Source organism: Spermophilus citellus (genome assembly GCF_964194105.1).
Source record: "Spermophilus citellus genome assembly, chromosome: 6".
Taxonomy (NCBI): domain Eukaryota; kingdom Metazoa; phylum Chordata; class Mammalia; order Rodentia; family Sciuridae; genus Spermophilus; species Spermophilus citellus.
Genome location: NC_138187.1, coordinates 126,840,646 through 126,984,824, shown reverse-complemented (window position 1 = coordinate 126,984,824; position 144,179 = coordinate 126,840,646). Strand labels below are relative to the sequence as shown.

General features: G+C 45.9%; 2 protein-coding genes across 7 annotated transcripts; one reads left to right on the top strand and one right to left on the bottom strand.

Annotated features, from left to right (window-relative positions):
* Positions 1-78,714: 78,714 nt before the first annotated feature.
* On the top strand, positions 78,715-103,466 carry CAMK1G (calcium/calmodulin dependent protein kinase IG; the record flags this gene model as incomplete). Of its 3 annotated transcripts, XM_081299734.1 has the most annotated exons (12): positions 78,715-78,766; positions 86,033-86,153; positions 90,630-90,758; positions 93,899-93,973; positions 96,162-96,300; positions 96,914-97,037; positions 98,412-98,487; positions 99,527-99,639; positions 100,391-100,469; positions 102,067-102,154; positions 102,371-102,795; positions 103,376-103,466. In XM_081299734.1, 12 exons carry the CDS (start codon positions 78,715-78,717, stop codon positions 103,464-103,466), a joined length of 1,512 nt encoding a protein of 503 aa, XP_081155860.1. The 3 variants fall into 3 exon arrangements, with proteins under 3 accessions (XP_081155860.1, XP_081155861.1, XP_081155862.1); XM_081299735.1 differs by lacking the exon at positions 78,715-78,766 and having other exon boundaries at positions 86,062-86,153; positions 96,914-97,067; XM_081299736.1 differs by lacking the exons at positions 78,715-78,766; positions 102,067-102,154; positions 102,371-102,795 and having other exon boundaries at positions 86,062-86,153.
* A 1,906-nt stretch (positions 103,467-105,372) lies between these two features.
* LAMB3 (laminin subunit beta 3) lies at positions 105,373-142,765 on the bottom strand. 4 transcript variants are annotated; one of them, XM_081299923.1, is made up of 23 exons: positions 142,685-142,765; positions 140,959-141,046; positions 140,049-140,203; positions 129,448-129,562; positions 128,826-128,899; positions 125,467-125,658; positions 124,162-124,225; positions 123,636-123,829; positions 121,699-121,819; positions 120,618-120,806; positions 119,252-119,407; positions 118,644-118,840; positions 118,117-118,231; positions 117,022-117,400; positions 115,324-115,484; positions 114,996-115,216; positions 114,519-114,716; positions 113,868-114,012; positions 110,048-110,255; positions 109,521-109,662; positions 108,954-109,130; positions 108,155-108,308; positions 105,373-105,860 (listed from the first exon to the last, which is right to left on the bottom strand). In XM_081299923.1, exons 2-23 carry the CDS (start codon positions 140,987-140,989, stop codon positions 105,724-105,726), a joined length of 3,525 nt encoding a protein of 1,174 aa, XP_081156049.1. In that variant the 5' UTR covers positions 140,990-141,046; positions 142,685-142,765; the 3' UTR covers positions 105,373-105,723. The 4 variants fall into 4 exon arrangements, with proteins under 4 accessions (XP_081156049.1, XP_081156048.1, XP_081156047.1 ...); XM_081299922.1 differs by having other exon boundaries at positions 142,581-142,714; XM_081299921.1 differs by lacking the exon at positions 142,685-142,765 and adding an exon at positions 142,239-142,377.
* Positions 142,766-144,179: the final 1,414 nt, after the last annotated feature.

Below are 144,179 nucleotides of genomic sequence, written 5' to 3'. Positions count from 1 at the left end.
AAATGACATTTACTTTGCAAAATGCACTTTGGTTGGAAGGTTAAGAGTTGTCTTAAGTGACAGGTTTCTAACTCTACTGCACCTTCTAGGAGAGTCCTGTTCTGGAAGCCTGGACATTTGTGTTAAAGTAAATGCCTGAGCTGTTCACACACTTTACTTCCAGTTGCAAGGGTGAAGCTTCTAATATTCTAGATGTAGAAAAGCCTGATTGTGACAAACACCCCATCCCTCTCTCTCCTTTCTCCACATCTTCTCCATCACCTTTACCCTCCTCTTTCCTCTCCATCATTCCCTTGTTTCCTCTCCATCGTTCCTCAGTAACTTCCTTTAGAATTTGACCAGACTTTTTAAAAAGGGGGGAGGGAGGAACATCCAGAAATTTGTTGGCTCAAACATAAATTCTCTTCCCAATTTTGTAAACATTCCTCCACCTAAACATCCAAAACTCCCTTAAAGTTGACCTGAGAAAAGCATCTTCCCTCTGTATCCCTTAGACTGAGGGATGAATCCATTAGCCTCATCCCATCAAATGAATATGGAAACTGCCTGATGAAAGTGGTCCCATCTGCCTTTTCCTCTGCGCTCAACATACTCTATTAAGAGGTGGACACAAATATTACCCAGCTGCAGCCCAGTGTACAAACTAAGGATGCCTTTGTATCTGCTGGGCATAAGAGAGACCAGCCATCTATTGGGTGGTAAACTGGAACTTTGTAAAAAAAATATCTGGGAACAAATACATTGTCCTTTTGATTTTAAATCTAGCTATCCATCCTAGGGTAAGGGAAAACAAACTATTAGAATAACCAACTCTTTCGCCCAGGAATTACCCCATTTTTAAACAGAAAGCCTCATCCCTGAGAAACCTCATAATCCTGGACAAGTCAATATGGCTGGTCTCTCTTGATCCTATCATTGTGTCACTGCTACTGCTTTGATCACCTCACCTCCTTCATGTTTTCTTATATATTTACAACAAATTTTACAGCTGTGCGTAATTAGATGTACCTCTTCCTGCCATCTATGGGACACCTGCTTTGCAGGAAGGATGGCTATCTCCCTCCCTGTTTCCCAACCTGGCTCAATCTATCTTTCTCCATCAATACAACCCTGGCTTAGTCTTTCCATTTTCTAATTGAAAACATCTTTGCTTTGACTCTTTCCTTCATTACCTACATGCAATTAGTCACCAAGTCATAGTGACTTTCATTTTGAAAAGTCCATCTGACATTTCCTGTCTTTACTACCATCTCAACAACAATTACAATAGGAAGAAACACCAGGACCAATGGTAGCGCATTCAAGGAAGACCGGAAGGAGGAGAATAGCAATCAACAAGTACATCGAATTCAGATTTTTACCAAAATTATTTGATAATGAAATTTATTTTTCAGAGAACAGCTCCCAGAATCATTGTTCCATGAAACACAACTTGGTAAATGCTCATCTAGCCCCAGATGTAGTGTTTTGCCAAATTAGAAAGAGTATTTTAAAACATTAAGACACGCTCATGATTTTAAGTATGAAAACTAAGAGAACTTAAGGGAGAGATGGGCCACACCATACTACATGCCTCCGGGATGCCCCAGCTTTGAATCAAGTTCGGGGTTCCTTATATGATGCAATACTTTCTACCACATACCCACATTCTGAATTCGATGTCTTCTCTCCCCACTGAAGTTTTGCCAGTCATTTATTTAAGACCAAACTTTTCATTCCTCTACATCGGTTGGTGACCACACAAGCTCACACTGATATCCACCTTTGCTAAATTACTGTAACAGTTAGTTGTTTTTATCATTCAGTTTGTTCCAGAGTATCAAGCATTGTGATACCCAGCACATGTATCACCACTTGTCAGCCCATGACCCTGGCCTTCATTGCCAATTCACCACAGCATCCTTTCAAGCAGAGCCCAGAAAGAGCTTCAGTATCCTTTTCAAGCATAATACTCCAGATGGCCACAACGACCTGGGTAGCATGAGAGATGGAACGCCTTTGGGGCTGTGACTTTGTCATCAGTTTCATGTGTTCATCATCATTGGAGACCATATTGGAACTTCCTGAGCAGCAAACCCCATATATCCAGACGCTTTCACAAAACCATTAGCTCCAAGTATAGTCCTTTGCCCAAACAAGTGCCCAATAATTGTTTGAATGCCTGAATACTCAACATTAAAATGATAATAACCAACATTGACACATGCTTAGTTACAGATTACTTTCGCAAAGTACCACAGTTAACTAATCCTCAAAGCAACCCTGGGAAGTAAGTATGATTTTGCTCCCCAATTCCTCTTAGAGAGGGAGCTTCCAAAGGACCCATGAGATTGTCTCTTACTGGCCCCTATAGGGCTTAGCTCAGCATGGGTGGTTGGTTTGTGGAATTCAGGGGTGAACTCTGAGAACAAAGAACAGGGGCTCAGGGTTTACGACTGGCACCAGGTCACTGACTTGCCCCTGAACAGCCCGGCAAAGTCTTAGAAATCCTGCTAAGGTGTTCAAGCACCAGATCCTTTGCCTGTTGGATGTTTGAAATCCACCATCGTTGATTTTTCTTTCTTCCTGGTAATGAAGCAAAACCTGGTGGGTTAATTAATCCTTCTCCACGGTGGCCAGCAGTAATAGGATCAAGAAGAAAGCCTCTCTCCTCCTACACTCCCAAGGGTGCCTGGCGGGAGCCTGAGAGGAGAAGCAACACAGCCTTCAGTCTGTTAATTGTTCCAGAGTAAATCATCTGTCAGCAGGAAACAGAAAAAAAAAAGACACCTCTGAATTCAGAGTCGGAACAATAAATAACATTCAGCACTATACCCTTGAGAAAAATAAAGCTGCAGACATTCTGCTTCTTAGGGAAAACAAAACTGCTCTGTTTCCGCAGACCTGTGGAATACAGCGTGAGCAGGACACAATCCTGCCACCTGTTCTGACCTGCTGCCTCTTGGATCAACTCAGGGCCCAGGCTCCGCCCCATGCTCAGCAGCCTTCACTGCACCCCATGGCCCCCCCACCTACCCACAAGACAGAAGCAGACTTCTAGGAAAACAGATCATGCAAACAGGAAAATTCATTTCCTAATGGAAACTCCTTTTGGGCAAGAGGGCAGGGCATAAGGCAATAGCTTTATGCTAGTCTCTCCCAGGTTGTGCATGCAGAAACTTAGAGACCATCCTTGCCCCCTTCACCCGCCAGCCCCATCCCCTGTATTCTGGTCCCCTCTCCCTCTGCTCTGCAGCCTCCTCAGGCCACCTCAGTCGCACTCCTGCTTCCTCCTGACACTGCCCACAACCCACTCTTTGGGAGTCCCCTCCTCTGTTCTTAAGGACTACCTCCTGTGACCACTTCCCCAGGGCCACCCTGCGCTCCAGAGTCCTCTGGGACACTCTCCACTGTCCCCCTCCAGGGGGTATTGCAGTCCCGTGACCAGGAAGACAGAGTCCTTGACTCAGGTTCCAGTCTGATCGCTGCTACTTGTTACTGCTGTGATCTAAGCTCTGATCTTTCTCCACTGCTGGGTATCTCTGTTCTTCCCTTATGAAATGGGGTGGAGATAATAACAGTTCCTGCTTCATAGAGTTGTACAAGGATCAAACTGTTTAATGCATGTAAATCACTGAGAACAATGTTCACTGTGAGCTATTATAGCCATTAATTATATTTCACTGTAGCTGCTGCACGTCTATCTTTCTCTCTAAAGTCTGACTTCTTTGAGAGTATAGTTCTTCTCTCATCCACTTTTTATATCCAGCACTTAGCACTGGGTTCCCACATACCTGGCCTCCCTCTTGCCCGTAAGAGAATTAAGCCTTGCTCCCCTTTGCCGTGATTTTGCAGTGTCGTCTTAAGGGATAGGGACCCTGCACATTGATATCAAGCATGGTTATGTGACTTGTGTTGACCCATGAAATCTGAAAGGAAGTGACAGTCATCCAGTTCTATAAAGAAGCTTCAAGAAGCATTGCATGATTTCACCAGCACCTTCCCTGCTCTGCCATGAGAACAGCATGGCTCAGACAGGGGTTGCTTCATCCTGGAACCCAGAAGCTAGAGCACAGCTTGGAACAGGAGCAGAAACCACAGCTGACCTGCACCCAGCACATTATATGAAGAAGAAACAAGCATTCAACTGTAAGGCACTAGGGTTGGGGGATTGTTTCTTACCAGGACATAACCTAGTTAAAGCTGGCGAATACCACACTCAACAAAAGCTTATTGGTCAGTGGGCATACTAATCAAAACAATGAATTGAGTGGGTGAATTGTGTTTTGTCCAATTCCCAGCCAGGACTATGCTTCTGTGTATATATGAGCAAATCAACTAATGTAAGCATATGCTCTTTTAAGAGTAAATGTGTTTCCCCACATTTATTTTGAAATAAATACTTTGGACATAAAAAAGTGAGGCAATGATTCTGTAAGTCAGGCAGGCAATGGGAATACCCACCCCCAGATGCCATGTGGAAATAAGGTGGCAGTGGAGACAGTAGCACTTCTTGGCAGCTACTATTTTCCAAATTTGCCAACTCAGCAGGGCCTCTCAACAATCCTAGAAACAAAGTATATTTTTCAAATATGAACACTGAGGCTCAGAAACAGTATGAAGGTCACCAGAGATAATAAATGATGGTCCAGCTGTGAAGTTACATCTACTTGAGTACAAAGCCCATGTTCTTTCCACGAAAGGACACTGTAACCATGAAAGTTACAGCCTGGGAAAACATGGCTATCCAACAACACTCCCTCAAGACTACTGATATTCTTCATTCTCCTCTGGCACGTGGCCCAAAATGTTAACAGTTGGAGATCTAAGTGGAATCATCTGAAAAAGCAATACCCCTAGTGGGATTAAGCAGACTATCAATCATTACCCTAAGTAAATGGATTTGTTTAATCAGATTGTTTTCTTATCACAAAATTAAAATCTGTTTGAGAAAAGAGACGATGCTAGTTTGGGTAATGAGAAAAATAAAAAAGTAGAAAGAATAGTTTCCATCAGGGTTTTCAAACCTCTAATCCCACAGGACTAGGTAGGGAAGATGATGAGTAGGAAAAGGCTGAGTGGAGTGTTCTTGTCTGCTCCTGTGGACGGGGGGGGGGGGGGGGGGGGGTACTATGCTGAAAGGACACGCTTCTAGAAGCTGAAATCTGAACCTACGAAAAGTCTCCACATGTTCAAATGTTATCTGCAAGGTCAACGCCAGGTATTCCAACTTCCCCTGAAAATGGTCAGACTGTGTTTTAGTTAGCTTTGCGCTGCTCTGACCAAAACACCTGACAAGAACAACTTAGGGAAGGGAAAGTTTGTGTAGGGCTCACAGTTTCAGAGGTAACGGTCGATAGATGGCCGAGTCCATTGTTCTGAGCCTGAGATGAGGCAGCACGTCACCTCCAAAGGGTGTGGTGGAGGAAATCAGCATGGTGGCCCGGAAGTAGAGGAGGAGGGAAAGGCCACAGGAAAGATGCACCCTTCCCGGGCACATCCCCAGTGATGGACCTCTTCCAGCCACACCCCACCTCCCTCCTGTCACCACCCAGTCCATTCAAACTAGGATGGACTGATAGGCTTCAACTCTCACAATCCAATCAATTCACCTCCAAGCACAGGAACTCTGGGGGGACACCTCATATCCAAACCGTAATACTTGGGTTCTGACCTCTGTGTCACACATTTGTGTCACACTTATAGACACTTGAGAGAATTGCTTGCTTGGAAGGACCCATTCTTGGAGAAGAATAAAGGAAAAGAGGCTGTTAGAGCATTTACATTCTTAGGAAGGAGACGGGAAGAGGTAGCCGATGGTGAAAGGTAAGAGAGGAGGGGATTGGGAGGTCACCAAAAACAAACTTCTTTTAATGCCGTTAGCTTGGGCTGACTTGTTCTTCCTCATTTCAGCCCTGCGTCAAGTAAAAGCAAACTCTGATAAGGAAAAGCCATTTGTTCCCGAATAAACTTCATTACTTTGCTGAATATCTTTACTGGATTTCATTTGATCCCAGTCATTCTCAATTCAATATTGAACTCAGCCACCTTAACCTTTTAAAAGGAGTTTTATTGATGGTGTGTTATGCAGACATTAACATTTCTAAAAAAAAAAAAAAAAGAAGAAAGAAAAAAAGAAAGAAATAGAAAGAATTAAATTGCTTTGCTTAGCGATCTTAATTATCTGGAATAATTAGCTCCAGTCAATTCTCCCACAAGAGCTCTTGGGAGAAATCAGTGTTTGGGGAAAGAAAAAGAAAGGCGGGAACCGAGCTTGGGACAAAAGCAAGCATTTGGCAAGTTATTTGGAAATATCTAATTAACCTCGAGAGTGAAGCTGACAATCAAAACCACTTTCTTAGCGCTTAATTATTAAAAGCAAATAAAGAAAGTAAATATTCAGGGAGCTAGTCTACTGGGCTCTGGAAAATAGGAGTCACTTTGTGCCAACATACTCAATAATCCCCAAACATACAGGCATGTGTGTGCTCCCTAATCTCTGTTTAAGACGTTCTTCCATACCATCTCTGCTTAAAAGCTCCTCGATCAGCCCTCCAGGATGTTCCCCCACCTGCCTGTCTCCTAGAGCAGAGAAAACTGTTCTCCACTCTATGCCTCCATAAGCCTTTTGTAATTCCATTGTGTATTCAGTAGGTAACTATCCGCCCCAGCCCCCATATTATAAACATTGCAAAATTTAGTTAGGTGAGTGTTCATCTCTATCCCCAGTACCTAGAATGTCTGAAACAGGGTAGGTGCTTGATAGGCGGGGGTTGAGTACACAAGAGTTTTTGTGCAAAGTCTGATATGTAGCAGGAACTCAATAAATTCTTCTTTCTTTCCTTCCTTCCTTTCTTTTCTTTCTTCCTACCTACCTTCATTTTTTCTCTTTCTTTTCTTCTTTCCCATTCTTTCCTTTCTACTTTTTCTTCCTTCTTTTTTATTTATTTCTTCACTTTTAGACTTTACCATCAGATTTCAGAACAGCTGGGCACAAGTTCTCCTATCTGAGTTTATATTTTGACTTAAGATTCTTTTTAACCAGCCAATGCAAATTGCAGTAGGATGACTGAGAACCCCACTGCAGGGGTGGCCTGGGGTCCTCCATGCAGAACCCCATTGCAAAGGAAGATTCTTGATTTTTTTTAGCCACAGCTTCGGGGCTGCAGAATATGAGACTGAAGGTCTTGAGAGATTTTTTTTAAAGCCTGGGTCAGGAGTGGGGAAAGGAAGGTAAGAAGAAAACTCAATGAAAACTTGATGTACATACTGTCTGTTAGTGTAGTTTCTGGTGATTTTTTTTTAAATCAGGGCTATGAGAATCTTGGGGGCTATTTGCAAAATATTTATCCCCAAATGGTAAGCTATATCTTGAAAGTCAAGTAAGAATTCACTGGATGAAGTGTAAAATTCTTGCAAAAAGAAGGCACTTCATAGCCAAGAATGCAAGATGGAAGAGGGAAGGTCATGATGGAAAAGAGAATTCAGCAGACACCATTTGGTTTTCTGCACAGTCATGGCACTCTGTGACAAAGTGCAAATAGAAAGCCAGTAAGATGTGAGACTGGTGGAGTTGGGAGGAGATATTGATAACCACTGTTAATTTCTGGCCTTGGATATGACTGAGAGGAAGTGACATCTCCCAGGCCTGGCCTCCTCTCTGGTCTCAGTCTTGGAATACATGGCCAGCTGCACTTCCTTCTTCACCTGGGTCTCTCACATGAATCCCAGACTCTGCTTGCACAACAATCTCCCTTCGCCTTCTTCCACACCTGCCTAGTTTTCCTGTAAATATTCTGTTCAATGCACATTATTTTCCTAGTTGTCTGTCTTATAAATCATCTTGGATCCTCTCCCATCCTCCCACATTCACTCAACCAGCAAGTCCTGAACACTCAGCCTTCTGACATTTTCAGAATCTCTGCTTTCTCCTCACTCCCACCATCGCTGAAGTCCTCATCTTTCCCCTACACAATTACCACCCATCCATCCCCTTATATACAGCCTGGCTCTCCTCCACTCTGGTCTCTCCACCTATCACTCTTCTGCCAGCCTGTGCAAGATAAAGTCCAAACTCAAGATATGCACGCAAGGACTTCTGACCCCTGGCCCTGCTGACTCCTCTGCTGGATATCTGCCCACTTCTGTACTGCGTTCACCACTTTGGGGTCTCCGAAGGCCTGGGGGTTCCCCCAACATTCCATACTATCCCTTCTCTCTGGGGTTTTCCTCCTGCTCCCCTTTTTACTAAAACTCTTCCCATCTTCCTTTATCTGACTCTTGCTAACCTTTCAACATTCACAGTTCTGTCATCTTTTCTTTAAAAAAAAAAAAAAAATCTTCCCTCCAAATCTAGACTCCTCTGTGTTCCTACGGCTCCTGTGCGCAGATCGGCCTTTTACCTCTTGTGGTTATTCTGACATCATCTGACTACATGTGATCTGTCTCTGTAGGACACATGAGCTCTTCTCAAGGACAGCTGCCACCATGCCCTATCCATCATGGAAGTCCAGATCATAACATGGTGCTTGGCTCTCTGCAGTCACCCATGTGTCAGCTGAACTGCATGCACTCCAGGAAATACTCTTAGAGATGACACTTTTGGCAAATAAAAAAGGCTTAGCCCAAACCAAGAAGTGCAATGCCCACACACAGAAAGAAAAGGTCAGGAAAACAACCAAGGGCTTCAGAGAGCTCTAGGGAGCTTTCATTTTTGTTTGTTTTTGTTTTTGTTTCTGAAAAGTGGAAGGAACACCGACTCTGGAGTCTGAGCATATCTGGGTTTAAATCTCAGCTCTACCACTCAGATTGTGTGACCATCAGAGAGATACATAATCTCTTTGCTCTTTAGGATATTTGTCTATGAAGTTAGGATTATTTGATTAAATAGAAAAAAATGTTTGTAAAGTCTCCAGCATAGAAACTGGTATAATACAAGTGACCTATAAATATTAGTTCTCTCTTGTTATCTCTTTATTTTCTAGAGAAATAGAAGATCCCAGTACCCTGGAGTAGACTGACTTTGATTACCAGAAACACAAGATCTTCCTGTTTTATACATACCTTGAAATGGTTTCATTTATCATGTCTACCTATAATTACTGCTACTAATTAGCTTTCACCTATTAAGTTCCTGTTAAATGCCTTGTATATGCAAGACCCTCAAGATCCCCTTAGTCTTCATGGTGGTAGCAATGCCGGTGATGCTGCTGATGCTGATAGTGATGAAGATGATGATAGTTTTTACTGAGTTCTTACTATGTGCTGAGAACTTTTCTGAGTCCCCTCCAAGTATTAACTCATTTAGCTCTCATAGGAACCTTACAGGCCAGATAGTACATCCCCATTTTACATATGAGACTCAGGAAACTGAGTCTCAAAGTTGTTAAGTAATTTGTCCAAATTATATTTTATGAAGAAATGCCGGGTATAAAATTATTTTACACCAAAGACTCTGTTTTTGTTTGTTTGAAGTTTTTTTTTTTTTTTTGGTAATGCCCCTCCCCTTTTGGTAACTTTATGTTACCCAATCAGCAAATAGTGCATTGCACAGAAAAAACTCAGGATCATTTTCAGCCTTGAGATGCTCAATTAGACAACTTGAGTTGCTGGCGGTGACCTGCAAGACAGAATAGTTTGTAGTCTGTCTCCACAAAGACCCACCTATCCCTTTTACTGACAGATCATTGTCTGGAAACTGTGGTGACATGTAACATTCAATAACTGGCTTGTAACATTCTTCCTGTGCTGTGTTGTACTTAAATGTGGAGATTGGACTATGGATTTACTTTTACAAGGGCTGACTCTTTGGTCCTGAGAACTCTGAAGAACTAGACTTAGTTGTTCCTTTATCAAGAATTCACCATATGCTTGATGAGTCCCAGGCCCTGCGTGAGTCTGAGGACTCACATATTTAAGTCACAGTTTCTACCCCTAAGATGCCCACAGCCTTGTGGAGGAGAATTGCAAAGGAAATCACTTCATATGGAGTGACAAGTAAAGTTCCCATCTACCTGAAGCTCCAGCTTCTTGGGATTGTTCTTAGTGCACTGTCCAGAACTCCATGCTTCATTTTATCCTCAGAAATCCATTGGCCGTATTGTTATATTATGTGCTGTGTGCATGTATGAATATCTGACAACAAATCCCATCTATAGTGCACCAATCAAAAAAGGTAGGGGAAAAAATCCATTGGCCAGAAAATCCTCAGCCTGGAGTGGTGGAGTAGACACAGGCAGAGCAGACTTTCAGGGTGGTCATGCACTGAAGGCTACTCGCTCCTACATAAACTCTGTCATGGCCGGTCTCCCTTCCGTGGGTGAGAAAGGGCTGGGCTGTGTTTCTGTGGGGTCAGATTCTTTCTCCTACTGAACAGGAAACATTCCAACTCACACAAAAAAATGGCAAGTGCCATCCTCCCCCAACTCCAGCTCTCTGCACCTTCCTCTCCCACAATCTCCCAAGCACAGCAGTGATGTTCCAGATGGACTGGAAGCCCGTGAGAAAATATTGGCTCTTGGAAGGTTAATAATTTACAAATGAACTACTGCTGATAAAAAGTCGGGGCCTCTGCTGCTGGGATAGAGAGGGCGTGATATGCATGCAGCTGCTCTTTCCAGTGGGGAGCAAAGCAGCAAGAGAGCCAGGTGGCTTTGTTATAAAAGCCATCACAGCGGGGAAAGACACCTGTTCTCTCCCATATAGCAATGGGGGTTGTGGGGAGCTTGAGAGTTTGATCAAATCCCTAATATTTCTTAGGTCCATAGAAGTTCAGTGATATAGATAAGCAATACTCTCTCCGTGGTGTCACCTTAGCAGTGCCCACTCTTCATGCCAGCAAGGACACACAAGGATTTTATTCAGCTACACACATCAGCCACCTTATTGCACCAACCCTGGTAAGCAAATTCTCTACTGAGAGGTAGATTTCCCTGGAGAGACAGGTGCCTGTATTGGATCCTCTGGAGAAAGAATAACACAAAGTCTACTTTCTCAAGCTACGTGGGGATATGTGAGACTTCAGAGGACATATAGAGGAGAGAGAAAAGAAAGGCAGGAACAACAGAGGCTAAGAGCAGCTCGTGCATTTAGGAGCTGGGAAAGGGAGCCCAGAACAAGTGGATGAAACCAAAATTATTTAATCTGAAAAAAGAGAGAGATGATCATATTCAACCTAGAAATTAGCATAACAAGAAATACAGAAAGTTCAAGAGGATGAAATGAACTTCTGCTGCAGGAAAGAAATGACTAGGTTTACACATGAAAAAAATTGTTGTGTTGCAGGACAGATATTTTTCTCCCCTGCTCTGCTCCACTGTCTGGGCTGACATACATGGAAGGTAGGTTAACAAGACAACGCATTTAGTAATTTTAGTAATTTTCTCAGGTGGAAGACAAGAAACTCATCTCACATAGTATGCTAAGAAGCAGTCCCTTTTGGCAGTGACAAAGGTCAGACTATGCAGCTATTGTGCTCTCCCCACCCCTGTCCAAAGCAGAATCCAGAACAGCACACACATAATCACACTCACATGACACACATGCTCACACACCTTCACATACACAGGCAAACACATGAACTCAGATACACACACATGCTCAGACTTGCACATTCATACACAACATAATCACACATGCAACACAATCACACACTTGCATTTACACACATGCTTACAGGGACAAACACACCTACACTGATACTTATGCCCATCTGGAAGGGAGCCAGACATTAATGATCATACCTGAAGCTGGTAGAAAAGATGGAAGCCAAGGCAGAGTCCTAGTGGAGAGACTTTTGGCCCTGTGCTTCTCTACATCTGAATTGTCCTTCCAGGCCACATCCACATGCTTTCAATTGTTGCCCCTCTAGGGGACCCTGGCTGGAGAAGCTTCCCAGCCCTGTCCTCTGGCAACTGCTTCCACTGTCCAGAGGGGGTACTTAGCAAGGGGGTTTCTGGGATAGGTCCTCTGCCAGCAGCTAAGTGGTGGGGGCTGGACTCCTGCCACTCAGCTTCGTTAATCATATTGTATCTTAGAAATCAAAGATTTGACCAGGAAAAAAAAATAATCTTGTGAACACTGAGTTCCCCAAATGGGGGTACTCTCAAGGGAAGGGCCCCACAACAGGGTTCTGGGGATCTCTGTTTCCCACCCTGCCATAGACTCACTTGTTGAGTTCTTCTGTGGATTTGTGAGACAGTACAATCTACTTCATATGAACATCATCTCTTACTAAAGGTAGTTGATTTTCATTTTAATTTACTTGCAAACAAAAGGCGAATACACAGCTTATTCTAATTCTATTCAAATGCCACTCCTAAGGATGCCTCTAGCCAGAAGGGATCTGTTCATCAGTAAAACATCCACAGATTTTCATAGTTTAGTTTTCTTCTCTCTGTACCATTTCTTGCTCTCTTACCTTCATACTAGACCCCAAAGTCCTTGAAGGTAGACTTGCAGTTTTAGCTCACATGGCCCCCAGCTCTCATTACCTTGCACACAACTGTTCTGTGTTTGTATTTGTTGAACAAATGAGTACATGCCTGATGGAATAAAGATGGAGATGAACAAATTATCTCGGGGGATGATAAGTATTTCTTTTATTTTCCTCCTGGGATTTACAGGGTTATGATTCTCAAAGCTAAACTTTCTCACTTGTGACTTGGTTCTTTTTCTTTCAATGTATGTTTGTTGACAAGCAACTCTGAGCCACACCCTGTCAGACACAGGGATACAAAAAAATGAGTAAGCTATGGATTCTGACCTTAAAGAACCTGTGGCCTCACAGGACCTGGGGGTGAATGGAGCATAAATGAGACAAAGGAACCCAGCTCCCACTGGGGGACACAGCCCTGCTCGTCTTGTCCCTGGGAGCAGCAGAGGTAAGAAAGGCACATATTGCATATCCACCCCAATCTTGCAACAAGATCGTATTAAAAGCCATTTTTCAAGCCTGAGTAAGATGTTTATGACCTGATAGGCGATGGCTGGCAAACTCATTTCATCATAAATATCACAGCAGATAATATACTTCAGTATAAATGATGCATCTGCCTTTGCCAGGATCCTCGGAGTGAGTAATGCTCCTCCAATATGGGCTTCTTAAAGATAAACAAATTACAGGCCGTAATGACCCGAAGTTTGATTTTCTTTTTCATGAGCTTTTCTTCACCCTAATCACACTCAGAGTGGGAAGATGAAAGACACAATGGGGACTTAAAGACAGGAAGGAAAGGGTCTGTCCCTCTGCAGCGAGGCAGGAGGCAGGTAAACGGCTGAAGACAGAGCTGGCATTTCCCTCGTTCTGGAATGAAAGAAAAGCTCAGCAAGAAGGAAGATGTGCAGAAAGCGAGAATTTAGTGAGGGTAGAAGTGGCGATTTCTCAAGCATATGCATCTCCAGAAGATGCCCAAAATCTAAAAGAAATTCTCTTTTCTTTCTCTGACATATGTATATCACAAACATATGGACACATGTTATGCAAACAAAATTCTACGTCTCCAAACTGCCCCCACACAGCAGAGCTCAGGCCCCTAGTTGTACATTCTCTAAGCCTACTATAGCTTCTGAATTTGGCCCCTCCTCTTTTCTGAGAGCAATGTGTCTGCATGTATTTTGTGCTACTCTAATATAATACCTGAAGCCTAGCTAGTTTATAGAGAAATTTATTTGCATCATGGTTCTGGAGGCTGGCAAGTCCAAGATCGAGGTATCCACATCAGGCAAGAGTCCTCTTGCTGTCTCATCCCATGGTAGAAGAAAGAAGGGCAAGAGAGGATGAGAGCAAGGAAGCAAGATAGGGCCATACTCCCTTTTATACCAAATCTATTCTTAAAATAACTAACCCATTTCCATGATAACTACATTAATCCATTCATAAGGGCAGATCCCTCATTGCCTCTCATTAGGCCCCACTACCCAACACTGTTGCATTGGGCATTAAGTTTCCAACACATGAATTTGGAGGGGGACCCATTCAAACCATAGCAGTATAAATGATGTATAAATTACCTGTCTCTCTTCCAAAGGTCAGCCTTAAGCTTTAATTTTATAAATCCTTCACCCTTGATGGTCCCCCATCTGATCTCATCAATTATTCCACCAAAGTGTTCCTGGACATTTTGTTAATATACATACTTGAAAATTGAACGTTTCCTTACACAAAGGACCAGATTCTATCAAGTTAGTAGCATCTCCAGAGGAATCAGAGAAAAGTTTCAAGGTGGGAAAGAAGAACATCATTAAAAAATAATAAATCAACAAATAAGAGGTTCACAGTGTAATGTACTAGAACAATCTCTAGATTGGACATAGGAAACCTGGATTTAAGTAAGACCTTCATTATTTCTTATGCAAGAGGCATTTCTTCACTTCTTTACAAGTCAGTTAATTTTTCCCCCACTTAAAAATGGGAATTACCCACTTGAGAGGTTACTTTGAAAATCCAATGTAATAATATTGAAAAAGTCCCAGGGATCTTCCAGAGCTCAATAAATATTTATTTCACTCCAGCTCCCTAATCTGGATAGCAAAGGGCTGTAAATGTGTACAACATTCTATGAGATACTTTTGGTGGGGCTTTGACATTAACAACATTTTCCAGAGGTAGGCAAGACAGAAGTGGTTTGCTTATTTTATCAATGAAAACCTGGAAGCACACAGAGGTTAAAAGACTTGCCCAGGGTTACATGGAGATTAAAAACCCTGGCCCTTGAATCTTTCTGTAGTTATTGAAGAAGGCAAACTTGCCTGGGAAGATCAACTCAAAAAGGGTAGACCTTTCTTGATATATTACAAATTCCTATGCTATTGAACCGTGCTACTGAGCAGAGAGGAGGCCTGCATGGCAATTGGGTTCTGAGCCCAGTGGATGTGAGCTTTTCCCTCAATGAGAAACAGCCAGCTGATACCTGATGCCAAAATTGCAATGATGAGGTCAAAGGTTTGAATCTGCAAAAACTGGGCTATGGAAAAAAGTATGCAGGAACCTCAGGACAAATGTGTTCATTTCCTAGAGCTGATGCAAGAAAGTACCACATGTAGATGGCTTTAAAAAAAAAAAGTTCTCTGATAGTTCTGGAAAATCCAAAATCATGATATCAGCATAATGGTGTTTTCTCTGAACACTCCAGGAAAGAATTCTTCCTTGCCTCTTTTTGGCTTCTAGTTATTACCATCAGTCCTTGGCATTCCTAGGCTTGTAGACACCTTCCTCTAGTTTCTGCCTCCATCATTGCTTGGTGGTCTCTCTGGACATGTCTGTTTCTGTCTCTTCCCCTCTCCCCTTCAGGATACCACCTTATTGGATTAAAGGTCCACTGTTCTCCAGCATGACTTTATCTTAGCGAATTTTACCCACAATCACGCTACTTCCAAATAAGATCTCAATCTGTGGTTCCAGGTAGGACATGAATTTTGAGGGGACACAATTCAACAGAAAGGAAATGAGAGCCAGGCTGAAGAACAAGACTGGAAAACTCAAGCAGAGAAAACTAGAGGAAGAGAAAGACCATGTGAGAGGGAAAGACAGACCCAGAGACAAAGACAGAAACAAGAAGAGATGGTGAGAAGGCAGAAATAAGAGACAGAGAGGTGATAGGGAAAAAACAAGAAAGAGAAGAAGAGAGGTGTCAATCACACCAGGAAATGCACGCACTGACTTCTGTACGCCAGGTGCTTAAAGAATTCCCCCACGTGTGCATCTTCCCTCTGACTAGACACCCAAAGCCAACCTAGAGCTATTACTGGGATCTAAACTATGCCATCAAAAGTGATTTTCATACTCTCTTTGAGGTTACTAGATGGTCAGTAAGAAAGACCAGCAAGCAGAGGCTTCTGGGAAGACTAGCCGCTCTCACATTCCCATCTCCTCCTCTGACTCTGGATCCAGGGGCTTCCAATTTTGAAGTTGAGAATCTGGATAATGATTAAAAGAAAAAAATCCCTCTTTGAAAAGGTTGTTCCAGGGTGGTCCTCTGTTCATTTACCTCCTCTGAAGAAGAAAATGGGTCCCCTAGGAAATGTGCTGACAGCTCGCCCCTGAAGAGCAAATGTCCCCAGACTCCGGTGAGCTGCAAGGGGTCAGTTCGCCCCCATTATTCACCGAACCAGATGTCATCCATTGTTATTTTTAAGATTCCATATCCTGATATTTTCAACTTCCTGGAATTTTCCAAAGATGTCCAAAGGGAGACTACTCACGTTAACACCAGCTAAAACAGACATCAGGCAAGAGGAATCGTAAATTAACAGCAGGAAGGGAGCCTTAGAGCTGGCAAGAGGGTCCCAATGTGTGGGGGGGAGTGGTGCATGTCTGTGTGTGTACACACACACACACACACACACACACACACACTCACTCATGTATGCAGGCTTTTGTGGAGAAGTAAGCAAAAGAAAGCCCATAAATATCAACTCAGCCATTACTAGGTTATAGAGTTCTAGAACCATCTTCATCATTGAGACAATCACTTGTTCATTCATAACAGAATGTCATACAGAACAGGCAGAATTTATGAACTGGATCTCCCTTGCTTTTATTCTCTTTTGCCATACTGAAAATTAATGAGTTTGAATTTAGAATAAGAGTCCCCACTCTCTCCCTGTCTAAACATCATTGAGAGGGAAAGAGCCATAGCTTGAAAGTCTTTTCAGAAGAATTTTCCATGCAACCAGACTTGGCCTAGTGTGACTGGGGAAATGTAGGTGAAAGAGTAGAAGGACAGGCAGAAGCCAACCCAGTGCTGGCTTAGCCCCTGGGCCATCTCCAGAGTAGTAAAGAGGAAGAGTCCTCTACTGACAGAAACATCTCCCCATGGTTGAAGTTTCTGGGTTCCTGGACTCCCCAGTTTTCCTCCCTTGCACAGTAGGAAAGACAGTAAGGTACACATATCCATCTCTAGGAACAGTTATGTAAAGAGTAATGAGTTAGTAGACAATTACTTTCCATGGTCACATATTAGAGTAAATGTCTTAGTTGTCATAGACCTCTTATTAACTCCTTCATCTTCTTATTTATCCATTTTTTTCTTCATCATACTTATAACAAGCTATTGTGTTAGTCAGCTTTTTGTTGCTGTGACAAATTACCTGAGAAAAATCAACTTGGAAGAGGAAAGATTTATTTCGGCTCCCAGTTTCAGAGGTTTCAGTCCATGGGCACTTGGTTCCGTTGCTTTGGGCATTTGCTTGAGGCAGAACATCATGGTGGGGAGTGTTTTCATGGTGAAGTTGCTCCCCCTCGTGGTGGCCAGGAAGTGTAGGGTGATTGTAGAGGGCAACAGGATCAAGATATAATTCCCAAGGATACACCTCCAAGGATCGATCCACTTTCTTCAACTAGGTCCCACCTCCTACAGTTTCTACCACTTCCCAATAGTCCATTCAGCTCTGACACTATCAACAGGTTAATCCACTGATAGGATTAGAGCCCTCGTGATCCAATCACTTCCCAATAGCCCCATCTCTGAGCATTGCTGTACTGGGGACCAAGCCTTCAACATGAGCCATTGGGGGGCCTTCCAATTCCAAACAATAATAGCTTTGTTAAATACTGAAAGTATGAAGATGGAAAGAAATTCACTATCTAATTTTAATTCAGGGCAAAAGGAAAATGATGAGGCAGGAGAATCGCAGGTTGAAAGCCAACCTCAGCAACTTGCCAAGTCCCTAAGCAAGATCAGGTCAATAAGACCCTTTCTCTAAATAAAATACAAAAAAAAAAAAAAGGGCTGGAGATGTGGCTCATTGGTTAAGTGCCCTTGATTTCAATCCCTGGTACCATAAATAAATAAACAAACAAACAAATATAAAAAGCAAAGGAGAAAAAGAAACTCTAAGAACTGAGGGCTTCTAGAGTTTCTTCTACCCAAGGATAGATCTTTCTAGTCTCCCACAGGGCTGGTAGCTGTAGATAGACTTACAAAGGAGTATTTGGGTCTTCTTCCAATTTGGGGTCTTTCCTCTGCCAGTGTCCAGCATCCCCCTAATGATCTTTGACTTGAGACTCCCTTAGTTCATTCTTAAAATGAACTATGGCACTTCAACTAGTTGGCAAGACAACAGTGCCTCAAGATCAAGGCATTAAGAGAAAAGAGAAGTCTAGAAAGACTAGAAGTTTTGAAATTTGCAAAAAGAAAAGGTTATTCTGGTACCCTGTCACAAAGGCTACTGACCTCCCCCGCCTCCAGGATTCCAGGTTTAAAAGAGAAAGGCCACACAGCCTAAGAGCGTGAAACATAATGAAGCAAACAAGCCAAAGCAGACATGGGTGCTAAGTAGTCCTAAGTACAGCCAGGGACAATGCTATGAGTCTGTATTTTTCCTGCTAGAATATGGCTTGACCTAAGAAATACCCAACCTGTGAATGTTCTCTCCCTCACAAGCATGTGACATTTTCCAGCCTTTGATCAGTGGCAGTGCTCTTACTTGTAAGCCTCAGAGTCCGTCCGAGGGCTTGTCGTTTGTGTCTCACATCCATCTCTGCCTTTCCTCTGCTCGGCCAGGTGTTTCAGGGAATGACAAGATCCCTTTGCTAGCAGCTCTGGTTAGGTTCTGCAGCCTGCAGAAGGAGACAAAGGGAAGTCAGGGTATGTTACAGTTTGAAAATGAGGCATCCCACGGAAGCTCAAGTGTGAGACAATGCTCCTGCATTCAGAGGTGAAAGGATGAGATTATGAAAGCTGTAACCTAAACAGTGGATTAATCCATTTGATGGGTTAATAATTTGAAAGGACTACTGTACTGGGTTGTGACTATAGGCAGGCAGTAAGTAAGTGACGGTGGACAGGCCTTTGAGGTTTATGGGTCATCTCAGATGAATAGAGCTCTCTATTTCTGCTTCCTGGCTGTCATAAACCGAGCTCCTTTCCTCTACCACACCCTTCCACTGTGATGTCCTGCCTCACCTTGGGCCCAGAGCTGTGGAGTATGCTGAACACAGACTGAACCTCTGAAGCCAGGAGCCAAAATCAAATTTTCATCTTCTAAATTTTTATTATGGGGTATATTGGTCACAGCCATGCAGAGCTGACTAAAACAGCATAATTTTTTTCTTTTTTAACTTTGGTTCAGGCCATGCTCCTGACTAGAGTCACATCTCCTTAGCTCCACCTCTTACCAGACAGGCCCATGCTTCAAGTTCACATTGGTTAGCTCCCACCTCTGAAATCTGAAAATGTCACCAACTCTCACTGTGACCCTAGAGCAAGAGCCAGTAACAACTTCTACAGCTCCTGATCTTTGGGTCGCCTTGCCATTCCTTGTTTGTCTTTTCAGTTTTCCTGACATTTGTGTATCCAATTCACAGTATTAAATTTCCTCAGTTGAGCCACATGAAGTAGTTTTGTTCTCCTAACTGAATTTTGATGAATTCTGATTGGGTTGAGTAGAAAAATAATTGATTAGAAGGATGCTGCATTATATACAGAAACGCAAGGGGCTATGGAGTATGATGCAGAGTCAAACTCACTCCTTAGAAATGACTGTGGGGATATCCTAAGAACAAATGCTGCACACTGAATATTAGGGCCATGATGCCAACACCAGAATCACAAAACACTGAATCTCCACATCCCTCAGAAACCAGCTTCCAAATAAAATTCAGACGGCTCCCTCTGACAATCTGCATCTCTGTCATTCCTCCCATTTTCATTTCAGAAGACTGAACATTGGGAACCAGATTTTTATAGCAGAGCCAAGATCCACTTCTTAGTAAGATGTTAGGGTCAAGGCTCCTCCAAACATCAGAAAGGAGATCAGACACACTCAGGACAATTGTTATGGTTTGAATCTGGAATGGTCTCCAAAAACTCATGTGTTGAAGACTTGGTCCCCAACGTAGCAATGTCCAGAGGTGAGGTATCAGGAAATGATTGGATCATGAGGGTTCTAACCTCATCAGTGGAGTGAGTGATCAACATGATGGATTCATAATTTGAATGGACTACTTGGAGATGATGGAAACTACAGGCAGGTTGGGCGAAATCACCGGGGACCTCCCTTTTTCTCTCCTCCATCTCCTCTTTCTCTCTGTCTCCCTTTCTCTTCTCTGTCTGAACTTCTCCTCTACTGCATCCTTCTGCCATGATGTTCTGTTGCATCTCAAGCCCAAAGTAATAGAGCCAGCTGACCATGGACTGAAATCTCTGAAACTATGAGTCAGAATAAATCTTTCTTCCATTAAGGTGTTTATGTCAGGTATTTTGATTATGGTGATGAAAGACTGAATAATACAACAGCCAAATAAATAAACATTTGTCACAGGAATAATACCAAGAGTTGGGGACCAAGCTGCAAACTCAAAGCCAGCCTTTAAATAAGACAATCTCTTTAGGATCACTGGGTCAATAGTGGTAGAATCTAGAACTCTATGTGGGAGCCTGCAGCCTGTAAGTAAAATCATGGAGCCTTCCCAGTATCCCTCAAACTAATATTGGGCAGGCAACATCTATAACTATAATCATACAGGGTAGCACAGTTTCCAACCCAAGATTGAATATCTACTTAGCTAGGACCACTTTTTAGAATTTGAACTAAGGCTGACCCTAACCAGAGTGAACTTTAGGAATTCCAGGTCTGTCTCTTTTCTGGATCCACTCTGCATTTCTTTACAGATTCCCAAGTCTGGGCTCTTTTTGAGTTCCTGGAACTAGGTCGCCATCTTGTGTTGCTGAGCCAGCTTCTGTGTTCCTGCCCTTCTTTCTGGTTCCTTACTGGTCTTTAAAGGTGAAGGTACTAATTAGCATTCCCATCTATTCCCTCTTAGGTTTGGGTCTTGACTCAGCCTATGAGATTTTGTATACTCTGTGCCTGCTTCCAGAATGGTCTTTCTCCAGTTACCCCAGCCTGAGCACTGCAAGTATGAATTCCACCTGTTACCTGTTTTTCAAAAGCAGCTCAACACAGTGAAACAAAGATATATCTGGGTTGAGGCACTTACTTGTTCTAATAGTTACTGCTTGCATGAATTTGGTAGGCTTCTGTATCTGTTAAAGTTTCTCATGTGAGTCTCCATCTTTAGTATATAATTGCATAAGTATCTGTTGTCCTCATGTGTTTTCTCAAAGGGCAGAATCCTGGTTGGCATCTCTCAGAGATTTGACTCATTAGCTCTGGGGTGATTCTGATGCAAATGCTCCACAGACCACACTGAGAAACACTGCCCAGTCAGGTGTCAAATCCTGCCTATTCTTGATGTGGTTATATAATTCATACTGTATTTTAGTCAGATCTTCATCGCTGTAACCTGATAAGGATAACATCTCTCCTGAGCCACTGCATCCAGCTGCACAAAGCTCTTCTAATTCATACCAAAATGTGGACATTTACCTCTACTTGTGCAATTCTGAGTTGCAGGCTGAACTCGAAAAGTTTATTTTGGCTCACAGTTTCAGAGGTTCAGTTTATGGTCAGTGGACTTCATAGCTCTGGGTCCAAGGTAACACAGACCACCATGGCAGAAGGACATGGCAGAGAAAAAGAGCTCAGGATTCAAAAGCCAGGAAGCAGAGAGAGCTTTGCTTATCAAGAACAAAATATAAACCCCAAAGCTACAGTGACTTACTTCCTCCAGCCACATCCTACCTCCCTATAGTTATTAATTCATATCAGTGAATTAATCCACTGATTAGGTTACAGCTTTCATAGTCATTTCATCTCTGAAAACTTTTGCATTGTCTCACAAACGAGCTTTTGGAGGACACCTCATGTCCAAACCATAACATGGGTGCCAGTGATCTCGGGATTTAAATAAGGATTATAATTATGCCCCCTTATGATCCAACAGGAAGTGGATACCTTAGGCTCCCCTTCATGCAGACCTGCTATATCAGAACTTCAAGACAGGATTGCAATTGTCATATACAACTCAACAAAGTTCCACATTTGTCTCTGACACAAACCCCTGACTCAAGCGCCCTGCATCACCGCTTCAGTTGTGGACTTGACATCAATCCTCTTTCCAACCAAATCTCCCCTCCACCACTTGTTCCCCACCCATACCCTTAACTTTCCTGCAGCCTTACTTAATAATGGGGCACCTGTTGTTGATGCATATTGTCAAACAGGCTTCATCCTCTCTTCATTTTCCAAGACTTTATCTCTATGCATCTGGCAAGAAGGTAGATTTCATTATAATCATTACCTATATGGACAAGCAGCCAATATTTAATATCTGTTTGTCAATAACTGCTTTCCTATCTAATACCTCTTGATGGCCATCTAGAGGGGACTGTAACCTTCTTAGCCCACATGGTTTCCAAAGATGTCTGGTGGTGTTCACGTAGCCTGCAAAAAACAAGAATCCTAAAGCCTACGGCTTAAGACTCCCCTTCTCTCAAGGGGAGTCAGCATCGGGAGAAATGGAAGACAGACTTTTCCATCCTCAAGGTCCAGTCCATGTTTTACCTCTTCCATGAAGCCTTTCTTGACTTGAGGACTCTGTCTTCTCTGACTTCCTATCACATGTCACATCACAGAGCTTAGTACTAGACTCTGTCCTACTTTGGAATGCTCTGCGTGTATTTCGTTTGTATGCTTCTTGCTTGTATAGCAAGAGTGCAGACTCTCTGAGAACAGGACCCAGGTTTTAGACTCTCCTTGATGAATCAGAGAGACAGGAAGTAAGCTGATCTAGTGACCCTTGATCAGCTCAAAAGCCACGCACTGGAGTAAGTAAGATGGGGGCTGAGGACACTGACCTGACTGCACAGGTAGAGCCTGGAGGCATCCTCCCTCCACAGAGAAGCTGAGATGCAATGTTAAAGGCTTTCATTACCCTAGACATGTCTCAGGTCACAGTCGTCGGGGCAAGAAAAAGGGCAAAAGGGAGAGCACAGGACAAAGAGCACAAGAAGCAAATGGTACTTAGAAATCAGGAAGCAGGAAACAGTCACCATCCAAGGACTGTCCTGTGATGCGCCACCCGTCAAGCTACTTGAGTGGTGGTCTCTGACTTGGTGCAGAGGCATAGGGACTTAGGTCTCCCCTTGGGAATGATCCAGCCTTCCTGTGTGCAGACTGCCCATGGTGTGAGATCTCTGCCTTCACTCTAAAAATGGAATAGCTCTCATAACTCCAGAATTGGGTGTAACCCATTGGGTTTGGACAGCCCACCTCCTGCCTTATTTGGTGAAGAATATTCCGTAGAAAAACCTTTGAATTTCCCTTGTATAAATAAACCAAAGGAAGGCTCTCTTTTCCCCATGTGGAAGCTGGACCCCTAAAGTCGTAGAGCCGTCCCACCTTTGCTTTTCAAAACTACTTCCTGCATAGTGTGTTTCCTCACTACCTTTTCTTTCCTTAGCTTTAATTCACAGCTAGCCCACATCACACAGAGAAAACCCAAATTCCATCACCTGTGCGGGACGTGGGTGAGACTTTCCACTACTAGCTAGACCCCAAGCAGTAGCCAGGGTACAAGTCACACGGTCAGGGAGAAGCAGGAGGGGGTCTCCATGCACCAGGATAGGACTCAACTTAGGTAAGCAGTATTGGAGAAACTGGGTTTGTAGACAGGAAAACCATCAAAATCAGAGTGGAATCATTGAGACAGTGAAGAAGGAACTGTTCTCAGACTAACTCTGCCCAAACCCCCATCAACCAACCAACCTCTCTCTCTCTCTCTCTCTCTCTCTCTCTCTCCCCTGAGCTCTGTGGCCAGTCTTTCTCTTTGAATGTGGTTCCAGCTATCTGTCTAATCCTGTGAAACTTGGGAAATTCCTTGGCTACCAAGGTTTAAAGACTCCAGCTGTTCTCCCCTGCCACTCAAGTCTGCAGGGGCCTGAGGACCTGGCTGACCTTTTCTAAACCCACAATACCTGGAATCGTGCTAACTACATACTCCGTGTAGCTTACCCAAGCAAGTGCATCCACACCCATACTGTAGAAAATCCCTGCTGGGGATGACTGGCCAGTTCCAGAATTAATCCAAACTTCCCAGTTACCCTCTCTGTCACTCTTTACTTTCTCCTTCTCTTCGGATCAAGGAAATTTAGGTTCAAGTCTGCCTAGAGCCTTACGTAAGCTAACGTTTCCAAGAAAGGGGGAAGCCTATGGATAAGACAACTCTGCCCTCAATCTCTGGGTGCCAGCTTTCCAACTTGCTACTCCTGACCTCACACGTCCAAGACTAGGATCTGAAACTCAGCACTCCATAAATTCTTTCTGACTTGTGACTAAGGATATCAAGCCCTGGGAAGGATCCATTCATGGAGAGTAGAGGGGACACCAGCTCAGTGTCTCTGGGTACTGAGGATGGCTTGGCTCAGTATTTGTGGGAAGGGCTGGCCATCTCTTTGCCAGGCTAGGTTCAAACTCTCTTAAAAGGTGAATTATATGAATATATTATATCCATATGAATATTTTAGCATCATTGCGGCATTAAAGCATGATTCATCTCAAAAGATGGATGAAAGAAGGGGGAAAGGGGGCCCCAAGGAGGCAGAATAATGAAGAAGAAAGGACCTTTTTGCTCAGGCTGCTTCCCTCAGACTCTGTCTCTAGGTTTTAGTATGTTTTTAATCTCTGTACTATTACTTATAAAAACCAATAGCAGGTGCCTGGTGGAAAAGAAATAATGATTCAAGCATGAGAGTCATTTTCCAATTGATTTCCTTTCTCTTCATTTCCTTTTGACCTCAGAAGAGAAGGCACCGTCTCACTATTCAAAGGAGCCATAACTCAGTCCTCACTCATGGACTTTGTTTAAGAAAGTGCTTAATATTTTTCTTCTTATGTCCCAGGGAACTACATTTCAGGTGTTTAATCATCTTTACAGCCCCCAAATATTTGGGATTTATGGAAAGCATTTAAAGTCAGTTGAAAAAAAATAAAAACACAGTGTCCTAAATTCAGGGTAAATTTTTACTCTAGTTATGGGTGTTAATTTACGGCTCAACAATGATTTCAAGGCTTTACGTCAAATCCTCGGAGGCTTGTATTTTCTTATTATTCAACCTGGTTTTATTCTCAGTGTCAAATGAATCACACATTCAATCATACAGAACACAGTGTCCCCCTGCCCCTGAACATATAATTCAGAATCTTCGTCTACAGAATTATGGCCCCCCTGGGAAGACCAAGGTAGTCCTTGTGGTATCTCATTCCCCCTGGTGATGAAAATGTCGAATCCTTCAAAAGCCTAGTTTCCAAGGGGGGCAATGCTCCTGGGAGCTAGGCCTAGAGGCCAGAGGGTCTCAGCCATCCTGAGTAAATTTCCTGGCAACTATAATCCATGAGGAGCCATCCCAGAGCAATGAGGTCATTTCTAGAAGAGTGGATCTATATTCACTGAGGTGGCCCTTTATCCCCTACTCTTGCTTCACAGGGTGAAAAAGGAGCTTGGATGTGGGGCCCAAACTTTGGTCATCATGTATTCCTCATCCTTAAAAGAAAGATAAGGAAAGTGGTCATAACTGATCAGGGATGTGAGGCTTCAGGGCAGATTTGGGGAGCAGGTCAAATCCTGGTACACCCCACCCAAGCCTCCTTGCCTCTGCCCCAGGCTGAGGGCACTCTACAGAACCCTTCTGCAGACACCATCTCAAAGCATAACATAGGCTTTGCCACCCATCCTGGCTTCCCTGGATGGTTTCCCCTTCATCTTGCTCCCTAGAGTCCCCATTGTTGACTTCCCCCTTTAAATTGGTGACTTGTTTCAATATTGGCCTGGATTTGGGGTTCAACTGCTCCCCAAGATGATCCCCTCTGCCCCAGACTCCTGGCCTGTAGACAGGTGATGCTCTCACCTTTACACTTCACCTGAGCCTCCAAGATGTTCAGAACCCATTTGCCCTGGAAGGTGATTAGACAGTCTGTTTAACTGACATTTCCTAAAGGAGAATATGTCCTGTGTCCCCTTCCTCTGTCCCTTCCCTTCAATCCACACATTTTTGGGGGGTTGGGGGTACCGGAGGTTGAACTTAGGGGCACTACACCACTGAGCCCCATCCACAGCCCTATTTTGTATTTTATTTAGAGACAGTGTCTTACTGAGTTTCTTAGTGCCTCGCCATTGCTGAGGCTGGCTTTGAACTCACGATCCCCCAGCTTCAGCCTCCAGAGCCAATGATATTACAGGCGTGTGCCATAGGCCGGGCCTAATCCACACACTCTTGCAGGAAGCCAGTCACACCTCCTTCCCAGAGCTAAGCTTCCCCCTCAAAGAGGCCTTCACATGTCCCACAGGGCCTGTTAGGTCAGAAATGTACTGATTTATGCTCAGACAGAAGCAGAACTATTGAAAAGCATATTTAAGGGAGAGCATCTTAATAAAGAAAGGTGACGTGGCATCCTAGAGCTTCAAGTAGATGTAGAATTATTTTAGGAAAAATAACTCCATAGTACTGTTCAAATCATACTATATAGGGTGAAATGACTCTATAATAAAGAAATAAACTGACATTTTATTTGGTACCTACTATGTGCCAAAACCTATAATGGACTTTCCCTCATATTTTATTTACTATATGTTTGTTTTTATTTTTATTTATTTTTATTATTTTATTTCATCCTATAAAATTTTAAAAGTTATCTTGCTTTTACAAAATAGAAGTTGAAACTTAAAGAGATTAAAAGAATAACTCACTTCGCTCAGCTAGTACATTGCAGAGTTGGGTTCAAATCTACGTCTCTATTTTCTCCTAGATTTAGGAGCTTTCAACGCCAACTCTTTTCTCATGGATGGCATTTAGCTTCAGAAAGCCCCTGGTATTGACGCTGACATTCCTTCCTGAGCTGCTGGTGGGGAGTGTGGAATACTTTTCTTCATCCCTACTCTTTCTTTCGGACCTTGCCAGACCAAGGAAACAGGCCAAGCTGCCCACACTGGTCCTTGCCCACTAGCAGGTGGACAACCTGCCACACTGCCTCCCCACCACCTTGGACAAGGCGCTTCCCACTGTCCAGGACTCAGAACCTCTCCAGAGTCCCATATTACCCTCAACTGCACACAGCTGCTCCTCAGAGGCAAAGATGGCAGAAGAGAAGGCTCTGGATTTGGGTCCCTAATAAAACTCCCCACTAGACCCCTGCTCCAGCCTAACTCACCTGGAAGTTTGATCCAATTCCTCTTTATTCTCCCACCTGTCTGAGAAACTAGGAAAAGTGGGGAATTTTCAGGGCATCTAACAGTTCTGCTTCTTAATAAGAATATGATCCATTCAAGGGCAAGGAACCTTTAAGTTCAGTGCTGAATTGTCATTACAATGCTCGAGTGCTTGAGAAGCAGGAAAGATAATACATGATGCTTTTAAGAAACCATTATTGGTACAACAGCCTCATATAAGCCCATAAAGTGCCAGTGGAGTTAGATGGCCCCTTCTCAGTCCCAGTGGTCATCCATTTGCCTATTTATGATTCAGAGACTGTCACTGCTGGCTCAGCCTCTCTTCCATACTGATCCTCTCCCACTTATGAAACTGCCCGTAAGAACTGCTCATGGAGGGCCGCCAACAGCCGCTCAGGGCCAGGAAGATACCCTCCTTCCTCCCTCTCTTCATTACTCAGCTTCTCCAGAAAGAAAGGGCTAAATCAGGACCACCTCAGACCCATAAGGCTTGGGTCTCACCACAAGAACCTGCCCTTTTCAAGTTGAAGTCATTACCTGCTCCACACCTCTGGGCCAGGCAAAGGGTCAAAGGATCTAAAGGGTAAAGCATGAAACTATTACAAAGATAGGAAAAGACTAACACAGTGGAGTGGGTTTCATTGTGTCCTCCCCAAAAGATATATTCAAATCCTAAATTCCCAGAATGTATGAATGTGACCTAAACTGGAAATAGGGGGTTTGCTGATATGATCAAGCTAAAATGAGATACTGGATTATATTGTGACCTAAATCCAGTGACTGGTATCCTTATACAAAGGGGGAAGTTTGGAAATACACAGACAAGCATGCAGGAAAGGTAGGCATGTGAAGACAGACAGACACTGGGGTAATGGAATCAAGGAATGCCAGCAACCACCAGAATCCAGAAAGAGGCAGGGAAGGATTCTTTCCTTGGATTCTTCCTTAGAGTCTTCAGAGGAAGCATGGCCCTGTCAACACCTTATAGCCTCCAGGATTACAAGAGAATAAATTTCTGTTGTTTCAAGCCACACCGTCTGTAGTAATTTGTTATGGCAGCCCTAGGAAACTAATATATACACCACAGGAGTAAAATGCAAAAGGATATATTTAAAAAAGCAAAATATGAGAAAAGAAATGCAAATAACAATAAAAAATGTAAACAATGCTAAGTCTCAGCGGTAACATAAGAAATGTGACTTAAAACAATGGCGTGCCCTTTCTACTTTTCAGATGGCGAAGATTAAAAAGAATTATAATGCCTGGTGTTGGCAAGGGGGTGGGAAATACACCGCTACTGGGAATAAGCAGGAACAAATCTTCTGGAGAGTAATATGGTAATATGCATCAGAAGCTGTAAAAATCATCTTACTCATGGAAATAATTAGGTAAGTGTGTGAAGATCTATGCATAATACCATTTTCATCAAAGCTTTGTTTGTAATGGCAAAATAAAAAAGGAAAGAAATTTAAAGTTCAAACAGTAGGGAATTGTTAAATAATTTATGTTATGTTCACACAATAAAATTATTATGAAGCCATTAAAAATGATGATGTCAATCCATATTTATCGACAAGGAGAGATGTTCAAATATATTGCCAAGTGAGAAAAATAAAGAATAGTCTAATATAACCCTGTGTGTGTGTGTGTGTGTGTGTGTGTGTGTGTATGTGTGTGTCGAGAGAGAGCAAAAGCTAGGATATTTACCATATTACTGGCTGCTAACATCATGAATTATTTGTTTGTTTTCTGATATTCCAATCTTTCTAAAATGAAAATCAATACTCTAAAAAATAAATGTGTTTTAAAGAAATGAGATAGATTGGAGCACTCATGCTGCTGAGCCACGTTCTGAGGGATGTTGTCAGGGGAGACGGCCCTGGGGGGAGCCTTCCCAGGCACACAGGGTGTTCAGCCAAGGCCAATAGCGCAGAATGGGCCAAGAACAAAATGGTCCCTGCTCTTGTTGCTTAGCTCACCTTCTCTCTGCTTTGAAGCCTGGAACACACCCGCCCAGATTGCCTTTACCACCTCCCCATCCACCAGTTCTTCTTTCAGCTTCCATTTGGGGTTTTTCCATTCCTTTTGACCATTTCACCCTAACGAGTAACTGAATCGGTGCCTCCATCCTCCTTTCAAAGCTCAACCCCACAGTCCCCATCTCTGCCTGAGCCCCCTGCAGTCAGAGGCAACTGGTCTACCTGCACTTCCAGTGCCCAGCCCTGTGCCTGACCCACCTGCTTCTTGGACCTAATTCAATCATGAAGTTTATAGAATGGAAAGGGATTTGGCAATCAATAACAATCGACCTCCTCGTTTCACACGTAATGGAATGAAAGGCTCAGAAAACTGAAGACTTGTTAGTGGGCAGATCATATGAGAGGCCAAAACTGACTCCAGGACAGTGATTCTCCTACCGTATCACACTGACTCTGGGTAAAAGCAAGAGGGCCCAAGATCCAGGCCACAGGATCCCTCCACAGGCCAGGTGGACACTGCGTGGTTCAGAGTCTTCAGGGAGTCTGGTCCCATCACAGGTTTCTCCAACAATCTTCATTCCTCTCTCAGGCTCTTTCAAGGGGAACAAGCTTCCAGATGAGCTGCCTCCTTGGAGCCCTGCCCTGCCCTTCACCAGTCCTCCTTCCCTGGCCCACCTATTCAGTCCCTGCCCAATGTCCTCATGCCTCTGACCACATGTCTCAGCACCCTTCCACTACCCTCCATCTCGGCCTTCACCCCAAGTCAACTCCAGGGCCCAGCTTCCTGTGTTCTATGGACCCTCACACATGGATTATGCCCCCAGTGTCCCTTCAGGCCTCTCTGTCCCTTTTCCAAACCATGTTTAATCTAAATTCCCTCACCGAGGCCTGGTGAGCCTCAGCCTTCCCGCCAGAGGACAGCTCCTGGGGCTTCTGCATTAGCACAAACGCCAGTGCTCCAGACCCCCTTGCTAAGGGCTATTCTTGCCACAGGTGGAGAACCCCCTCTCACCTTCTGCCCTTCCCTCATTGTGGAAAGGTAAGCTGATCCCCCCCCCCCCGGGGGAGGGCCTGCCTCACTTCCCCACAGAGCCCTAGTAGGAGCGAGGGCTCACTTTCATCCACCAAGAGATGAGCACTTTGTTCCCGGGAGAACTCCCCAGGATGCTTAGGGGGCGACAGGCACTGTTACACTTACTCCCACTCAGACTGACCCCTGCTGCTACCTGTGGGAGAGAAAAGTGGCTGGGGTAGAACTCGAGAGCAGGACCCACAGCCAAAAGTGAGTAGATGAACGAGGACTTTGCTTTTTCCCTCTGTGCTTTTGCGGATACCAAGTTCCTGGGGGCCCTTGTGAGGTGCAGAGGGGGAGGCTCAGCTGGCAAGGCCGAGAGCCCTCTCCTCAGCTCAGGCAGAGGAGCTCCACTTAGCTCATTACGCTTTTTGAAGATCTTCACATTATATTTGAAAAAATGGACACCATTGTTAAAATCAAGGTTTAAAAATAACTGAACTAGGGTACTGGAGGGGAACTGAGTCTCCAGACTAAGGTAAGGATTCCACCATCATGATTGGAACATGCATTTATTCATTCATTCAACAAACACCCTGAGTCACCACTATCACCTGACCCAATGCAGAGGCAGAAACACCTGACACCTCTATAGGAAGGGTGCTGAGGATTGGGAACCTGACTTGGTCTCTGCTCCAGTTATCTAATGAGCCACCCCAAATACAGGGCTGAAACCAATAGCAAGTGTGTATTTGCTCAAGAGTGTGCAACGTGAGCAGGGGTCAGTGGGACGGTTTCCGCTTGCTCATGTGTCTGGCAGCTGATGCTGGCTGCTGTCTGGGATGTCAGCTGGAGCTGTCAGCGGAAACACCTAAACATGGCTGCCCAAGTGCCTGCTCCCTTCCCTGCAGTGTGGTGGCTGGGTTCATGGTGCAGTTTCCAAGAAGGAGGAAGCAGTGGCTGCCAGTCTCTTAAGGCCCAGAGCTGGATGCTGGCTCATTGCTGCTTCCCCTAAGGTCATCACAGATTGTAAAGTCAAGGAGAGGAGATGCAGCCTCCACCTCTTGGTGTGGGGGATGTTAAAGAGGACCTGTCTTAAAAGCACCATAGTCTGCTGGATGCAAAAAAAATGAGATCAGCTATGGGGGAGAAAACAGTGAGGTAAACTTGGCTAACCTTCAGCCCCCTTCCAGAAAATTCAATGGTTCAAAGTGTGGGTTATAGTAATGCTGTCTCTGGACCCTTGCACTGCCCTAGGAAGTAGCATGCAACTTGTTTACACCCTCTGTTTACAGCAGCTCATCATGGATTGATGACTACTCTGCCTAGTTCCCAGAAAGCAGATTCTATTTCTTCATCCTTTCCTGAACTGCTTTGACTTCTAAGCCCCCTTGCCAAGTCAGTCAGCACCCCTGGAATGTTCAATGTTTCAATGTTCCCTGGAAGCTGCCACCCTTGCACCCCAAGCTCTTGTCACTGATGAACATCAGGCACCTCTGAGCATCATCTCCTTTGCTATGTCAACGCCATCAGCAGATCTGGGCTTGGGTCTGCAGCAGTCTCTTGGTTCTTGACACACACTAAGCAAGCAAGGGCCGAAAGCTTTCTCCCTTGTGACGCTCTTAAGCTCCAGCCCCTTGTTCATAACAAATTAGATTCTGCTGTTATCAAGAGCATAACTTACGTTCAGGCAGCTGATACTTAAGGACCAAAAAGTGGGACTTCACGTTACCTTCCAAAAAGAAAAGTCACAATGCACATTACAATTTTTCTCTCTCAGAGGCCAGTCAGCTAAAGGCTCCTGTTGCCAGAGGTCTGGAAGCAGCACAGAGAGTGAAATATCACCTGCACTAAGTTTCAAATATGACAACAAGACTATGAAATAATCTTGAGATATGCCAATATCCAATTTCCCTTCTCCTCCTAAACCAGTCATCCTGCTGCCTCCCAAGAAAGAGAGGGGCACATCCAAGAACAGACCTGGCTCCCGAACTGACAGGTGGTAGCACGGGGCTAGATTTATTGAGAAATACCTAATTAAGCTCCTGAGTAAACTAGTCACCAAGGTGTTTAATTGGCAGCATGTGACTATTAGGAGCTAATTAAGTTGTTCCCTCGTACTTTAATTAATGTTTGTCATTTGGCCACTGTATGGCTGGTGCAAGGGTAAAGGAAACAGAAGGGACCTGCTGGTCAGGCCCTAGACGAGTGACTAGCTGTTCTCAGCACCGGGTGAGCTGAGCAGATGGGGCAGTGTGGGGGCTGGGCTGCTCAATCCTCCATCTAAGCCCCAGAAGTTGCTTTGAGTACCTCAGTGAAAATTTGTTAAGGTTCTACTCTATACCAACCAGGGAGATCAAGAGGGTAGCAGAGAGAACCTGATTTAGACTAGATTCAAATCCCATCTCTGCCTCTTACTGGCCTGTCTGAAGTCATATTTAATTATTTATTTATTTGGCACTGGGGATTGAACTCAGGGGTGCTTTACCACTGAGCTACATCCCCGGCCCTTTTTATGCTTTATTTTGAGAAAGGGTCTTGCTAAGTTGCTGAGGCTGGCCTGGGAATTTGTTATCCTCCTGCCTCAGTCTTCCGAGTGTTTGGGATTACAGGCATGTGCCACGGTGCCCAGTTTGAAATCACTTTTATTTTATTTCACTTTTTTTTTTCCTGTAGAATGAAAACAGGTAACACTTCCTGCAGCTCTTATTTTAAAATAGAAATCAGATATGGAGGCTCCGGATGCTGAGGCAGGAGAATCGCTAGTTCAAAGCCAGCCTCAGCAATGGTGAGGCACTAAGCAACTCAGTGAGACCCTGTCTCTAAATAAAATACAAAAGAGGGCTGGGGATGGGGCTCAGTGGTCGAGTGCCCCTGAGTTCAATCCCCAATGCCCACCCACCCCATCCCATCCCCCATAAAAAAAGAAAAAAAGAAAGAAATCAGATACCCTGATTCTGTATTCAAGACCCTTCAATGAATTACCATCTCAGGAAAAAAGTAGAAATCCTCAGAGGAATAAAAAAGCTGTTCAAAATCTCTCTCCAGCTCTCCTTCCCCCTGCCTCTCCACCTTCTCCTGCTACTTCCTTTTCCCTCTCCTCACTCCAACCATACTGCTCCTCTTGTTGTTCCTTGGACATACCAAGCTCTCTCCAGCCTCAGGGCCTTTTACACTGGCTGTTTTCCCTGCACCTAGTGTTTTGCTCCCCAGCTATCCACATGGCTCACACCCTCAATCTTTGCTCAAGTCATCCTCTCACCTCCTAACTTCAAATTCCAGCACTTTCCCTCTCAAAAGAGATAGCAAATAGGGTCTCCTATCACTGCTTTTTTCTCCTTAGCATTTATTCATATCTAAATACAATATACTTCAACATAATGTGTTTATTCATTGTTTTAGAATGTCTATCCCACCTTCTATAGAAAGTAAACTCAATGATGGCAGCAAATGCTCTGTTAGTATCCAATGCGCCTGGTCCACAGTAGGCACTTGGTTTGCGTGTTGAATAAACAAATGGGGGTGAGATGCGACAAAAGGTGTAAAGGACATAGTATTAGAAATCCTGGGGTGTCACAGGAACCAGACACGTACTGGGAAGGCGCTCAGCAAGGCAAACTTCTGCAGAAGAGTGCGCTACCCAACGAAATGTGGCAAGCAAGTGCGCTTGGGCGGCAGGGTGCCTGCTTTTATCCCTAAGGCGTCGCTACCCCTTGCTCTGATAGGGGGCGCTCGGGGTTACAGTCTACGCGATTGGCTATTTTTAAAATTGGGGGCGGGCAGAGGGAAAGGCTAACCAAGTTGGGAATGGCTACGTTTTAACCATATGGTTTTGTGACTTAACATGGTTCCACCTAACCACACGCTGTGAAATTTAAGTTTTAGGTTGCAGTAAGCACGCTTTTGTTACATATTGGAAACTCAGACTTCAGGTTTGACTTTGACCGACAAGAGAATATTAACTTAACGATACCTCGGAGCCTGGTGCACACTGGGACCTGTTAATACTCATTTCCTTCTACCTCCCCTCCTCTTCTCTAGCTCTGCGATAACAACGGATCTCTCAGCCTTGAAGGACTTGGACTCCACAGTGGACACCCCTCACACCGTCACTTGCAGTACTAACAGCCTTCGGCTCCCAGGAAGCAGGAGCAGAGGGATGACAGACAAGAGCCTCCTTGTGGTGAGACTGAGTTGTTGCAATCAGCAACTAAGGATTTATTGCACACCTATTTTTTTTTCCTTAGGATGTTAAAAATCTATTTTATTCATTTTTCAACATAGAATAGATTATTAACAACTGTGGTCCATGTACAGTACAATTGATCACTAAAACGTATCTCTACTTTTTTAATTGCTTTTATTTTTTAAATACATGACAGCGGAATGCATCACAATTTTTATTACATATAGAACACAATTTTTCATATCTCTGTATATAACGTATGTTCACACCAATTCATGTCTTCATACATGTACTTTGAATAATGATGTCCATCACATTCCTCCATCTTTGCTAACCCCCTGCCCCCTCCCTTCCCCTCCCATCCCTCTGCCCTATCTAGAGTTCCTCTAATCCTCCCTGCTCCCTCTCCCTACCCCACAATGAGTTAGTCATCTTATATCAGAGAAAACATTCGCCATTTGTTTTTTTGGCACACCTATTGATAGGGTTTGGAAGTTGTCTACCTTGCAAAGGTTACCCTGCTGGAAGGTTCGTGTCCAGTGTAGTGGTACTGAGATGGCAGAACTTTTAAGAGGTGAGGCCCCCTGGGAGGTGATCAGGTCATAGGGGCTCCACCCTCATGAATTAATACTGGTCTCATGGAGTGGGTTGGTCTCACAAGAATGATAGTTCTCATGAGAGTGGGTTGATATAGAGTGAGGTCACAACATAGTTAGCCCTTTCTATACACTGTTCACTTTTTCTTCTCTATATTGTGATGCCACCAAGAAATCCTTGCCAGAATACTGGTGCCATGTTGTTAGGACCCTTCAGTCACCCGAACCATGAGCCAAATAAACCTCTTTACTTTGTAAGTTACCCAGTCTCAAGTATTTTGTTACAGCAATACAAAACAAACTAAGATGCCTTAGTTTGTTTTGTACTGTTGTCAAATACAAATACAATGTCATGTGGGAATCCAGACAAGAATGACACATACTGCCAGCCAATAAGGAACTTAGAATTAAGGCTCAGGACACTTTTCTATAAAGGTCTAGATAGTACTTTGGCTTTACCAATCACCCTGTCTCTGTTGCAACTATGCACCTTTACTATTACAGCGCTCAAGCAGCCATAAAGAGTATGCAAATGAATGTCTGTGGCTATATGCCACCAAAAGTTTATCTGTGAATTCTGAAATTAGAATTTCATATAATTTTTATATGTCATGAAACAGTCCTCTTTTGATTTTTCTCAATCATTTAAAAATGTGAAAACTATTCTTAACCCCCAGGCCATAAAATCATAGGCAATGGGCAAATCTAACTTGTGCACCATAGTTGACTAACTCCTGGAATAGAAAAGGGGGGAGAAAAGAATAAAACTCTGCAGCTTGTAACTAAGGCTTAAGTCATGGTTCTACAGACTCAATCTCATCAATGTTCATGGAGGAGGGTGGTTAGTGAAGAGGGAGGAGAATGGCAGGGAAGAGATCAGAGCCAAGTGCTGAGACCTGGCAGGGAACAGGCAGGCTGAGTGGAGGAGGGGAGCCCCCTCCCCCAATAGGGACAATGCTGCAATCACTGTAGCAATAGAAATAACAATAACTGGGACCTACTGAGTGCATGTGATGTGGCAGGCTCAGCTCTTGGCATTTGAATAGCATCCTCTAGTTTAATCCCCATAGCAATTCTACTGGGATGTAGTTTCACCACTCTTTTAAAATAAGACCTGTGATGGACATCATTATCCAAAGTACACGTATGAAGACATGAATTGGTGTGAACATACTTTATATACCAACAGAGATATGAAAAATGGTGCCCTATTTGTGTAATAAGTCTTGTAATGCATTCCACTGTCATGTATTTAAAAAATAAAATCAATTAAAAAATAAAATAAAATAAGACCAGGGTGCAAAGGGTTGCTGAATTGCCTGATAAGCCCAGTCAGCAGCTGAGTCAGGATCAGCCTGGGTTGTCTGCCTCTGGAGCCCACCCACCTCCCACTCTTCCTCCTCCAGGAGCCACTTTGATCTAGATCCCCTCCCATTTCCTGTGATCAGATGCTGCATGTCCCTGGTGGGCCTGCATTCATGTAAATAACCATTTTCTAAATACACTCAATGAAAAATCAATTACATAGCAAAGTGGCTGAGGTTTGGATAAACAACCTAATTGTTCCCTCTGGGGCTGCTGGCTGAGCAATCCCAGTTGAGAGAAGAAAGAGTTAGTGTTTATTAAGAGCCCCGCCTCAGGCTCTGATGGTGCTTCCCCCTTGACCCTTATAGGTCTCAGTCCCTGCAGCCAAGCCCCCCACAGGACCACGGGGAAGCTGCCATTCTTACACCACCTGTGACTAAGTGAGACTAGCAGACCTCTCAGCCAGGCAGCCTGGAGACTTTGCCCCCCTGGGGTATGTTCCCCAAGCCCTGCTCTGAACACTACTGCTTTGCTCTGATGGAGTTGCCCATATTTCTCTGGAAAGGCCACCCCGCCTGAACCTCATACTTAAAATTTCCCAATTAGGTTTTCTCTCTTTTGAAGCAGGACATTGTCTCTGGTTGATTAGCAAAGACCCCAACGAGGCCATTCCAATAAACCTTGTCAATCATTAACACTTCATGTGAATTCGTTTTCAGAACTTTTCAACAAGACAATTAAAAAAAATTTTTTTTTTTGGAAGATGTTTAATAGAGTGGTACAGTTAGGAGCAGTTTGTTCCTGTTTAACTTTTCTTTTTTCTAACACCAAATATTTTTTTTTATTATTATTGGTTGTTCACAACATTACAAAGCTCTTGACGTATCATATTTCATACATTAGATTGAAGTGGGTTATGAACCCCCAATTTTACCCCAAATGCAGATTGCAGTGTGTAAAAGACAATTAAAATTTAACAAATGACTTGAGAAGATGTAGGTTCCGGTTTTAGGGTGCAGTCCGGGAAGGCTGAAGATCAGCGAAGTGGCCTTCAGCAAGAGAGGCCCTGAAGAGAAGCTGTGGTATTCCAAAGGCCTGAGTGTGCGGGTATGTGTGTGTGGTGGTGGGGGGGGGGGGGACTTGTCCTCCTCCACTCTCCACCTCACTCCTTATCTGGGATCTTTTGTAGTGAGCCCAGTATGGTGGGTGGCAGGTGACGCTTGAAGAAATAAAATACAATCTCAAACCTGAGGCTCACGAATAATTACAACAGCACACATTACATCCTGTGGGAATATGTGAGCATTGGCCAGCTCAGAAATACAGTGTTCCACAGTCTGACCATCTAACCATGGAAGTCATGGGATACCAGAAAGAGCCCTAAGTAGAGAGTCAAGAGACAAAGGTTCTCATCCTTATTCTGTTGTACATTTGCCGTATTTCCTTGCATGGGTGTCTTCCCCTCTCTGGGCCTTCATTTACTCATTTGTTCACGTATTTATTCATTCAACTCTGTACCAACCCTGTGCTAAGCTTCGGTAATGTATATAGTAAAAGCAAATACCATTCATGTTCTTATGGGTTTGCAGTCTAATGGGGGAAATGGGCATAAAAGAAATGAGTTCACAGATGATGGCCCTATGTGATGATAAAGTTGATGTAGGCCAAGAGCTTTCAACCCTAGATATAGATCAGAATCAACAGGGAAGTTTTCAAAGAAAGAGAAGAGTATTGGGGCTTTAACCCCACCCCAAATTATGATTCAGGCATAAGATATTTTTATAATTTCCCCCAAGTGATTCTAATGTGTGACCAGGGTTAGAGCCACTGAACATTAATACTCCATTAGTCTTTTATGTCCTATGAATAATCTAAGACATATGTTTAATTGTATGTGTATTTATATGTATTTGTGTGTAGGAGAAAGATAAATACACAAGGAGATACAGAGAGATCCACTGAGACCATTAATGTGGGTAGGATAAACCACTGGAGACTAACAGAAAATGAATATCTAGCCACATTTCCCAAGCTTGTCCCTGAAGAATGTGCAACTCAATGTTTGCACAGAGTCTATTTTCAGACTCAACCTTCTTTTTTTTTTTTTCTTCTTCTTCTTTGTTTATAAAGCTGATGTAATTCAGGGCAGCAAGGTGCTCAGATGTAGGTCTGCATTTCCCAGCCTCCACAGCTAGATGTGACAGGCAAGGAGATGTCATGAGATGGGGCTCCTAAGAAATCTCCTTAGGGAGGTACGGACCTAGGGGAAGTGCACTTCATTCTTAGGCCCTTCATTCCTTTCTCCAGCTCCGTGCCTGCTACAAGTGTGTGACATGAGCACATCATTATTCATCCAGAATCACAGAGAGAATCAAGGAGAGAGGTGATGAGCTAAAGAGCAGAGAGGTAAAAAGAACCCAGGTCCCAAGTCATATCACAAGGTCACAGCCACCTGGACTACCTACTTCAATATTTTCTTTCACCTGAAAAAAAAATTATTTATAACCTCTTATTGTTTAAGTAACACATTGGAGGGTATTTGACAGGTATTCCTTTTGTTTTTTTAAGAGACCTTATTAAAATAAATTGGGAACTACCACAAGCATGGTATGGCTCTCCACCTTACCTGATAAGATTCCCGCTGCACAGTTTCCCATATTAAAGGTTCATAACAAGGAGTCTTGTGGTTTGGATATGAGGCGTCCCCCAAAAGCCCATGTGTAAAACAATGCGGGAATGTTCAGATGTGAGATGAGTAGGTTATGAGAGCTGTAACCTAATTGGTGGATTAATCCTTTTGATGGAGCAATGATTTGAATGGATCAGTGGGAGGTAACTGTAGGAAAAGAGGTCACTGGGGGCATACCCTTGAGTACCACATGATCCTTGGCTCCTGGCCTTCAAGCTCTCTGCTTCCTATCATAAACTGAGCAGCTGTCCTCTGCCTCGTCCTTCCGCCATGATGTATGGCCTTACTTCAGGCCCAGAGCAATGGAGTCAGCCGACTGTGGACTGAATCTCTGGAACCAAAAGAAAATTAACTTTTTCTCCTTTAAGTTGTTCTTTTCAAGTCTTTTGGTCACAAAGAACTCACTAAAACAAAACCTGTTCCCTTTGTCCAACCTGACACTTCAGGACCTGGATTCCCCGTACTCCTGTACCAGAGCACGTACAGGCCCAACCAGGGCACAAAGAGCATCTTTTCATATCCCATGAAACTCATATGCTTCAATGCATCATCTGAGCATCTTTGACATAAAGGTATCAACATGCACTTACTGAAACTCCAGAATACCCAACACCTGAGCAGTTCAGCCCAAAACATCGATCAAACGTTCAGCATCAGATGTGACATAACAACCAGTTAAATGTTTTCTTTTCCATCCAGTTGCTGGTACCTTGAAGGGATAAATTCACAGGTGCCCTGCTCAGAATCAACCCTAATCCAAAATGATACAGGTCGTTCCTCTTTGCCTGTCTTCTGTGCTGACCGGTCTCCATGCAGCATACTGACCTGGCTCCATGCCGAGTACTGACCCATGTGTTCTCACTCTGACTCACCTGGAAGGCTTCCAGGGATGTGAACGAACATTAAGTCTGCCTAAGACCTGGCTCACAGAACCCATTCTTCCAGCAGATGCAGGAAAGTAGAAACCACCCAGCCCAGCCTCTAGTCAGGTGTGGCATTTGGGTTTAGCCACCTCAGGAAGCCCAAGGAGGTCTTTCTCACTCAAAATCCTGTTAACAGCTGATGTGTCCTTTCACATCACAAAAAAGCTTAAACTGAAAAAGGAAAAAAAAATCCTAAGAAATTCATGGAAAGTATAAATAACTGATAGCCTTTCCTGCTGAGAGCTGATTTTGCCCAAGCTGTTATTCTTCATCTTTTTACTTTTAACCCATCTGTGTCTTTATATATAAAGTGGATTTTTTGTTGACAATAAAATTTGATCTTGAATTTTTTTTTGGAAGATTAACAGGCTTTATTGAACACAGTGCAACCCTATAAACGACACTGAACCAAAGGCATTGAAGTTCTTAAAAGAACTCTGGTCACTCCACACCCCTAAGTTTTAATGACCTAGTTTCCTCCTCTTCCTTCTTCGTTTACTCCTCGTCTTATACTTTTTTTTTTTTAAATGAGCTTTGACATCCTCTGTCTTTTAATTAGTATTTTTAGATCATTCATCTTTTTTTTTTTCTTTGTGGTGCTGGGTATTGAACCCAGGGCCTCATGCATGCTAGGCAAATGATCTGCCCCAGCTCCTAGACCCAACATCTTTAAAGGGAATATTGATGTGGCTGGGTTCATGTCTATCAATTTTAACTGCTTCCTACTTATCAGCTGTGTTCTCTGTCTCATTGTTGTTTTTTATTTGTTTGTTTGTTTGCTTGCTTGCTTTGCTTTGCTTTCCCTTCTTCTTCTGCCTTCTCTGGTTTTAAATCACTTCACAGGTAGTACAGGTACCTCCTAACAGAGTAGTCTCAGCCTCCCCTCCCATGTCTTATAACACTGCCATCACTCATTTACTCATCCATGCACTATAATCACCCAATATGCTAAGGTTGGATATGTGGTGTCCCCAAAAATCTCCTGTCTGAGATCATGCAAGAATGTTCAGAGGTGAAGTGATCAGAGGATGAGAGGTGTAACCTCATCAGCACATTAATCCACTGATATGGATCAACTGGGTGGAACTGTAGGTAGGGAGAGTGTGGCTGGAGGAAGTAGGTCCCTAGGGATGTGCCTTTGGTGAGTGACGCTCTCTCTGCTTCCTGGTTACCATGTCCTGAGCAGCTTTCCTCCTCGGGGCCCTTCTTCCATGATGTTTTGCCTCGCTTCAGCACCTCAGCTATGGAGTTGGCCAAAATCATGATCCAAAATAAACTTCTCTAGCTACATCAATGTTCATAGCAGCACAATTCACAATAGCTAGACTGTGGAACCAACCTAGATGCCCTTCAATAGATGAATGGATAAAAAAATGTGGCATTTATACACAATGGAGTATTACTCTGCATTAAAAAATGACAAAATCATAGAATTTGCAGGGAAATGGATGGCATTAGAGCAGATTATGCTAAGTGAAGCTAGCCAATCCCTAAAAAACAAATGCCAAACGTCTTCTTTGATATAAGGAGGGCAACTAAGAACAGAGCAGGGAGGAAGAGCATGAGAAGAAGATTACCATTAAACAGGGATGAGAGGTGGGAGGGAAAGGGAGAGAGAAGGGAAATTGCATGGAAATGGAAGGAGACCCATATAAGAGGAAGTGAGGGGAAAGGAAAAAAAAACAAGAGAGAGAAATGAATCACAGTAGATGGGGTAGAGAGAGAAGATGGGAGGGGAGGGGAGGGGAGGGGGGAGAGTAGAGGATAGGAAAGACAGCAGAATACAACATACACTAGTATGGCAGTATGTAAAAACGTGGATGTGTAACCGATGTGATTCTGCAATCTGTATACAGGGTAAAATGGGAGTTCATTAATCCACTTGAATCAAATGCATGAAATATTGTATGTCAAGAGCTTTGTAATGTTTTGAACAACTAATAATAATAAAAAATAAATAAACAAAATAAACTTCTCCTCCTTTAAGCTGTTCTTGTCAGGTCTTTTGGTCACAGCAATGAAAAGCTGAGAACAAAATATATTCCTACTATTGTTACTTGGAACACTTTTCTGTTAAATCAGCTAAGGATAAAAAGAATAAAAGTTCTTGTTTTGCTTCCACTTACTCCTTCTCTGGTGCTCATCCTTTAATCTTCAACCTCTACCGTTTTTTCCCCTCTGAACAACTCTTTTGAACATTTCTTGAAGGGGCAGTGTGCTGGCTTTGCATTGTCTCAGCTTTTGTTTTCCTGAGAAAGTCTTAATTCACTGGATGCAGAATTTAGGTTGGTGGTTCTTCTTTCAACACTTTAAAGATCTCACTCCTCTCTCTTCTTTCCGCATGGTTTTGACAGGAAGTCCCCCGTAATACCTGTCTTTGTTCCTCTATAAGTAAGGTACTTTCTCTCCTCTGTCATCTTTCACACTTTTTTCTTTGTCTTTGGTTTTTTGAAATTTGAATACAGTATGCCTTGACGTCAGTTTGCGGGTATTTATTATCCTGCTTGGTGTTCTCTGAGCTTTCTAGATCCGTAGCTTGGTGTCTATCGCTAATGTTAGAAAATTCTCAGCCATTATGGCGTATGGCTTCAGATATTTCTTCTGTCCCTTTCTCTCTTCTCTTTCTAGTCATGACACATTACAAAAGGTTACACCTTTTGTCTCACCAGAACATCGATCTCAAATTGTCCTCTTACCAGCAGTCCAACGTCATTTGGGACGTTGTTAACAATGCTAATTATCAGAGACCCCTCCAATTCAGACCTATTTGTACTAGGGGTAGAACCCAACAATATGTGTTTAATAAAGCCCTCTCAGATTCTTGAGCATGAAAAGCTTAAGAACCACTGTGCTAAAGGGAGAAAACATGCACTAGGACATCTGAACAGGGTGGTGCAGGAGAAAGGGACATTAAGTGTGCCTTCAAATTTGGACCTTGATTTCCGCCTGCATATCAGAGGAACTTCCTCTTTGGATCTTTCATGCCTTAAGTGTAGGTCTCTAGGAAGACCTGGGATTAACTCCAAATGAATTGCCAGTCTCCTTGCCTCTTTTCACTTTGCTCCCAGCTAGTGGTCCCCAAATCAGGCTGCATATCACCCATAGAGCTCAAGTGACTCTAGACCCACTGAAGCAGAATCTCCATGAAACCGGATTTTAACACAATTCCCTGTGTGTTCTAACAGCCAGACTCTGGCCTGGCAATATGGAACCACGGATAGAGCCTCAAAACTGGGTCTGTTGGTTGTTCTTCATGGAAGTTCAACACCACCCTCAACTCCAAGCCAACCTGGATGTCTCCCCATGTTTAAATAGCCTCTGCCCCACCGTCCCTCCTCCCTTCCTTCCTCCTTCCTTCAGGAGAGTCTGTGGTCTTTCATAGCCTCCTGAGAGCTGGGCCCCGTGCAACACTCTTGTTTAATGCCGTCAAACCCAGGATCTAGTGACGTTGGCTAAATGTCTATACATCCTCCCAGGATGTAACTATTTCTGTTCCTTTTGCCCTAACCAGTCCAAAATGGACAGCCCATGAAAACATGACTCCTCTCATAAGTCCCAACTGGTTACCCTAGCACCTCAGATCTCTGAAGGACCCAATCCTGTCCTAGACCTCAGTCCTCAGCTAGGGACCTTACTGTGGTCTCCAGGCTTTTACTATGGTTCAGTAGAAGACCACTCTGTGGCTCTGTGTCCCAGCCCAAAGCCTGGTACATGTGAGGGCCATCCTTCCCCCTCTTCCAGAGTTTTCCAAACATCAGCCTTTCAGATTCCCATGAGTTGGACACTTACACTCTCATGGTGCCAGCAAGTTCTAGAATCATGCTGATAGTTCTGTGCCCCTTGGACATGGCCTGGGATCACTCATCCATGTATTTCCATGTAATAGTATGAGAGGAAAAACTCACTCTCTGGAGCCTGACCTGTCCCTGTAGATTCCCTGGAGATGGACTCATTTCAGATCCCAAGACTTCTCCAATCACTCCCTCCTGCTAGGGATGGACATGGGGTAAAGCAAGTGAGGTACTTAGGAGGTGTGCCCCCTCAGAGTCAGGCAAGCTCCGGGTCAGCACTAAGAGTGAGTGCCTTCTTAAGTTCTGTACCCTGGACTCTTGCACTCACCTCACCCTAATCCTAACTGCCTCTTGCCCCAGGTTGCCATGAATGTGTCCGGTCCTTATGCAAGACTAAGAGAAGGACATTACCAATTCAGAATCATTCACTCTGCCAAAATGTATTATGTATCCCTGGATCACAAACAGATACAGATGCACACAGATTGAGCCCCTGCACATAAAGAACTCACAACATGGTAGGGAAGGGAAACCTATAAACAAGAAAAGATGACACAAAGCTGATAAGTAAGTGTTGTCACCGAGGTGAACATGGAAAGCAGAAAGACTCGCTATGGAGAGAAACAGTAAGGGAGGGATCAGGAAGAAGGTAGATGTACCTGACCTAGGGAAATACACAGTCTACACCTAGGGAAAGAGAGAAGGTTTAGAGTAGGTCAAAGCAGCATGAGTCAAGTTGCCATGTGTTTTGAGACTAGCAGGTGGTCAGGCATCAGGACTAGAGACTTGGAAAGATGATAGAGATGAGGTTGGAGAGGAAGGCGACTGGATCTGAGAGCTGGGAGTGCCCTGTTTAGGAGTGCCAGGCTTTGGTCTATGGTCCAGGGGGCATCGTGGAAGATTTTGAGGCAGGGGAGAAAGGTAATTAGACTCAGTATTGCAAGTAAAGAATCAAAAGTGGGGGGCAGTGAACAAGATTGGCAATGAGGAAAGCAGTCGGGAGACTGTTGTAAGAACAGCTGGCAAGCAGTGTGTGAGTTTTCTAAGTTAGATGCATCATTTGACGAGATGACATCAGGTGATGAGGCTGATGTACTATGGGCTGGGAATGTGGGCAACAGCAGGGAACCAGTGTGACAGGTAACCCCATTATCCACTACACATCTGCCAAAGCAATAGACTCTGCAGAAAGAGAACCTAAAGCCACTGGCCCAGACCTTCTATGGGACAGCAGCCTCTAGGGTCACCTGTTGAAATTGACACACAAGACAGGTTCCATGAGCTTGGTCTGCATCCGGGGTACCCTCAAGCTGCTGCTGCTTTAACAAGGTTGTATTAAGCAGAAAAGCTCCTCTCTCCAGCCCAGAAAGCAAAGCCCTCATCTATTCTATAGGTTTACAATTAAATGGCCTTCTACCAAAACCCCCGAAGAAGAATGCCCAAATAATATCCAAACACACTTCCTGCCCCATCCTTCTGTGGTTTGAGGATTTCATGAGTAGAAGATGCAAATGCTCGTGAGTTTAGTTCTTGCAAAATTCCTTGCTGAAATAATTCCTGGGAATTTGAAATAAATGGTCCATGCATCTCCATCCATACTGAGAAACCCAGGCCTAAGCCACTGGCTTCCCTCCCCAGGACCACTGCTAGAGCTTCCTGTCTTCTTGCTTTAGGTTTGCCCTCACTTTTCATTCCATTTTCCACAAAGAAGCCAGAGTAACATTTCTAAAGCACATCACTCAGATCAGGTCACATCCCTGCTTAAAATCCTTCCTGAGGCCTTCAGGATACAGACTCTGTTAAAGGGCTCCCTGGGACCTTGCACGAGGCAGCCCATGACCTCTCCAGTCTCAGCTCTCACCAACCCTCCCTCAAACCCCAGTTCAGCAATTAAATATCCCTTCCAGTTCCCTAAACCCATCCTATTCTCACCTGCCCCTGAGGTCTGCGGAGACCATTCTCATCATCCAGAGCCTCACTGGCCGATAGAAGGTGAGCTGCATACACAATCTTAAGTTTTCTAGGAGCCACCAAGGAAAAAAAGAAAAAAGCAACAGGTGAGCTTGTCATTAATGATACATTTTATAACTCAGTCTGTCCTAAAGGTTATCACTTTAACATGTAATCCACATAAAAATCATTAATGAGATAATTGGCACTCCTTCATGCTATCTTGAAAACCTAGAGAGCATTGTACTCCTACAGTATTTCTCATTGAGGGCTCGCCATGTTTTCATAGCGAGCCCTGTGACTAGAGGCTGCCATATCAGGCAGCGCTGGCCTGGAGCATTGTCTCTTCTGCATCCCACACACCTGTCATTATTCAGGTCCCAAAGCAAAGGGCTCTGCTCCTCGTGCTGTCTGTCAGTTTAGGTGCCTATCCTCTGTGCTACCAGAGATTTCGTACCTTGCAGGCTGCTATAACAAATCACCACAGGCTGGATGACTTCCAAACAAGAAATCTCTTTCTCACAGTTCTGGAGGCTGGAAGTCCAAGCATGATTGGGTTCTGGTGAAGGCCCTCTTCCAGCTGCAGACTGCCAACTTCTCATTCTGTCTTCACATGGTGGAAGGGGCTAGGGTGTCCCACAGGCCTCTTTGATAAGGGCACTCATCTCATTCAGGGTGGCTCCACCATCATGACCTGTCACGTCTCAAAGGCCCCACTTCCTAATACCACTACTGCCTTGAGGATGAGAGTTTCAACATATGAATGCTGGGAGAGGGGTTTGAGTAGGCTGGGGAAAGGTGTATGCAAACCTTCTGCTCCAGCACTTCCTGCCAGCTCCTCTTGTAACTCCTGGGGTGAACCTCAAAAGCCTGTGTTCTTACCTGAAAGACTGTCAGCTCCACGTAAAGCAAGGATTGAGTTCGTCTTGTTCGCTATTGAGCTCCAAAACTGAGCCCAGCAGTAAACACATATCATTCCAACTGTGTCTGCTCAAAGAAGAAACTGGTCTCCTACTATGTCCTCCCCCATCACTGGAGATGCTATGATGGCCTTTCAGGTTTCCCTTCTGCTTCCTCCACCCTTTCTCTACCATACATGTGTGTGCACACTCACATTCACACACACACTCATACATCTTCCTACTTGCAAATACTCACACCCAAACATATGTGCGCTCACACACACCCATTGCATACACATGCCACACACTTGCAAATGGCCTCATCTTACACACTGATATACACACACTCACATCCATACACACACACACAATTAGAGTCACACACACGGCAGAGGTGAGTGGGAGGCCCAGAAAAATCTTTATTTGTTCCAGGTCACACAGCATAACTGGGGCAGGCTAGAACTCTATCTCAAGGTGACGTTTGAGCAACAATTTTGCCTCCTGCGGGACAAGCAGGATGACAGAGGCACAAGTGTGTCTGGGCACACTGATCATGATTTCCTTTTACTGCCAGACAGTGACTGATGCAGACCTGAACATCAATTAAAGACACTCCCGGGTTTGTGTGCCATCAGGACAGGCTCCATGGCTGGGCTTCCTCGGAGGGAAGCACTCCCAGTCCCCAGGGCAGGCAGGGCTATGCTGACACAGCACGGGGCAGCTCGGGACTCCTGTGGATTTGCCAGGTCCTTATGATCCTAGGAAAGAAGGAGGCTGAACAACTCGACAAAAAATATTAGACCACTTGACACTCGCAGAGGAAAATAACACTTTGGACCCCAGTAAGGGGAGCTCTAGATGATGTCTGCAGCAATGGCCTTAAAACTGAGCAAACAAATTGCAAGGTGGTGGTGCTTGGTAGTACTTGGTGAGTGAATGTGTGTGTGTGTGTGTGTGTGTTCATATGTGTGTGTGCACGTGTGAGTGTGTGTGTAGACGGCAGACAGAGTGAGGACCTTCTGACGCATAAGCAGATGTGGCTGATTTGATGCCCTGCAGGCACTCAGATCCCACTGTTACCTAATTTCCTGTTGCTTCCCTTGTCTCTCCTGCATACTTTTTATCTGTCTTTCTCCAACTTTACAAAAGAAAGATGTTTCCCTCTCCAGTCTCCAGCTTCACTAAGTTCAAGCTCCAGAGTGTGAGATTCTTTTGGGCACCAACACAAAGGACAATTATGAATATTATTTTGGAGTGGGTCTCCTAAACCATGAATTAAGACACAATAAACCCACCTTTGAACTTCTAGTCCTTCCTGCTGTATACATTCTTTGGTAAAAGAGAAAGCCACAACTTTAGTAATGGGCCCTGGTTGAAGTGCTCTTTAATCATCTTTAATCAGATGTATCACAGCTTATGGGCAACGGGAGGGTGGGCGATTCAGGGGTCAGAACTCTTCTCTGCTCTCTTCATCTTGTCAAAGAACACATTGCTTTTGACAGTTTGAGGAGAGCAAAGACGAGATGATATTGCTAGGAATCTTAATGAAGGCTAAAACTGACTTTTTGCTCCAACATATTAAACACAAGCAATCTTTTCAACTACTATCAATATAAACCCAGGATGACAGAAAGGAAGAGAGAGAAGGGAGGGAGAGAGGGAGGGAGGGAGGGAGAAAAGGAAGGTCTTCTAGCAACAAAACCAGCATCTGTTTGTTTTAGAACCTTGATTGTTTTAAGCACAGGGACTTTCAGGGACAACAAAAGTTTTCAAGTTGTATGAAATAAAACCCAGAGATAAAACATTTTATGTGATTTCTTTTTAATGCAGTGTTCATTATTCAATAGGTAGTTAAAATCTATTTTATCAATAATATGAAGAGGTATGTATTCCAATTACAGTCAGTTCTGAGGCTATTTATAATCTTATAAAATGTTTAAAACATGTCTCTCTCACACCTCCTATTAATCAAAAAAATAAAATTAAATGCCAGCTTCAGGACCAATCCATTTCTAGTGATATATAACTTTCTCTTTCAATAAATTAGTTGGAGAGTTTATCTCAGACTAATCAAATTAAAAGAGTGATTTCAGTGTCTTTACACAGATTATTTATTTAATTATTCCCCAAAGCCTAAATGTAGTACATACATGCATACACATTTACTAAAAAGACCCACATCTTTTATCACCTTTTATTTTCATAAATAACTTACATTTTTAACTGCACATAACACTTATTTCTGACAAACCAAGTAATAAGAAATAGCATATAGATTTATTCTTATTTTCATAATTTGCTATAAAAATTGATTAATTCTATCATATCCTTTACGGTTTTTGGTCTTGACTCTTTTCAATAATCCTTTTTACAAGATTAGAAGTAATCCTTCTTCATTGGTTTTTATAGTATTCTTCAAAACATATATTGTAAAGTTGATTTGAATTAAAAATTAAAGTCAGAATTTTTCTTACCCAAAAGTCTGATTTGCAGACTGTCTTGACAAGGAAGACTAGCTTTGCTAAATAGATTATGCACAAGGCATTTGCCATAAATTGAATGAGCTAAATCTGAGCTGGAAGGTTTTAACAAAAAGATACTTAAACCATGTAATAAAATAAATGCACTTTATATTTTCAAATTGCATTGGGAAAAGTGTATTGAAATGCATAATATTCTAATTTTCCAACACTTTCTTAATAAATTGAATGAGACAAGTTGCTGCTAAGTGGAAAAAATAACAGATATAATTAATAATCATGGAATAAATTTTGGAAAAGGCTTTTTGGATATTCCCAGAAATTGAAAAAGCAAACGGCTCTAATTATGGGTGACAAATCCCTGAGGAAATCTTTTTTTTCTTTGAACAAAACTGAAAAAGAAAGTAAGTTTCAATGATGGGTCACTGTGAGATTTAGGGCATTTGAACTCAGAGTTCAAATAATTAATGAAGTTACCATAATAAAATCCTTTCTGTTCCCATCAATTTACGCATGTAAGATTTGTCAGTGTGCACAGCTATAAAAACAAAATAAATTTTCAATAATGAAGAGAATTGATTCTGTATCCTTTCTCATTCTAGCAATAAGTAATATTTATTATCTAATTGAATTCACACTAATCTCATTAAGAGATATAGTCCTTATAATTTTTTACTACTTATTTAATTTATCACTGACAAAATTTATACTATTCTGGTCATATGTATACTGATAACAATTATAATGATCACTCATTCAATAAGTATTTTTTTTCTTTTTTATACCCAGGATTGAACTCAGGAATGCTTAACCATTGAGCTGCATCCCAGACCTTTTTAATTTTTTATTTGTTCTAATTAGTTATACATGACAATAAATGTATTTTGATAGATCATACATAAATAGAGTATACTTCTTTTTTTTTTTATTTTGAGACAGGGTCTTGCTAAATTGCTTAGGGCCTCACTAAGTTGCTGAAGCTGGCCTTGAACTTGATTATCCTCCTGCCTCAACCTCCTGAGTTGTTGGGATTCCCAGCATGAGCCTGTATACTCAAGAAGTAATTTTAACATTTAGAACTTTAAGGAAATATATTATTAAAAATTCTGATTATTCCCTAACAAGGGGAATGAACCTAACTTTACTGAACTACACATCCAACAGTGGTTAAAATGATAAATTTTATGCTGGTTTTTTTTGTTTTTGCAACAACAAAAAAATTAACTTTGGAAAAAAATTTAATTATAAACATAATGTCATTTCAGAGATGCATATTGGTTGATCAGTAAAAGACAATCCACACTAAAAACATACTGCATAAGAATAAAATTCTGTGGGAGATAGACTAGAAAGATGGTTTAAGAAGGCTAGAGAATGAAATGAACTTTGCCAATGTGAAAGAAAAGCTGTGTTCGAAAGGTTTTTAAGTGAATGATGATGGATATCAAATCACTATGGTAGTTTAGATTCCACCCAATACATTTAATAATGAATAATGGTTTCATTTTAAAGAGTCAATATTTATAATACCCTGAAATTGTATCCTTTGGAGTGACTTCAACTGATGGAGAAAATTGTAGATGTTAACCTGTGGGCGTTTGAGGAGCTGCCTGCATTTGGAGGACACTCTCAAAGACCCCTGAGCAAACCAAAGGGCACTCCTTGTGAGCCTGGGGATGAGGCCACACCTGTGCTTCCAGCAGGGTCAGGATTTCCTCTCCTTATTCTTCCCACCTTGTTCCTTCTGAGCCTTTCTTTCTCCTGGAGAGAAGCGGTGATCTTGTGGACCATGGTTCCCAAAGCAATGTGACCTACTATCCACACTAGGTATCTGGTCTTCCAAGGGAAACATAGCTGGGCCAGGTTTTCTGTTGGTTTTGGTTTTGACTTTTTCATACCAGGGATTGAACCCAAGGGCACTTAACCACTGAGCCACATCCCCAGCCTTTTTATTTTTTGAGACAGGGTCTCACTAGGTTGCTTACAGCCTCACTAAGTTGCTGAAGCTTGCTTTGAACCTAGGATCCTGCTGCCTTAGCCTCCAAAGCCATTTGGATTACTGGTGTGGGCCACTGTGCCCTGCTGGGCCAGGTTTTACTGTACGGACTGGTTGATTGATTTAGGAAGAAGAGGAGGTGTAAGTAAACCTTTACTAATCAAACATCTGCGCTGTGTGGGATTTTTTATATACATACCATATAGGATGTTTTATGTATACATAATCTCATTTATTAATAAGAACAATCAATTTTGTTATGATGATATTGAGCATTTACTATGTACCAGATGCACTGGGCTGGGAAATTTACATGAATGATCTTAATCAAGTCTTACAGTAATCCTATGAGATAGGAATTATTATCATCCTCATTTTGCACAGGAAAAAAAAAACATTAGGCTCAAATAAATTTCCCAAGGTTAAACAACTAGAAGGTGACAAAGTCTGATTAAGACAGCGTAGACCACACTTTTGACCTCCGGTTGTCATGCCCATTTAAAAAGGAGGCTCTGAGAGTTTTAACAGGTTGCCAAGACCATGACAGCAGCAACTCAGGTCAGTTGGATTCATTCATTCCCTATTTTGTCCCAGAAAGGAATTAAGGCACTTGCCTGACAACTCCCAGTATTCATATTTATCTAGAGCTGTCCATAGACATTATGCCTCTTGCTTCTCTGCTAATTTTATAAAGTGGGCAGAATGGATTTTATTCTATTAGTATCTCCCTGCCCTACTCTTTTTTTTTTTTCATTTCTGCAAATGAGGAAACTAAAATCCCCAGAAAATTTCCTGAAACTTGGCAAGCCCCCTCCGTGTTCTCAAAGCTCTGGATCAGAGCAGTCTGACAGCTGTTGAAACCAGGCCAAGACAGCTGATGTGACACCAGGGCCCTGGGCTCCCCAGCTGGTGCAGCTGAGCAGGAGTAGAAGCCCTAAGACACACTTCAGATATTACCAAAGTGTGGATTTCTAACTAATACACCCATCATGCAGGGGCCTGTATTTCCACTCTCATTCATGGTCTTGAGCAGGAGCCATAGAGCCCTGGCCCAGGGTTGGGTGGGAGAGGGATATGGCAGCAGAAGTCTGAGACTGGAGCTGAGTGTGGGTCCCCCTCCTCACTGCTGCTCCCCGAGCTGGGGTGCTTGTTTGGATGCTTTGCAGGGTCTTCACTGGACCTTGCACAAGGGCCAGTTTTTATTAATTATGTCCCAGACAATGGGAAGGGAGAGCCATTTAAACTTAATGAGATGCATGCAAAAAGCAAACATGACTTGCCGTGTGCTAACACTGACAGAAGAGGGCATGCGACAGGCCACAAGTCTGCCACCCTGCAGGAGGTAGGTGTCCCCCTCCCTGAGAGGCTCCTCTGCAGATTTACTGTTGGATCTTCCAAAATTCCCCCACCTACCCTATTCTACTCCACCCCAGAATGGTGCATCCCAAGGAGCAATACATGAACTCATACCAGTGCTTTTTGTTTTTGTTTTTGTTTTTGTTGGGATTAGAGGGACAGAAATAGCTTTTGTTTTCTTTTCTTCCCAGTTGGCTAAACATGACATCCGACCCACGGGCTTGGAAAACAACTTGACTAGCTGTGTGAGAGATTAGACAGGACAACAGCCTGGGGTATTCTCTCATGGAAGAAGGAAAGCCCAGGCTGTCTTTTCTTCTGAAATTTGTGGCAATCATCAGGAAAGAGCAGCTGTCAAACTCGCCTCCTGCCCCACTGGGACAGCAAGACGCTGCAGTCTTTACTTAATTGGTTTATTAATCTTATAATGCAATACCGGCTTCTGTCTCCTTGTGCTTCACTAGCTAACCAGTGCTGGACTTTGTAAATATGTTTAATTAAGCTCCAAAAGTCACAAGCCTTCTCTCCTCTTGGTTACACTCCCACCAGGCCAGACACCAGCTGGAACTGAAATAAACAAGTGGCTCGGCCTCCCTGTCCGTCTGCTCCCACCTGGGGTGAAGATGCCAGGGAGGACATTCTGAGGCAAGAAATGCCCTCCACCGCATCTGTGAGTGGCTGCTCTCTGTAGCAGGAGGGCCGCTGTTCTGCAGAGAGACATTAATTAAGCGTTCTAGGGGGACAGAAAAGGACAGCACTCTAACTTTTGCATATGAAGTTCTTCCAGCCACCCGCACGTATCTGGGAAGGAGATCTGTCCACCCAAGGAGCAAAGCTTCTCTAGTATTCTCCGGATCTGCAGAAGAAAATACTTCCATGCTGGGGAGGTGGCGAAGGAAGCATGAAGCCAGGAAGAGAAGGTTAGAATGTAGAGACATGGGAAGAAATGCCCTTGGGCATGTTCTACAATTGAGATTTAACAGTTACAGGCAGAAATGTGTGACTGTGAGTCTGAGCAGGCAAGGACTAGTGTCTAGCACAGAGCAGGCTACATGGGAGACAAATAAGTTTGGAAAGAGGGAAGGAAGGAGGGAGGGAGGGAGAGAGGAAGCGGATGGGTGAGAAGTAGTGTGGGTATGTGGGCAGATAGATGATTTGCTGGGGATTTGGACCAAGGATTCCACTCACACACCCTGTGGCTCCAGAAAACCAAGACATGGTGTTCTTTCCAAGGAAGTGTCTCTTTAGCGGGGCGGGGTGTATGGAAGTGGCCGGCACCCCAACAGAGCAGCTTTCTGCCCAGGAGGGAGGAGCTGCCTGGGAAAATAAAAAGTCTGAAATAGTCAGTATGAAATAAAAACAAAGCCAGAAATTGGATTTATAAAGTGGAGCATCTGATGGGTCTTCCAGTCCTGACGGGAACTGGAACTGAACAGCTGAAAAAAGATTCTTTATTTAAGAGGGAGTCCATCAAAGGCAGGGATAAGGTTTCAATGGGAGGAGTCTTGTTTCCGTGCTTGCTTCTTGGTGGTTGGAGCTGGTTTAGGTGAAGTCTACACTGCATGCCACCAAAATAATGCCAGCAATTATCATTTGTTTTGAAGATAAGATGCTGAACAACTCACAGCTTGGGTTGTAGAGGTTTTCTTATTTATTCATCTATTTGTTTTTACTGAATTGTGTCCACAGGGCACCCAGAATAAACCAAACTGCAAACATTAAATCTACCATCTGGACATTTCTAAACATCTGGATGTTTGGCAACACTTTGACCCCAATTGGTTGTCTTATGACCATGGTGTTATAGCCCAGAGCAAATGAAGGGCAGAAGAGGAAGCCCGTGGACAGGGGCATTTATAATGATGGTACCTCCCAGAACACCTGCAAATGTCCACAGTTCAGTCTACCCTTTTGTCAGGCTAGGTCCCAATTTTAAATTTGGAAAATGTGGTCATGCTAGATACAGGGTAAAGAAAGAATAGGAGGAAGAAGGAGAGGAAGGAAGGGGGACAAGAGATGAGGCACCTGGGAGGGATGCATCTCTGAGCTGGGGAAAAGAGGCACCTAGAACAGCGCCTGACCAGGGGCCGTGGCACCTGAGGGGGTGCTTCTTCTTAGACTAGTTTAGGCTGTTCTCACCCCAAACCCAAGACCCAGATGGAAATAGCTAGAGCACCAGGCTCCCCCAGAGCTTATCTGTCACCAATTTTTTAGTGATGCTTACTGTCGCTTTTCCAGTGGTGTGAGACAGAGAAGGAAAAGTCATCATCTTCCCCATTTGACAGAGAGGGCAATCAAGTCTCAGGAGGGAATAGAAAGCTAACTGGTGATGAGTCGAAAGGCAGAGGTCAAGCTAAGCTCTTTGCTTCCAGGGTGGCATAGCCTGAATGGGTTATGGTTCCCCACTGCCCACATACAGATCAAAGAAGAGCAGGCCAGGGGACGAGATGCTTGGAAGCTGGGAAAAGATTGGCACCACTTAAACATGACCCGGAATGCACCACACGCCCCGTCACACACACACACACACAGAGACATACACACACCTACACACACGATTGCCTTATGTCCTTAAGAGCCATTTGATTTAAAACCCCTAAAGAGAAAAACTTCCTCTCTGCAGAATCCCCCTCCCTGCCCACCTGCCTTGTGTCTCCTCTCAGCCGTTCCGGGCTTGCTGGAGTGTGGTTTTGTTTTCTGTACTGCGTGATTGATTATAGAAGAGCAAATTAGCTCCCACTGCTTTTAAGATGTATTTTCTTTCTTAAAGAGAAGATGATGTGAGCATTACTTCTCTCTGCCCCCTGCTGCCTTGGCTGTTGGCCTTCAGTTACTGAAGTTGGAGAAGGGCCCTCCTGGAAGGGAGGAGAAGCAACTGGCTCTTCCCCAGGAGCTGAGAGCCACCCACACCTGTGTGGCCACAGCCTGGACCCACTCTGCTTCCCCAGCCTTCCCTTTCTATCCCAAGGGAATCTCTCTGGTTACTCTGGGCTATTTTCAGCCTACTCTGCACCAACACATATGAATCCAAATGCCTAAGCACAGAGTAGACACTGTTGAATGAACAAAGAAATAAATGATGAGTGAATTATAAACCCTGAGATCTCAACTTAATGAAATAAATGTGCTCTGGGCTCCAAAGCATTTCTCTCTCTCTCTCTCTTTCTCTCTCCCGCTCTTATGGGTTTGCTGCAAAAGAGTACCCTGTACCAGCAGCATCAGCAATCATCTGGGAACAAAGCCCGAAGGTGACCTATAAACAGATTAAACTTCCAGAAGCACTGTTTTGTGGGCCTGAGTGCAGGTGGGACAGTAGATGAGATGACCGCTTGAGACCCCCGAGTGCCTTGTGTCTCTCAAAGTGATATCAGATTGATATGGTTCTGAAAAGGCTCAGCTCAGCGTCAGTACAGACCTCTAGTCCTGGCTTAGGGTGGAGGAGATGGAATTTCCACTCTTTCCTTTCTGCTCTCACCCATCCCGCTCTTCAGCTCCTCTGGAGATCCCAGCTGACAGATCCGGTGCACAGCGTGGCTTTGCTCTAACTAATTACCAACAGTTGGCTGAAGCTACATTCGTTATTCAAAAAGGCTCATTAATCTCCTAATGCCAATGTAGTCGCGGCTGCTAATGGTGTTCTCACCTCCCCACACCCCTTTCCGGGCAGAGCATCCTGGCTCCTTCTGGCAGCACGGAGGTAGGCAATGGCCTCCTTCTCAGAAAGCTGAGCTGGAGCCTGGGGACACAGAGCCAGAGTTCTGAGCTCTGCCCCTGCCTGCAGTGGTCTTAGGAGGCTGTACCCAACCTTGGGTCACAGAGTCTTGGAATGGTCCAGGTGGATGGAAGAATGTATTCTAAGATACTAGGAGGTGTGTAACTGAGACCTCTTGGACAAACTGCCCTCTCAAGTCAGACACAGGAACTGGCCCTTTGGAAAACTTTGTGGTGCTCAGAGACACAGAAACGGTGCATTCCAGAAAGCTCATAAGGAAGCCCTGAAGAACTACAGAGCCTGATGCCAAGCTTTGAATCCGAGATTTGGGCTTGCACTTACCCTGTGGCCCAGAGAATATGATTTAAGTGTTCTGCCTTTCTCCTCTAAGCCCTGCTCCTGCGGGTTTCTCTCACAGATGATAGTCCAACGAATGGGATCTGTTGTGTCCTCAGGCCTACTCCCCTGGAGCCCAGTAGCTGGCCCTGATAAGCCATGTGCCAGCCACGCAGACCTACACCTAATAGAAGTAGAGGACAGAGAGAAGTAGGGGGAAGAGAGAAGAAGAAGAAAGACAGGGAAGGAAAGAGAGCTGGTCAGAGGCCCACATCTGAGCAGCAAAAATCAAAGGATTATCAAGAATAAGATGCTTCGTGAAGACAGACAGATGTCACTGCTGGCAATGGCTCAAGCCAGGGCAGAGCTGAGGCAGGTACAGCTTAGAGCTCCCTTCTCTCTTTCCTTCCAACATTTCATGATTAAAATTTTTTCAGACAGAAAAATTGAAAGAATTATACAGGGAATGTTCAGAATAGATGGGAGGTATACAGATGCCCATCTTTTTTGCTGTTTTTGTTCTTCAAGTGAACGGACCCTCTGTTCCCTGTCAATTCCATCAATATTCCCAAAGCTCAGGTGGAGGGCACAATCCTCCAAAGCAGTTACTGAAGGATTTGTTGAAACAATACTGCCCTCTGCTGACCACAGGCTCTCACGTCTCAGGGACAGCTCTGCCTAGCAAAGAGAGGCCTGGATCAGATTTTTCCTGCCCAGTCCTCTGCTTTGCCCTCCTGCTTCTACCTGCTGTCACGCTCATTCCCCTCAATTTTGCTAGGACTCACCCAGATGCAGTCACAGGCACCAGACTGAAATCGAACTAAACTCAGACACTTAAGCAATGGGTTGGATCATTAAATGTTTTTGTATCATTTTCCTACAATTATTTGCTGAATATCTGCTGGTGTGAACCCAGCACCAGGGCTGAATGCAATGCCAAGTAATATCTCCATGGTGTGGGTAACATTGTAACAGTGGTCCACCTCATGCTTATAATATAGCCCTTGCTGCTCTGCCACTGAGGCTTATCTTAAAAGGGACATGTCTTCTCCTCTTCTCCCTCTTCCAAATTAACAAGTAAATCACAATCATCCTACTGGGAACACCTAGAATGTAGCCTTTGAATAATTTCTTTAAAAACCCTGTGTTCTCCCTGATGGGCAGAATCACAGCCTCTGGGACAGGAATCCCCTGTGCTTCTCCTTTGCTAGCAAAGCAATAAAACTTTTTTTTTTCCTTTTTCTCAAAACTGTGACCTTGTTATTGCATTGGCATCAGGGGAAAAGACCAAGCTGTCAAGTTTCTGAGATTCCGGTAACAAGATGGCCACTTGGAGCCTCACTTTTCTCCTTAGTGAGATAGGGATCCTCTCTTCCTGGGGCAGAGAAGGGCTGTGTGTTAGTCAGCTTTTCATGGCTGTGACAAAATACCTGAGAAAAACAACTTAGAGGAGGAAAGATGATGTGGGCTCATGATTTCAGAGGTTTCGGTCTATGGTCAGCTGGCTCTATTGCTCTGGGCCTGAGGCAGAACATCATGGCATTAATCACAAATGATGACATAAACCACACCTACCTACTTTCCATTGCTCAGCTCATGGCAACTGAGAAGCAGAGAACAAGGGCAAGGAAGGGGCCAGGAAAAAAACATGGTACTCAAGGACATGCCCCTAGCAGCCTACTTCCTCAGCCACGCCCCTACAGTTTCCACCACCTCCCAGTAGTCTATTCAGCTATCAATGGTTGAATCCACCGATGAGATTAGCACTCCCGTGACTTCCCTGAAACTCCACTTCTGAATACTGCCACATTGGAGAGCAAACTTTGAATACATGAGACTTTTAGGAACATTCCAGATCCAAACCATAACAGGCTCTAAAGCAAAGAGTGAGAAAGTGGGCAATAAACCAGATGGTTTCACATACACCTGAGAAGAACTAAAAAGCATTCATCCTTTAAAGCAACAACTGAACATTTCCAAATAGTTTGTTGACATTAGGTAAATATCATGGGCCTTGGTATGTGTGTTGTTATATTCCCAGGTAGCAGATGATTAAATATCTCTACCAATGGGAAGGAGGACAGTAGAATGGATTTTCCCATATACAGGCTGTGGAGCAAGATCCCTTTCAACCTGGAAGGCAAGGTGATGAGATCTCTTCTCACGCTTTCCTTTGCCACCTGTTTCATTCCAGATCAGTTAGAGGGGTGATTTTAAAACTTTAGCTATGGCACCAAAACAGGCGGGTAGACCAATGGTACAGAATACAGGACCCAGAGACCAACCCACAAAATTACAACTACCTTATATTAGACAAAGTTGCTAAAAGCATGCAATGGAGAAAGGATAGCATCTTCAACAAATGGTGCTGGGAGAACTGGAAATCCATATGCAACAAAATGAAATTGAATCCCTATCTCTCACCATGCACAAAAGTTAACTCAAAATGGATCAAGGATCTAGGAATCAAACCAGAGACTCTGCGTCTAATAGAAGAAAAAGTAGGCTCTAATCTCCATCACATGGGGTTAGGCCCCAAGTTCCTTAATAAGACACCTATAGCACAAGAATTAAAACCAAGAATCAACAAATGGGACATATTCACACAAAAGTTTTTTTTTTTTTTTTCTCAGCAAAAGAAATAATATGTGAAGTGAATAGGGAGCCTACATCCTGGGAATAAATTTTTACCCTTCACACATCAGATAGAGCTCTAATCTCTAGGATATACAAAGAACTCAAAAAGTTAAACAACAAAAAAACAAATAACCCAAACAACAAATGGGCCAAGGACCTGACCAGACACCTCTCAGAAGAGGATATACAATCAATCAACAAATACAGGAAAAAATGCTCACCATCACTAGCAATCAGAGAAATGCAAATTAAAACTACTCTAAGATACCATCTCACTTCAGTAAGAATGGCAGCCATTATGAAATCAAACAACAACAAGTGCTGGCAAGGATGCGGGAGAAAAGGTACACTCATACATTGCTGGTGGGACTGCAAATCAGTGCAGCCAATTTGGAAAGCAGTGTGGAGATTCCTTGGAAAACTGGGAATGGATCCACCATTTGACCCAGCCATTCCTCTTCTCGGACTATACTCAAAAGACCTAAAAACAGCATATTACAGGGACACAGCCACATCAATGTTTATAGCAGCACAATTCACAATAGCTAGACTGTGGAGCCAACATAGATGCCCTTCAATCGATGAATGGATAAAAAAAATGTGGCATTTATACATAATGGAATATTACTCAGCACTAAAAAATAACAAGATCATGGCATTTGCAGGGAAATGGATGGCAAATTAGAGTAGATTATGCTAAGTGAAGTTAGCGAATCCCAAAAAACAAATGCCAAATGTCTTCTCTGATATAAGGGAGGTGACTCAAAATGGGGTAGGGAGGAAGAGCATGAGAAGAAAATTACCTTTAGATAGGGAAGAGAGGTGGGAGGGAAAGGAGGGAGAATGGGAATTGCATGGAAGAGGGAAAGAGACCCTCATCGTTATACAAAATACATGTATGAAGATGTGAGGGGAAAAAAAGAAGAAGCGGGTCACATTAGATTGGGTAGACAGAAGTGATGGGAGGGGAGGGGAGGAGGAGGGGGGAATGGAAGGACAGTTGAATGAAATAGACATTATTATTGCTGTGTGTATATATGTGACTGCATGACCAATGTGATTCTGCAACCTGTATACTCAGAAAAATGAGAAATTATATCCCATCTGATTCAAATGTATGATATGTCAAGATCATTGTACTGTCATGTGTAACTAATTAAGACAAATTTAAAAAAGAGAGAGAAACATCCTAAGAAAATGAGAGTTCCCAATTTAGAACAGAAAGAATGTCAACAACTTCACATCACAAAGTAAGTAATCCTTGAAGAAAAAGTGTAGAATACAGAGGAATGAATTCACGGAAAGCAACCATATCTGAGAAGACACACTTCATTTTAAGCAGACATTAATGGTTTTCATTAATAAAACATTCATCCTATACGCAGTGTTAATAATTGAAATATATATTTCTCAGGTCATGCATTTTCAAATTCGTCACAGATTGTTGACTCTTCCTATAGTATACTTTTAGAATGAAGCTAATTTTTTTTCCATTTTAACCATATTTCCTCTTTTTAAAGATTTTACGACTACCTTTATGTCCCATTAAGGTGTTATATATAACCCACTCTTTCTCTCAAATTCATTTCTATATTGTTCAGCGACTTCTCCAAATTTTTTATACCTAGTTCAAAAATTTTTATACTTCATAAATTATCAAAGTTTTAGTAGGTAAATAAATGCTTACAAACACATTAAATTATACAAGGAAATAAACAATGAGAAGCATGCATGATGTTTAAGAATACTTTCATACTTTATTAAAAAGCATTAAAGCTGGGCGAGGTGATACAGGCCTGTAATGCCAGTTACTTCTTCTAAGACAGAAGGATCACAAGCTTAATGCTAGCCTGGGTAACACAGTGTGACTCCCCATTTCAAATAAAAAAGGATTTAAAAAGATGGCACATATGTAACATGAAAGGCTATAGGTATCTGATTATACTTTCAAAAAGATTAATACACGCTAATGCACATTCAAAAATGTGTTATAACATCTATCCACTACCTTTGTCAACATTTCTAAATCAAGCATAGTTTTTACCTATTTAGCAGAATCTACTGTGATTCTTGGATGAAGTAATGACAAATACATCCTCATCTAAACTTTAAAAAGAAACATAGTAAGAGAATGCTAGGCTTTTGGGGATGTAGAAGTTGAATTATAAGTAAAACATTTAAACACAGACACACACACATACACATAGGACTACAAATTACTGTGCTGATAAAGGAAGCTATAGAAGACCAATATGGTAAGTTTAGAGTTTGATACAACATAAATATATGATAACAGATAGATAGAGATACATACATACATACATAGTGGGGCTGGGGATGTGGCTCAAGCGGTAGCACGCTCGCCTGGCATGCGTGTGGCCCCGGGTTCGATCCTCAGCACCACATACAAAGATGTTGTGTCCGCTGAAAACTAAAAAATGAAATATTAAAAGTTCTCTCTCTCTATATATATATAAAAGTAGTTGATAGTGTTAGTACTACAACTCAATATACAGTTGTAATTTTGCCACTGAAGATTTTGCTAGAGAGGATAAATAGATGTCCTACATCCCCTCAAAAGAATAAATGTAAGGGTCTTTGATGCTTTTCATCCAAAGACTACATCCCACTAAGAAAGAAACTGGATCCACCTCTGCCCACTTCATTCTTTCCAGGTTAAATTCTTGAGAAGATGGAGGATGACTGAGTATGTTTCTCAACCTTAGCTGCTTAGTGGAATCATGGGATGCCTGGTACCAACCTCCACAGATTCTGATAGAACTGGCTGGAATTGTAGACTGAGGATTTTAACTTTTCCTGTTGATTCTCATATGGCCAACATTGATAGAAAAGTGTACAGAAATCAGATAGATAGAGAGAGAGAGAGAGAGATACATACATACATACATACTACATGATAGATGATAGATGAGATAGTCATGTTTTTTGTTGCTGTGACCAAAATACCTGAGAAGAACAACTTAATGGAGGAAAAGTTTATTTGGGGCTCCTGGTTTCAGATGTTCAGTCCATAGTTTACTGACTCCATTGCTCTCGGCCCCAAATGAATGAGAACTTCATGGAGGAAGGGCATGGTGGAGGATAGCTGCTCAGCTCGTGGCAGCCAGGAAGCAGAGAAAAAGAGTGTGTGCAAGGATCCCAAGGACAACATATAGTCCCCAAGGGCAAGCCCCTAGTAACCTACCTCCACCAGCCACACACCACCTGCCTATATTTACCACCCAGTCTGTTCAGATTACTAACCAATGAAATAGATTAATCCACTGATGAAGCTACAACTCTCACAATCTAATATTTTCAACTCTGAACATAACTACATTGTCTGACACATGAGAAAAAAAACTTTAGCTACGTCAGAATCATGGGGAAGAATTATTAAAATCAGATAGCTGGCTCTACCCTTACTTAGTCTCTGATTTAAGGTGGGAGGTAAAGCCTGATAATTTGCATTTCTAAAACATTCCGGGTACCACCAGACTAAGAACCTCAGGCTCAGCTGTCTGTAGTAACAACTCTTGCATATCACTGAATTTACATCACAAACACATTTTTTGTTCATGCTACATATGGAATAAAAACCAATGGGGCTCTGCTCCACACAATCACTCAAGAACTCAGGCTAATAGATACCCAACCAACTTACAGTGGCAACTTCTGGAATACAGGAACTTCTCAGCTGCTGTCACCAAGGAAAAGAAGCTAAATAATTTTGTATGGGCTCTTCAACGTCTCAGTCAGAAATGATGACATAAACCACCTACCTACTTTCCATTGAACAGGACTAATCACACTGCCCTCCCCATGTTCCAGGCAGGAGTCCTCCATGTTCCTAGAAGAGGCGAACTGGATTTGGTGAATAGATAGTCAGCCAGACCACCCCAGCCATCTCTTTGTACTCTCAAGAACATGTACAGTTAGTCACATCCCAGTGGCATGGTGGTCAGTGAAGACACATGTTTAGCCTCTTAAATGTTGGTCATAGAGTAGTGATGAAGGAGCAGATGATAATGTGGTAGTGGTGGTAGATGATAACTATTGAGTGTTTACTATGTTCCAGGAACTGTTCTAAGCGTTTTTTTTTTCTTGTTTTTTTTTTTTTGTTCTTTTTGTTGTTGTTGTTGTTGTTGTTGTTGTTCTAAGTGTTTTTTAACCTTCATGACAACCTGATGTGCTAAGTGCCATTTACATTCCCATTTTTATAAAGGAAGAAACCGAGGCAAAGTGCAGTTAGGTAGCTTGTGTAGGTCATAGTGCTAGGAAGAGAGGGCTGGGATTATAACCCAACTAGTCTGCCACTGGAGAGAGTTCATGTTTTTTGTTTGCTTGTTTTTTGTTTTTTTTGGTGGTGGTTGGAGTACCAGACCGAACCCAGGGGCCCTTGACCACTGAGCCACATCCCCAGCCCTAGTTTGTATTTTATTTAGAGACAGGGTCTCAACTGAGTTGTTTAGCACCCTGCTGTTGCTGAGGCTGGCTTCCAACGGATGATCCTCCTGCCTCAGCCTCCGAGCTGCTGGGGTTACAGGTGTGCGCCACTGCGCCCAAAAAGAGTCCGTGTTTTTAACCACTGCTCTGCTCCATCCCATCCCTGTGCAGTTACTTTTAATTTTGAAGAGTCTGGGATATTGTAGTGAAAGCCCTGCTTTCTAGATGAGCTAATAATTTAAACACAGAGATTCCAAATACAGACAGTTCTACAGAGAGAGCCTCCGTACACACATAGCTCTACTGATCAACAAAGGAGCTGGTTCAAGACAAATAGGTTAAAATGGAATCCAGGTCCAAAATGATGCCCTGCCCTGAAGCCTACAATGTCTGGAAGGCCATTCAAGACATGCCCATGCCCCCAAAATACAATATTAGTATTTGACCAGAGATCAGGAAGATAGAACAAAACATTTCTTGGCTTTTCTCAAATAATTGCCTCCCAGAGATCATACAGGTCACCCTCATGTAGGGATTTGGGAATCTTCCTTCTCTGGCTTCCCTCCTCTCCCCCCATCCCCTCCTCTTGCTTCTATTCCACCTGGAGAGACACTGCAAGCTGTGGCATCCCCACCCCAAGACCTGAGCATGTCCTCTTCCTCTACTCTGGGGGACAGCAGTAGGTTCTTATTTGACAATACCATAGGAAGAGATTTTCAGTCTTAGCACTAATAAAAACTCTACTCCTTTATCCTGTCTCATATAAGAATCTCAACTCACAAGAAATTGATAAAGGGGAAGACAGGAAATAAGTACAGTTGAGGGATAGAAGAGGGAAAAAATTCACCTGGACTGAAGAGATTAGATGAATTTGGTTTTTCTTGAGTGGAATGGGTAGAATTAGCCGCAGAGCCCCTGCCTGAGCCCATGTCGGCCAGCAGAGGGCGATGGTCTAGTGCTTCAAATGCGATTGATAGCTCAGCCCTCAAGGTCATTCCTTAAGATCTCTGGGGGTTGTTATCTCATCCTGAGGGATCCATTCAACCCAAACCACAGAATGCACAATGGTCCTTGTTAGTGCATCAAAGGGAGTCTGTCACTGGCCTCAAACTATCAGATTTCTTCCCTGGGGTTAACAATCTCTCATTTCCTGTTTTTCTTAATAAAAATTCAAAATCTTCTTGGCAATGATTTTGAAACACTCGGGTTTTCAAGGCAGTCTGAAAAAAATACTATTTCATTTGAACAACAATTAAAGATACATAGCTAGTCATTCCACCTCTCTCTCTCTCTCTCTCTCTCTCTCTCTCTCACACACACACACACACACACACACACACACACACACTCACTTCACACACACTCACTTATTCAACATTCACAACCAGAGATCTGACTGAGAAGAATGATTGGGATTTAATTGCATACTCAAATAAATCATTCTGCATTGGAGGTCTGCATTGTAAAGAGCTTTCAGAAGTTTAGGATGTTCTTATCATGCCCAAAGGCAAAGTCTCATCCAGTAGTGACTAAAACAGTTCTTTTGAGCCAGGTCTCCCAAATTAAAATTATGAAATGTATCTTTCCTTTCTTGCAAGATTTGCCTGTCAGATGGACCAGCGGTGGGAATTGTGCTTTGGAAAACAGACCATAACAACTTGCTTCTTGGCTGATTCTGACACATAAAGCAAGTAACACACACATAGTTCCTGAAGGTACCCCAAGGGCCATGACTCCAGATTGAGAACGGAAGAATGAGGATTCAGGATTTCACACTGTCAGCAAATCTCTCTCTTGATAAGGCAACAAAGACAGACTTGGGATCCACAGGGGCTATCATTCCAGTCCAAGGGCAGGGGAGGTGGACTGACCCCCAGACTTCCTTTCTATATCCCTGACCAACTGAGCAAGTTTCTGACCCCAGAGTTCAACCGTAGCCATCCCTCTGCAGGTATATCAATCTGCTAGGGCTGCCATCATGAAGTACCACAGAATGGGGAGCTGAAATGACAGAAATTTATTCTCTCACAGTTCTGGAGGTTAGAAGTCTAAGATCAAGGGGTAGGCATACTTAATTCTCTCTGCGGTCTATGAGGGAGAACCTGTTTCAGGTTTCTCTCCTAGCTTCTGGTGGCTGCTGGCCATCTATGGTGGATAAAGTATCACCAGTAACTCTGCCATCCTCACACACCTATGCTGTGTGATGTCTCTGTCCAAATTCCCCCTTCTCATAAGGACAGCAGTCTCAACAGACTGGGGGTCCACCCTCCTCCAGTATGACCTCATCTAAACTCAACTAACTACATCTGCACATAAGATCACATTCTGGGATCCTAACATTCTTGGGACTGTAACTTACAAATATTGAAGGGACACCATCCAACCCATAACAGGGGTACATGTTCTCCCCCTCCACAATCAGCCCATCTGCCAGGCCAGTTGGAGATACCAATGTCCAGGTTATAAAGACAAAAAAGATCACTAAATAATTAGCTCTTAGATTTAATTTCTTCATCCTTCCAACCGATCATCATAAATTGGTCATCTTACTAGGAGTAGTAACTCACATGTCTCTATTTCCTCCACCCCATGCCTCCAAGTCACACTGAACATGAGGCCTTCTCCAAAGTTGCCCCAAGATTCTATATAAATCCTCATGGGTATCTCATGTCCACTTTTCAACAAGTCTAGTCTGGTGCTATTATTGCAGCTCTATTGAGCTGGTGGTCCTTGCTTCTGGCTGCTACTCTGTCATATTTCAGGATTCTCTGCCAGCCACTCAGGTGTCACCTACTTTTCTCTTGAGCTCTAAAGTTCTTCCCTGGTGAGAGTCACTGATCCATCACATAGACCCCCAATGCCCTCAGCCTTCTCAGCACCAGTGCTGCTGTGTGAGGCCAACCTGGGGAGGAGGTGAAGTGGGTTGGAAATGACTCTTTCCCCTTTATGGGTCATGTTAAGAAGCATCTCAGAGCAGTGCTATTTGTGCCCTCATGTTTTATAGGGTTTTCTGAAAGAAACTCGTTTTGAGTTCAGATCACTTTTTCTCTCTCACCAGTAGTGTCTTTCCCAGGATCAAGTTCATCATGCCTCAGCAGGACTTCTTCCAGAAGATTCCTTGGCTCCCCTACATACTGGTTTCTGTAGAACAATACTGGTTTACAAAGATTCGGATGGTATAACTGAATTCCATCAGTGGACATACATTGAGGTCTTTCCCAGGATCTGCTCATGTCCATGCAAGTAGACTTGATTAATTAATTGGGCATTACTACTGTATAAGCATATATGATTACATGACCAGTGTAACATATATGTTGTGTCCAAATGCATTCTACTGTCAGGTATAACTAATTAGAAGAAAATTTTTTAAATCCACACATACACACACAAAGTTCCAATCATGCACTAAGAACTAAAACAACAAAGATAAATATAATAGAGCCTCTGCTCTTAAAGAATCTGCGGTTTAGCTGGGAAGATAGTCAAAAAGAAGGTATTTTCAATGCAGAGTCATATATTGAATGATAGAGGCGCATAAAGAGAGTGATAGGGTATCATGAGCTTCCTTTCACCCAGTCCAGAGATGATTTCTCAAGGAGCTGAAGTTTGAGATGGATTTGAAAGGTGAAGAAATACAGGATAGGTATCTTAGCAGAGGGCATGCACCTGCATGATGAAGTACATGAAATAGAAAACAGCAGGTGTATACAGGGAGTTGAGCCAAATCCATACTGTGCTATAGAGCTTGGATTTGATCCTGAAAGCCATAGGAAGCCAAGGGGAGGTTTTAAACAAGAGCAATATGCTCAGATTTGCATTACTGATCAATTGCTCTAGTAGGACTAGTAAAGAATGAGGACTAGAGGGAGAACTAGAGGAAATGAGACCAATTCAGAGGCTCTTCCTGTAATCCAAACAATGATGGCATGGAGAAGAAGGGGAAAATTAAAGAAATATTTAGGAAGTGAAATCAGCAAAACTTGTAGATTTGTTGGATATGGAAGGGTGGGGAGTTGCAAGTGGCTCAGCCTTCCAGGCTGCATGACAAAGGAGACAGGCAGAGAAGAAAGGGAAAGAAGCCATCAGGTTGGTGTCATAGCTCCACTTCACCTGACCCTTCACACTGTCTACTCCACATTTCTCACTTTCCTCGGGTGCAGCTCAAGACTTGCTGAACTTGAGGTGACTGTGGAACCTTTGCCTTCAAAGAATTCACATTCTATTAAAAAAGACAATTCCACGACCCATTGTCTGCAATTCCAAAATTGGAAGAGCCCTGGAAAACTAACGGAAATGTTTTAACAAAAATTTGAAGTTCATTTGGCAGCAAAATTGAACTGAATTGACTTGGGCTAGCCGTGTGATCCATCACCTCTGGTCAGGGGTAAGTTCTACGGGGGGGGGGGGGGGGGTGGCTTTCATTAGAACCATATGACAGGAAGATGGGCATTTCCCAGCAAAAACAGGGTGCGAATGTGCACCCAGAAAGAGGAAGGAGTGCTTGTGGATGCCACAGGAAACATCCATTATGCTCATAGAACCTCCATGCTATCAAGATTACTTTATTTAGCTGGATGACAAGGTGTACACCTATGATCCCAGCAGCTCAGGAGGCTGAAGCAGGAGGATCACCAGTTCCAAGCCAACCTCAGCAACTTAGCAAGGCCCTAAGCAACTCAGTGAGACCCTGTCTCTAATAGTAAAAATGGCTGGGGATGTGACTCAGGGGTTAAGCATCTCTGATATATATTAAAAAAAAAGAAATGATTGCTTTATTCTTCCCATTCTATAGATGAAGTAACCCATACTTAAATTTGTCTAATGTCACTCAAACAAGACTCAAATTTAGATTGAAAACCTCAGCTATGAGATGAGAGTTTGTAAAGGGGCACTACTAGGACCTGACCTGCCTTCATGCCCAGACTTACTGCTTCATACACTTTCACCTAACTTTCTAGTTGTTTTTGCGTTGACTAAATGCCACTTGTGAATGGGTTTTGCATACCTGAGCTCTAACCTGCAACCTTGCTCTGTTCCCTGGGTGAAAAGCAGAATCTCTCCTAGGAATCTTGTCCTGATGAGAAAAATTGTGCCACACTCTCCATTGGTGGATAAATGCTTGCATTTAAAAATTAGAGGTATGCCCTGTAGAACACACGGGGCAGGCAATACCTGCATGGATGCATCTGTGTCTATGCTGAAAGTTTCATTTTCAAATTCTGTGCACAAAATGTCTAATATCTTACAATGGCATGAGGCAGATTCTCTCAGGATTCAATCAAATGCTATTGCTGCTCTGCTCTGGCTTAGAAGGCTGTCTATTTCTGCTTGCATTCCCTTTTTGGAGAAATAAGAACAAAACAGTAGTCAGGAATCTGGCTTACCGACTTGTTGGCTGCTGGCACCCTAGTCCTCCAGTTGCAACTGAGACCACTCCAAGTCCAATGTCCCAACAGCAGACTCAGCACAGCACAAATATTGGTCACCAGGACAGTTTTCCATCAAGGAGCCTAGAAGCCCCTACAGTCCTATGTTCATAGATCTTGACCAGTTTCCATCCTTTCTCAGGCCCAAAGTTCAACTCTGTGCTCAGTCTCTGACTTGTTCCCACAACCAATTCTCCCTGAATCTAGTTTCCAGTCCAGATTCCTGGGTTGCAGTCCCTGCATTAGAACTCTGTGACATGCCCAATTTCACTGGGACAGGGATACTTCCTTGCTTTTATTTCTACCTCTGCCCCAGGCTTGGAGTCTTGTCTTGTTAGTCCTCACCCTGAATTCTCCCACCAAACCTCATCCTCATGCTACCTGCCAGTCTGCCTTCCTGAATCTTAGGGTACTTTTGTATAATGAGCAAATAAATTACAAATTGTTAAATGCTAGCTATAAAGATGCCTAAGGGCTCAAAATTGAGTGAACTAAATTAATAACTGAAAATTTGAAGACAATCAAAGCATAAATAAAGTATTACCCAATGCTGCAGAAAAAGTAAATGATTTTGCTGTGGAGGGTTTCAGAGGATGAAAATCGAGCTCTTCTTGAAGCACAGCTTGTAAGCCTCCAAACAAACAAGAGAACACGCCAGCAGAGGAAACGACCCATGCAAAGGCTCGTGGCATGGAAATCTCAGAATCCTACCTTCTCTTTCACTCCCCACTCCTGCACTATGCCATCCCTCACCTCTCCTGGGAATTTTGGGTGGGCACAGTTCACTGGGCACAGCAGCAATTGCTTATCACCACCCTCTCCAGATACTGAGCTCCTCCTGGTCTCTCTGTTCTCAGCTGAATTACAGGTTCTGCCCAGACTGCCCTGACCTAACTGAGAAAGGTCCACAATGACTGGTCGTGTTGTCTTGCAGAGGCTGGCACTCCCAGAGCTTCCTGGGGCTGGGAAAGGGACAGATTCAGCCTCTAGTTCTGTCCTTTTCTTCCCTCCTGGAATCTGCTTTCACAAGCCCTAGTTCAGCAGAAAAAAAGAAACCTCTTTTTTCTCTCTTTTCTCCCACACCTCCTCTTGCAGGCCTGTCGCCCAAACATTGGGCTGACTTCAATCGCCTGATTTAGGGTCCTCGAGGCCCGGAGATCAATCAATAATTTTCCAGTGCTGCCAAATGCTCTGCCTTGCCACCTCTGCAAGAAATGACTCTTTGTCTCTTTGCAATCATTTAGACTGATTGCTTTCCCCCAAGGTTTTAGAAAACCTGTACAGAGCATTCTTTCTGCTTCCTCCCACCTGTTGGGGGTGGGGAAGGGAGAAATTCTGAAAGCTGAGATCAAAACAGTCTATGAGAAGGAGCGCTAATGCCAGCTTTCTCCTTGTCCCCATGTGGGGGACTTGTGGAGAGAAAATGCAAGGACTAGCCTTGGATCCAGAGTGCCTATTGTGCCGGGTTTCCATGCACCGCACAGAGCTGAGCCAGGCCATTGTTCTCAGCCCACAGACCTTGCCTGGCCGTGGCACTGTGCCTGCAGCTCTCCCTCCACAGGGCTCTTTCACTCCATCTCTGAAGGTCAGATTTGGACCATCCACTGAGAACACGCAGACAAGAGATCTGGTGTCTAAATCAAACCATTGTTTCCTTCTTTGGGAGTCGATTATTTCTGCTGATTTCTACTTATCGTCAGCTCTATTATTTAAATGTTCCATCTCAGGAACAATAGCCAAGGGGAGCATTTAGGTGGTGATGCTGCAGTCTCCTTGCCTCAGAACCTGCCACCTCCTGCATGGGCTAGAAGGAGAAAATGGGAAGGAGGACCGGGAACAGGAGAGGTTCGCCTCCCTAAAGGAGGTGTCAAGGGACAAGACGAAGTGTTCCATTATTGCTACTTTTCCCCAGGGCCACCTGGAGGCAGAGGTGTCTGGCTCCAAGCCCTAGACATTCCAGTTATTGCAGAGTCCTGATTGTCACCTTCCAGGCCCATTCTTAAGGAAAGGTTTTTTGTTTAACTGGCTTCCCACTTAGGAGCTCAGGATTATTTTTCTTCTTGGAAAAGACAGGTGTTCCAAGAGGGGAGAGTACCTGCCACCTCTACGTCATAGGATCATAAGCTGGGACTTCCCTATACATGGAGGTTGTCCATCTTGGACATCTGGCATGTGCGGACCTGACACATGTGCACCCATGCTCGCCCTCCATGCAGACATGCCTTTCCTGCCCCAGTGTGCTGCCCCCACCCAGCTCCCTGAGCTACTTTAATCACTGTACTGTCTTAAATTTGATTCTTGCCCTTGTCCTCTTCCTGAGGTTTATCATTTTCCAAAGCATTTCATGTACATTATCTCATTTAATTCTTTGGGCTCTCTTGTTGAGAAAGTATCATTTCTTTATTTCCATTTTATACCTGAAAAACTGAGGCTCAGAAATGTCAAGAAACTTGCCTGGGATTGTATTACTAGGAATAAAGCACCCAAAAACCAATGCCAAGTCGGCTTCTCATATTTGATTCAATCACTTCACTCAATGACTCTCAAAAAGATGAACACATATTAGCATTCTAGAATATATACAGAAAAGCCACTCCTAAAAGTCAACTATTCACTTAGTAGAATGTTCCAGAATGCTTATTCCATGCCTGCTCTGTGCTGCTCTGTGCTGGGTACTGTGGGGGACAGAGAGGACCATCAGGAAGTCCCTGTGGTCCCACTGAGTCCTTTTTCTTGGACTGGGAAGGTACTCAGTAATCATCCCTGGGAAATTTCCAGAAGGCAGGCATCCTGGGGGGGACTGATCTAAGATTTCCCTCTGAGGGAGGAAGAAGAGCCAGGTGGGATAAGGGGAAAGTGACATTGCAATGCTTGCATACTATCCATAATAGACACCTGGCACACATTTGTTAGTTCTTAAAATCTTAAAGAAAAGGAGCAGCAGCCACCAGCCATATTGGAAAGATGGAGAACACTGAAGCAAGGCAGAAGTGTTGGTCAGAAACACACAGACCAAGAAAACAACCTGTTCTTCCCATCAGCTAGAGGACACAGGCACGGCGCGACTGGCACTAGACAGGATGCTGTCACTAGAGGGCAGTGGCAGCTCACTCTTAGAAGTGAGGGAGCCCTGACAGCCAAGTCTCCCCAGAGAAACCAGAGCAGTCCTGGCACAATGGCTCTGCCCAAGGGGCAGGCAGCTCCTGAAGGTAGGTGGACACTTGATTTCAGAAGGGGACAAAAGTAACTTTTTTCATACATATCCTTCTGTTTCTTTGACCCTGTTGGGTAGACTGAGATTTTTAGTCCAGTTGACCGATGAGAAAAGGAAAATCCTTGAGGTTTAGACTCATCCCAGGTGGCCCAGCTAATAAGGGACCGGGGGGGGGGGGGGGGGGGGGGGGTAACAAGTCCCTTGAGCCCCAGTCCCAGCTTGAATTCAGGACTGTCTGCAAACTGGAAGACGGGGCTAAATTCCTTAGTGGAATTCTCACTATTCTAATTCTTCCTTTGTAGGTCATTTACTCATTCCCTGGAGCATTACGAAGAAACAGAAAAGGGAGAATAAAAACAAATTGCTCAATCGGATACTCTGTAAGCAGCCATGATAAAGTGTGAATGAGGCAAGTGATATTCAGTGCCCTAGACTCCCTCCCACTGGTTTTTCAAGGTCACACATTGGTGACCTTGGAGAGTCCTTGCTAATTCCTTTAGCTGTGGATACAGAAGTACATGCAGATAATGATGAATACAAAGAAGAAAGGTCTCACAACCTCTGCTGGGAACCAGAAGCAGATCCACACATAGGAACTGGCTAGATCGTCACCAAAAATCAGGAGCTCAAAGTAGTAGGCTTCCTTCTGCCCCCACCTCTTCTGAACAAAGCATGTGTCCAGGCTGGGTTATTTGGGAACAGGACAATGGTGAGAGATTCTTTTAGCAAATAGACCCACTGCAAACATAGAAGGTGAGGGTCAAGTGAAGATCTACTTACCTTGGAGACATTCCACCTCCCAGATGCCACCATCCCTGCCCTGCCTCCCCCAAGGCAGAGCTGAATCCAGCTGAATGTTTGATGAAACTTGGCAGAGGTTGAGGAGGAGGATGGAAAATTCTAGGGGAAACACACATGGGGAGAAGAGGCCATGGGACAGAGGAGAAGAGAAAAGTGCGTGTAGACGGGGCTGACAATTTCCTGCTAAGACACAGCCAGAAACCCTGCACATTCACTCAACACCCAGTGCTCTGCAGATTCTAAAGAAATTGAAAGATGCAACATGGTCTAGAAGGAATGGGTTGCTTTGTATGTTCTTGTGAATTCTGTGTCCGTTAGGGCAGCCCACGGTAAGCCCATGTACTCCTTAAACCCTGAGCCCCACCCTGCTTTTGTGACTCATTGTATCAAACACAGGACACACCAGAAAACCTACATTCTTCAGTTTTGTTCAGTTCTTGCAACCTCTGCTGAGGACCAGAAGCATCACCTGTCAATCAAACGGCATGTTAAGCTCAGAATCACCAGTTGTTCTGGGTGAGGGGAAGATGCTCTTAACACACACTGGTGTCTCCTTTGGACCATGCCTTTCTCTTCTTCTCTCCTATTACCACCTTACTTCATCCCCACATCCCCTCAGGTTGTAGGGACCTAAAAAAGCCTCCTTATTGACTTTACAGTCTCAAATTTCTCCAACCACAGGCATACTGCCATTGATTTGAGTTCCTTGCTAAGAGGGCTACACTGACTCTCTGCTTCCTTTCCAGCCAAATCCAAAGCCCTCATCCAGACTTCTGTCTCCCCACCCATTCAGCCTTATCTCCCATAACATTGCAAGGCTGCTGTCTCATTTCCAGCTCAGGTTTTGTGGAGTCCACCCTCTGTATTTTTCCCAATCTCACCCCACCCGCCACTGACACCTCCCAAATCTCGTCCTACTCATCCCTAAGCTTCAGATTAACTTTTATCTTTTTTATATAATCATTCCTGATGTCTCTGGCCCATGGTAATCTCCCCAGGTCCCTATTTCTGGGTACAACATGAGTCACTAGTACCTTATTTCATTATTGATTAATCTCCAATTATTTTCCATGTTTTAGTCATCACTTCTCCCCTGGGCCCAGAGTTGGTGTTTAATAAATATTTGGTGAAATTTCTGATTGGGGGAAATGTGGAGAAAAAGGCCATCAAATTAACCTGAATTAGCCAAAACCTGCAAACACAACTGTGCATGTATATAACTGTGTTTAAATGTGTGCATCCATGTCCATGTGCTTTCTTTAATTACCAAAGCTCTCTTTCACATCCTGGAGAAACATTACTGAATGCCACTTCATTTCTCCAGTCACCTGTGCCAATACTTGAGCAAGGAATGCTCGGCCCCCACCCTGACCTCTCATGATTGGCATGTGGCCCAGCCAGTGTTTGCAGGGAGACCTAGCTTCTGACCCCAGAATAAAGAGGCAATGCTTTTCCATCTGGCACCAGATATCTTCTGAACCTAGAAGATGGTCTGTGTCTCACCATGACCAATAGTATACTGGTGGATTGGAGAGAAAGAGAAGAAAGAAGAATGTTCTGATGAGCTGGTGATAGCAGGCTGTTCCTTGCCTGATTCAGCTTTTACAAAGTCCAGAACTCACCGATTCATGCACTTGAACAGTAGAATTCTATGAATGTAGGGTTTCGTATCCCCAGTGCCTAGTACCGAGTCAGCACTTGATATATATTTTAAGGAATGATTGTATGTGTATGTGTGCTGGAGAGACTTCAGAGAGGCAGAATTGAGCTCCCATGGAGATAAACTTTCTAACATGAGTTGATGCTCATAGCGTTACTTGTTGTCTCAGGCTGTGATTAACTCCTCTGCTCCAGGATTTCAAACAGGAGGAGGCTAATGACTAGTCAGGGATACTCTACCCAGAGAATCTAAGTAGTAAGTGGGATGTTAAACAATAGTAATAATATGCTATAGTTCTCATTATCAATATGAATGAGTTAGCATTTATCAAGTACTTACTATGTGCACCACTCACTAGCAAATCATATTTTACTTAACTTTTAATGACTCTTCAAGGCATTTCCACCTCTGAGGGATGATGAACCTATAAGGTCCAGTCACCTAGCTTTATCAAGCTAGGCACTGTAGAAAGATTAGAGATAGAGAAGAAGGGGACAGAAATCAAGCCAAAATTCCTGCCCTTAACGAACTCTGAACTCAAGAAGGGAAATAGAAGTAGACACAAACTAGATTTCAAGTCAGAAAAAGATGTAGAACTAAGGAGAGTCATAGACAAAGAATTTGGGTTAGAGCCCAGAGAAAGAACTGATTAGTTCTGTGGTGATGGGGAAATTCTGGCTTCCTGGAAGAAGAGGTGTTTCTTGGTGATTTTTGATTCTAACATTTCCAAGGGCAGAGATACAGGAAAGGGCAGTTGATAACCGTAAACCAGGATAAGCAAAGGCCCAGAGCTCTGTAGCTGGTGTCTCATATACTGTGGCTGAGCGTCAGACAGGTAGAAGGAGAGACACTGGGGAGAAGGGTCTTTTTTGTGCCAGAACCTGGGATGCCTTTTATGATTGGCTAAGGAGCTTAAATATTATTTTCTAGGTAATTTTTAAGGTAGAAGCAACATGTTTCATTGAGGTAATTCTACCAGAATCAAGGTTGGATTAGAAAGTATCTAGTGGGTTTGGGCTGCCATAATACCATAAACCAGGAAGCTGAATAAACCACAGAAGTAGTGGTTTATTAAGTTTCTCACAGTTCTGGAAGCTGAGAAGTCCAAGTTCAAGGCACTAGCAGATTCAATGCCTAATGAAGTCCCCACTTACATGGTAGAAGTGGCAAGGCAGCTCCCAGGGTCCCTTTTATAAAGGCACTAATCCCTTTTATGAGGGGCCCACCCTCATGATTTAATCACCTCCCATAGGTCCCATTCCCAATATCATCACCTTGGTGGTTATGTTTCAACACATGAATTTGAGGAGGACCCAAATGTTCCACCATAGCAGAGAGGTAATCATAGCTATCACTTATTGAGTGCTTACCATGTGCCAGTGGAGGCTGCAAATAACTTGTATCCTGTCTCACTTCAGCCTACTAGTATATGAAATAAGTTCAGTAATGCCCCATTTGTCAGATAAGAACACTGAGGCAAAGAGAACTTAAGCCACTTATCCAGAGCTCTACATCCAATCCCGAAGACCTAGGAGTCCAACCTAGAATTTTTCTTCAGAGCCAGTTTTAACTCTCCTACTGCAGCACCACACCCAGTACCCAGGGAGAGCCTTGCCTATCACAATGAAATACCATTGGAGAGATGGAATTATAAAAGGCAGTATCTCCCCACTGCCTTGTATGTAAGAAATGGAGAAATATTCTCATCTCCTTGCATTCACATGAAAAAATACCAGAAAGATATACAAGAAGCTAGTATAAGTGTCAAGGTCAAGGACAAGGGCCAGATGTGGAATGGGGTGATACACCTCATGTATGCCTTTAATATGGTTCTTGTTGTTGACTCATGTGAATGTGTCATTTATCTGAAAAATCAGATGATAGAAAATAAAAGGCATAATTTAAAAATTAATTCAAAGAAACAAATAAAAGAGCATAGAGTTGATAGGATTTGGAAGATAATCAAAGGAGACAATGCAGACAAAAAAAAAATCAACAGGGTATCAGACTTTAGCACTGGGGGAGATGGGGACCCATTGGCTTTGCTGGGAGGACCCCAGAAGGAGAATGGGTTGGAAGGTAGCTACAACACCTTCAAGCTTATTTATTTATAAAAGTGGACAATTGGATATTGGGGTTAAGGATGAATACCAGATGGGGTGTTGATTTCTGAGTTTCCCATGAAGTTGGTTACAAGCCTGTGAGTGGGGAACATGAAGAGGAGATTAAAGAAAGAGAAAGCACATGTATGATTGTATGAGTGGTGCAATCATACATGAGTGTGTACATGTATCATTGCATGAGTGTGTACAACCAGAGAATTGAAATGTTGTGCTCCATTAATATACGATGAATCAAAATGCATTCTGTTGTCTTGTGCAACTAAGTAGAACAAATAATAATAATAAAAGAAAAAAAAGAAGGAGAAATCAAGAGAGCACAAGACAGAAGTTTAAGGAACCTAACTGAAGAGGCAGCTATAGGGAAGCTTACGTAGAGACTGTGAAGTCCTGATCAAGGGGCAGGACGGAGAGATGAGAACAAGGGAAAAGGGGGAGCAGAGAACCCCCAGAGGAGAGGACTTGTCTCCTGGGTCCAGTAGGTCGGGACTGAGGACAGGATGGTAGGGTTGGGATCAGAATGTGCTGCTGGAAGAAAGAAGAGATGTTAGGTGAAACCACCCCATGTAGGAGCTTCCAGTGGGACACCCAAGGGCTCCCTTCCCCATCCTGTAGGAGGCAAGTCGACACTGAGCGGTCGTCAGTCTCCACGTGTCAGCCAATGTGTAAGCTAGTGAAGGGGTGGAGAGGGTGTTCGGATAACACACTCCAGCAACTGAGTGGTTAAAGTGGGGAACTGAGGCATACAGACCTAGAAAGCATCTCTGACTTGCTGTTATCTTCCCATTCAGGCCAGAAAAAAGCTATAACTTGATGCTTTATTTTTTTTTTAAAGTCTTCCTTTCTCTCTTTCTATGACTCGCATCAATGCAAACACAATTACACACACACCAAACGCACGCACGCACACACGCACACACGCGCACACCTCCGGCATAAAAGGGCTCATTCCAGCAAACCTTTTTCTGATACAGCTCACTGGGAGGGAGGGAAAGCAGAGCAGAGGAAAGAGAAGGGGAGATGCAAGCCACCCTAGCTACTTTTACTCCCCTTTAAGGCTGCCTGGTTACGGTCCTGGGAAAGAAAACCCCTGCTTTCCTCCCCTTTAATTGGGTTTATTGTTAAAGCACTGGAGCAGCTAATCCTCACAGACCTGTAGGAGCAGGAGTGGGAGCGCCTAGAGCACCGACCGTTCTTCTTCCGTGTCCTGGGTAAGATGAACCTGCTTCTTTTCTTGCTTTGGGGGGTTTCCTCGCCCAGTGGGAGGCAGGCAGTGCCTGGAGAGTGGGTTTGAAGAGCCACTTCTGTGAGCAACTTGGGCATTCATTTGAGCCCCAGTCCCAGTCTTCCCTGACTCTTGCGGTCTCAAGGGTAAGTTGTAGCTGCTGTGGAAAGCAAGTGTGAATGGGGGTCTCCGAGTGGGACTTCCCTGGGGAGCCATCTGACCATCACTCCTGGGCTGGCTCCATGGGAAGCATTTATACTTCTGGGCAGGGAAAGGGGAGCAAAATACCTGTCCATGCCTCTGACTCCGACCCGGGAGGGACCCTGTCCATCTGCAGAGTGTCAGGACCTCCAGCTCCTTAGCACCCCCTCCATCCAGCTCCCCCTTCATCTCTTAACCTCTCTGACCCCAACTGTCATATGGGAAAATGTCCGCTCCGCCCACCTCTCTGGGGTTTGGGGAGGGTAAGGAGAATCAGTGGGCATAAAAGGGATTTGTAAACAGTCCATGGCTCTGCAAACCCCGGGGAAGAGGATCAGGCTCAGGCCTCCGGACCCTCCATGCACAGGCTTCAGGCTCCCGGTCCCCTGCTGCTGCCTTAAGATGCAGAACATGGGCACGCTGTAGCTGTCAGTCACAAGATAGCTCCTTCACCTTCCCCAGGGGCGTCTTCACCTTCCCCAGGGGCATGTCCACCTCCCTGGAGCCTTTAAACTTCCCTAGTTTAGTTCTCCTGTAAAGCTGTTAAAAGGAGGTCTGGATTCACCACCGCCACCCCCATCCGCACTGTGGCCCCTTCTCTCCACGTAACTTTGACGCACAAACATTAACCCTGAGGTTTCCGGAGGTGGCTGCCAGGACTGGCGCTGGTCTGGCTGCGGTGTGCGCCTGGCCAGTCTCTTGCTCTGGAACCAGATTCACTGATCATGAGGAAAATCTCTGGGAAGGGTCAAGAGAGTCAAGCAGGTTTCGGCTTGGGTAAGGAGATGATCTTTTCCAGATCAGAAGCCAGAGACAGACCCTGGCCTCTGTCTTTCCTACTGAGACCTGAGCTTAACCAGGGCCAAAGATGAGACTCACATCTGAAACAGGCCACAACACAAACTGCTTAGTAATACCTGATATGGGGACCATACTTCACAGTTTATGATATGCTTTTAATTTATCTTCTTAAGGACAATCCCTCAGAGGGGTCATGGGGTATGTATTGTTACCCCGTTGGTATAGATGAGGCCACTGAGGCTCAAAGGAGTTAAATGGTTTGCCTGGGGTTGCAAAGCTACAGACTGGGGGTACTTATTTGATGGTGGTAGCACTACTTTGAACCCAAATCTTCTGGTAAATTCAGTGACATTTCCATGTTGCTACAGATAGCTATGAGTGGGTGGGGGGGGGGGGGTTTCAAGAATACTCTTTGGAAAGATGGGGCAAAACTTTGGGGAAAGCCTGAGATCAGAGTCAGAAAAGATTTAAGCTGCTGCCAGAGGAGGCTCCAATAACAGACACGGTTCCTCCAGCCTCAATATGAGAAAGCCGAGCGCCTGGGAACTCAGCCTTCTCAGACCACCCAAGCCAGCCGTGTGTTGGGGAGAGGGGGGGTGGATCATTCAGGTGTTGGATGGTTGCCTGACAGCATCACAAAGAGGAAGGTGGAGATGAGTGACATTCCCACAAAGAGGAAACAGGAAAGAGTCAACAGGTTACAAGGTATAGTGACAAGAGAACTGGTGTAAGAGTTTGAGGGTCTGGAACTCCCAGTCCAGCTCTGTCACTAACTGTCTGTTGGATTTGGGGCATTTCTTTCTGAACATTTCTATTTGTTGATGGCTCGACTATGACAAGGTGTTATAATAGCAGTGAGGTGTGAAACAAGATTGTGCGTGGAAGTGCCTAGCACAGTGCCCCACCCAGTGCTCCGTCCATGGCCATGATTACTACAAGGCCTGGGAGCGATACTGGTTGGAAGGGAAAAACACCCCCCTCTAAAAGGAGAATGCCTCCCTCCCTCCCTCTCCCCCATACACATGCACACCCGGCCAGAAATAAATTGCCACACGGAGTGCTTGCGAGTGACGGCGCCCAGCCACAGACTGCCAGAGCCAGCAGAGTGAATGAGCTGCAGCATGAATGAGAGGGGGAGCGGCTGAGTCTGCAAACAGGCTGCGTGCCTGGTGCTACAACCGCAGGCGCGCCGCCATGGTCAATGGCAAGGGGGAGGGGGTGGAGAGGCTGCCAGCAAGAAAGGGAGCCAGTGGGGGTCAGGGAGCTGCACCGCCTGTGAATGAATGTCCCCCGATGGAAGGCTGATAGCCCAGAGCTTTGTCCTTCCTTCTGCAGTCCCCTCTCAGTACGGATCCTTGCTCACCCTTTCTGGGAGACACCATGGAAAACCTGGCTGGGACATTTAGTAAGGTTGTGCCCCACGCCTGTACCAAGGAGGCACTTCTTGCATGAGAGTCAGGCTTACCAGCAGCACGTGTGACATACAGTGGGCATTACCCTTAACTCCTCAGAAAGATGCCTCAATGGAGATCAGCACATGGCCCTCAGAGAAACCCAACCTAGGCATGGTTTCCTCCCATTTGTGGAGCAGATGAAGTAGTTGGCTTGCATTCGGGCCATGATGTAGGAAAATCCAACGTGAGACTCTCAATAAGATGAGATGCTCACATTATAAGAGGCAAGTGGGAGCGAGGGAGCTAACTGAGGGAAGAGAAGATTCACGTCTCCTGTCATGCTCACTCCTATTTAAATTGTTTGTTTTCCTGACTGTTTTCCCAGTGGTTGGTGTTTAATTTATATTCCTATAATGTGGGCTCACGGCATGGCACTTGGAGGTTACAAAATGTTTTCATGCCCATTGACCATTAGACCTCAAAAGGAATGCAGAGAAATAGAGCAGGAATCATCATTCCCATCAGCAGAGGCCCAATGTGATTAGGAGCATGTTAATAAGTAGGAAAAATTTTGCTCTCTCCATAGACTCCTATGTATTGACCTCTCAATCACCAACTGAAACTCTTGAGAATGGGCTTCATTCCCTCTATGAGAAGCACATTATAAATCTTAAGCAATGCATGAATTCTGGCTTATTACTGCAGAGGGAACGATTTGGTTTCGGTTGCACCTAAAATAAACTGCCATCAGCAACTGAAAGAGTTTCTTGCTCAATTATTCTGTGAGCAGAAACTGGCATGGGGCTCTGGGCTTGGAATGCAGGGTTAGCACGAGGGCTGGGAGGGTGAAGGGAATGGTCTGTGGAGTTCCTGAGACTTCCCCAGGAACCTCTCGGGAACAGAGCCTGAGCTCTGGATAGCTGACATGGCCCTGGGTTGCAATCCATGAGCTGTAAACAAGTTCTGAAGGCTGGATGGGCCCAGCCACGTGTGTGTGGCACTGAAGAGGGCACTGACTGATGGCAGTGGGCTGCTAGAAATTTCATATATTCCTCCAAAAGATGAACAATCACAAAGCATTAGTGATGGTCTCATTTGCATTTTCCAGAGTAGGCTCTGAGCAATCCCAGCTCCCCTTTCTGAAAACAGGTGTTTAAAAAGGAAAGAGTTTTACCATCACTAAATTTAGGAAATTCCACGTTAAACCACCGTAAGTAGGTGTCTTTAGTAGAACTCAGAACTTTTTTTATATATATTTTTTTAGTTTTTAGGTGGACACAATATCTTTATTTTATTTTTATGTGGTGCTGAGAATCAAACCCAGTACCCTGCGCATGCCAGGCGAGTGTGCTACAACTTGAGCCACATCCCCAGGCCTCAGAACTTTTAATAAGCTAATGTGGATCATGAATCCCTAAGAAGGGAGACCATAGGACAGTGAATCTGCCTTTCTCATAGATAGCCTTCCAGGACTAATATTTAAAAATCAAACTTCAGGGAACCCTAATTTAGTTCACTCTCCTTTTTTGGACTAAAGAAAAACAATAAACTCAGAGATGTATAATGATCCGCTTGGGGCTGCACAGTTGCTCGATGCTGAATCAAGACTGTGCCAAAGCTTGGCTTTTTTCTATTGTGCCTCTTAACTCAAAGAATGCTACAAAGTCTAATGTGGACCAGAGTTCAGGAAATCATGGATCCAAGGCAAGAAAAATTCCCAGCGTTAGCCTTTTACCCCTTTATAATCTGGTGTAGTATATATTTTTATGACTTTGTGTGCCCCAGTCAGGAGGTAGAGAGCACTTTCTTATTAAAGATGATCCTACTGATAACCTTCCTCCCAAAGCCCACAGACCCTATGGAGTCTTGCTCCCTAGAAATGAAAAACCCAGAAAGCAAAGAGTATAAAGCAGTCTTAGGGTGGGCAGATTCTTCTGAAATGAGTATAAGCCCGGCAAGCTCTGAAAGCCAATGAGACTTGCTCACTATGCCCCAGAGTGATTCACACCTCTTTGTTTAGAAGTCCTAAGCAAGAGCATTGGAAAAAAGCACGGCAGCTCTCCCCCTGGGTGGAACTAAGCCATGATCTGTGGGTTTAGGACTGCTGAGGTCCTGCTCCAACTTTCTCTCTGTGCCTATGCCCATCTCTTTGGCTTGTCCATGCCCAGTCTAGGAGCACTATGATTGTTCTTTCGTTGCATATACTTTGCAATGGATTGGAATGAATGCCTTTGTATTACAATGTGATGCCCCTGGGACTCTGGGATATCATAACAAAAGGTTAACAGCTATTTCTTTAAGACACATCTCAGAGCAGAGTCCTAAATGCTTGTGATCCAAGTAGGAAATTTAATAGGGAGGCTACAGAAGTAAGAGTCCAGAGAGAGGGTCCAGGCAGCATGACACTTTTGGGTTATGTGGTGGCAATCAGGAGACCACTGCAGACACATCTCATCTACCTGACCGTTCTATCTGGGACCATTGATGCTCCCGGGACCAAATGGAGCCAGGGAAGGAGAGGGGAGTGAAGGCCACCTGCCTCCTGGGCTCAGGGCCCAAGCATCTCTCACCAGCTCTTCATCAACAGCTGCCACCAAGGATCAGACGGCCTGCCCCAGAAGCAGAGTAAGGGCTGCACTCAGAGGCAGTATCCACCCTAAGCATGCACTGCCAGTCCTTCAGGAAGAACATTCTTTCTGTAGTCTCCTCCCCAGCTGCAAAATGCTCCCCAAGAGGCCAGGAAGACCAGGTCTTTGATTGAGCACTAACTAGGAGCGAGGCACTGTGCTAAGCCAGAGGAAGACAAGAAAATAGACCGTCTTCATCCATGTGGAGTTATTTTCTAGTGAGGATGCTGACCTCAAACAGGGGAATTTCAGATGGTCATGTGTATTACAGAAGAAAGGATCAGCTTGTCTGGGAGGGCCTGGGTAGAACAGTCAGCAGGGGCCTCTTCAAGTGTCTCAGCAAAGTTCTGCCGACCAAAAAGTGGACACCCCAGGCCTTATGTACTCCGTCTGTGAAGTGATGATGATGGCAAGAAGCCAAAACAATTATGCCTTCTATGACTCTTCTGCCCTCTCCTGCTGCTGGGTAACAGGCAAAGTCTCACAGTAGGGGTGGGGGGAGAGAGAGAAAGGGAGGGTTTGCCACTCTCTGTAACAGAATACAGATCTTCTTGCTAGTTTCCTCTCTAGAGCAATATAAAGAATGTATTTGCAGCCTCCACCCCCACCGCCCTTCCATGTCATCTTAAGCCTTCCCTGACCAACTCTGCAGGGCCATCTTCCCATTCACTCATTCAGGCACAGTAATAGACACTGGGGATTCAGACTTGAGATGCACATGGTCCCTGTCTTTTAAGCAGACTGTCTGTGGTTTCCTTGTTTATTTATACCCCTGTATACTTAGGTTTGGTCTTTGCAACGTGATTGTAAGTACTTTTAAAGTCAGGCTCATAGCACCAGAATGTCTGCATTTAGTCCAGGTGTATACACTAGGTATTCCATGAATGCTTGCTGAACCAAGGAGTATTACTCCTACAGCTCAAAGATCGTCCTATGAATTAGATCATTTTCTTTGTCCAGAGCCATTTCTTCAGAGCCTTCAGGAGGGTCTTCCTCTGTTGAGGACTGAGAGCCTGAACCAGCCAGGAACACCAAGTCCATGGTATCTCCTGGGCTGTGGATGTGAAACCAGCCCTAATACTCAGAGAAGTCTGCAGCGGCTGCCCCTGAGCTCTGAAACCCAGTGGAAGTTGTTACCGGAAATAGAGTGAGAGGCGGGGAGTGCTTTGGAAGCAAATGAGAGCAATATTGGAGCTTCATGCTTCTTAGAATTTTTTTTTCTTTTCCTCTGAAAGGGCCTAGATTACAGAAGTCAAGAGATGAGGGGGGAGGGCTTTAGCAGAAAGAAGCAGGGTGCAGCCAGGGAACGTGCGCCACCCCTTTCCACCATTAGACCTGTACCAGGCGGGGGTCCTGGAGGAGGTTTCTCTGAGGTTATGGAGGGGTGGGAACAAAGAGCCACTGGGAGACGGAGGGGGAGGTTAGATCTGGGTCCCTGTGTTTTCCACATTGCTCCGATGATGAAACTAAATTGTTAGGATTCAGTGTATGGGAGGAGGGGTGGGCGGGAAAGATGTTTTCCATGGCCTCAGCTAAGAATACTATGTTTTTAAAGCTATTTCAGAGCCATGGGAAAGAAGGAACAGTGAGTACAGATCTGCTAATGAGGTGGTGGAGCCTCCTGAAGAGCAGGCAGTCGTTACACCGGGCTCCAGAAGGGGGCGTGATGGGCACAGCCAGGGACCCAGGAGCTAGACCAGGCTCTTGGTGGCCCCTCACCTAGGAAAGGAGTAGCCCCAGTTCTGTCGCTCTGTGCAGAGGGAAAGACAGAGGTTTGCCCCTTTAAACATCCCATCCAATACTTCACCCAAATCCCCTGCATTCTTCAGGACTTCCCAGCTGCAGTGTGTCTGCCCAAGAAGAAGCTACCCCTGGAGGCTGGGTCAGCTAAGCAAGATCCTAATACCTGAAAAGAGTGATATGCTAAAGCAGACAAGTTCAAATTGAAACCTTCCTATTCCCCCATTTTTACTGCCTGGTGGGGTGGGAATTCGTGCATTCCAAATGCCAAGCAGCCTGATAAGTGGAAGCAGCTGGATTTGGAGCTCAGCATCTGCAGAATATCTGGCTAAGATATCCCCCTATCCTGAACAGTTCTTTCTGCTCAGAGCAATCTCTGCCTGTCAGACTCCAGGAGGTCAAGAACTAATGGAGGGAGGAGTCAAAATCAGGTTGACCTCCAAACCTGTGCTCTTCACCTGATGCTCAGCTGTGACAGCACAAACTCTCTTTTTATTCTGAGGTTATCAGAAGACCTCGGAGATTCTGCATTTTTAAAAGTGGGGATGGAAGGCAATGTGTGAGAAGGGCAGTCATTAAACATATTTTCCTACTTCCCTGTCAAGTTCAAGGAGTTTGGGTGGAGAGGGCTTTGATAGAAATATGTCACTCATCATCCCCCAGATATTCAGTAATCCTGAATCCAGGTTTCCCCGGCACCTTGGGAACACATATGCATGAGTTTGCTTGCTCATTGCCTGTCTCCTTTGACTGGCAATGAGCAGAAGGGCAGGGCCATCATCTAAGTTGTCCATTGTTACGTATCCAGCAGTGGGCACATGGTAGGTACTAAATAACTATGTGTGGTCTGCTGAATGAATATGTAATCCAGAACTCTGGCAGAGTTAGGATACAACTCAATACAGATTTTAATGAATAACTGTTTACCCAGCACTGTGCTGGATGTTGTAGGAGCTGCAGAGAAAATATAATCTCGTTTATTTAAGCTATAACAGGTAGAAGAGAGGAGGAGGAGGAAGAGTTGGGGGGCGGCGGCAGAGCTGTGAAGTTAGAAAGGAGTCAGGCTGGCTCTGTAGTCTGAGTAAACATCTTGGTGATCATTTTGGTAACACAGGAAACGCCTCACTCATCTCAGATCCCTGGAGGTGGGTTTCCCCGTGTTATTCTAGATCCGTGCACACTGTAGCCTCAATTAACGCACAGGTTACAAAGTAGGGTTCCACTACAGGACTCTAGACTCCTCCATCATGTAGCAAGCAAGATGCTCATGTAGCAGGTGTTCAATAAATTCGTTGTAGCGGTTTTTAAAAACCAATGGGGAGAATACTCTTATTTTTGTCAATGATCCATGTTTTGCTCTCAACCCTTCCTTCTGGCCATTACATAAATGATGTATTTTAGGTTCTTTTGCAACCTGTTCCCATCTTATTTGAGAAATGAGTTGATCAGAATATTTTCCCCTCTCCCTCCCTCCAACAAAGCATCCCCAGAAGCTTCAACTCTGGAGGCGATGGGTCGAAAGGAAGAAGATGACTGCAGTTCCTGGAAGAAACAGACCACCAACATCCGGAAAACCTTCATCTTCATGGAAGTGCTCGGGTCGTAAGTCCTGGGGAGTGGGAGCCCCGGGAGGGCTTGGGGAGGTGCTGGGGGGAGTTGTTCTGGTAGCAGCAATGGGTGAACTGGACTGAGGCTTCTGTGACTCTAAGAGGCCTAGGGGGAGTTTTGTGGCCTGGGGGTGGGCGAGTGGCATGAGGGAAAGGTTTGTTTAAGACCTGGGATGACTTGGTGCACTGGAGTCCTCAGGGATCACCAGCCCCTTTCCCTCAGGTTCTACATCCCTCTGAGCTACACCCAGAGATCTCCCTCTCTCCTTGGCAAAAGAGGAATTGGGGAGCACTTCTGGAGATTCAGTGATCCTAGAACTTTCCGGGGACTCCTCATTTCCCCCATCAGTGATCTAGCCAATCTCACTGCACGATTTGGAGCTTCTGAGACTAGAGAGGTGTGGGCCACACACACCGGAAGCGGCCCCCACCTCCTCTCTTCTCTGTGTTTCAGTGCTTGGGTTTTGCCACTGTCCAAACTCCTACCAGCCCGCAGGCGCCTGTGCTTGCCCCTTGACGATGATCACGGAGCTGGCAGTCACCAGACAGCTTCTCTGAAGCTGACTTTCCACTTAGTCGTGCCTCTCCCCCAGGAGGCTGCAGTCTCTGACGCAGGCAGGCAGCAGCTCGGGGCCATGGGCCCTCACCTCTTCAGAGGCCCAGCTGGTCAGCTAATTAGCCCGGGCTAATTGGGCCTGGGCAGGGAGGAGTGTTCATGGGGCAAGCTCTCCCTTTAGCCAGTCCTGGCCCAGTGTGCTGCACTCTGCCCTGGCTAGGAGACAGCAGATGAGGACGGATAACCTCGCTCTTGCTGCAGAGAGGAGCCAGGCATAGCCAAGAAGAGCCCTCTGGGTCTTCCTGGCACAGATTGCCAGGTTCTGCCACACTTCTGAGGATCTTCTCAGCAGTGGTGCTGGTCATCAGAGTGCCGGCCTTCCATCAGGGGCCCTTGCCAAGACACAGTTAGCTAGAGAGAGGGGGTTTTGGCAGGAGAGAGGGACAAGGCTCATGAATGAATCAGAAATGATTTGTTAAGCATCCCCAGATGGAGGGAAACGGGGAGAGGGAAGGCCAGGTTGAGGAGAGTTTATCCACGTCTGCTATAAACTTGTGCTGTGGGACTGTCAGAAGACAGATGCACCCCCCCCCCCCCCGTAGGAGCTCAATGAGTTCTACTGTAGAAATAGCTAAACTTCGAGGGACACTGGGGTCATCTGAGAGCTTATCACTCCAGCTTTTAACTGTGAATATGTTTAAACAGAAAGAAAAGGTGAAGTGAACATCAATATACCCACCACCTAAATCCAACAGTTGTTGACATTTCCTTATACAAGTGGATCCCCTGTATTCTCCGGTTCCACGTGTGCAGATCCAAGCAACAGCGGATCAAAAAAAAAAAAAAAAAAAAAAATTCAGAAAATAACTCTCATCTGTACCGAAAAAATCTGTTCAGATTTTTTCCCCATTATTATTCCCTAAACAATATATTATAACAACAATTTACATAGAATTGGCATAAGCTTCAGGCAAAAACTGCAACATTGTATAGAAGGGACTTGACCATTCACAGATTTTGGTATCCTAAAGGGTTCTGGAACCAGTGCCCCATGGATGCTCAGGGATGCATTTGTTTTATACACACACATATTTCTCTGAACTATTTATAAACAAGTTACAAATACCATGACATGTCACCTCTTCTGCGTCTTCTCTGTCTACATCGCCTGCCTGTTTTACCTTCTGACACAGGCAATCTTGACTACTCAAAACTAGTTCTCTGCTCCCCACCCTGGCAGTGGCAGGGTAAAGCCCTCTAGTCCTCCTCCTGTGCCTCACCCCACCTCAATGGAGCCACCTGCAGGACTAAAGCAGCCTGAGACAGAACAACAGTAACACCCTCTCAAATTGCCATAATACCACAAAACTCCAGGTGATCCCACATGCAGATGGTGCCATGTGGATGGTACCCTCAGGTTGGGGCATACTGAAGGCCCTTATTTAATGCCATTCCCCAGCAAGCCCCAGCTCTGAAATCAGGGGACTATCCATGTGTGGTTCTAGAGGTTCGGGTTGATAGATAGGACTCTGAAGGTGGATTCTAGTATGTCACAGCGGGAAGAAATCTTTAAGGCCAAGTAGCTCAATTGTCATTTTATAGATTAGGAAAATGGAGTCTAAGATGAGAACACACAACTAATCCTTTCCTGACCCCAACTTGCCCTCCATGCACTAAACCATCCATTCATGCTTCAGCAAGTATTTATTGAGCATTTTCTATACACAACCAGCCATGGGGCCTGGTGCCATCCTCATTCACCTTCCATTATACCCTGCCTCAGACTTCACAGATGGCGCCATTCCTCACCTCCATGGTCCCTCCACCCCTCAGCCAATGCTAGAAGGGAATCAGACAAGCTACACCTCCAGCCCCTCCACACTTTCTCTCATGCTTCCTCTCCACTCCCGCCTGAAACACTTCCAACTCTTCCCCACTCCCCCACTAGGTTCATTTATCCCTTAAAACTGAGCTCAGATTATTCTTAAATCAGAGGTGATATATTATGTGCTCCTTGGCTATCCCAGTGGGTCATTTTGAACAAATTAAGACAAAGGTGCCCCTTCCCCAGCACTCCTTCTGTCTTCTGGGAGGAAAATATTGTAATAATTATCCTGTGAGCATAAATACGGGCTACAAGGTGAATAGCACCTGTTGAAATTGTGCACAACCTTCCCAACCACTGCCCACAGGATACCACATTAAGTACAGGTTTTCTGTGGTCTCATAATATGTCATCCTTATGTGCATGTGTCTCTCTCTCATACTAGATTCTCGCTCACAGAGCTTCCATCAGTTAGAGGAGCATTCACTGAACTCCTGAAAGCCTTTTTTCAAACTGAATGTGAATTGCTTACTTGTCTGTGCTCCTTGCTGGTCTACAGACCCCATAAGAATGGGAATCTCCGTTTTTTTATCTCCAATGTTTAAGACTCAGTAGGTGCTCAATAAATCTCGGCTGAAGGGATAAGCAAATGAATGAATGCACAAGCAAGCCCTGAAGCTCAAATGAGCTCTGTGCAGCAAAGGAGCAGGAACCAGACACAGGAAGTGCCACATATTTTTCCAATGCAGGTTTTCAAAGTCCTTGCAAAAGCTTGACTGTGGCTGGGCCTTCATTCCAGGATTCCCAGATGGCAGGGGAGATGGTGGCTCAGCTCTTCCCTCATTTACATTCCATTCCTCTTGCATAGTTAGGTATTCTCCATGATTTTATTCAAATTAAGAATAATTATAGTATCCAACACATATGGAGTTTGGGTTTGGGTTTTGGGTACTGGGGATTACACCCAGGAGCACTGTGCCACTGAGTTACACCACCCACCCCCAGCTCTTTTTATTTTTTGAGATAGGGTCTTACATCATTGCCCAGTTTGTCCTCAAACTTGAGATCCTCCTGACTCAGCCTCTCAAGTCACTGGGGTTACAAGCTGCACCACCATGCCTGGCTAATACATATGGCTTTAATAGATGTCAGAAATGCTGCTAACCACCTTACATATTTAATTTATTTAATCTTCTATACAACCAACCTTACAGATCAGGGTCTAACAATGTTTCCACTTTTCAGATGAGGAAACTAAATATAGAAATTAAGTATCAACCTGCCCCCAAACCTGAGATTCTAACATGGACAATCAGGCTCCAGTATCCGCCCTCAGCTCAGCTACTGTTCTTCTTCATGGTGCTGGGGATCGAACCTAGGGCCTCCTGTGTGCTAAGCAAGCACCATACCACGGAGCCACATCCCTGGCCCTTTACCTGCCGGGTCTCTAGAAGATCCCCTACAAATGAAGAAGCCCGCAATTTGGAATTCTACCTTGTTTTCCCTTTGGGTTCCATCTGCTGTTTTCAGGGTCTGCCCCAGAAGCTGCAGGGTTGTGTCTTTAGTCTTTGCAGAACCCACTGAATGAATGAGAAGGTGCTCAGCCGTCTGGTTCTCAGAGATTATCACCATCTAAAATGGATACATTGGTCTTCCCCGCCCCACTGTGTCTGAGTCTTTCCTCTGTTGCTGCCACCACTGCCACTCCAACGGGCCACACTGCACCTTCTTGCAAGAGAATGGCCCCGGCAGTGGCCTCTCTTTCATGGACTTGCTTAGTGGAGAAATCGCCACAGCTGAGGGAGAGTATCTGGAAGTCATCCCCCAGTTATGGAAACAGGAAAAAACCCCATTCCGGGTGTAGGCAGGGAAAAGCCCCTGCCTACACCCAGAATGGGGTCTTTTCCTTCCCATATGACCCATGAAGGAAAAGGTAGCCTGGCATGTCAGGTAGTCCTGCCATTCATGCAGCTGGCCCAGGCCCACCATGACAATGGAGACTCATTTTCAGTCGTACCATCACATACCCTCCAGAATGTTCTCTAGACGATCAGAACTAAGTTTTATCTCTTGGCCTCCTCCCCTTCCAGAGGAGCATTTTCGGAAGTTTTCCTGGTGAAGCAACGGGTGACTGGGAAGCTCTTTGCCTTGAAGTGCATCAAGAAGTCACCTGCCTTCCGGGACAGCAGCTTGGAGAATGAGATTGCTGTGTTGAAAAAGTGAGTGGCTCTTATGGTTGGTTGGGTGGTGCAACTGTGGGATCACGATGTGCCCTTCATTAATTGCTTTGAGGAAAAACTGGGCTATATTACCACACTCAAAGACACTGCTCCCTTTGAGACCATGGGTCAGTTTGGTCAATCAGATAAATTTAGTCAGACAGCTGCCCTGGCTGATTTTTTTTTTTCCCAGAAAATTGACTAGCAAACCCACTAGTGGCAGAGTTGGTATTTGCATGTAGGCCAGAGAGTAATTAGCCCAAAGGAACAAAAGTCAATTGATAGCCAGCACCAAGAAGAATCAATAATTAAGGAGACAGCATGAGACTTGGAAATTAGCTTCAGTTTGATCAAAAACAAATGCAGGTTCAGCACCCCAACTGTCATGTAACCACTGGTGACACTAACAAATCATCAAATGTTGTTTACAATAAAACTCTTACCACAAACCCTTGTGAAATCCCTACTATGTATCAAGAGTGTATTAGGCACATGGGATTGGGACAGAAAGAGGAGACAGACAAAATTCCTTAATCTCAGGAACTCACATTTTCCAAATGGAGACAGAGGTGCCCATAACAAACTCTAACCCCATCCGAAGAGAAGCGCACTAGCAGAAGGTGGGGCGTGGAGGACATAGGATTCGTTCTACCTACCTGGCTTTCACGAATGTGGGTTATTAGGCACATGTTCAAGGAAGTAAATTAATGGATGAGTAAAATTTTATAAGGGCAAAAGGGGAGGTCCAGAAAGGAAGTCCAGGCTGAGAGCAGCACAAACATCAGCATAAAATCATAGGAGTTCATGGGCTACTAGGGAAAACTGAGCATTAGAAGTTCCTAAATTTGAAATGAGTAACATCAAGGAAAAGGAGATGAAACTGAGATGTGAAATGGGACCTAATTGCAAAGGATTTTCCTTTGATGCCATGATAAAGAACATCAGCTTTATTCTGTTGGCAGAGAGAAGTCCCAAAAGGATTTTAAAGAGTCACATAATCAGAGAAGTATTTGGGAGCCATCCTTCAGAAGCATGGTGGAGGATGAGTTGAGGAGACCAGCCAGAGGGTGGGAGACCAATGACAAGACTTTCACAACAGTCTAGGCATAGAGTGAGAAAAAGCAAAGGTAGTGGCAGGACCTCATGGTAACAAGAAAACTGGAGGCAAGAGACAGTTCAGAAAGAGAAGTGATTGGGTTTGCAGTTGACCAGTGAGAAAAGTATGAATGATGATCTGAGATTGGACAAATGTCACTAAGTAGAGACGAACATCATTGCTTGAAAGTAAAGAAGAAAAGGGAGAGACTTAGAGGAGATGGAAAGAAATTGGTTGGAGCATATTGATTGAAGGTATGTATTCACCGATCCCTATGTAAAGGTGTCTAATAGGATGCTAGAGCTACAAGTAGCATTCCATGGACTGTAACTTCATCAAGAGCAAAGATTATGGTGCTCTTTCTTATCATTGCACTGTATCCACAATATAAATACTATTTGTTCAGCAAGTGAGTAATCAGTAAAGTAATGGTAGCATCATGGGTTTATGAATATAGCTGAACCCATCAAGCGATCAGTGCAACAGGTCTGTGTTTTTAACAATAGCTTAATTGGAAGGGATATGATTGGTTATGTATTTGCTCTTCTCCAGGCACCATAGTTAGCATTTTTGATGCATTATCTCTTTTAGTCCCATTATTATCCTATGAGAGAAATATATTTGTCAGACAAGAAAAATGAGGCTTAGAAGATTTGAGAAAGCTAGTTAATGTTACCCAATTAATAAGTGCCTGATTCGTATCTGAACTCAGGCCCAGCGGGCCCAGGTTCTAAGGACTTAGTCCCTGTGCTGCACAGCCATGAGTAAAGCTTGCTGAAGACGTTCCTCCTCCCGGGCATGCCCAGAATTGCCGCCTGGAAAGCCAAGCCCCTCAGCTAACATGATTAATCCACTTGACTCAGTCTCTGAGTCATCACAGACAAAGGTCACCCAGGGCAGGGTTTCCCAGAACGACTGACACTTCAGATCATTCTGAGCTATGTTGGGGACTGTCCCAAGCATGTCAGATGTCCAGCAGCATTTCTGCCTCCACCTTCTAGGTGCCAGTAGCACATCCCACGCTGATTATCAAAAACGTCTTTATTGTCAAATGTCCCCTGAGGGGTAAAATATCCCATGGTTGAGAATTACTGATCTAAGGGACATCACACAGAAAATAAGTATCTTCCTTGTTTTTCACAATATCCTGGAATAATAAATTTTCAACAACTTCCCATGGTTACCCAAGAGGGAGTTCAGCTCACCTACACCTCTCCTGCTGTTATACTTTCTCCATGCAGTGTTTCTGAAAGAGAGACGGATATCCATTTTGTAGAATAACCAGGCTTTGGGAACCCTTTAGTCTTCCTCAATTCTTGGGTACCCCTTAGTCCTCCATTATTGTTCTCCTCCTTCTCCTCTTCCTCCTCCTCTTCTTCCTCCTCCTCCTCCTCCTCCTCCTCCTTCTTCTTTTTCTCCTCCCCCTCCTCCTTCTTTTCCTTCCCCTCCTCCTCCTCCTCCTTCCTCTCCTTCTCCTTCTTCTTCTTCTCCTCTTCCTCCTCCTCCTCCTCCTCTTCTTCCTCCTCCTCCTCCTCCTCTTCTTCTTCTTCCTCCTCCTCCTCCTTCTTCTTCTTTTTCTCCTCCCCCTCCTCCTCCTCCTCCTCCTCCTCCTCCTCCTCCTCCTCCTCCTCCTTCTCCTTCTCCTTCGTTTGAAGTTGATGATCAAACCCAGAGCCTCACATCCTAGTAAAATCTCAGCACATACTCTACCATTGAGCTACATCCTGAACCCTTTCTAGGCTCTTTAAACTTTGTCTTTTGTTAAAGTTTAAAAAAAATCCTGAAGTAACACTGAAACATTTGTTCCCTGAAAGCACAACAATCAATTATTCATTCAATCAATGTGGATCAAACACCACCCTGGGAATCTTTTCTCTGGGGATACTTTATGACAGCCAACTTCTTACAAAGGCTCCTCCAGGAACCAGTCTTTCTAAATACTGCCATAAAGAGTGTCTAGCAGACTCTCTGGAGCTGGGGCTGCATTCTTTGTCCAGACCACCTGAACCACATACCTTTGACTATGACGCTTACTTTTTCCCAGGATCAAGCATGAGAACATCGTGACCCTGGAGGACATCTACGAGAGCAGCACTCACTACTACCTGGTCATGCAGCTGTAAGTGAAAGGTGACCCCTCTCCTCTACAGAGGCCTGTTGGAGCCTGGGAGGCTCAGAGGAGATTGGTCAGTGGTGAGAACATGGAAACTAAAAAACAAAAGTAGAATTAGTCTGAGAGGTTCTGAATTGCTAAGACATCTTTTGGAGTTGTATACCCCTGGTCACAGGCGTGCTGTGTGAGCTGAGGAGTAAATCTGGGGCTGATTATTGAGTTGGTATGTACCAGAACAGGCTTCCTGTCATCACAATATTTCCTTCAAGTGGGAAAAGAGCTGTCTGTGCTCTTCTGCCTCCCTATCCATCCCGGAGACGTTCTGGGACTTCCCCACAATGCAGCAACTGAAGGGGTAATGCCAGGTACATACAGCATGGGCCACCAGAACCCTTCTCTGCCGCCATGACTGGAGTCCATTTTGACAAGTCTTTGTCAATCAACTGGATAGCAAATGTATTAACATCATTTCAGGGTAAAGTTACTATAGAAGTAGAAGGCACAGGGTAGATAGATTTCAATTCAATATAAAGAAAGACTTTCTCAAAAGCGATCCACTCAGAGTTAAAAACTGTATTGTGTGTATCCATCTGTAGGACAGAAATAGAATGTCATTAGAAAGGTCTCTGTTGCTGTCATATCCACATAGAGTTCTGCCTGATGGTGACTGCATGTGGGTTGGTCAGTGCTCCCCACGGCACAGCCTTGGGTTCAAAGACACCTCTATGGTGTCTAAAAGGTACACACAGAACTCCCATAGACACACGCCACTCTGCAAACTCAGTATGGCTGGGCACCATGGGTTTTGACTGATGAGCCAACTCCTCAGAAACTTCAATGCATTAATTTGATTAACTATTGGCTCACTGAAGCCCAGGAAAGAGAAGAAGCAGGCAGTCAAGGGATGGAGGTGGGAAGGGCCCAAAGTGACAATAACCAGTGAGCAGGGACCAAGTGGCACCTTCAGGAGGCCAATTCAACAAGATTAGCATAAAGGTATTCTACAGGCTAAAGGGAGACAAGGAGGCGGGCAGGTTTAGGTGTCACTTGGGAGCTACCAAGCCTCCTAAGGGCACCTCCAGGACCCAGGCCATTCATAGTCAGGTGTTCATAGCTGTATTCAAAGAACATCTTTCTTGGGAGCCTCCAGTTCCTATCACAGAGCCCAGAGCCCAGAGACAGAAACAAGGAGAGCACAATGGTATGGGTTTGACTGGATACATTCTATTCCTCCATTGCTACCTGGTGCTGTCAGCTGTGCAGAGGCACAACTAATGTCATGGAACAGTGGAAATGGGGGCCAGGATGGTGAGAGCATCAGAACCTCCAGATCATGTTCAAAATAGTCCAGGGATGTTCATTCCCAGAGAAGAGGAGGTCTCAGGAGAGCATTTTGCCAGCTCCACATACTTGAAACGATTCTTGTAAAAAAGATGTTTTGCTTGTTCTGTGTGGTCCCAATGGGTGGAATCTGTGTCTTCTGGAAAGAATTAAAGGTCATCAGGTTTCAACATAATACATGGAAATATTAAGAAACCAAACACTTTGTCATCAGAGGTAGTGAGTTCTCTGACACTTACGTGTTCCCGTGCAGACTAAAAAACTTTCAGACAAAAATGGTGTCGATGGTATTCAAGAGATGGGAGGTTGGACTTGCTGTTAAGCCCCCCTGTATCCTGAGACACGATGCCATTTGAGTCTCGAAACACTTCTATGGCCCCACCTATGATGCCAGCTTTAGGTAGTCCATTTTCCCAAAACGTGGAACGAAATCCTTATATAAGCAGAGATGTCTCGTTTTTCAAACCTTTTCTTTCCTTTTTTGCCCAATTTCTATGTCACTTCTTTCATTCATAATGGCTTCCTGTGTCCCAGGCCAGGAAGGAAGACAGATAAGGAATGTGTGCACAGAAGGGATTATTGGCTTCTTTTGCAACCCCAAACAGGGACATTTGCATTATAAAGGAAGCTCCCAGAGAGAAACTTGGCTCAGAGAAATGATTCCCTAGTTACACCAGGCACCTGAGGAGTTGTTCAGAGACTGGATTGGGCCTCCCCTCCCCTTCTAATCACAGTTCCTGGGCACCTTCCTGTTGTGTCTCAGCTGTGTCTCCCTTGGCCACAAAGCAAACACACTGGCATCCCACTGACCTGCATGAAGAACTGGATTCCTGTTCTTGCCCTTTGCCCACAGTGTTTCTGGAGGGGAGCTTTTTGACCGGATCCTGGAGCGGGGCGTGTACACAGAGAAGGATGCCAGTCTGGTGATCCAGCAGGTCTTGTCAGCAGTGAAATACCTCCATGAGAATGGCATCGTCCACAGAGACTTAAAGGTGCCAAGGCCTAAGCACCCAGTGGGAAACAGGGAAGGACCCTTTCAGAAGACACCTGAATTGTGAGAAGTCGAGGTGCTATCAAAAAAAGAGGATTGGATCAATTGGACTCCCAAGGCCTCTTCTGCCCTCAGATTCCTTAAACAAGTCTTGGGTGGCTAAACAATGGTTGTTAGTTTGCACCTCAGGTTTTTCCTGAACCTTGGACTGTGCCTTCCCCTATTTAAGGTATCAAAATAATCACAGTGAAATCAAGAGCAACAAATACTTTTTGAGGGTCTACATGGCACCAGGCATCATGGTAGACTTTGGTGAGGTCAGAGGAATTAACCAAAGATTGGTTTCCTCAAAAATCAGATGGTCGTGGGGTAGATGGGAGGGAAGGGAGAAGGGTTACAAGGCTAAGCAAAGTCAGGACCATAAGGAAAACACAGAGTTCTGGGGTACAGAAGTAAGGGCATAGGTTAAAGGAAGGAAGGGGGAATGGGAGAAGATGAGCTTGGCCTCAGAGACAGGAGCCCAGGGCTGAGCTTCCTAAGAAATTATATTAAAGAGAAAGAGAGATATGTTTCAAGGGACTGTGTCCTATACCACACATTTCCTTCTCCTGCAGCCTGAAAACCTGCTGTACCTCACCCCTGAAGAGAATTCGAAGATCATGATCACAGACTTTGGTCTGTCCAAGATGGAACAGAGTGGTGTCATGTCCACGGCCTGTGGGACCCCAGGCTACGTGGGTGAGTCTGGAGGCAGGAAGGAAGTTGACAGTTGACTATAGTCAACCACAGGGATGTAAGTCACAGAGAGGGGTGATTGTGAGGAGTCAGGGTTCCCCTTTGGAGTTACCCAGGTAGAGCATTCATTTATGAGATTCAGGACCAGCCAATCCATCTATCTCCAGAACTACCCCTACTTCTTTCAAATCTGACATTTTTAAAGACAGCCTACCCCTAAGCCCTCTCTAGCCCTCAAGCTATCCTTTGACTATCACCCCTGCAGACAGATCTCTGTCTTTGTCTTTCCAGTAGGACCAAAACCAGAAACAAGATCACAAACCCAAAGATCAGTAGAGAGCTCAGGGGTTGAGCACTAGCCCCGATCCCTCTCACACTCTAGAGGAAACCTCACCCTCCAACTGTGAGGGGAGCCTAGAAGCATGGGAAGTTGAGTTTGGGCCTAAAGAACCTACCTATGGGCCCCTGAAATTTACACCCAAGGAAGCACTCTGGGGAACTGGCATAGGTGGGGCATCCCATCCAAGCAGACCTTTGGGCTTCCAGGGATCCTGAAAAGATAAGAGCAGGCAGGGTGCCTGGTGAAAGCATTTCTGGGATCTCTGCAGGAGGAAGCTGAGACAGAATATCACTCCTGCCCATTTCCTCTTAGGCAATCATCATCTGTTTGCAATTGGAAAATGGGAAGCAGAGTGGGAACCTACTCTCTCCCAAAAAGGGAGGTCAATTACTCCAAAAGATATTGAGTTCCAGTGGGTACAAAGCCGAGGTATCTAGGATAAACACAGAAGGCAGCTCTCTACTGCCCCAGGCTCCCAAAGGATAGACCTCGTCCATGTCTTCATGGCGGGCAAAGCCCCTGCTCTCAGAAGGTACTCAGGCGGGAAAGTTACTGTCTGCTCTCTAGGAGCCTCCTAACTAATGAGGAGACTCCGCCTCTGGTTTCCAGGGGAAGGTGGAAGCTCTCTCCCAGGACCCACCTGGGGCTCTCCCAGTGTGAAAGGAAAGATGCTACCCTGGCCTTGGGGATCCCCTCTCTGGCTGGGAAGACAATGGTCCTACTCTCAGAGAGTACTCAATGTATGATAAGGGAGGACTAGCTCCAGAGATCCCTAGTCTGATGGAGGAGTCAGAGAGCCTGTCACGTGGGAATTCCCAGTCCAATGGAAGAGGCACAGTCCCTCTTCATAGGAGGATTTAGTCTTCCTAGGATTTAGTCTTCCTCTGCTCTTGGGGAATTTTCAGTCTCACAGAAACAATACCATCCCCTGAGCTATCCTTGTTCCCTTCTCTAAGCTTCTTCCTGACCTCCAGCCCCCACTCCACAGCCCTCTTCTCTCGCCCCCCAGCCCTGACTCTGACATTGGTTTGCTGCAGCTCCGGAAGTGCTGGCCCAGAAACCCTATAGCAAGGCTGTGGATTGCTGGTCCATTGGCGTCATCACCTACATATTGTGAGTAGAAGCTGGCATTGGCTCAGACTTTGGGAAGTCTTGAAGCCTGCCCACCCCTCTCTTCCCCTCCCCATCTCAGTTCCTCCTCCAAAGCAAGTGCGTGTGAGAATGAACACGTATGCATGCTTACTCATGCATACAACTCCAAAGGTTGCTTGGTCCTAATCTCCAGCACATTATGAAGCAGAGCTCAGCACGCACCCACTGCTCAACCACCTGGTGCTCCCTCCTCCTGCACCCACCTCCATTTGTTGCATATAAATATGCCAAGTCCCATTCTGGAACCAGCAAGAGGTCAAGCCAGACTGGGAGCCCAGGTGGACCCAGCACCCCTGCATCTCAGTTTTTTCCCTTACCTAGTCTCCCAGGGCAAAACCATAGACTGAGTAAAGCTGGTCAGGGCCTCTGCTTTTTGCTCCTCTCCTTACATTCTAGGGCTCTCCCTTTCCTGACCTGTTCACCCCCTCTTCCCCACATCTATCCTTGCCTGTAGCAGGCTTTGCTCTTAAGAAAAATAATCCGCTATTAGACATTTACCCCTTAGTGTGGATTCGGTTCTCTATTTCCTCAGTTTATGTTGAATAATTATTCTGGTGCTTCCGTTTATACAACAAAGACTCACTCTCTACTCTAAGTCAATCTCTGGGCTAAGTGCTAAAGAGTAGAACAACGAACAAAGCAGCCTAAAAAAATCCCTCATGAAAATCACATTCCGGAGGACATTCCACATGCCTTCTCAAAGATAGTTTGTACAGGGCATCCAAGAGTCGGAGGAAGTACCGGGAGAGGTAGTAAGGGTTGGGGGACATAATGTACAAAGACCAGGGATGCCAGGTCAGGCCTGGGCTCCTGCACATAGTCTTTATGGGACCTGTGTCATTGCTGAATCAGAGGTAGATCCACGTCCTGTCACAGTGCTGGTTTGGGACCCTTATGCCCCCACCCTCGTGAATACAGTGCGAACTAGGGTAGGAGAGAGACTGACCCAGGGAGGAGGGGGTGTACCTCAGTAGTGTACCTCCTTCCTGTCCCACTGCAGGCTGTGTGGGTACCCTCCTTTTTATGAAGAAACGGAGTCAAAGCTTTTTGAGAAGATCAAAGAAGGCTACTATGAGTTCGAGTCTCCATTCTGGGATGACATTTCTGAGTCAGGTAAGGCCAGAGGGTGTGAAGGACAAGATAACAGGCTCAAGGCAGAGGCTGCCAAGAGAAAAGATCTTAACGAAGGGTGACAGTCCTGGTTCTTCCAAGTCCCCGGGGATCTTATAAAACAGGCTACCAGGAAAAGTAGAGAAATCTTCATCTGGTTCAAAGGCCAGATAACTATTTAAGGTTTATGTTCTTATTTTCTTACAGGTGGAAACAATGTGTCTGATTGCGGGGAAAAAGGGTGAACTTTAGATGAGAGGCTGGAAGGGCAGAGTCAGGCAGAGAGAAGAGTTTCAGGCCAGATGTGGCAAAACCAAGCACTTAGATACCAGGACAGGGCACGCAATGTCTATTCATATGAGAAGGTGATCATACACGCTTGTTGTGTCTGTGAAGTGGAGATCAGAAATGGAATGAGCCAGCACTCACGTGTGTGCCCATGTGCTAGTGCTGGCCCATATATCTGTGCAAATGCATGCACACATGGAGTGCAGGCACCCCAGTGCCTCATGACTAGCAAGGTTTCTGCAGTGCTGTGTGGGTGACGCTTCTCAGAGCCTCTCTTCTTGGGAGTTTATAGTGGGTTGTTATGAGGTGGTTTGGATTTTTTTTTTCCTCTTTTAAGACTCTTAAAATTGCCTCTTTGGAAGATTAGCTAAAGATGCATTCACCGCCACCCACCAGCCCGGAAGTGAATTTACATCAGTCATGAAATCTGGTCCTTAGCTGTCGTGTGTCTGATTGCTCCCCTTAGCCAAGGATTTTATTTGCCACTTGCTGGAGAAGGACCCAAATGAGCGGTATACCTGTGAGAAGGCCTTGAGGCACCCCTGGTGAGTGAGAAACAGCGTGAACCCTCAATTCTCATCCTGTGGTTCCCAAAGACACCTGACTCATCCACATGGTGGTTTCTTGGAACTGGCTTGCCCTGAGCCCCTGACGGTGGAGACATCCAGGAGCACATCCAGGTGGAGGTGCAAGTAGCATTTAATCAAGCAGGTTCTGACCCAGGAGTGGCAGCTGGGTTATCCAGTCAATTCTGGAGGCAGACACAGCAGGTGCTGTCATTCAGCAGCCCTGGGTGTCCTGGTGACTCCCAGGTGGTGCAGTGTTCAGTACTAGCTGCTCAAAAGAAAACCCTCTCATGTTCTTTTTTTTTAAAGAGAGAGAGAGAGAAATTTTTAATATTTATTTTTCAGTTTTCGGTGGACATAACATCTTTATTTTTATTTTATGTGGTGCTGAGGATCGAACCCAGCGCCCCGCGCATGCCAGGCAACCGAGTTACCTCTTGAGCCACATCCCCAGCCCCCCCACCCCCCATCTTATGTTCTTAAGAGCATCATTTGACTCTAAGATCAAACCTGTTCCATGTGAAGAAATTTTTTCCCAAGCTACTTGAAGTAGCTTCCCATTTCCTGCCATAGTGAGCTTAAATTTCTTGGTCTTTCTAAATTTTCCCTAATCTGACCCTTTATCTCCATGTTCATTTCCCAAGATTTCTAACACACCACCTTCTGTTCCAGATAGACCTAAAGTTATACTTCTCTTCCTGTCCTTCTCTACCCTCTCATCCAAGCTCTTTCCTAACTATTTTTTGGATCATACCACCTCTAAGAATGTCCTGCCTCCTGCCCTCTGTGTTGCATGTTTGAAAGTCGGGATCCCTTCCCAGAGTCTGTGACTCCTGCAATCCATGCAGACCTCCTCATTCCCCTTTATTAATTATGCAGCTTACTGTAACCTTCCCTGGTCCATGGCATGAAACACCACCACACCCCTGGATTGTGGGCTCTTGGGGATTGGGGTTCATTTCTCTCACTTCTCTGGGTCCTTTAGTAATTGTCCTAGTACTGTGCACATGGCAAGTGTCTGTGGAATCCAAGGGAGTAAGAGACTAAGGGGAGGGGAAAGGGCATCATGTATCAGATGGCCTCACTGAGGATGGCTTCAGGAGGAGCTAGTTGCAAGCAAGGTTTGGAACTACAGCATAGTAATATCACAAGTGCCCAGTGATGCAGGGGTCCATAAATATTTCCTGTAAAGCCTGTGCTGGCCATACTATCTTTGTGACAACTACTCGATTACTGGGCCCTGCTGGTCTGGCACAAAAACACCTAAATGAATAACCATGGCTGCATTCCAGTGGGACCAGACTAGACAACACAGACAATGGGTAGATTTAGCCCATAGGCCATAGTTTGCCAACCCTGCTCTAAAATATTTAGTTTTACCAAAGTATAAGCCCATTATGACCTGCCCAATGGGAGCAGAAAAGCCCTGGTTCTAGCCCTTTCCTATTGTGAATCAGCCTTCTCCTGGGGCATTCTACTCAGCTTGAACCTGGGCCTACCTTCACAGCCCCCTGCCCACCCCTTGACTGAGTGTCCACAGCTACACAGTAGCCAGGGACCCCTCCTGCATCCACAGGATCAATGGAAACACAGCCCTCCACCGGGACATCTACCCATCTGTCAGCCTCCAGATCCAGAAGAACTTTGCCAAGAGCAAGTGGAGGGTGAGCTGTCCTCTGCTGGGGAGTGGGGAGCAGTGGGGTACTGGAGGCTGGGCTAGGTGGGGGCTAGTGGAAGAGCCTACCTCAGGGCATCCCTTCAGGCAATAGAGAGCCCCTGATCCCCCTAAATGATAAGTGGGCACATTGGCTTCAAGAGGCCACAGGGAAAGGAAACACTCTTGAGCCCCTTGGGTCTCTAAGGATGCTGTGTCTCCTTAGCAAGCCTTCAACGCAGCCGCCGTGGTGCACCACATGCGGAAGCTCCATATGAACCTGCACAGCCCCGGCACCCGCCCCGAGGTCGAGAACCGGCCACCTGCCATGCAAGCCTCAGAAGTCTCTAGACCCGGCTCCCCTGAGATTACCATCACAGAAGCACCAGCCCTGGACCAGAGCACCCCACTCCCCACACTGACCCAGATGCCCTGCCAGCACGGACCTCAGTCTGTGGTCCCCGGTGGCAGGTCCCTCAACTGTCTGGTCAATGGCTCCCTCCGCATCAGCAGCAGCCTGGTGCCCATGCACCAGGGGCCTCTAGCCACTGGGCCCTGTGGCTGCTGCTCCAGCTGCCTGAGCATTGGGAACAAGGGAAAGTCTTCCTACTGCTCGGAGCCCACACTCCTCAAAAAGGCCAACAAAAAACAGTAGGTATTTTCAGCCAACAACAGAGCCCTAGCTGTGCTCAACCAGGTCTGAAAGAACCCCAGCAAAAGGACTGAAAGAAATTAATAACAAGGCCTCTTCTCTGCTCAAAGGCAGCTCTGATAGTGGGAAGAGCCTGGTTGAGGGGAAGGGGCTGCTTCTAGGCCTGTCCCTACCACTCACTGACTGTGAGGCCATTGACAACTAGTGAGTGTCTCCCTTTCTAGCTTGCTGAGCTGCAAAATGGGTTGTTTGAAGCGTATTGACCTGCTCAGACTGCCCCACAGAGACACTGTAAATGTCATGGGGTGAAGCAACAGAGATTATAAAAGCTCACAGAAAACTGGGTGTATGTGGGGGTGTGCATTAGATTCCCTGAGTTTCTAGGACCTCCACGTTTGGGGAGGAAAGGGGTAGGAACGCGGATTGTCTCGTCTTCTCTACAGGAGCTTGAACTTTGTGAAGCTCATGAAAGGAGAGCTGGGCAGATGCCATGGCACAGAGAACATCCCCCACCTCCACCCCCAGCTCTTCCTTCTTCCTCCCTCAAATAATTCAAGGCCTCTGCTGTCTCCTTTCCAGGAACTTCAAATCAGAGGTCATGGTGCCAGTTAAAGCTGGTGGCAGTTCCCACTGCCGGGCAGGGCAGACTGGGGTCTGTCTCATTATGTGATCCCTGGAGTCCAGGCCTGTGTTACTATAGTTTTCAGGTGAGGCCTAGAGGCTGGGAAACCTGGATGCGGGGCTCAGGAAGGGCTTCTATTCCAGAGGGAAAGCCCCACCCCAGGGTTTAAATGATGGTTCTGAGGGGACAGTGACAGCAGCCCCACCTACACTCTGAACACCTTTCCTTTGCAGGGAACATGTCCAACTCTTCTCTGCCCGTCCAAACCTGGCATCTACCCTGCAGAGGGCAGAAGGCCAACAAGTGGCGCATGGCCTGGCAGGAGAGGGCTCTGAACTGGAACAGCAACCTTGCCGCCGCCGGGGGCAGACCCTCACAGGGGCCCCAGAGGAAGTCCCAAGACCTGAGGAGGCTCCTTGAAGCTGTGGGCAGGAGGATCGGCATCTGCCGGCTTCCAGGTCTCCCTGACCTGTCTGCTCTCTGCCCCTCCATACACCCTACGTGCCGTGGCTCTGTGCAGTGTGCGTAGATAGTGCTCGCCTGGGTCTGTATTGTTTGTCGTGAAAAGCTTAGTGGACTGGCCAGGCTGTGCCACCTTCTCCAAGCAAAGCCATATGAAGCCTCTACTCAGACTCCCCACTCTGCACACACTCACTCCTGCCTCAGACTGGGCTCATTGTCATAACTGCCTGCCCATCTGCATGAACACCAGGCAGCTCCCAGCGGGGGGCCTCAAAGCTCTAATCCTTAACTCCAGGATTAGCTTCCCACTGCACTGAGACCCGCCAGCCCACTCCCAGAACATTTCAGACCCTCCCCTGGCCCCCGCCTCAATCTCAATCCACCCTTCAAAGTGGACTAGAAAGAAATCCATGACTAGGGGCTGCAAGGACCCATCACCCTGGCCACTCATCCCTAATTAAGTACACTGGAAACTATTTTCATTTCAACTAGGAGTTCCAATCCTGCCTCCCTGGAAGTCCGGTGCATCGTTCTTGTCCTTCCATAGTTTTCTCGCCCCACCCCCTCCAGCTTCATGCTCCTTGTTGTGCTCAATAAAATGGACATATTTTTCTCTACAAAGCTTCATTTTATCCTTTCAAAGGCAGAAGCAGCTCAGGGGCCTCAGCCTGTCTGGAGTGGAAGGTACCTGGACAGCTGCAGGTCAGGTCGGAAGGAGCAATCAGGGCTGGTGTGTATCAGGAGCCGGCAGTTTGCCAGGCACCTAGTAACAAACATGAACTACCCCATTCACAACAACAGGAACAGATTGTGCAGAGCCTTGCTCCAGTGTCCATTCTTTTAATGGCTGAATTAGAAGAACATGAGTTTGAGGCCAAGCTCTGCCTTCCTCTGCCATTTCTGTGAACTTGGGTGAGTTCCTTGCCTTTGTGCCTTGGTTTTCTCATTTGTCTGATGGGAATAACAGTGCCACCTACATCATGAGATAATGCAAATGTGTCCAACACAGTGTTCAATAAATACATATAATGATTAAGAAGTTAATGTAGATAAGATGCCTAGCACTGTACCTAGGCTGTGGTTAGCACACAAATATTCCTGCCATTCCATATTTGCACATGTGCACATGTGTGCATGTGTGCACACACATGCACACACAGACACACACACACACACAGAGGGCACATACTCTTTGAGATCTCTTTGAGATCCCTAGAGACATAGATCCTAGTGTAAGTCCTACCTCTTGAGAGCTGTGTGAATCTGGCCATATTACTTCCCGTTCTGAGTTTCTATTTCCACATCTATAACTAGAAGCTGGATTGCTGTTCAAAGGTGGGAACTGTTCCTCTGGCCTTCCAAGGTTGAGATCTATCTGGTCCTGAAGCAGAAGGGCCCAGTCTCCCTAGGTACAGGTGATGAGCAAGCTAGACTGAGCAAGTAGGGCAGCTCAACGGTCTTGAGCTATAGGAACTCCAATGAGAGTCAGAAATAAATGACAAAAGTTTATTGAATGGGAAGACAGACCATTTCCCTCCCTGAACTTCTAGTTCCTTTCCAAAGATTTTTATTGGACTTTTCATTTGCACATCTTTTTTCATTACATTTTTGTGTTGGTCCAGGATTCAGTCACAACAGAGGACAAGGACAGAGACCTTGCCCAGCTTGGCTCTCCCCACTTGGGAGTTTCCAGGCATGATGACAGACCCACCTATACCACCTCTATCCACAAATGTAGCTGTCCCATCAGCGCAGGCTCTTCCTGGGTGGCATCCAAGTCTCCTGGAGTCAGAAAACATTCCACCCGATCTGCCCCCTCCCCAGAAGCAAAGGGAGCTGGAGATCATTTGCAGGTGGCATAATAGAGCACACGCCCATTGATGTGATCGCGGATCTGCTCCACGCGCTTCTCCAGTCCTGTCAGGTCTGCTGAGCGCAGCATGATGGCCTGGCTCCCCTGCAGCAGCTCCGATTCCATGTCTGAGGCAGATGGAACAGTGTGGGGAGGAGGAGTAGATGGTGAGATACCCAAAGACTTCCATCCCTTCTCCTTCCTCCCCCTGCCTGAAGGCAGCATGGGCAGGAGAACCAACTCGGCAGAGGCTGGCCTCCAGGTGGTGGTCACTGAAGCCTCTCCCCTCTTTCCAGTCCTGGAGACCCCCAATTCTGATTATCCCCTAACCCCTCACCCCTCTTGTCTTCTCTAGGCTCTCTCAGTTGTACCAGGCTGATGGGGGCAGGGATACTGATACCAAGATTAGCAGCCCAATGCTGTTGGACCTGGACAGGGGCCATCCTACCAGTAACACTTAAGTAGACATCTTGACACTTGCCCACTCTCCCCCCTCAAAATGTTACCCCAGATTAATCTAGTTCTTCCTACCCCACCCCCATCCTGGTCCTGTCTGATTATATGTGAAGGACTTGAAGAACACTGAAAAATGACCCAGACTGGCCTGTGTCCCCTAGGCAGGAGTCCCCTGTGCTACTCCACATTCCCCTAGCCTATATTTCACCAAGATGACGGAGGGAGCACAACTGCCGTACAAGGCTCCAACTTTAGGCAGCTCTGATTATTTTCTAAGTCCTCTTCTCAGACAACTAAAATCTAACCACTTCTTGCTTCCCCCCAATTGTCCCAGGTCTGTCTCCTGGGTATGTAGGAATATATCTGCTCTGCTCCCACATGGAAGTCCCACATGGAAGGCTTCATTTTCTCCAGGTTAAAGGTCTCCATTCCTCATCTGATACAATTGCTGGGTCTCTCCCTCTCTCCCTCCCCAGTCACTCTCTTCCTGATGTGTGCAGTTTTGTTGATCCTTTATGAAGATGAGCATAAGAGAGTGTCAGCCAGTGAACATCCACATGGGCCTACAGGTTGGTCAAATCTTGAAATATATCCATACTAGTGGTTATATTATTGCTGTTCCATTTCAGGGCCCCATTTCCAGAGGCCTCCTTCATGCCTAATCCTCGCCATTACCTTCCAATTAAAGTAAATTCCTTCAAGTGGGTAAATTTCCATTCCAATGCTATGACCTGAGACTATTCTAGTTGGTGGGTATGTGCCGCACCAGTTGCTAAGTAGTTTGAATATTACCCCTAAGCTTTTACTGATCCCCCTTACTTTGGCTGCTTTGTGTTTATTAGCTCTCAGGAGTAGCAAGACATTGCTGTTTCAAAACAAGCCTGCAGTTACTCAGAACTCTTGGGTCTTTCTCAGGTGAGTAACAATTTGTGACATGAACCACTGAGAAGCCAGGTCTCTCCTAAGCTGTACTTGTGGTCTAGGCCCACAAAGGCCAGAGGGAAGGTTTATCCTTACTTAATTTCATCCTGTTGGTTTAATCCCATCTTTTTCATCTTTTGCAATTGCCTGGTGTATTAACTCTCTGTCATACACACATTTGACAAATAAATTCTTTATCTTCCTACAGAGCATTGATGGGCAAGGCCAGGAAAAGCACTGACCCAGGCTCTGGTTCCTTCCTTGAGTTCAGCTCCTGGCCCTTTATAGGTGGGTGGCCACAGCCTCCCATTTCTTCATTTTGAACCCACCAATCCAACCTTCTCTATGGTGTCCACTTGGCTACCCACTGAGGTTTTTGCCAAAATTCAGAGAAACTGTGAAGCATTCACTGAACACACCAGCATAGTGAAGCCACCCACCATCACAACTTAGAGAATGAGTGGCTTCTAGATTCCTTATTCCTCTTTCTGAGGAAAGCTCAGAACCCTTTTAAAAGCTATTATCATGATGTCTCTGCCATATTCAGAACCTCTGGATTGTTCCCTGCCACATGCAGGGCCAAGTCTACCCTCTTCATCTGGGTTGGAGGCCAGCCACGTGGAGCCATGCTATGCCTCTCCCACAGGTCCTGGTCAACCTCCTCTCCTGTTGGCGGATTCCTGTCCCATCCTCAAGACATGCCTTGTTCCTTCTCACCCCCTTCTCACCTCCACTGAGCATTTCTCTCAGAAGTAATTGGTCTCCTAGAACTCATTAGTCATGTCCCTTTCACAGGCCACCTCAGGCTATTAAACACAGTTTGGGGTACCGTTCACATGACAGGGAAAATGGCCTCATCTGGAGTGCAAGCTTCTTCGGGGCAGGCCAAGTCAATGTGAGCACTCCTGATTCCCCACAGCCCTGTCACACATGCTAACCCTGATTGGCCTCACTCCCTTAGCACTGCTGCTCCAACCAGAGTGGACCTCAGCAGCCCTGGGAGGGGGCCAGCCTTCAGGGATTCCCAGCAGTCCATGCCCCTCACCTTGCATCCTGTCCATCATCTCCATGGTCTCCTCAAACAGTTCCTCTGCCTCTGTCTTGACAGTCAGGATCCGACTGCCCTGCTCACCCAGCATGGGACTCCGACTCAAACGGTCCTTCAACCCAGCATACTTTCGCTTTATTCTCTCAAAGTCCTGAAAAAAGTAGAACCACCTCAGTATCACCATCATCAAAGGGCTGTAGCTAAAGCATTTGACATCATCCGAATCAACACACAGTGATGAGGTGCCTCCTACTATCCCCCATGCACATATTTCACCTCTAAAACCACTGTGCCCCAGATTATGTCTTAAAATTCTGCATGCCCCTCCCTCCATCTCTCGCTCCTGTCACACACCCCCCATCTCACTTTAAGCATAATGCCAAACACATAATCATAGGTTTATATTAAGGTGCCATTTAAAAGCAACTTGGTCACATCCCAGGATTGCACATGCCAACATTCCCAACCTTGGGAGAAGCACTTGAGACACTGGGAGAAGCTCTTCAATCTTCTCTGATAGGGATGGAGCCCAGATCATTGGTCTAAGCTGAGTGTCCAGGCCAGGGATTAAGGAGACAAGCTCCAGATAACACAGTAAGAAACCTGCTTTATAGATGAGCTTTGGGCAGGGGCGAGTGACCGCCTCATCTGTAGACAGCTCCAGATGTCTCAACTGAACTGGATCATCTTCAGCATTCCCACTCCAGTTACACAGAAGCAGTGGAGGCTAAATTTGAGTTAATCCTGAAGCCCTTCACTGGCTATGTTTTGTTGGGCTAACTTGCCCTCTCTGTACCTCCTGGGCACTCAGTGCCCGCTGGCTGGCACCCTCTGCAAGCTGCTGGGCCTGGGCTGCCTGTGCCCTCTGCTGCCGGGCCTGGCGGTGGAGCTCCTCCATCCGTGCTCGGAAGTCACCCAGCTGCTCCCTCATGCCCATCACCAGCCTTTCTGCTGGTCCCAGGACCTGCTGAACCTTTGTGGAAAAAGGGAGAAAATCTGGAAGTTTTTAGTGACTCTTACAGGCAGCCAACAGCATGCTTCTGCCATCTTTTCTCCCACTTTACAGACAGGGAAAAGTCTGTTCAACCAGGACATCACAATGGCTCTCCCTCAGCCCCTGCCTGTCCATGATATCCAGGCCTCCTCCTTCTCCAGCTCAGCCAACCCCACCCCTGCCTTAGGGTCCACCCCTGCCTTTTCTACATCCTGGCCAAGAGCTCAAAACCAGACTTGAGGCTTGTAAACCAGCCTTCTCAAGACCTCCAGCTTGGTCAACAAGGTCACCTTCTAGCATCTTCTATACCTTATGCCTAAATCTGTCTATTCATTCTAAAATGGGGGAGAAGAATCTATAAGGCCTCACCTCAACGACCCTGTCCTGGATGAGTTTAAGGGAGCGGCTGGTGCCTTGCATGGTGTCCTGGGCCTCCTGCAATGCCACCGTGCCCTGCCGCAGGTTTCCAACCACATCCTCTACCTGGCCTTCCACTGCGTGAGCTCGGCTCCTAAGGAACAGGAAGGAAGAGCAGAGAGAGAAAGAGTGAACAGTGAATGATAAATGTGTAGTTTAACTCACGCACCAGCCTGAGAGAACACCCTTTCCAGCTGAGACAAAGACCAGGGACAATATTAGCTCTGTAGCTCTTCCCTCCTGGGACCCCACCAAGAGGGGATAGTGAGTATGTGTTATACCCAAGACATCCCCTTGGCCGTTTCTTTTATGGAAGACAGGGTCCAGTAAGTGAAGTGAAACCTGGACTTTTCATATCACTCAACTATCCCCACCACAGTAGGCAGCGCCCCCTGTGTCCTGGACCTCTGTTCCTCTCTTCCAGAAACAGGGTTGGGGGACAACCTGGGTAGGGAGAAACTCAGGGCCCAAGGCCCTACCTGGCCTGCTCAGCCTCAGTCTGGAGCCTGCGGGCCCGCGTAATGTCCTGCTTGGTCTGAGACAGCACCAGGTCCACGTTGGGGAGCCTGGCTGCGATGGCCTGGATCTCGTTCATCTTCTGCAGGACTGTAGCCGAGTCCGTGGGCAGCCACAGAGCCAGCACAGCCTCGCTGACCTCCTGGATGGTGGCTGCATCCATATCAGGGTCTGGAAGACAGCCATCCATCAGACTGGGGAGGCCACTCACCTCCCCAAGGATCAGCAGCCTCTTAAACAGCACCATAGACAATGCCTCTGTGGCCCTTCTGATGTGGGAGAAATACTGCCCACTCTCAAGCAAACTCAGGCGCCCATTCTCTAGGAATTTCCAGAGATGCTGTAGGATGATTGTCCTGTGTTCTGTGCTGTGGGGAGGAGGCGTGTCAGCACAGCTGTGGCAACTAAGTGTCTGGTGCCACAGGAAGCTGCAGGCTGGGAGGAGGAGGAGGAGGTGCGCCCGACAGCTGGTACTGAGCAATGTCTGCTGCAATCAGCCCCAAACTGAGGGGAGCAGTCAGGGACCGGAGCTGCTTCCTTGGCCATGAGACTGCTTCCCAGCCCCCCTCCCAAAGAAGTGCTCAAAGGCAAATAAGGATTAGCACTCTTTGCTGGAATGTCACCTTCTCAGAAGCCAGTCATGGACTTCCATCCACACTAGAGCCAGACTTCTCATCCTCTTTTTCTGCCTTATCTTCCTCTCCAGTGCTTACCACCCGTGTGCAAATGCTGAACTCATTTACCTGGTGTTTTGTCTCTCTCCCCACGAAAAGGTAAGCTCCATGAGAACAGGGACTGGCTTTTGCCCACAGCTCTTCCCCAGACCCTGGCACAGTGCCTACACGTGGAGGTCCTTGATGTTTGTGGGGTAGATGAATGACTTCCAGATCTAGGCTTCCCGTTATCCATTCAAGCAACCTCACAACCTCACAACAAGTCACGTGACTTCTCTGTGCTCAGTTTCCTAATCTCGGAAATAGGACTATTGGTCCACATTCTGAAGTTGTGATGTGACAATTAGCAAGAGTTTTTAACCAACTCTGAGTCAGAGAGTGAGGTCAGAAGTACAGAGATGACATCTTCCTATTAGCTTTTACAGATTTTACCTGAATGGAAGTGTCCAGGAGGCCCCACCCACCAGAAGGTTTGGCCTGGGCCTGAACTCCTCTGTGGCCCTGGGCCCAGCCTTGCTCCACACCTGCCAGGTTTCCTCACCAGCTGGCTACACGAGTCTCTTCCCCAGACCCCTCTCACGCCAGGTGGAAGGACATTCTTGGAAGGTGGAAGCTAGTCCTATTCACTGCCATGTCCCTAGGGCCAGCTGGCGGCAGCTTGACATAGGAGCCCAGGGCATAACTGCAGTTGGGTTTAACTGGATTTATTCCATTGCAAGATGCACCAGGACCCTGACCATACTGACATCAACCTCTCCTCTAACCCAGAGTCCTCTCCAAATAAGGCTTAATCCTCATCCTCCCAGCAAAGCCTCCCTCGCTGAACATAGCCCCTACCAGCTCTGGTGCTTCATGTATTCTGCAAAACTTCACCCAGGCTGCAGCTGCACCACACTCAGTTCCTGGCCTTCTGAGGCTTGGAGTGGGCCCTAGTCAATATTTCCTGCTCTGCACAACAGCACATGAGGAGTTGAGACTGCAAATCAAATTAGCCTCAGTCCCTGCCTTTATGGAGCTTGGGATCTAGTGGGAGAGACATGTTGATAAATAAGGAAGCAAAACCAATGAGGGTAGAGGTGTGCCTCACCCAGGCTAGAGGACCAGGGAGGCTTTCTGGAGACTGGAGTTCTTTCCTGAGAGAACTCTTAGAGGATGAGCAGGACTTATCCAGGTAAGGGGAGACAAGGGAAGGTAGACAATCCAGAGAGAGGGAAAACATTAGCAAAAGCGAAAGTGAGTGTGTATGTCCATCCCATAATGCAACAATGTAGATGTGCACAACTGAGTGAGAACAATGGGCTTGAATCCTACCCACACCACCTCCAAGTTGGATGTTCCTAGACAGGTTGCATAACCTCTCTGTGCCTAGATTCATTATATGCAAAATAAAGTAATAATAGTACTTAGCTCATGTAGCTAGAATTAAATAATATAATCAATGCAAAGCCCTTAAAACAGTACCCGGTACTTAGGAATGAACTCTACCTATTAATTTTTTCAATTCCATTTGAAGAACTAGTGAAGAAAAATGATGTCACCTCCCTCCTCCATAGACCTGCCACTCTCCCTCCCATGCTGTGACCCTGTATACCAACAGCAGCTAGCACCCGCCTCCTGTAAGAGTTCTCTGAAGCTAGAACCCACCACTTTGATAACTGTAAGAATTTTCCTTCTCTCTGCCTCTGGACCCATCGTAGGACTTGACCTGAGACACAGCATAACTGAGAGGACAAAAAGGGACTGGTTGTTCCCTGCCGGCTTATGCCAGCCTGGGAATTCCAGCTTCATCTCACCTCCTGGCCTGGGTCCTGGCCGTGGTTCATTCAAGATGAGTGGCCTCTTAGCCTACATAAGGGCAAGTTTCCCTTATTTGTGAGTCTGAGCCCCAAACCTCGGCCTGCCCCTTCATGCTTCTTTGCTGGGTACCATCTCCCTGCATCCCTAGTAACATTCCCCCCCACCCCGCCCCGTGGGCCTTATGGCTTCAAGCAAGTCATAGGATTTCCGTGGATCCTTCCTGCCTCTCTCTGACCTGCCATCTGCACTCAGGAGAGAGCTGTGGCCTATTTGGGGCAAAAACACTGCAATAGTAGCAAGAAGAGCCACTGTCATTACACCAAACCTTCAGCTCATATTAACTGGGCTCCCAGCCAGCAAATTTCCTGGCAGAGACCAGAAATCTAATAATATCAACTCACATTCCGGAGGCACCTTTAATTTTTCAAAGCACATTTTACATCAGTTATTTGATCCTCAGAATAAACTTGTGAAATACTACCATTTCCATTTGCAAGCGAAAGATGGGGCAAATAGAAAAAGCAACATTTCCAAAGTCACATAAGTCTCCTGAGTCCTGTCCAAGGATCTTTGTATTGCACAGCCCTGTCCCACTCTCCAGGACAGCAGGGAAGAGATCACGTTCATCAGTTTGGGTGCATTCTGTATCTAGCCTTATGGTAGGTATGGTGATACAGCCATAGACCAGATAGCCAACCATCCCTGCCCTTTTGGAGTCTGCAGTCTAGTGAGGAGACACATGACATATTTACAGACAAATGAACTTCATAAGCAGAGCCTAAATAGCAGGGTGAAGGTATGGGGAATGGGGAGCAGGGGGCTGACCACAGGCAGGGTGGTCAGGGAAGGCTCCTCTGCAGAGATGATGCTGAAACTGAGACCTAGAAGATGAGAAACAGCCACCTTGGAAAGAGCATCCCAGGAAGGCAAAGAGAAAAGGGTATCCAGTGAGTGAAGGAAGGAGGAGTGCAAGGTCACATCCAGGAGATGGACAAGAGCCAGAATGTGAGCCAAGAGAGGAGCTGGGAGTTTATCAAGGAACAAGGTGAAGCCTTTGAAGGATATAAAGCAAGAGTGGGAAGCCATCTGACATATTTTTCAAAGGTGTCTCAGACCATGCTATTGGGAATGGATCACACACAGGGAACAGGCAGAGAAGTCGCTGGAGAGGCCAGATGAGTGACAGGGTCCTGGGCCAGGGTGCTGGAGGCCATGGAGGCAGGGAAGGAGACCGGAGATTGTTGAATGAGAATGGGAATAAGGGAAAGGCAGGAGCTGGACACCAGCTGAGGGGAGACTGAAGCCAGCTCACCCGTGAGGAAGTCCCGGACCTGCTGGATGAGGAACCGTGTGCGTCCAATGTCTTCCTCCATCTGGGAGTGACTGGTGCTCACCTGGGTCTTTAGGCGCTGAGCATCTGATTGGACCTGTGAGGCAGCTTCCTCAGCTGCCGTAATCTGTTGACACACCATGCATGCGTTAGAAGGGGCCAGGACTCCATGGCGCCTCTCAGCAGCCCCCAAGGATTCCATGGATCATCCTCGACCTCAGGACCTATCTACAAAGCATCTGTAACCAACCAAGTTTGGCCCCAGAAGACACAATATGGATGTTGGGTTTAAAAAAAAAAAAAAAAAAAAAAAACATCAGAAACATTGGTTCCAACTCTATGTCATGTTTGCTGTGGAACCTTAACAAAATCACCTAATATTTCTGGGCTTTAGTCTCTGACTTTAAAATGGGAATTCTGGCCCTAAAGATACTTAGTGAGACCATGTCTCTAAACAAAATATAAAAAAGGGCTGGGGATGTGGCTTAGTGGTTAAGTGCCCCTGGGTTCAATCCCTAGTACCAAAAAAAAAAAAAAAAAAGGAAAAGGAAAAAGAAAGTTCTGGATTGCCTGCAGAGCTCCTTCCTCTCTGCCCCCTCCTACCTGTGCCCACCTCCCTCCTGCTGTACCTACCATCTGCCTGGTCTGCTGAAGCTGGGAGTTGAAACCCCGGAGCTGCTCAGCCACCTGCCCTGCCATCCGGAAGGCCCCTCCAGCCCTAGGGCGGGCACCCCTGCAGTGGGAGCCACAGAGAGTGCCATTATCCTGGGGACACAGTTCACCAGGACACGCTCCTGGGGTGCAAGCCGTCTGCCTGGAGCCGCCACAGAGCTGTGGAGAGATGGGGGTGTCAAAGAGGCTTCTCGACAACCATCCCCACCCCACACCAGGAAACAAACAGTCAGACATCCCCATGACAACCGGCATCAGAAACGTGTTTCCTTGGCAACGCCTGAGTACACAGTGAGGGGCATGAGGGTCAGGATGGGTGAGCAGGTTCTCAATGGGGCAGGTTTGCCCTAATGGGAAATGTGGGGATGTGGCCGTCGTCCCTGTGTGATAAGCTAGGGTGGAGGTTCCAAGAAGAGGGACTCCCATTCCCTAAGTCACCTTATTGATAGTAGGTGTCAGATCAGGCAAGGAGGCCATCTCCAGCTGCACGGATGCCAGATCGGGGCTACCATCACCTTCACCTCTTCCCACCAGCCTGTCCAGCCCCTCTGCTCGTCTGCGGTCCTCCCTGAGCCGGTGCAGCAAGCTGGAGCTGTCCGAGATCTGCCGAGCAGCCTGCGATGACCGCTCATAGGCTGCGGTCAGCATCCGGATGACTCCTGTGGAACGAGGGGAGGGGAGAGAGCTGTCCATGGCACAGGAGGCCTGGAGAGATGGGAAGGAGCAGATGGGGAGAGGCGGGTTGTCTGGGTCCCTCTCTTCTCACCTGAAAGATCAACATTGCTTATTTTTTCAAACTGTTCCCTCTTGTTCTGATACGTAACAAGGAGGTGATTGAAGCTTCTGTCCAGACTGTCCAAGTCTCCTGGGAGGGACAACATCTCCTCCAGCAGGGGAAGATCCAACTGCAGGTCCTGGAGAGTCCGCCTAGGATGGGAGAAGAGTATGGGCTAAAATGTAGGAGGGGGTTTGGCTTGCCAGAATCAACCTCCTCTTGGTAAAGCTGCCACTGAGTTAGGAGAAACAGGCTGCACAGGGGAGTTGTCCTCAGCAAAGCAACAGAAGGGAGAATCCACCAGCTGAAGACAATTCTTCTGGGCAGAGGCTGGGGTCAGCCGAGGCAGGGACACAGCCTTGCTCCATCCCTCTGTAGGTGGACTGTTAAATGCTCTCCTTCCTTGACTGTTCTGGCCTTAGTATTCTCCATTCTCCACCCCCCACCACCACCATTCTCTGCCTGTGCTACCCTGTCCCTCTCCTCCTGGCCTCTTATTGTCTGACTTGAGCTATGGCTCCCAAACTGCTCCTCTGGAGCACACACCACCCCACTGAGCTGCAAACCCATCGCCTTCTGGCTGGAAATGCCCATGTGAAGGGGACTCATGATGCACCCCAGGCTCACCGCCATGGGACTCTCAGGGTCCTCTCTCCCCATGCCCTCTGTCTGTCCACCCATCTTAACTCCCTCCCACAAGTGTCACATCCTCCACCTCAGGCTTTGCTCGGCCATAGAATACCACGTCCCACCCTCCACACCTGCATTCCCAGCCTTCTGAACCCCTATGGACATACTGCACAGTTTAGAAACTGAGGTCAGAGGGCACTCCCCTGTAAAGCCTGCCACAGCCACCCGTTAGGGGAGCTTTAGCTCTTATCACATGTCCACATTACTATTCTTCACTGTTGGCACATCAACCAGCTGCACAAGAGCCTCTGGGGGGTGAAGACCATGTCCTGTGAACTGTAATGTCCCTCACACCTTGTGTAATGCCTGGATCACACCAGGGGCTTTTAAATCTGTGGAGTGAATGCACAAATGATTTCCAACATTTGCTCTAGCTCCTCTGCTCAGACCCCTGAAGAAGCTCAGCACCTCCATGAGTAAAAGAGGCTCAGCCTTCAATCCTCTTGGGCTACCTTTTCCCTGCTGCCTGGACATCTCTGTGTACCACCAGTCCACTGGTGCTCAGGAAATATAAACTAATTATAGAATCTTCCAGAACCAAATCTCACTGAGAAGTCACCTCTGCTGGTGGGAGGGGGGCGTGGGTGGGATGGCGTCTATTCCAAAAGCAAGTTGGGATCTATATTTAGCACCCCTGCCTCTAGGATGCCCTCCACCAGGGTGACTAATCCAGAGCTGACTCTCTCCTACAGGCAGCGCCAAGCACTTGAAAGAGTCCTGGGCCTGGGCTCCTTGCCTGTGCTCTGAGTCCAGCCCTGCTCCTCAGTGGCCACGTGGCTATGACATCATTTATCAATGCCTGTCTCCTCACCTGTAAAACAGAAGTAATAACAGCCACCACTCTATCCTCACAGGACTGTCAGAGTAGTTGAGAGTGGGTGCATGTGAAAATGTTTTGTAAACTATAAAGGGCTGTAAAAAGGTAAGGAAGGACCAGCGTGTCCCTTATGTGAACCTATATGGCATAATTCTCCAAGTGCTGTGCAGGGACAGTGATACCTGATAGAGAAGACAGCATTGGCCACCTGGGCCACATCCTGCTCTGTGACCAAGGAACTGCCCAAAATGGCTTGGATCTGCTCAATCATGGCCTTGGCATCCCGCACCCTGGAGGCCAAGCCACGGTCATCCAGGCCTGGCCCCGGCCGCAGGCCCGCAGTGGCATTGCGGAGACTGTGGAGGCGCCGAGCCTGCTCCTTGAGGTCTGAGTCGTAGGTCTGAAAGCAGGGGTGGCAGCCCACGCACACGGGGTAGCGGTCACAGTAACCTCGCTGGCACTGGTCACAGCGACGTCCGGTCAAGCCAGGGCGGCAGAGACAGCGGCCCGAGGCCTTGTCACAGCCCAGATTCTCTGTTCCTCGGAAGTCACAGTCACAGGCTAGGGCCGGGAGAAAAGGCAGTCAGAGACTGGGGTCAGGGAGAGAAAGGCGTTCGGTGGAGAGAGCCCTACAGAGGAGGTGTGACCTGAGGGACCGCCTGTGTGACTTAGAATAACAGTCCACAGTGGCTAGAAAAAAGGCAAAACTTACTCAAAAGCCCCCAGGTGCCACATACTGTTCCTTAGAACAGAAACATAGGCTAGGTTTGCCCCCCGTACTTCCCACTTTTATAGATGAGGCAGCTCAGGCACAGGAGCTAACAAGCCTCCTCCCTCTGATGAGGAAACTGAGTGCAGAGGGGAGTGGCTCACTCAGTCACCAGGGAGGCAGAACTGAGGCCAGCACTGGGTCTGGACACTCCTGTCCTGTGCTCTTGTCACTACATCAAGCCGACTCTGGGAATGACACCCTTCCCCCCTCAGGGCTTGCTTTCTCCGATGATGCAGAGAGAGAAGCAACCTTCCCTCCCTGCTCCTGCTTCTCCAAATGCCTGTTCTAAGGGAAGTGGGAGCAAGACAACCCTCTTGAGATGTGGACGTGGGGGCGGCCTCTGGTTAGCCTCACTCAAGGGCAAGGAGGACAAGCAGTGGCAGGAGTGTGGCACTCACCGGGCTGCCCAGGCTCACGCCACACCTATCAATGCAGGATGTCCAACCACCTCACGGACCTGGGTGACCCCACCACAAGCTTGTCTCACCATGCAGTTAGCTCCCACCTCGGCATCCTGTGGCCACATCTCCATAGGTCCGGTCTGGACACTGGCGGATGAGCGCGGCAGCACTGCACTTGAGGCCACTAAACCCTTCCCGACAGGGGCACTGCCCTGTGAACTGAGAGGGGAAAGAACCATCAGGGGCCCTATCTTACAGGATCTGCCTGGCCCTGGTATCATGTCCCAGCCCCCTGCCCCACAGATAGTAACAAGGGCTTACCAGCTGTCTACAGAGAGGATGCACCAACCCACCCCCCGCTGCAAAAAAAAAGGACCCCCCCCCCCAGACAAGCACAAAAGTCAAAGCCCAGAGTTGCTCTGCAGAAGGTGTGGCAAATATGGCATTGCCCAAGGCTGAGAGCCACAGAGGGAGGGACATCTGGTGGCCTCCCCCAAGAAGAACAGGGATAGAAGCATCCCAGCCTGACTTTCAAAACTCCCACAAGGGGAGCATGAAGTTAAGACAGAGATGCTGGTGGGCAGACCCCCCCTTCCTGCTGAGGAGCCCCTGGGGCCATCCCACCTCATACCTGGTTGCACTGGGGGCTGAGGGAGTTGTGCAGGTCACAGGCACATGGCTCACAGCCCCGGCCACTGGCCAGCTTCCAGTGGTAGGGAGCGCACTGGTCACATTTGGGACCCACCACGTTGGGCAGACACAGGCAGCGCCCACTCTCCTCATCACAGGGCATGTCCCGCTGGGACCCCAGGATGCTGCAGTCACAACCTGCAGGAGGGCAGGCTGAGCTCAAGCAGACACCACGAAAAAAATTCAGCCCCAGAAGACACACATGCAGGGAGGAGGCCAGCCAGGAAAAAGCACTGGGCAGGGCGGTCCCCTGTGGATAACATGGCTGACTCACAACCACTATGCCTTCCCAGCCACCTGGCAGCTTGGCGGACGGCAGGCCCACCCTTGCTCTGGCTGACTCAGTCCTACCTTCCAACCCGGGCCTGTGCTGCCACCTGCTGGTGGCTAGTAGAACAACACGTGTGCTGGGAAAGAAGAAATCTGACCTACCAGCCCAAACCCACTGTCTGCCCTTGAGTGGGATTTCCTCTGAAGACAGCAGCGCAAGATTTGGACTGGGGGCCCATGCAGCCCACCCACACCACATGGGCCAGGTCCCCTACTCACGGTGGCATCCCTGTGGGTTGGTGTAGGTGAGTCCTGTAAAGCCTGGCTTGCAAAGGTCACAGCGCTCTCCCTGCACATGTTCTTTGCACACACATTGCCCGGTGACTGGGTCACAGGGAGCCCCTGGCACTGCCCCATCCGGATCACACTCACAAGCTGAGAGACAAAAGCAGCCGTGGCAATAATAACAAAGAAATTTTGAGAGCTCAAAGCAGATTCTAGGAGCCACATTGCCTGGTTCAAATCTTATTTGTTAATCTTACAACCTCAATCAAGTACTTTATACCCCTCTGCACCTCTGTTTCTTCATCTGTATAATGGGACAATAATACATCCCTCCTAGCTTCTTATGAGTAATAAAAGAGTAACTATCAACTAGGTAGAAAGTCAGTTGAGGATGTTAAACACTATACCAGTATTTTGGTTTTCATGATTTACCAAACAACTACTATGTACCAAGCACTAAACCAGGCACTCTCCCATGTTGTCTCATAATGCTCCTGATAACCCTGAAATGTGAGGATTCTAATCCCCATTGTACTGATAAGGAAGCTGAGGCTCTGAGATGCTAAAGAACTTACTAAAGGTCACATTGTCACATTGCAAGTGAATGATGGACACAAGAGTCAAACTCAAGTGTGTCTCAGTCTTTCCATAAACAAATAATATCAACAGGAAGTGACCCAGCTTTCCCCTACCAGACTCCTTGGCCTCTATTATGCTTTTCAAAACAAAATACTCCTTCATTGCCAAAGTCTTGGCTGATGAAAACCGCCTCCACCCGCCTGCCTCAGTCTAGTTTGCTCTCTCCTGTGTGCAGTTTGAGCCCTTGTGGGCATGTTAGCCGCCTCTGACTGTTCCAGCCCCTTACATTCATGCGTTCATTCAACAAGCATTCCTTGAGCATCGATTATTTGTTAGTCAATTGTGTTAGGACCAGAGAAAATAAGACATGATCTTGGAAGAGTTATCGATATTGAGTAAATAGAAAAACAAGTATCAAACCACATTGCCACATGGGAAAGGCAACATCATGGGCAAAGAGATTTTATTCCTCTTTTGTGTGTATGCTTTATATTACCAGACCACAGGAGCCATAGCTTACGTTTATTTTTTTCTCTTCTATACCCAAAGTAAGGCTATGTACTGATTGGCTCATTGATTGATGGTCCACTGAGGTTAAATGATTTGTTTAATAGTACACAGCTAAGTTAAAAGAACCACCACAAGTCCTGATTTATGACCAAGTCTTTGTGCTCCCCAATGGCCTTTGTATCCCCAGGGACATACATGGGTCCTGCTGTAACCGGAGAAAGTGGGGAATAATGGATGAATGACACTCTGGGTCCCTGGGGCCCCTACTCACGAATACAGGTCTCTTGAATCGGGGCGCCTGGTCGCCGGTTCCGGAAATAGTGCAGCTGACACCGCTCACAGTTCTTGCCCTCAGTGTGGTCCCGGCAATTGTCACACACACCTCCATGTGCCCCTTGGCTGGCAGCAAATACAGATGGGTCGAAGTGACATGTCTCTGAATGCCCATTGCAATCACACCCTGAAAAAAAAGGGATCCCAAAATTGATATCTGACCAGCACCATTGCCATCCACCAAGCATGAGCCAAGGCAGCTCCTTAGAATCTCTAGCAACTCTACAAGACCATCAGGGCAGGGAAATGGGGAGATGAGGTCAAGGAGCCTTGGGTAATATACTTAGGGATACACAACCAGGAAGAAAGCTAAGTAAAATGAGGACTCAGGGGCTGGGGATGTGGCTCAAGCGGTAGCGCGCTCTCCTGGTATGCGTGAGGCCCGGGTTCGATCCTCAGCACCACATACAAACAAAGATGTTGTGTCCGCCAATAACTGAAAAAATAAATATTAAAAAAAAAATGAGGACTCAGGCCTCCTGATTCCCAAGTGTATGGTGGGCAGGGGTGAAGTCAAGAACAGTGGTCTTGCTGGAGCAAAGAGAGAGCCCTTTGAATGGCCTATCCTCAGCCTTCTCCCATGGCCACCATGAATCTCCTGCAGGGTCACGGCCTTCCTGGGGCTATATGAGCAAAGACTCTGACTCCAAGGGACCATTTGATATAGAAAACTGACAATAGGGAAGCAGATATGTTTGACCCAGGATAAAGCAACTGGAGGGGCCAGAGGAAGAAGGCTCTGGGGACACTGTGAGAGCCATGTGTCATCAGCAGAAACCAAGCCCTGGCCCCTCCAGGGCTGGCTGAAAACAAGGCAGAGGCAGTGGAAGATCCCACCCAATCCTCTCTCCACCCCCACAGAGCCAGGACAGCTTAAATTGCAAGACTACAATTTGGTTTAGATTTCAAAAATAAAAAACAGATTCTCGCTCAGTCCCACGCGAGGTCAGTGAGTTGCAGCAGGGTCAGCAACCAACTCAGTCATTACAGGGAAGGGGGGGGTGATTCCAGGTTCTTACTTTGACATTCATGGGGGTTTTGGGTCTCTGCAGGTCTCCAGGGCCGGTTGTTATAGAAGGGGGCACAGCGTTCACAGTTGGGGCCAGCAGTGTTGTGCTGGCAGACACAGACATCATGGACCTGGGAGAGGCAGCCATGGGTCATCAAGAATAATTAACAAAGGAGAGCCCCAGGGATGGAGCTGCCCTCTCCTGTGAGACCCTCCTGCCCACCACTCAGGGCCTGCCCAGACCTCAGCCCCTCAGGATGCTCTTCCTGAATGCACCAGCCCTTGCTCAGCTCCTGTGACAGTTACAGTGTCCTTCCTACTGTTGTTCTGTGTGAGAGCACACACATGTGAATGTACCCTCACTGTTCCTCTAGCAAGGATTTTACAAGCTCATTCCTTTCCCTTGGACACCCCAGGATGCCCAGTCCAAGGCTGCACCTAGGAGGTGATCAGACACCCTTGTGGGTAAACTGGGATTCTAGAAGCTGGTGGGCTCTCTGGATATTTATATTCCAGCAATTCATGACTAAGTTGTTTGGCTAATGGGACTCTTACGATAAATCGTTACTAGGCTCATTAAGGTATAAAAATAGAATAGCTGTTGTGTGTTAATTGCCTCCCAAATTAAACCCAACACCCCCAGCCTGGCATTGGAGGACCTGTACCACGTTTGCTCCATTCTCATCCCCTGCTCCCTGCCAACAGCACAGCAAGCTGAGCTTTGAATCACTCCCTATACCCTGCCTGCTTGCCCCCATCTCTTGGCCATTTCTGATGTTTTTCCTTCCGTCTGGAATTCTCTTCTTCTGTATTCCCCAGCAAATCCCCACCCAGTAACTCCAGCTAGAATGGCACCTCCTTCATGAGACCTCCCTGGTCCCTCAAGTTCCATAAATTCCAACCCTGGCTGCACTTCACAATCACCTGGGGAGTGTTTTGGGAAACACCAATGCCCAGACTCAGTTCAGCTCGAATCTCAGGGGACAGGCCCAAGCATCTGTGCCTTTTAAAAGTAGTGATCTCCTCTCACCCCACTTCAGTTCCTTTCATTTGTCTTATGGGCCTTAATGGATCACAGGTCCATCCCCTGAGCTGGCCCCTGCTAGACTCCTCTGCAACTTGGGGCTGCCGTTGGTCCAGGAATAAAGAACAAAGCAACTATGCCATGCCATTTGCACCTCCCCACCCTGGGCTGATTTGCATATTTCTTCATGTCCCTCTACTACCAGGACAAACACTGTGCCCCCATGTGTTGACAAAAAAAACCGATGCCCCAGAAAAGGGCTTCTTTAGCCAAGGCTCTCTCTCCTCCACTCCTGGGCCTGGTTTCACAGTATAACACCCTGGGAAGCTTGTTAAACTGGGGCTTCTATACCCAGCCCTGCTGAACCCCGTTTGCTAGCCTGGGATAGACTTTCCATCCATACTAATATTACTCAATCACCTGCCCTGTTTCTCACACTGGATAGCCTTTACCCTGGTGGCACCCTGCAACCTCCTGGACCTTTAAATCAAATAATAAAATAGAATACCTGATGGTGGAGGTCCATGCAAGTTTTTCCTAAGTACCCAATAAAATGATAATTTACAATATTGTCATTTTACGTTTTTAGATAATAATGTTGTAAATGGCAATTTACGCATTGTAAATACAGTAAATAGCCCAGGTAAGAAGTTTTGCCTTAAGCTCTCCCTGGGCAGCCACATATACACTTACAAGTAACGAAAAATCAAAACCATCTCAAGCTATAAAGCAGGTCTGTATAAATACCACAAAAGTCTAATTTCGGAAATGACAGTCCCTTAAAATAACTTTTATTATTACTGAAATACTAAATACCCAAGTCTTAAGTTGTGTGTCCTCTCTGTGTCACAGGAGCCCCAAGAACACCCTTAGTCTACCCGGTCCTGCCCTTTCCCCAGGCCCTCCCCACCCTGGGCTGTCACCTGCACAGCTGAGGAGGGACTTTCAGGGGCTGCAGGCTTGGGTGCACAGTGGTCAGCGTGGCCGTGACAGAAGCAGCTCCCCTGCAGACGCAGTTGGGACACTGCAAAGTAGGCGCTGGGGGGATAGAAACCCCTCTGGGGCATTGGGGCCAGCCTGGTGAAGTTGACTCTCAAGTTTGTGATGTCTCCCAACTCTGAGAGGGGCAGCGACAAGGAGGGAGAGGTTGGGAAAGGTAAAAACCAAGAAAGGAAGTTGGAGGCAAATAGTCTCCTAGACCAGGATAGATTTTTAAAAAGTATTTTGATAGCCCCATCCCTCTGTCCTGCCTTCACATTATCCAAGGGTCCACCCTCCCCAGCCCCCCACCTTCTCACAGCATCCTGCACACAATAACCCTAAGAGGCAAGCCAGGCAAGAATTATGTCAGAAAAATAGGAGGGAACAGGAAATTTCCATGACCTTGGTTCCAACTTGTTTCATTCCCCCACTAACAGTCCCACTAGCAGGAAGAGCAGCCAAACTGACCTTGAATTTTTTGACTTTGAGTTGCTGGAATCCCAGATGCTAAATCCATAAGGTTAAGTTGAACCTATACAGAGGGCAGAAAGGGAAGAACCAAAGCATAATAGCATGCCCCAGCTTGGAGCCCTTCCTTTCCATTCTGTGCTCCACCCTTCTTATAATCAGAGGTTCTTCTTTTCTGGAACATGAGAGAGACCACCTCATGAGCCCGCCACCTGCTCTGGATGAGCAAGATAACTGCTGGGCACTAAGTGAGTGTGTGTGTGTGTGTGTGTGTGTGTGTGTATGCATGCACGTGCACGTGTGTGTACAACTTCTCTCCAGTTAAAAATAAAGATATCTCAAGAATTTTCTGATTTTCTTGGGCCAAAAATTATTGTGATATACATGATCTACACATGGGGTTTCAACAGATTCTAATCTTCCAATGTCATAAGATGAATGAAAGGGTTCAGAACCCAAGACTACATGAACTTAGTAACCATGGCACTCTAGACAATCTTAATTTCAATTTTTTTTTATTATTTATAATCAAAACCACTCACTGGACGTGACTTCCTTGCATATCCCAGGAAGTTTTTAAGCTAATCCTCCACAAATCAGGAAAAAGTCCTGGCTCTGATCTAGAGTCTGGAGATCATGGGGAACCTAGACTTGGATAAGGATGTAAACAAGGAGGAGCTGTCCCACCGGAAAGAAGCAGCTATGCAAGCAGCAGGCAGGGACCACTTGGCATCGGTTCACCTGGGTGCAGCTCTTGGGAGTCACCCCATCCCAGCCAGGGACAGGAGAAGAGAAACCAGCCTCCTCCACCAGGGAATGGGGAATTCAGTTACAAAAGAATTTGGCCAACATTTAGGAGGATTTGGAAAGAAGCATTCTGGGTGTTTATAGAATCGAGTTCTCATTCCCAGCTCAGGATTTAAATTCACATAATCTAGAACTCTTTATACCTGGATTTCCCTCCAAGGACTAGGACTGGACTAAATGGATGATTTCAATCAAAAAATTTTCATTTTTGTGTTAAATCCTGCCAAAGTGAAGATAAATTTTTGTGATTTTCTCCTCTCCGTATATAGGGATGTGCCAAAGAGTAGCCTGGGAAGAGGTTATGGAAGAGGGCCTCAAGCTGCTTTCAAAATATCCCAACCAATGCTTGCAGGGCATCATTATTGGGGAAATCAGGAGAGACTGCAAGGGAAACTGGCCACCGGTGTTATCACTTCTTCTCAAGACTCCTTGTGACTTTGTGAACTGGGAGACTTTGGGTACTGCTCTGCTTACTTTTTCAGGGGTCTCTCTACATACCTTTCCCCCATTTAGGTGTCCATTAGGTCTCTGGGGCAGGGGCTGGCACCGGGCATCTTGCCAACTCTGGGGCTGGCCCTGGCGGACCCGGGGGAAGGCAGAGGTGCAGTCCGCAGCCAGGTACTGGTACACCCGCCAGGTCTTGCCAAAGTCTGAAGAGCGCTCAATCAGCATGCCTGCTGGCAGGGGCCCCTGGAAAGACACAAACAGGAGGACCCTGAGAAACAAAAGAAAGGGGGGCTCTGGTGGTGTGCCCATGAAACATAATCACAGAAACAGTTTCCTCCAATGAGGGTGATAGAAAGAGGCCCAGTAGGAGCAAGTAGACTCCAATCCTCCTGGCAAACCATAGACCACAGAAGTTTGTGCCCAGGGAAACTGTGGAAAGAAACAGAAACAAAATCTGTATTCCAGAAGGTGTGATCCCTCCTAGATCAGTTACCCCACTTCCCCCACCAGTCTTCCATGCCAGAAAATTCTCCCACACCTGCACTTCCCACGGCAACCATTTTTATCCCTAGTAAACCTGGGTTCTGTCCTTCTTCTCCCCGGCACCCGCCCTCTCCTCATCTCTGATATGGTCATCTATGGCCATAGTCCAGGCTGTGGTCATACTGAGCCTGAATTATTGCCACAGCCTGGAACTCATGTCCAGCCTCTGTCCTGGACCTCCAACCACCCCCCCCCCCCACTTCACCAGAGAGATCTTCCTGAATCGTTTATTTGATCATGACACCCCACTAACAATCTGCATTGGCCTAAAGATTAAATGCAAGCTCTAGGCATGATATACATATGTCCTTGTCCCTTTTCTTGGTGATTATCTCCATTCTGGGTGGCTTCCCAGCTTGTGCCACTTCTTGTACTGTAAGTTCATAAACTCAAGCTCCAAAATAGAACCTAAATCAGGCCCACCTCTCCAGCTTCAGTGCCACCTCCTATCACCCCACCACCACCACTTGGCCTTCCCCACAGTCTCTCATCCATTCTCTCTGACCTCTTAACTCAGTCACACCTGCCCCAAACAGAAAGAGCTCTCTCTTTGAAAACATAAACATGGACTGTGTCATTCCTTAGCTAAAAATCCTCCAACCCACTCTTTTTAAAATCAGATCTTCTGACTGTGAGAGAAGAGGCCCTGGGTTCCTGGGCCCTGACTGCCTCCTCACTCTCCTCAGACACTTCCATCTCCACAGGAGTTTAACCACACCAACCTCACTCCCTCAACACCTTGGTGCCAGTCCTCCTGTCCTGCTTCTGCTCAAAATGGTCCTCCCCCAGGGCATCCCCTCTCATCTTCTGTTCTCAGTTTAAATGTCACTTCCTCAAGGAGATCTTTTTATACCTATCTAAGGGGCATTCTTCTGCCCACACCATGCTCATCCCACCCCACCCCACCATTATTTTCTATTCCAGCATCTCATCTCCTTCAGAAAATCCACCACAATTTCCAATGAATTATTTTTTAGTTTACTACTTTTTATTTTCTCACTTCAGACCAGGATTTCTCTACCTCTGCACTGTTAATATTTTGAGTTGGATAACCCTTAGTTCGAGGGGCTGCCCTGTGCATTGTAGGATGGTTAGCAACATCCCTGACCTCTACCCAGAAGATGTCAATACTGTATCCACAGTTGGGACAATCAAACATGTCTCCATAATTGCCACATATCCCCTAGGGAAATGTAGACAGCCAAATCACCCTTGGTTCAGAAACAGCATACTAGATCGTAGGCCAATTGGCCCATCTCGCTCATAGCTGTATCCCCAGCATTAAGCACACAGTAGGTGATTAGTATACATTTTCTGGATGAATGTATCTTTAGTCTGCTGCCCCCTACACATTATATCTGTAAATTCACCACTCATCAGTCTACAGCCCTCTTACCTCCATAAATGCTTTTTAGCCACCAAACCCAGAAGGGATTCACTGGCCCCCTCCCCAATTGTATACCTTCCTGTCTCACCTCCTGGCCTTGGTGCTTGCTATTCTCTTGGCCTGGAATGAACATTGCCTTTGTCCTGGTTATTACTGATCTATGAAGTTTAATCTTCCCCTGAATGCATTCTCTGAAAACCCCACCACCACCCCATACCAAGGCAGACCTAGCTGGATACCCCCTCCCATGCTCACCAAGGCCTATTCTTACCAATGTCCCAACACCCATTACACTGTCACTACTAGGTCTCGGTCTTCCCTGCATATTGTAAAAGCAGCTTGAAGAGTGTTGATTTAGATTTACTTATCTTTCTATCCCTAACATCTGACATCAAACCCAACGTGTAATCAGTGTCCAATACATGTGTGACAAGAACTGACAAATAAATGAATGGGTGAAGCATAATAAAGCAATGAGACCATTTAAGAATGTCCATCCAAGTGACAGTTGCCCTTCAAAACTGTCACCTTTCGAGACTGGGCATCCATTCAAACAATGCTGTCCTTTCTCAAAATACTCTTGACCTTTACGTAAGGCATGGCTCTTAGAGCCAACTTTCCCAGTCATGTAAGAAATTAGGTCCTATTACTTTTTAACTCCAAGCACTTTTTAACTCTTGAAAATCATATTGCTTTTCCTGATCATCTAATCTTATTAACCAAACTTGATCCTTTCATATTGAACAATTTCTGTAGAAATAATGAAATCAAAGCTTCTGTGGAAAGAAAAAAATGACCTGTCACAAATGAATGAATGTATTCCCACCGGGCACAGTGGCACACACCTGTAATCCCAGTGACATGGGAGGCTGAGGCAGGAGGATTGTAAATTTGAGGCCAATCCCAGTAACTTAGTGAGGCCCTGAGCAAGGGAAGAATGAAGGAAATGTCCTCTCTAAAAGGATTATCTCAGAAACTAGTCCAGGAATCTGAAAATAATTTGAAAAGTAATAGCACTAGAGGAGTGGAAGGCCCATAAAGAGAGCCGTCCTAAAGGGACATCTTTCGCATGGATAGTTCTTAGCTATTGGCTAAATTTAAAGTCATCTGCAAAGTTATTAAATAGAGTCTACCAGAATACACAGTGGATAATAAGCAATCGGACCCAGCAGAATCAGTACTTGGCAGAGTTGAGTTAATCAGATGGGTTAAGGATAGGGGATACAGAGAGGAAGAGAATAGACAATCTTGGCATAAACAAGACAGGGAGCCGAGCAACACAACTCCTTTCAAGAGCCATTCCTCTGTTGCCACCATGATCTAAGCTCGTGGTAAATGCCTCCAGGCCTGGGGAGGGGCCACGCAGCATTTGGTGCTATCACTCCCAGCCTGGGAAGACAAGAACACTGCTCCTCCATGGCCTAAGCCCACATAGCGCAGGACCGCCTCTCTTATCCATCACCGTTTCCAAAAAGCACACCTTAAAATTCACTGTGATGTCATGAAGCTGCAGTCTCCTGTCCAAGTCCAGCTGCAGAGAGACAGGGCTCACATCTGAAAGGAAAAATGGTAAAAGCATTAGGTCAGAGACTTCCCACCTTCCCAGGCCTGCATAAGGTCCTGGTCTAGACTAGCTCTAGGAAGTGCAAAACACTCCAACCTTGATTCTCTGGTTTACCTCTGGGAGAGGAGATTACTAGTACATTTGTACTTGGGTGATCTATTCAAGATCCTGTCTGATTTTGGCCAAATTTCCTCCCCGCCATCACCTGATGCTTCTCACAGCTTAGTGGGTTTCAACTTGTCTGTCCACACTGATTCTGAAGCTCAATTCTTTCCATGCACCACCCACTGAAACTCCATAGAGTGAAATAAAGGCAGTTCTCTCTTCTCATAACCTTTCTTAACATCCAAAAAGCTTTTCACCTCTAACACCCAACAGATCTCAAATATATATATAGAAGGTTCTGCTTGTCAACCTCCCATGCCCCACTGCCATAAGAAATACCTAGAAACCCAAAGGGTTCCTGAGCACCTCCATCCAGCCCCAGCCTGTAGAGCCCCCCCGCAAGTTTGAGCCCCTATAGGTGGGAGATCCTCACCATTCTGGGACTGCCACCAGCGCATGGGGCCAGAGGATGAGACCACATTCTCCACTCGGTGACTATTGTAGTTGTGAGGCAGCCTGGAGTCACACTTGCAGCATTTCAGTTGCCACTGTTGGGGAGGGAGATGGCAGAGGCTCAGGGTCAGGAGGACCTCATCAAATTAGCCCTTGTGTCCTGAGATCCCAACATATCATGCCCTCCGTGGGAATCCTACCTCCAGGGATCCATTGGTTTCATTAATACACCTGGAAAGGTGAATTTCTTAAAAACAGGGCTATTGGACATCTTTTAATTTAATTCCTTCTGTCCCTACTAACATACAATTGAATAGTAAACAGATGTTGTATCTATAAAGGGATATAAAGTGGTGAAAAAAAATAACCTTGAAACACAACATTGTCTTGAAGAGAAACTTGAGAAGAGTGCCAAAGGCTACAAGAAGGAGGAGAGATTTGCATCAATTTAGCATGAAGTATGTGTCAGGTGCAAGCTGGAAAGTTTTATATCTGATCTCCTTTACCCTGAAAGCCTGCCTGGCGAAGACTGGGATATTGAGGATCAGGGAGAGGGGACACCAAAAACAGATAAAGAAATTTGGGTTTTCAGGGCTAGCTTTGTTAACCCGCTTCTTACACTGATTTTCTTTATAAATTGAGTGTGGTTTGGACTAGAATCATTCATTCATCCAAAAAATATTGATGGAGTAGGTACCAAATGCCAGGCACAACTGTGGGCTCTGGAGTTAAAATAGTGAACAAAACAAAGGCCCTGCCCTCAGGGGGATGATGTTAAGTGATCTCCAGGGCCTTCCAGCACAGACACCTGGGATTGCAGGGTCTCCCCACTTTCATATTCCCTATCCATAAGAGAGAAGCCAGCCTCACTGAGGAAGTCCCCAGGAAACCTCATCTTCCCTGGACTGTGCCTATCTCTTCAAGTGCTATGAACCCCATGGGCTCCATGGCAGGAAGAGATCACCAAGAAAAATATATGACCATGGAGGCCACATGTACCTTGCTCTTTGAGTTTGTGCCTATGCATACACACGCACACACACGCACACACACACACACACACACACACACATATACACAACACAGATTACAAAACAACTTTGTCCCCGCTCCCCCATGTTATACATACAAAATTGCTTTTCTCTGAGTAAGCATGATCCCAAGCTCTGTGCTCAACTTTAAGAGCACAATCCAGATGACTACAAATTCTTCCTTCTACAAAGCAAAAGTAAGTCTTAGATAGAACCTCCCTACCCTGTTGGTCCTTCCGGGTAGGGACAACTGGACCTCCACATACCCCAGGCCTCTGCTCTTCCCTAAACCTACTTTCATCACAATTGAGAAGGGGCTCTGGTGGCCATCTCTGCAGCCTGCTGGTTCTTCGAACTCCACCACATTCATAAAAGGCCATACACAGACAAGGCTGATGTCTTAGAACTGAATGGATTCACTGACAGCTCAGTTCCAAAGAGATTGAGTGAGTGTGCCGGGGCTGTGCCTTGACTTGAAGAAACTCCTTGCCCAGCACTCATCTTCCCCCTCCACTGCCAACAAAGGTGGGACCCAGAGAACACAATGGGGGAGCCACAGGCCCTGCCCTGGGCCTGGGCTTCCCACTCCACTTCCCAGCTCTCACATCCAATCTGCAAAAGAAGAGAGCTGTCACCCTTCCTGATGCTTGGAGGCATCCTCATCATAATCAAAATCCGCCTTATTAAACACTATCCTTTGGGAGTTTAATGCTCAAATAATGCCAGCGCATGTGCCCTATATAAATAGCTCCCACTACCCACCTGTCCCTTCCCCATTCCTGTCACTGCCCCTTCCCTTGCCCTGCTACATTATTCTTCATAGTACATATCTCCACTTGACATTTGTGCATTTGTCATCTGTTTTTTGTTTGTTTGTTTATAGTTTGTTTACTCCATGAGGCCAGGGGGATGATGATTGCTTTCCTTCCCTTTTGTAGTCCCGCTGCTTAGAAATGCATCTAGCACATAGCAGACCCTCACTAAATACTTGTTGAATGAATGAATGAATTGTAAATGCCCAATAAATACCAACTATTTTCATTAACATTATTGATAGACACTTCCTTCCCTCACCCGGAGTTTGAAAGGAGGGGTGAGGAGTAAGGAGAAAATCAAATGTCAATATTAAATGATGGGCCTGTACTTCCAGCTACTCTGGAGGTTGAGGCCGGAGAATTGCTTAAGCTCAGGAGTTCAGAATAAGCCTGGGCAACATAGTGAGACCCCATAGCAAAAATAAATAAATAAACAAAGAAGTGATGGAGTGACTACTATGTACCAAGAACTATAATAGGTAATTTCAATACAATTTACCATTTAAATTTCATGATAACTTTTATGTGATAAGTACTGCTCATCCCATTTTATTTATGAGAAGGCTGAGGCTCAAAGAGGCAATATGACTTTCCTATGGACTCATCACCAGTGTCAGCACCAAAGAGTCCCTAACCACCTCTCTCACCCTCACTTTTTTCCCCTCCCTTTTACCCCCTATTTCCATAGGAAACCATCTGAACAGTAGACCCTGTGAGAGGCACAGTAAAAGGTGACCATCTCTATCTTGCCCAGTGAACTCCAAGAAGGGTTTATGCGGACCCTGAAGCCAATTGTGGGAGATGCCCAAGGCAAAGAGTCTTTGAGAAGAATCGGCTTCTTCAACTCAGTTACCACTAAAACTGGAGATGTGTCCCTGCGGAATACCTGGGCCTTGACCATAGTCCATTCTGAGCCAGATAAGGCTCTTGCTGGAGTCTGACTCCCCTCCAGAACCCTATTTTGGTCCCTGGCAATGAGCATGCTCTTCTCCACACTCTGCCCAGCCCCTCAGGGGCAAACTTTTCCACTCCCCATCCTCTGTCTGCACTCAGCACATGTCCTGAGGAGAGACAAGGGCCAGCTGCCTTCCGGCCAGGCGCCTGTCACCAGAGCTCCCCACTCCCAGCTCTGCTGGGAGCTGATCCCAGCCTGCCCTTGGCCAGGAGAATGCCAGAAACAAGGCTCTTTCTTTCCCTGGGCCATGGGACAAAGAGCTAGAGACTGTGGAAATGCCCTTGATACTCCCAAATGACAGAATATTATGTAATTATTAAAGACAGTTTAGTGGGTGCAATTGCCAGTAACACAAAAAGAAATTTTTAAAAAGTTGAAATCAAAAGTTTAATTACATGAAGGAGTGACTACATTCCTAATTATGGGGAAAAAAAAGTTGGACATAAACTTGTACAAACATCACCTCAAACATATTTTTAAACATTTAGAAAATGTCTGGAAGGAAATATAGCTATATATTAGATGACACCATATGAAATTGCTGATATTCACCCATTTTGACTTACAAACATAACAACTAGATAGTTCAACCTAATATCTGGGTAACAGGATTCTAGGTCACATTTTTCTTTTTCTGTTATCTCTTAATATGTTTAAACATTTATACCTTGAATATATATTAACTTTTATACTCAAAAAACAGACAGCATTAGAAAACAAAATAGACTTAAAAATGTGAGCGTGTTCAGCACGGGCTTATTCCCCTGCCTCCTCCCTTGGTCTCCCCAGGGGTAGTCGGGGCTCTCCATGCCTTCTTCACCCTCCTTCCACGTGTGCAGGCACTGATGGAGGGATCAGATGGCCTCATGGGCTTAAAAACTATGTGCTGCTTATCATAGTAACATAGCTAAGGAGGGATTTAGTTCAATACTTGGAGGCAGGCTAAGCCAACAGGCTTGAGACAGGTATTTTAAGTAGCTCAGCTTGTCAACTAGCTGGTGGGATGAAGGCCTGAAATAGAGCAGCTTGTGACAGAAGCCTGTATGAAGACAAGCTGCATATTTCTTGTTTCCCCTGGGCCTCAGTGTCCCTGTCTATTTTATTCTTGTGAGCTCATTTGTAGCACGGACATGTACACACACATATATATGCATGTAGGTGAGTCTCAGCATGAGGCTCTTCCTCTCATGGGTGCTACGTGCCTCCGTCTCCCTCAGAGATGGAAGCTCTCAGCTGCAGCTGCCTCCCGCTCTGGGGTCATCTGGCCAGCATCCTCCTGGCTGTGCCAGCTCAGAAATGCAGCATTATTATCAATTCAGCGTGTCAGGCCTCCAGCCAGTTTGGCTTCTGCTTGCTCTCCAGCTGGAAATGCTGGGCCTTCTCCCTTCTCTTAGAGCTTTCTAGAAGCTCAGCAGTCTGGCCGGAAGACAACCCTCCCAGAGAGTTGGAGAAGGGCAGAGGAGTAAGCAAGAGCCATGGGGGGGGGGGGGCTAAATCTCAGTGGAGAAGGGTGGAAAGAAAGGCAAATGCAAATGAAAAGCTCTGTGCCTTTGCAGAACACAGAGCTAATTCTGGGGGAAAATAGGAGAACAGGCTTCGGTTATACCCAGCACAGCTCCCTCTCAGGAGTGAGCCAGGGGACCGCCTGTGTCCATCTAAGAAGCTACAGTCAGGGTCATGGCCACCATCCAAGGCCAAAAGAAGGAAGCCAAGACCAAAACAAAATAAGACAAAACAAAACAAAACAAAAACCAGCTGCCTTCAAGAAAAGGCATTTCCTCCACACCAGCTTCCTCATTGGTAAAATGCAGGGGTTGATGAGATAATGAAGTTCCATCGTGCTCCAACATGCTATTGGAATTCTCCTCTACTCCAGCTTATCAGCCCAGAAGTCAAAAGCGCTCCCAGCAAGTATACAAAGGAAGCAGGGGAAAAATAAGACATTGGCCAGATGCTGTTTTAGAAAAACTCTCTTCCTAGAGAAGAGGACAGTGGGAGAGGGATCCCTGAAGGTCTTTAGTCAGCAAAGTCTCTGTTAGATTCCATGAGCTGCAGCATTTCTATGGGAAAGGAGATTGCCGGGCAAGGTCAAAAGTCAGGGCCTGCGGCAGGTGCTGGCTGTTTTGAGCCATTTTCAACTTCAGGTTTTTTCCTTATCATGAAGTGAAATTTTGATCAGAGCCTTAACTTAGTGCAGCCCTATCTCCACCCTAACTAAATTTAGAAAGGTCGGTTCTGAAGCTGATTATAGAGATGATGCATACTATACACCCCGAAATTACACTGCACCAGTCTCTCTCATGAGCAGTGTGTGTGTGTGTGTGTGTGTGTGTGAGTGTGTGTATGTGTGTATATATATATATATATATATGATCTTCCTTTATCTTTCCAAATTCAATTACATTTTACAAATAGTGGGTATTCCCCTTTTACAGATTAGGAAAGTGAACTTTAGATAAGAAGTATGTCCAAGCCCATAAAATTAGGAAGGGATGAAACAGAGATTCTTGTCCCAGGTTGTCTGACTCAAACCTACCTATGCTATTCTGATTTAAGGAAGACAGAGGTGAGCTGGCAACTACTAGAATTTGCCAACTAGAATGGGTTTGCAGGGTACTCCCTTCCCAACTGTAGCACAGACCTGTCTAGAAACAGAGAGGTCCCCCTCGTCCTGAGTGTGGAGAGCTGGCATGTGTGTCTGGGACCTCTACAGGTTCCATGACTGACAATGGCATTCTATAGCTCCTGCCAGGGACCCAGGCAGAGGGCAGAAGGCTGTCAAGGAAATAAGGGAGGCCTGGCATATGTTGCCCAGAGGCTTCCAGGGTGCTGAACCCTAGGGTCAGGGGGGCAAGAGGCCAGGCCAGCAAAGTCGAAGCCATCCTGGTTATGTGTCTAAGTCTTCTATTACACCTTTCCCCTCTATTCTCTCCCTTTTGCTCCACAAGCCCCTCTTCCTCACTCATACCAGTCAGAACCCTCGGGGTCTCATACTTTACCAACCCATGTTTGGCGTCTCTCTGACAGCAACCTCCTACCTTGCCCCTTTTCATTTTCTTCTATTCTCTCAAAATTGACTCCCCCTTGGTCTTACTCTCTTGAGACTCTGCAGAAGTCAAAGTTTCCATAAACCCTTGCTGAGATCTGAATGGTTGATCATAGGTCGATGTTTTGCCTTTCCTAGGGGTGACTGCATTTAAAACAAGAATCTCAACAATCTTCCATCCAAAACAGTGATACCCCAAAAGTAGGAGTTTGGGGATTTTTAGACCGTAGGCCTCAGGGAAACAGAAAAACCCATATTTTGGTCAGACAGGCTCAAAGCCCTCTGTAGGCAAAGGATGGTGATGATTGTACACATAGGAACACATCCTCAGCCTACACAATAGCTTTACTGAAGGTCAAGAAAACAGACAATTGCCAGACCCAAACGGGCAGTGGCTGTTGATGTGTGCACATGTGGGTATGGGTATGCTTGTGTGTGTGTTGAGAAAGAGGGAATCTCCAACTGGCTGCGGCTCCCCAGTTTCTTTCCAAGAGATAAAAATGACAGCTGTTTGGTTTATACAGTTAATTAACCTGAGGAATGTGCTGTGTAAGACTGTTATTTAGGCAACTGGATAATTAAGTTTTCCCCAAAAAAGGGAGAGATATAGGGGATAAATAGAACAGTAAAGGGAGCAAACACAAGGTTAGAGACATTATTGGGAGCAGAACCCAGAGCTGGAAGCTTCCAGATAAAACTCCCTGGTTCTAGAGGGTGGGTATCAGCCCACAGATGACCAGTGGATGTGGCTCAGCCTTTGCAGCCTGGCCCTGAGAAAGACTGAGGACCTACAGGGTCACACACGTCACTCAGTTATCTCAGAAGCAGGCAGTCACTAATACTGAGCAAAAGGCTGACTAACTCAACTCTTTCATTTCATAAAATGGGAAATGGAAGAGGAGTCATGACCTTCACAAGGTCTCCAACTGATTCTAAAGGTCAAACCAGGACCAGAACTAGAGAGTTTTCACGCCCATTCTGGGGTGATGTCACCCACGACAGTGACTGCATTTGAATTCTTCAGCAGCCCACTGTGGATCAGATTGGCAGCAGTCACCTTGGGAGGCCGAGAGCAGACCAACCCCAGGATGAGGTGATTTCAGCGAGGTACGTGAGCATGCATCCTGATCAAGAAAGAAATGCTCAGGAGGGGGATCTGCAGATGGGCAGTCTCTGCATGCAAACACAGCCTTCGGAGGCAGGGACAGGGACAAGACAGGACAGAACAGTCAGCTTCTGCCAGGCACCTCGCATCCACTGTGCACATTCCTTTACACAATACTCAGAGCAACACTTGAAGTGGGTGCTGTCAATTGCTCCTATTTACCGAATGAAGCTCTGGGACAGCATAGAAATGAATGAGGGGAAGGAGGTAACACAGTCACTTGACTCTGCCTTGAGACTAAAGAAATAATGGTGGTGGTGGTGATGGTGAGTTTACCCAGAAGTTATCTTGGAGCTAGAAGACAGCAAACAAGGGGATGGGCTGGAAGTGCAGCCTCAGGCCTTTTTGAAAAAGAGCAGCCTAGGCGGGCTGCCGCCCAGAAGGCCAAAATTGGGGAAGTGGGGAGGAGGTGCCATAGGGCAAACCTGGCCAAGTCCAATATCCATTGCAAGGGTTGCAACATGAATCCAAAACCCAAAGAGCAAGCCCTTGAGACCAGTATGATGTAACCACTGAGACGGAATCAGACGGGAGAGGTAGCATGCAAACAGGCTAAGATGGGTCCACAAAAATGGAGCTGCTTCTCAGAGATCAGGAGATAAGAGAGACAATATTGAAATTGGGAGTCCCTGCTACTCCTGCAACTCCCACCCCACCATCTCCCTCTGTTAGTCAGTGGGATTGGAAGTGGGAGGTGCAGTAAGACAGAAATGTCCAAAAGTCATGAACCCCCACTGCACTTGAATCCATGCCATGTCAGAAGCAGGCAGTGTGTGCCCAGTGACTTTGTACTAGGCTCAGGGCTCACCACATCACCCCTGCATGGAAATAGAACAGAGGCACTAATCAGAGGCCTTAACTTGAGGATGGTGTGTACATGGGAGTGGGAGCTGATAGAAAGGAGAGGTCAAAAGGTGAAGGGGTACTTAGGTGAACAGCTCTGTATCATCCTCCTATGACTATCCAGAACATGCCCCTGTGCCTTCTCAACACCTGTGTGTTTCCACCAGAAGGGTGGGGTCCCAACACATACTGAAAACTTTCCAATAGCTCATATGAATAACAAGAGCCACCCATGGGGTGTCATGACAATTAGCTTACATGAAACTCTTAGTATGATGCCTAGTGTATATAATGTGTGCTTCATAAATGAGAGTTGCTGCTAGTATCACTTAAGAACAAAAGAAACTTAAAGACTGGAACTGAAACTCAACACAGTTGAAATCTGAATTCTCAAATTTTTTCACACAGCCACCACTGCTGGGAGTCATCAGTATATGTATCCATCATTGGAAGCTATGGCCTACGAGAACCTTAGGCATGTAAAGGAGAGGGAAAAAAGAAATGAAAAAAAGAGAGGAAGAGGGCAGGGAAGAGGTTCTGGTGGTCAGTAGTTGGCTCATTCCCAAAGAATGTGGGAGCAAAAGAGGGACCATCTTGTCCAACACTCACTCATGAAAGAGAAGAACAAGACTAAAGGTAATTTGGCAGACAAGGTCATACCACAAGTTAATGGCAGACCTGGAATTACACACCTCCTTCAAGATGCTCCCATCCCCTGTTATTTTCCAAAGGCTATCTGGATTTATTTCCCTTATAGAAAAAGAGTTAATGCTTCTCAGCTTTCATAGCAGGAAAATAGCTGAGATTTATCCATCCCCAGGGTTGCAAAAGTCTAGACTTCTCTTTTGCAAGCACTGTGTTTAGCTCTCAGGGGGCTGCTTACAAACATGGAATGCAGCTGGCTCCCTGGGGCATCTGGGAGAAGGAGAGGGCAGACCATGGAGAAGCCAAAAGCCCAGGCCTAGCAGGGGAGAGGCTGTCCAGACAGGGCTGAAAGCAAGGGCACATCCCAATATGGGGGCTTCTGATCTCTCCTTGCTTCCCCTTCTAGAAGGCAAGTCAGTCTGATGAAGAAACCAGAAAGAGGTATCCCTGGAATTTTCAGACATGGGCTCAAAGGCACATGACTGGGCAGTGGGGAATATAGGAAGGGGGCAGCTAAAATCATTCTGTTGCCCAGAAAGCTCAACAATTCCAGGTCCCGCGATGCTTGTGGAGTCATCTGGGCCCATAGGGAGTACTTGCTGTACCCAACCCTGTCAAATGGGCTTTCCCACATCCAAGTGGGTGAGACACAGCCATCTCTGCTCAGCACCTCTGAAGTTATTATTCAGTACTATTAAAAATAGCCAAGAGAACACTAGGGACTAAAAGGCCAATGAAGCCCAGAGGCCATATCAGATACCACCTTCCCGAGTCCTAAGGACAAGGGGACAAGGGCACCTGGAAAGAAGAAACCATAAATAACCCGAGTCTCCTTCATAGCAATCAATCAATCTCACTTTCTCTTCCTCTCTCTCTCTTTCCCCCAAAGGCTGCAAAGATTCAGGGCAAACCATGTTTTAACCACTTCTTTCAGGACTATGTTTATTTGGTTGGTTGGTTTGGGTTTTGGTACCAGGGATTAAACCCAAGAGCACTAAGCCACATCCCCAGCCCTTTTAATTTTTTAAATTTTTAGACAGTCTCGCCAGCTTGCTTACAGTCTCACTAAATTGCTGAGGCTGGCTTTGAACCTACAATCCTCCAGCCCCAGCTTCCCAAGCCTCTAGGATTACAGGCATGCACCACCATGCCCAGCCAGGCTTATGTTTTGAGGGCAGCAAAATGACTAATAAAGCAACTTGAAGATAAGAAAACACTGAGTAATTCATTTCAACTTAGCAAAGAAAGATCCCACCTTGTTGAAGGGAAAAGTTCCTACAAAAGAGATTCAGATGCACTATGGAAGAAAAAGCACAACAGTTCTTTTAAAAAGCCAATTACCTAACAGGCAATGTTAATCAACATAGCTCCCAGAATTGAGCTCCTGGATTTGTTCAGTTTCTTTTCCAATTTGTCAGTTATCTGACTGTCACTGATAACCTCATGTCACTTCTTCACTTATCTCACTGATTTGTTTTTAACAAGTTTGAGTATTTTCCAGTGGACCACTAACAGATAAGTAAGTTGGCCCTTACACAACACAGTGGCAAAACGCAAAAGATAGATTCTAGCCTCTAGTGATATATTCTCCTTCTAGCTCTGCCCCACCCACACTCCAACACTGGTCAAAAAAGTGGTGGTGACAGAGGGACCATGCTCAACTCGGTCACATTGTAGCAAGAACACCAGTCAGTGCACATCCCAGCCCCCACGTTCCACCAGTCTTATCTTTGACCACCAAAGATGGCACCTGAGATTCTGCATACCTAAGAGATCAATATTTGTCCATTCGCCTATCCCCAAAGCTTGAAATCTATCCTTTGCCAATGCCCATGCTCAAGGGCTGAGAAAAAAAACTTTCCAGTTTTATCCAACGAAAGAGAGAAAAAGGACATTTAGCTAATTCTGAGTATATTCTCTCTTGCCCAATTAACATGTAAATTCCTTAAAAGCAAGGATCTAGCCTTAAGTTTCTTATATTTCTCTGCTCTTCACAGTTGCATACTCTAAGTACTCAGTGAACAAATGGCAGGCCCACCCCACCTTTCTCCAGTTCAAGAGGCCATAGAAGTAGGTCCTACCTCTCCATACTGTGTGCAGTAGGTCTCAGGCTTGGTCAGTCCACAGGTAGATGAAGCTCGGAGAAACCGGGTCCTTCCAATGAGCAAATCCCCAACAGGTGGGTAGCAGGCCCCGCGGGAGCAGGCTTGTTGGGCACGCAGGAAGCTGGGCAAGGCTGAAATCACAGGGGTGTGCTAGGGTGCGGCCCAGAGAGAGGAGAGTTTAACTGGCCACATATCCCTCAGGAGAGTTGATATTTGCAAGACTGGACCCTCTGTCTCACTCCTGTCCCACTCCCTGCTGATGGTAATGATTATAGTCCCAATACTATTAGATGAGAAATCTGATTTTATATCCTATAATCCCAAGTTTTAAAAGGAGAAGAGTTCAGAGGAGAAACATGGCAACCTAAACCCACCCAACCTTTAAATGTTGTGTTTACAGGGGATTTTAGAATCAAGCTAGAGACACACCCAGCCACCAGGACATGGTACAAAGCTCTTTTTGCCTCATGCATGTCCTGTCAACAGCCTAGAGGAGGGGACTGCTGAGCCATCTGTGGAAGATGGAGAGAGGCGGCATTCTTTCTACTCGTTTATCTGCAAAACTGATCCAGCCACTTTTTTCAGGTATTCAGTTACGATTCACTAGAAAATCAAAAATTCAAGTCACAGTGGCTCTAGAACCTGCTTGAAAGTGAGAGGGTAGCAAATAAATGGTGCCAAGTGCTCAGGAAATGACACACCACCCTCAGATAAGAATAAAAGACATTTGGGAGCCTTTCAAGAGAGGCCGAGAATCTTCTTCCTCAAAGGCCCTACAGAGTACGGAAACTCTCACAGATATCCCCATTAGACTTTGGCAAACTCTCTTCTACCTGTGATGGTCACCTCCCTGCTATAGGACGAGACATGGGACAGGGACACTTACCAAAACACAGGAAAAGGAACAGCCTCATCATCAGCCAGTGGGGTGATCCTCAGAGAGACCCTCACCTTTGGGCAGAGCGAAGCAGACTCTGTAAAATAATACAACCTCCTTAGGGGACATGAGCCCCTTTCTTTTTAGGCTTTTGGGCTCATGTTTTTTTTTTTTTTTTTCAGAAGTTGTTACTTAGGGTCCTGGCCAACAGCAAGCAGCAAGCACATTTGTAACCAAAAATCTTGGAAAATGTCAGAGTCCTAGAACCCCTTCCCAGCTATTGTGTGACTCACAGGGTACCCTGGGAAAATCCCATTCCTCCCAGACTACAACTTCTTCCTGTGAAATGGTTAGGAAGGAGGATCAACCCTGCTCACTCCACTGGGCCATGAAGAGGACGTGGGGAGTAGAAGGGAACAGAAAGAGAGCTGTAGGGAGACCCCAGGCCTTTCTCCTTCCTCCAGGAAGAAGATTGATCTTCCTCAGGGCCTGGACCAGCAGTCTCAACCTACAGTCCAGCCTACAGTCCAACGGGCAAATAGGTCAAGTGGCTGAGAGCCTGGGAGCAAGCCCTCTCCCACCATTGGCATCACCAAGAGCCACAGTGAGGCTGAGGCTGTGGTGAGCATAATTCTAGACTAAGCAGATAACTGGGAGGCAATGGGAGACAGGTGGGGCCTGGCTGTTTTTTAAAGAGTGAGAGAGGATTTAATCTAAACTGAAAGTAAACCAAAATATCTCATTTATGGGCAGAGAATCTGAAGGCAGCTGGAAATGAAGATTCAGAAGCCTCAAGTGGGGGGTCCCAGAGGTGCGCCCGCCCCATGGAGGCATGCTCCATCCTTCCTCCTGCAGTGTCCTCCCTATGCCTTGGATTGGACCTTGCTCTACTCCAATGACAGCCACACACTCCATTAGCTGGCATAGAGGGATGGGGGACTGGCATGGGTAATCTGGGGGCATTTCTGGCAACTTTAAACCTTTAAATCCTACTGCTTTAAAATCATTTTTTTCCATCAAAGGGAGATAAGTAGAGAAACCTGGACCAGGGGGAGGAAGAAGTAGAGGGAGGGGGTAAGTATTAGGGAATGATATTGGTCAAATTATATTGTTATGTTGTGTGCATGTATGAATATGTAACAAAAATCCCATCACTACCTACAACTATAATGTACCAATAATAAATTTTTTTTTAAAAAAAGTGGAAAGAGAAAAATAATAATTCCTTCCAATAGCCAGCATGCAGCTTAAGGTCCCACGATTGTCAGTGGCCTAAGAGAGAGACCTACCTCCCGATTTTCATCCAGTGCTCTCTCTGCAGTCCCACCCCAGAGCTGGAAATCCCCCAGGAATGAAGCACTCTGGGCTGGGCCAGCCCACTCTTCCCGCTTCCCTTTTGTGTTCAGTTCCAGACCTGAACCCGCTTTCTTCTAAGTTACTGAGGTGCTTATCAGAGGTAGAAAAGCAGAGCAAACAGCAGCAGACATCTTAACCAAGCGTTTGGAGGTGCACTCACTCAGGTGAGCTCCCAGAGGGAGGAAGGAATCAGGCTCTGCTACCAGCTCCAGGCACCCAGAGACAGCCCTGCTCCCCACCTGCCCCCTCAGGGCAAGTGAAGGCAGGTAACATACCTCTCCCGGTGATACTGTTCCCTCGCCAGATCGCCTCTCTAAGAGCTCCCCTCAAATGTGGGGGTCTCCTCTCTTGGCTTCAAAGTTTTAAACAACAGCCTCACCTCTGGAGACTCCCTGGCTGGGCGTAGTCCCACTGCAGGGCGGGCCTCAGGAATCTGGTAGCAGTCACGCCCATCTGTCGTCACTGCACCCCCACCCTCAGACGAGACTGGGCAAGTGGGCCATCCTGAGGCTCTGAAGCAAGCTCTGCAGTGCCCACCGACCTGTGGGTGCCTTGAGGGTTGGAGAGGGTCCTGCAAACAGAAAGCACCAGGCAAATATGAGTGATCATTACAGACCTGGACCCCTGGAGTGGGCAAAGGCTCTCAATTTGGTACCAGGCACTTACTTGGCATCTTTCCAAGGCCAGTAGTGGTCAGCTTCCTCTTATTTCCTGGACCACCCTAGACAAGAAGACTAAGCAGGGGACACAAAGAGCAGAGCTTGTATACAAAATGTTAAAGCCTAGACATATGGCTGGGCTGGCAGGTGGAGAAGACCCAAACATCCAGACCCCTCACAAGGGGAAAATGTGGAAAATCCCAGCTTCTTGGGGAACTTTGGAGGATCCTTAAAAGGATCAGGAAATGGTCAGAGCTCAACTCTCCAGGGAAGTTTAAGAGGGATGAACAGAAGAACTCCAAGCCTCGCCTCTGGCTACCTCCACAGAGTTGGCAGGGAGCCCTCTGACAGGTAACTACCTGTGAGTCACTGCCTGGGCTGCAGGGAGGGCTGGTCTGCTAGCCCCTCCCTCCTGGGCAGGAATGCCAGCCCCGAGGGCCAGAAAACAGACTTGACCACAAGTGGTGGAAGGAAAAACTGAGGCAGAGCTGGACTAGAAAAGTCAAAGCAGACTTCCCCTGGCCCTCTGCCAGGCCAGAGAACATGGCTCCCTTTGTGGGACTTAGGCAGGCTCCTAGCTGAGGGTTCCTAAGCAAAGAACCACTGTAAATGGCAGAAACAGGTCCAGGATGAAAGGCTGGTCTCATTGGACACTCTTTCCCCACCCTGCTGGGTCAGAGGGCTTTTGTGGAGACCTGGAAGGTCATTCAGTCCCGATCTTGGCCCTGGAGCACTTACCCTGGCATCCTTTTGGAACATTATTGCCTAAAGTTGCACTTCAAAGGAGACTCCTTCCCATTCTAGCATTTCAGTGTCTTCTAAGCAGAAAGTTGTCTACACCACAGGGGTTATGCCCAAGCAATTGGTTGGAGAACACTTAGGGACAAATGTAGGATTCTGTGGATTAAATGTCTAACTCCCACATTCTAATTTAGCACAGGTTCAGGTGGGTGGGGGAATACTGTAAGCAGCAAGTGGGCAGTAAGTTGTTTAGATGCATAGCTGGCGTGCCAATAAATGTTAGTGCCTTGCCCACTGTAAGAATTCCAGTGAAATCTGCCTTAACTCAGCAAGCAGAGGTCAGAAGAAGAAACCTGACTTCATCAGCCCTGCAGAACACAGAGACCCCCATCAAGTCCACTGCAGAAAAGGGTCACTTTGAAGTCCCTGCATTTTGAGCCCTCCCACATAGTTCGTTCTCTCTCTCTCTCTCTC

Coding starts and splice junctions, on each gene's coding strand:
- LAMB3 (XM_081299923.1), bottom strand. CDS start 140,989: ATGATGAGGCTGTTCCTTTTCCTGTGTTTTG. Junction 140,204..140,958: donor GTTCCTTTTCCTGTGTTTTG/GTAAGTGTCCCT, acceptor CTGTGATTTCAG/CCTTGCCCAGCTTCCTGCGT. Junction 123,830..124,161: donor TCAAAGTCAAAAAATTCAAG/GTCAGTTTGGCT, acceptor TGCCCCTCTCAG/AGTTGGGAGACATCACAAAC.